This window comes from Salmo trutta, chromosome 28, assembly GCF_901001165.1.
Source record: "Salmo trutta chromosome 28, fSalTru1.1, whole genome shotgun sequence".
NCBI lineage: Eukaryota > Metazoa > Chordata > Actinopteri > Salmoniformes > Salmonidae > Salmo > Salmo trutta.
In genome coordinates, this window is record NC_042984.1 from 28,901,048 (window position 1) to 29,045,226 (window position 144,179).

At 43.3% G+C, this 144,179-nt stretch overlaps 3 protein-coding genes across 11 annotated transcripts in view; all 3 read right to left on the minus strand.

Moving 5' to 3' along the window:
- Positions 1-1,793: 1,793 nt before the first annotated feature.
- On the minus strand, positions 1,794-66,588 carry ndrg3b (ndrg family member 3b). Of its 6 annotated transcripts, XM_029719494.1 has the most exons (18): positions 66,475-66,588; positions 38,725-38,813; positions 31,960-31,992; positions 13,596-13,701; positions 12,283-12,403; positions 12,104-12,166; positions 11,925-11,985; positions 10,679-10,765; positions 10,515-10,571; positions 10,301-10,404; positions 10,150-10,215; positions 8,553-8,604; positions 8,311-8,358; positions 8,084-8,119; positions 7,740-7,791; positions 7,230-7,247; positions 4,181-4,219; positions 1,794-3,318 (listed from the first exon to the last, which is right to left on the minus strand). In XM_029719494.1, exons 2-18 carry the CDS (start codon positions 38,779-38,781, stop codon positions 3,149-3,151), a joined length of 1,170 nt encoding a protein of 389 aa, XP_029575354.1. In that variant the 5' UTR covers positions 38,782-38,813; positions 66,475-66,588; the 3' UTR covers positions 1,794-3,148. The 6 variants fall into 6 exon arrangements, with proteins under 6 accessions (XP_029575354.1, XP_029575355.1, XP_029575357.1 ...); XM_029719495.1 differs by lacking the exon at positions 7,230-7,247; XM_029719497.1 differs by lacking the exon at positions 4,181-4,219.
- Positions 66,589-68,174: 1,586 nt separating this feature from the next.
- phf20b (PHD finger protein 20, b) lies at positions 68,175-88,180 on the minus strand. 2 transcript variants are annotated; one of them, XM_029719501.1, is made up of 19 exons: positions 88,053-88,180; positions 80,401-80,505; positions 80,123-80,294; positions 76,704-76,788; positions 76,522-76,598; positions 76,012-76,435; positions 75,631-75,708; positions 75,403-75,525; positions 75,022-75,081; positions 74,675-74,923; positions 72,833-72,970; positions 72,633-72,716; positions 72,240-72,392; positions 71,783-71,952; positions 71,548-71,647; positions 71,254-71,449; positions 70,654-71,116; positions 70,314-70,518; positions 68,175-70,140 (listed from the first exon to the last, which is right to left on the minus strand). In XM_029719501.1, the coding sequence occupies exons 2-19, from the start codon at positions 80,481-80,483 to the stop codon at positions 69,995-69,997; spliced, it is 3,006 nt and encodes a 1,001-aa protein (XP_029575361.1). In that variant the 5' UTR covers positions 80,484-80,505; positions 88,053-88,180; the 3' UTR covers positions 68,175-69,994. The 2 variants fall into 2 exon arrangements, with proteins under 2 accessions (XP_029575361.1, XP_029575360.1); XM_029719500.1 differs by having other exon boundaries at positions 75,625-75,708.
- Positions 88,181-120,158: 31,978 nt separating this feature from the next.
- LOC115165958 (rho GTPase-activating protein 39-like) overlaps positions 120,159-144,179 on the minus strand; it is an 83,430-nt gene continuing 59,409 nt past the window's right edge. For 2 of the 3 annotated variants that reach the window (XM_029719502.1, XM_029719503.1), the window contains exons 4-11: positions 134,038-134,674; positions 133,488-133,586; positions 128,818-129,042; positions 125,451-125,524; positions 124,334-124,533; positions 121,905-121,996; positions 121,553-121,722; positions 120,159-121,353 (exon numbers count right to left, since the gene is read on the minus strand). In XM_029719502.1, coding sequence (XP_029575362.1) covers positions 121,159-121,353; positions 121,553-121,722; positions 121,905-121,996; positions 124,334-124,533; positions 125,451-125,524; positions 128,818-129,042; positions 133,488-133,586; positions 134,038-134,674 — 1,692 coding nt within the window. In that variant the 3' untranslated portion in view covers positions 120,159-121,158. The remainder of the gene's footprint in view (positions 121,354-121,552; positions 121,723-121,904; positions 121,997-124,333; positions 124,534-125,450; positions 125,525-128,817; positions 129,043-133,487; positions 133,587-134,037; positions 134,675-144,179) is intronic. The other variant, XM_029719504.1, reaches the window with a different exon arrangement.

Here is a 144,179-nt window from a genome sequence, read left to right on the forward strand (position 1 = left end):
AGTTTTGGCAAGTCGGTCAGGTCATCTACTTTGTGCATGACGCAAGTCATTTTTCCAACAAAAATTTTACAGACAGATTATTTCACTTATAATTCACTGTATCACAATTCCAGTGGGCCTGAAGTTTACATACACTAAATTGACTGTGCCTTTAAACAGCTTGGAAAATTCCAGAAAATGATGTCATGGCTTTAGAAGCTTCTGATTGGCTAATTGACATCATTTGAGTCAATTGGAGGTGTACCTGTGGATGGATTTCAAAGAATACCTTCAAACTCACTGCCTCTTTGCTTGACATCATGGGAAAATCAAAAGAAATCAGCCAAGAACTCAGGAAAAAAAATTGTAGACCTCCACAAGTCTGGTTCATCCTTGGGAGCAATTTCCAAACGCCTGAAGGTATCACGTTCATCTGTACAAACCATAGTACGCAAGTATAAACACCATGGGACCATGCAGCCGTCATACCGCTCAGGAAGGAGACGCATTCTGTCTCCTAGAGATGAACGTACTTCGGTGCGAAAAGTGCTAATCAATCCCAGAACAACAGCAAAGGACCTTGTGAAGATGCTGGAGAAAACAGGTACAAAAGTATCAATATCCACAGTAAAACGAGTCCTATATCGACATCACCTGAAAGGCCGCTCAGCAAGGAAGAAGCCACTGCTCCAAAACTGCCATGGGGACAACTGCACATGGAGACAAAAATCATACCTTTTGGAGAAATGTCCTCTGGTCTGATGAAACAAAAATAGAACTGTTTGGCCATAATGACCATCGTTATGTTTGGAGGAAAAAGGATGCTTGCAAGCCGAAGAACACCATCCCAACCGTGAAGCACGGGGCTGGCAGCATCATGTTGTGGGGGTGCTTTGCTGCAGGAGGGACTGGTGCACTTCACAAAATAGATGGCATCATGAGGCAGGAAAATTATGTGGATATATTGAAGCAACATCTCAAGAGTCAGGAAGTTAAAAGTTGGTCGCAAATGGGTCTTCCAAATGGACAATAACCCCAAGCGTACTTCCAAAGTTGTGGCAAAATGGCTTAAGGACAACAAAATCAAGATATTGGAGTGGCCATCACAAAGCCCTGACCTCAATCCCATAGAAAATGTGTGGGCAGAACTGAAAAAGCGTGTGCGAGCAAGGAGGCCTACAAACCTGACTCAGTTACACCAGCTCTGTCAGGAGGAATGGGCCAAAATTCACCCAACTTATTGTGGGAAGCTTGGGGATGGCTACCTGAAACGTTTGACCCAAGTTAAACAATTTAAAGGCAATGCTACCAAATACTAATTGAGTGTATGTAAACTTCTGACCCACTGGGAATGTGATGAAAGAAATAAAAGCTGAAATAAAATCAATCATTTCTCAACTATTATTCTGACATTTCACATTCTTAAAATAAAGTGGTGATCCTAACTGACCTAAGACAGGGAATTTCTACTAGCATTAAATGTCAGGAATTGTGAAAAACTGAGTTTGAATGCATTTGGCTAAGGTGTATGTAAATTTCCAACTTCAACTGTATTTTGGGTTCTGATGGGGTTCGACAGTTGAACTAAGCTCACGAGGCTCATAAGTTATATTCTTCAAGAAACAATGGGTATATCTATCATACATTTTTGTATCAACTAAGGATTCTAGCTTTAAGCAATGGTCTGATCAGTGCGACAACTACTTCTAGCACAATAAGGCTAGCTAGATTAGGTTTCAAATCGCATGCTATTAGGTAGGTTTACCAAGTGAGAAAATACACAGGCCAGTGACGGAAGGAAGTCCAGTCAAATGTAATGTACAACTTCTAGCTTTATTTTATTATCAGTACAAATGTATATAGTCAGCAGGCAGTATGACTTACAGCACACACCCATACTATGGGGACAGAGCACAATGTATTATCACCACAAGCTCACCCAAGCTGTAGTACAATCAGAGAGAAATGCAGAAAAACCACAGAGAAAATTACCAATAATATTAATAATAACAGTTTTTTACATTATCCACAGTCCCTCAGGAATCTGACCAGTTTCTGTTATCACCCCGTAATTATTTAATTAGAATGGAAAACATGACTTGCTTCCAGTTAGAAAGTTCTATACAAGGGAGGAGGCAGTCATGTTATCTGTACCTCAACTGGCACGCAGTTATACGCCTAACTCACTGAGCTGTGGGCTAGTTTAGGTACTCTGACTTAGAACATTATCAAGTGATTGCTCTGAACTTTAAATAGACTACAGGAAATGGTGGTTCTTCTCTCTGCCTGTCAGTAACAAATGGGGGGTATCAAAAACCTAGGGCCTGCCATTTCATATAAATTGCTCGAAAGAGAAAAATTAACAATAACACCACAAGGTAACTATTTCTAGATACATCTAGACAAAAGCAATTTTACAGACACCTTCATTACGTTTCATCTACAAGAGGGTCATGCTGTCAGATATTCTTGGTATAAAGGTACAGAACAAGAGTGGGTTTATCACATCATTTTGCAATACAGGAAAGCAAAGGTATTTCACAAATCACAACATAATAACAATTACAAAAAACACTGAAATAAAGAGATTTTGTGTGTAGTTGGAAAGGTGTGCAAGTGAGTCTGCATGAGACTGATTTAGGAATGGACCATTAAGGAGGTGTTAGAGAGGGATGTTGTGATTTGGTCTGATCTGTACACAACAAGGTGAGGAAGAAAGAGAAAAACGGGTAACCTAACTCCTTAAAGAGTACTTTGCAAGAGAAAACGCCTGATGCTTTTCCAATGCCCTTCTTTAAACTGACACACTGACCCAAACAGTAGTTATAAATACAAATATAGCTCATATATATCTTAAGGATTAAAAAAAAAAAAAAAAAAACGGGGAGAGGCGGTAGACAGCAAAACGTAAAATAGGTAACCAGAAAAGCAGCATCGGCTGGCTGCTTACTGACTTCCAGGTTGCCGTGCCACCGCAGTCATGCACAGAAAGGCATGGTAGATAGACAACAGGAAACGGTGAGAGTGAACACAGCAGAGGACCGGACTGCTTAATAAATTATCTTTCCGAACAGGTTTCAGACGCCCCCTCTGGATTCCAATCCTCTCTGACTGAGCATGGGAAAGGGAGAGGGAGGTAGGGAGGAGGATGTTTTCTGGGCAGGGTGCTTTAGCAGGACACCTCCATGGTCTGTGGCCTGGCCTGTTCAACAGCCGGGCTGGCGGCAGTGGCACCCTCTAGCTGTGTGTGGGTGCGGCTGCGTGTGCCCTCCACAGAGCCCATGCTGGAGGCAGAGTGGGTGCGAGAACGCACCAGCCGGGTCATACTGGCCGTGGGCACTACAGACAAGAGAGAAAGAGGAGAGCAATTACAGTAAGAAGTCAGGTATGAGGATATTTGCTGTTTATATGCGTAGGAATGTTTTGGGGGAGGGGTAGCTTGCGTTAGGGAATGTGGCTAGGTGTAGGATGCTGGTGATCATACCACAATCATAAATGTGTCAACATTCCCAATTCAAGATGGGGTGGTCTGCAGCCCAGGGAGAATAATGAAGTCTAATAACCTAAAGGCTCAATAACTTGATCACAATATACTGTTTACCTCATGCTAGCGATGCTGCCATTTAGTTAGGATCAAGTGGAATGATATCGGCTAAGCAGGAATACTGGATTTCACACCATATTTCAGAAAGTACTGTATGAATATATGCATCTCATTCAAAGGGTTGGGGCCTGAAATGTCTGAGCTGAATCCCTACCCGGTGTTCATTATTCTCCCACAAAGAAAATAGATTGCCTGATCAGGTCGAGTTCCAATTCATTTTTACTGTCGGAGAAAAAATGAATAAATAGGAAAGGCCAACATGACAATGCAGCATGCACAAGAGATTTGAGGGCCATCTGTGCAGAAGAGAAAAAGAACAAAGCAACAAACAGACAGATGACAACCATTTTACCTGATCAACAGACACGCACACTCACACTCTCTCAAACCACACATTTAGAGAGACAAAAGGAATCTTAAAAATAATGACCACCTGTCATGCTTCAAATCTTATGGCGCCAAATCAGAAAGACTTGACAGGATGGCTAAAATGTGAGCTGGCAACCAGCGATGGGCAAACAAGGTGGGGAGGGCAGAGCACTGTAGGTGTAGATGGCAGGCCGGCGCAGCCAAGGCTGCTACCTATGGTCCTGGTACCTGATTCGCTGCCCAGGTGGCTGAGCAGTACATGAGGGACTGTTCGCATTGACGGAGGGGCAAGAGGAAAGGAGGGAAGAAATGAAAGCGAGACTGTCAGATTAATGCTCAGTCTTCACAAATGAAGATCAGAAAATAAACAAATTGTGTCCTCCAGCTTCACCTAGGAGAGATTTGAAGCAGCACCAGATCATTCTATCACTGTATCTAATTTTACATTCAGCTAATACCTAACAGTTGTCAAAATAGCTAGGATGTGACTCTTCCAAGGCCTTCTCGCTGTTCTCTTAAACTAAAGAGAATGCCACCTGTGGCCCTGAGATTCCTGGAAGAGGACTTTGTACCAAGGTATGCTCCATGACAACTAGTCAACATTGTCTGGTCCAGTTCAGTTAGTAGAATGTGCCGCCACTGCAATAATTCCCTCATGGAACTACAGTGTACAGAGCTAAAGTGACCTTTCAAACAGGGGCTCCATCTATTCACATTCCAACCACTCTCCTGGTAGCCTACTGCGCTTCTTTCAACACAACACTGACCTTCTGAGACGAGCCAACTGACACAAGATATAGTAGTCTGAATGCTACAGAGTAACAAACCAACAGTATGCTAAAATGTGTTTGGGAAGGCTCGTAATGTACTCATTGCTTTGTCCTCTACTGTTTCAAAGTTTAGGCATTATCAGAAATGGGGAGGTACTTTCTGGAACTTGCCATTGTTTTTATGGTGTGGGTGAAAAGCTGTGTGTGAGGGGAAAGTTAAGACAGGGAGGAAACCAACCTATTTAAACCTCAGAGAGAGGGTTCACAAGAAAGACAAGAGAAGGGAGAGCCATCAGGCATTGAGAAAAAATCGTTTTCCAAGCCTATACTGTAACCCATTTCATTTTAATTACTAGGATTTGGTATCCAGACTAAGTGAGTTGATCTAGTAAGGACCCAGTCTCTTCAAGCAGGAAAGCAAACAGGCAAACATTTCCAAGAGGTGGAGGAGTGAGGGAACGTGTAATAAAGCATAGTCCCGGGCCAGCCTGGGGAGCTGGGGCCGCTTGGATCGCCTCTCTGTAGTCACGTTGCAGACAAAACATCAAGGGTAACTTTCAGAGGGGAGGATTTGGAAGAGGGGAGCAACAAATGTTCCTTCTCAGTGCTGTGCAGTATCAGCATGGTTCCCTGAGTAGAGGCCCTGCTGTCCTAACATTGCTCTCCAGCAGCCCCCGTGAGTGTCCCTGTGGCAGCAGCACATTTCAGCAGAGTGGAGGACAACAGGCGAGCCAGGCGGCTCTGGGCTCATGGGAGTCCAGGTCCCCAGGGCAGGGGGCCAGGCCCTGCTGTGTGGCTTAGAGCAGCCTTTAATGAATACACTAATCTGCCACTGAGATTAACATACCTGGAGAAGCAGCCCTCACTGGAAGTGTGAGGACCAGGGGAGAGTGGGTGATGGCAACGAGGAGAGGGGAGTGAGGGCCAGGCGAGGAGTGGTAGGTTATGCAAGTGAGCTTTTTTCTCTCCTCAGAAACTAATAACGTCAAAGGTTTACAAGGGTACAGAGAGGGCTTTCTGATGAAAAGATTCCAGAGAGAACAATAATAACTCACACTATTGTAAGACTCTAATCAAGCAGCTTTCATTATGTAACACCTTCCATTTTCCACTCTGTGAGCTAGCAACTCAAACCTTACTGTGCAATGTTTATATGAACAAAATATAAACATTTTGAAATGCTAAAAAAACGATTCAATCATCTCAGTGATCAAAGAAAGCCAATGGAATTTGGCAAAGTTATAAGATACAGTGCCCAATATGTCAATACAATTCACTCTATGAAAGTGGTCTATACAATATGGTTATCATTCAATAAGCCAGATCTTCTCCCAGTAGGCCGAAATCAGAGGTGTCAAACTCAAATCAGCACACGGGCCATATTGAAAAAGCACAACGAATTGATATTGAAAAAGCACAACGAATTCAAGGGCCAGACATAGCCTGTTATGTTTGTTTTTACCCCAAAAATGTGCATTGGCCTACAACTACGACCCAAAATGGCCATTGTTTTACTAGGAAAAAAATATGGCCCTTTATAATGTCGGCTTATAAAAAGGGCCATACGCCGTATATACCATTTTAACATGTTGAAACAAAAAGAGATTATATTTGTCCAGCCTTTCCTGCTATGCTTGCAGATGTGCATAATATGTTGTGACCCTATTCAAAAAGTATTTAATAACTCCAAATAAAAACTTGGCTACATGTTTGTCCTCTGCATGGTGTTTTGTTGCAGGTTTAGTTTTTGGGTTATTCATTGTCAAGCTTTAAAAACAGTCAGACTGCAACATTTTAGTAGCCTAGCTAGGACAAGTGTCTGTACACTTTCCCTCCGCTGTGCGCTGTAAACGGGACACACGAAAGCAGCATAATTGACATTGAATTCACCGACGTGGGTGCATCAGGTTGTAATTTCATAAAGTACTCAACTGTTTTATACTCATTTATACTAGCTTGTGTGTCCTATTGTCCTTTGGTAGTCATTTATACCCGCGTGTAAATCCTTTAACTTACTTTTTGACAATCAAGATGACCTTTTCTGTAGGCTACAGCAATGATCCATTAAACGTTCAGTCTGGTAGAAGATTAGGTTAGTGCCATTAGTGATAATATGGTACAGTGCACTGGCTGGCTCTGCCGGTGCTGTGACTTGTAGTGCAGCGCATCGCGGGAGGTAAGGAAGCGGGCCAAAACTAATTAACAACCCAAATCATTGTGCGGGCCGGATAGAAATGTGTGGCCGGCTGGATTCGGCCCGTAGGCCTTGTGTTTGACACGTGGCCTAAATGAACCACGGCCTTAAATGTGGGCCTGTAAACACCCTCCCTGTCCAGGGCACTGTATCTTAAGACCTGGGGAAACCATTCTCAGGTGTGTCCACAGATCATCCCACACACCAAGTGTGTTCAGAGATCCAGCACACCGAGGAGTGTTGAGAGGAGACCATGCAGACCATCATGCTTACTACATGTCATTTATTTACTCGGCATCAAACAACTACTTACACCCGTTGTTAAAAGTCACTGCAAACAGACAGGAAACAAGGTTAGCTTGAGGTTAGTTCCCTGGTCAGTTACCAATAACGGTTTGCATAATTATACAACAACTGGCTCTCAGTAACCTCAGCCTTGGACATCCACTAAATGTTATTATCATTAGCTACGGTGGTTACTCTTTATTCTTGAAGTGCTACAGGAATTCTACATTAGGCGTGAGTCTTAGTTTTGGTCAGAACTGTGTGTGTGTGTGTGTGTGTGTGTGTGTGTGTGTGTGTGTGTGAGATGTCCGTGTGGGGAGGGCTGCTGCCTGAAAGAGTAGTGTTCAATGGACTATCGTTCAGTTGGACTGATGACTCATTCTGAGACAGAGGGACTTCAGTAAACAGGCCATACAACAGATGACATACAACATGTCAACAGATGGACACAACCAGACCATGAAGATACACAAATCCAACGTGACGTCTGACACAGAAGTACTGTGAGAAGGAGACATGATAGAGGAGCAGTACTCACTGTAGCCCATTCCCTGGACAAAATATTTGAAGGCCTCTGCGAGTTTACCCGGCTGTAAGACACAAACAGAAAACTGAATTAAATAAGAGTTCAAATCAGATTTTATTGGTCACATACATATATTTATCAGATGTTATTACGGGTGTACCGAAATGCTTGTGTTCCTAGCTCCAACAGTGCAGTAATTTCTAACAATACATACAAATCTAAAGTAAAATAATGGAATTAAGAAATACATAAATATTAGGACGAGTAATGTTGGAGTGGCATTGACTAAAATACAGTTGTCTTGGCCATCGAGATTTAGAAGTTTAAGCTAAACACAAAACTTGTTCATGACTCACCTGGATGACCTGAGGAAGCCCGCCACAGTCTTGCATCTATAGGGAAGTAAAGAGAATCAGGAACACGCCCAGAGTGAACAATCTCACAGACAGGACCGTGCCGTTAGCCAGAACACACTCACTGGCCTACAAACACTTCCAAGAATGCTGAAACTCATCTACGAACAGCAGGGACCACATAGCATTACCACTCCTAGTGCTACAGAGAAACGAGTAACTGGACACACCTTAAGAAGGGTTGTTTTGGTTGGATTTAACCTGGAGTTGCATTCGACCTGTATACAAGGGAGAGATGAGACAGAAGTTCAGACAAAGTTTAGAGTCTAGCCCCTCATCTTCAGAAAGGCTAGTATCCTCTCTAAATACAGAATACTCTGTCCCGGTGGTGGGGGGGTTTGATACTTTGTATTAGAATTAGATCCCCTGACTCATTCGTTACTGTGTTGCCATGGAGATAGTGGACACCCACCACTGCATCAACAGCCGGGGACGTGTCACCAACCACCAGCAGAGAAGTGCATCTGGATGGAGAGACAGGAGGGACAAACAGAGTCAACACTCAGAGTGAAAGCAGAGGGGTTTAATACAGGATCAATGAGTTAGCCAGCTAACTTTAATAAGCAACCAGAAATAACTATAGATTTTCTGGTTCATTAATTGTTTAATCAATTAGACCATGCCTATTTCAAGCTTATAAAAATAAATAAAAGCTATGTCAGAATATTAAGGCAAGTTAGCTGGTAATTGCCAGCATTTGGCCAATAAAAAAATGAAAAGCCAATAAATATAATTTTTGCTGGCCAAATTGACCGGGAGATAATGATTAATTAATTAATAATGATTTTTATTAATTGATGAAATACCAGTCGATGTGAAAACATTTGACAGTCATGCTTATCGGTCCATAGGTTAATTTGCATAATTGAGTGGCACTAAATTGGCGGGTGTGTAGTGTCGTTAGTCGTCATGCATCTTATTTATGACAGAGCCTATTGTGAGCGGAATATCCCTCAATGTCACCTCCTTAGATCGCTGCTGCTGGAGTGAAACCTGCTTTAATATAAGTCCCGTCATTACGCAACAATTCTAAATGCAATGGCGTGTTAAAAACATGGCCACGATTTAAAAGAGCTAGGCTACTATTTTTATTTCTCAACTGGTAATTGAATCTCCCATTCAAGTGCAGCGAGTCACTTAAACACTTTGCAATGTGAGCTGGGGTCAGTATACATTGTGAAAACGGATACTTAATTGTTTGAAACCTGACGGTTTTCCTAATTATTATGAGACATGTCTTACCTTGCTTCAAAGTAGCCTAGGCAAAATCCCACCATTGAAACATAGAGGCAATTATTTTATAAAGACTTCCTCAAGACTACACATATCTACTACCTCTATCACTCCAGTACCCCTGCACATTGTAAATATGGTATTCAAACTGAAGCTGTATATAGCTTCTTACTTCTCGTGTTCTTATTTCTTGTGTGTTTTTGTTCTACTTTATGTTATTGTTAGTACTACATTGATATTGGATTACTGCATTGTTGGGTTTGGAGCTTGCCAGAAAGGAAATTCACTGTACTTGTGCACGTGACATTTGAACTTGGAACTGAACTTCATATTCCATTGAAACAAGCATTTCTCTCCTGTTCTGTTGGTTTTAATATTTCACATTTTTTCGTTGACACAATCCTAGTCATATTAACAACCCATCCTAGTTGCTGCATCTCTAGATTCCCCCTTATTTCTAATTTTCATCTCAGTCACATATGGAACTGCTGTTTACAATGGTGTTTTCCCACGAATTGCATTTTGGAAAATGAAAAATATGTTTTATTGGCTGCCTCATTACAGGAGTTGCATGTTCTGTTAAGATGAATGACCACCATTTCTATTTGATTTCTGTCATTCTGAGTACTATAGGTAGACGCCCTCCCTAATGGGTTACGCACCCAATGCATACGGGGCCGGTAAATTAACATCTTCCTGGTCACGTTGTCCGGCGCCACATTTTCCTAAAGGAAACTCTGATACAGAGATACAGTTATACACAGTTCTAAACCTACTTGAGTGTGTTCACTGTGTCCTCAGTCAGACCAGTGATGGGCCTCTCGATCTCCAAGTCCCGACGGCTGTCAAACAAACACATCAATCAATCAATCAATGAATTCAACTCAACTACACGGGCAGTTCATCTTGGGGTTATATGTACAGTACCTGTTGTAGGAGTTGCAGAAGAGGGCCAGGTTGTCCTGGTTAATATCCTGGGCAATGTGCAGACGATATGTCTGGGTGATCTCCTGGTTGTCAGACAGCTCATCCTGAGGAGATAGCACAGATAGTTACACCACTGTCAACCACCCACAGTATTCCCCCAGTAGGCTCTGCCCTGGTCCTAGTCTCCCACCATTCCAACCTGCCCCAGACTCACGTCACTGAAGTGGTGGGCCATCACTATGTCAACCAGGTTACTGGTCCAGCCGGACATCTGAAACAACAACAAATAACACGTTCCGAGGTGCCAATCTATTCTGGCTCTACGATGACAAAAACAATGCACAGAGTTAGCATTGAAGTGTGTGAGCACGTTCTCACCTTGGAGGCGGCCCAGTCCATCCAGCCCTTTGCACAGGGGTCCACATTGATGAGAACCAGACCTTCCACCAGGGCAGGCTCATTAAGCTGGGGGGAGAGAGAGAGAAGAGGGGGTTACTTTGACAGTACACTGTCTGCACTGTGTTGGGCTGGACAGGAACCCAGGCCCTCCTACTTTATAGCCAGGGCAAGCAGCAAAGGCAACACACATACCTAAATATTCATGTTATAGCCCAGCACTTGACATCTTTCACAGCTCTTAGCAACAACTTAGAGCCACATCATCCCCCACCCAATTACCAAGCCTCCAATTCACACTTCCACAGATAGTGAGGAAGATGGATAAAACAAACTAGGTGTTAACCCACTTGAGAGTATGTATGAACACATAAATGAAGTGTTATCTTTTCTCCAACTCCTGTTTCTTTCCTTCGCTCCTCCACAATGAGCCGATGTTGGCAGGGCTTAAATTGACTATAATTAACACCCCTCTTCAAGTAATCTCTGCTCTTAATGTATTCCTCTCACTAACACCTACCTTCAGAATGCATTATCTCCGCCAAGGCACACTGTGGTGTGGAGTGCATGGTGGGAAATAGGGTCGATATTAAGCATCAAACTAACATTTGCACAGTAATATACAGTGCCTTCAGAAAGTATTCAGACCCCTTGACTTGTTGCACACTTTGTTGTGTTACAGCCGGCATTTAAAATGTATTACATTCAGATTTTGTGTCACTGGCCTACACACAATACCCCATAACGTCAAAGTGGAATTATGTTTTTAGAATTTTTACTACAAATGAATAAAAAATGAAAAGCTGAAATGTAGATTGTCAAGTAAAATATACATATCATCCATTTTGAATTCAGGCTGTAACAAAAACATGTGGATTATGTCAAGGGGTATGAATACTTTCTGAAGGCGCTGTATATCCATCCGGTCAATGCCACACGAGACTCGCATGCTGACTCCATCAGTCCAGTCATGCCCTCGCAAGAAACGGATTCATTCAAATCTTCTATCTTTTTAGAGAGATATTAAATGAAGCTGGTAATAAGAGCAGGGAGTGTGATGACTCTGCTGGTCAACATGTTCTGAGATTAGCTGGTGGAGATGGAGGAAGATGGGGAATGAGGTTTAATGGTGTGGATTTATGGGATAGGGGTTTAAAAACCACCATCTACTGTGGGGTGAGCAGGAGTTCATGTGGTATGTGGGGGACTAAGACAAATGGTGACTTACAGCCAGTCTGGACAGGATGTAGGCTCCAGCTCCAACTCCAATCCCAATCACACTGTTCACACTGGGGAAAGGGAAGAGAACAATAAAGGCCTAGAAGAAGACTAAATAATAAAGTCATTTTGAAGCTTTCCAAAAGACAGTGCAAGAGGTAGTTATGGAAACACTGCAGGAGAACTTACTTCAGTTGAGTCATGACAGAGGGCAGCATCTCAGAGAGCTCATCCATGGTAGGGTACTGGTAGCTGGGACGGACATAAAATACCAATAATAATAACATACGAGTCATGATTGTGGTGATACTTTGTCATATTTGAGATGATGTTGAGGACGACGACTGAGGAGTGAACTGGTCTCTCACCTCGTGGGGAATGGGGGTGCACCCTCCTGCTGTCCTGGGGCATCCACATGGACCACAGCAAAGTGGGATGTGATCTCCTGCATGTCCTCAAAATTGAACAGGGTGTTGAAACAGGACTTATCTGCAGGGAGGAAGAGACACGGCACTGTTTAAAAAGACACCTCATTGAGGCACATACTACTTAATATCTAACAGAAACTGCAACACTGAACGTAATCAACAACAAAAATCCACTGACGCTAAAACACTTTTAGTGTTGTTTTCCATTGAGGCATTCAAGTGTTGGTGCGATCCTGTCTGATCTAGTGGCTCATATCCCCACAGCCAAAGGTCTACATTCAACCCTCCAGCTTCTTACATAATCTCCTACTGTTCTAATGAGAACATGATACTATATACTGAACAAGAATATAAAACGCAACATGCAAAATGTCCTTGATTTTACTAAGTTACAGTTCATATGAGGAAATCAGTCAAATTGAAATAAACTCATTCGGACCCAATCTATGGATTTTACATGACTAGGAATACAGATATGCATTTGTGGTTTAGATACCTTAAAAAATAAAACGATAATATAATTGGGCCTCACAACGGACCTCAGGATCTCGTCACTGTATTTTTGTGCATTCAAATCGCCTTCGATAAAATGCAATTGTGTTTGTTGTCCATAGTTTATGCTTGTCCATACCATAACCCTATCGCCATCATGGGGCACTCTGTTCACAACGTTGACATCAGCAAACCGCTCACCCACACAACGCCATACACGTAGCCTGCGGTTGTGAGGCCGGGTGGACGAACTGCCAAATTCTCTAAAACGATGTTGGAGGCGGCTTATGGTAGAGAAATTAACACAGCTCTGGTGGACATTCCTGCAGTAGCATGCCAATTACACACTCCCTCAAAACATCTGTGGCATTGTGTTGTGTGACAAAACTGCACATTTTAGAGTGGCCTTTTATTGTCCTCACCACAAGACGTACCTGTGTAATGATCATGCTGTTTAATCATCTTCTTAATATGCTAAACCTGTCAGGTGGATGGATTATCTTGGCAAAAGAGAAATGCTCACCAACAGGGATGTAAACAAATGTGTACAAAATTAAAGAAATAAGCTTTTGTGCATTTGAACATTTTTCTGGAATCTTTTATTTCAGCTCATGAAACATGGGACCAACACTTTACATGTTGCTTTTTATATTTTTGTTTAGTGTATTTAGGTGTGTTTGGAGAGATTTCAAAGCTTAGCTAGGTTAATAAGAGCCTGTGTGTGTCTGTCTGTCTGTCTGTGTGTGTGATGCTGTACTCACGGTTGAGTCCAATGTCATGGTAGGTGAGGATGACCGGTCTGTTGCCCTTGGGGGTGCCCCTCATCGTCACATGCAGGACACCATGGGGGGTCTCAATGTCATGCTCCTGGAACACACAAGACAGCATGGTCTGGGGTGTCTGTGGAGCTTAGAGCAGCCAGCCTTTTAGTGACAGTCATAGCACTAGAGGAAGTGCAGATTACAGGAAAAACACATTCATTCTTAATTCATACACTGAGTAGGACACTTCCTCAGTGAGGCTAAGTGCCAGTAGTAGACAGAAAATCAATCATTCTCTCAAAGGATGTGTGTTTCATACAGTAGAACTCATTAAAACAGGGTCCTCTTCAGTGGAACAGTCAGCCTACAGAGCTTTCATACCCCTTGACATTTTCAACATTTTGTTGTGTTACAGCCTGAATGTAAAATTGATTAAATTGAGATTGTGTCACTTGCCTACAAACAATACAATCATCTGTAAGGTCCCTCAGTCGAGCAGTGAATTTCAAACAAAGATTCAACCACAAAGACCAGCGATGTTTTCCAAAGCCTCGCAAAAAAAACCCCCAAAAACATGAATTATTCCTTTGAGCATGGTGATATTAATTACACTTTGGATGATGTATCAATAAAGGCGTCCTTCCTAACTCAGTTGCTGGAGAGGAAGGAAACCACCCAGGGGATTGCACCATGAGGCCACTGCTTACTTTAAAACAGTTAGAGTTTAATGGCTGTGACAGGAGAAAACTGATGATGGATCAACAACATTGTAGTTACTCCACAATACTTGTCATCGACAAGGACTAGTGAGTTTATTTAGGATAAAAAGAAGCAGAAGAGAGCTTAGCACAGGCAAAATCCTAGAGGAAAACCTGGTTCAGTCTGATTTCCACCAGACACTTGGAGACAAATTTACCTTTCAGCAGGACAATGGCCTAAAACACAAGGCCAAATATACACTGGAGTTGTTTACCAAGATGACATTGAATGTTCCTGGGTGATCTAGTTACAGTTTTGACTTAAAATCGGCTTGAAAATCTATGGGAAGGCTTGAAAATGGCTATCTATCAATGATTAACAACCAACTCTACAGAGCTTGAAGAATTTTTTAAGGAATATGCAAATACTGTACAATCCATGTGTGCAAAGCTCTTAGAGACTTACCCAGAAAGACTCACAGCTGTAATCACTACCAAAGGTGCTTCTACAAAGTATTGACTCAGGGGTGTGAATACTTATGTAAATGAGATATTTCTGTATTTCATTCTTCATAAATTTGCAAACATTTGTAAAAACATGTATTCACTTTGGCATTATGGGGTATTGTGTGTAGATGGGTGAGACTATGTCATCGATTTTGAATTCAGGCTGTAACAACAAAATGTGGAATAAGTCGAAGGGTATGAATACTTTCTGAAGGCGCTGTACACGATGATCCAGACTGATAATGGAGGCTGGATCATGACCCATATAGCTGTGGTGACAATGACAGCGTGTAAATGGCTCTGCACCACGCTGCATGCATGTCCACGTTGTTCAGTCTCACACCACTGCCAAACACACACACGCAGATGTTGTGTGGATAAGGAAGCAGGGCCCACTCCATGTCCTGTCTCACAGACGCACTGCCTGCCACAAGGTAGCGTCTGCTGATGTCTGGTTAATCTAATTATCTAAGGATGGAAATAGCAGTCCGTCCACAGCCCTTAGGCCTGCCTCTAATTCCACATGAATGTCATTTAACGGGTCACAACTTCCTCCAGACACACACACACACACACACACACACACACACACACACCCCATCAGCATAACACGATAAATGAAGGCAATGCTTCTAGAGAAACAAGCACATTCTAGTAGTAGCCAGGACAAACATATTTTCACTATTTCACTAATATCATCGAAATCAATAAATCATAGCACATTTTTGGGCTCCTTCAGTAGTTTTTACTGATAAAGTAGAATCGTGTAGATTTGTTTATTTTTATATACCATTTATATTCCTAAAAACATACATTGAAAATTATACTGTTGCTGCTTCCGAGTGTCAAAACACCAGTTTAAGATTAATAATTAATTATCCGAAATAAGTTGTGATATTTTGAAGACCAATACATAAAAGTTACTCCCCACACACATTCCCCAATATCTACCAAGCGATCGTCAAGACTGGAATTGATTAGCTTGTTCTACTGTAATCAATAGCGCCTGCAAATGAATCACTCACATCGATATTGTATTGAAATCAATAGAACTGGGACAATAACTGTGGCGACATGTACCGTTTGCGCTCTTCTAACATACAAACCTCAATGAAATTGGGTTTACTGCATGCGTCTGTCGAGTAAATCAATATGATAGTAAATGTAGCACATTCACATTTTCACAACAATTACATCTATTTCTTCCTACTTTAACCACGGAAAGACTTAACAATGGTCCTAATCTCAATTTAACCAGGCGCTCTAGACATAAGCTCATGCAGCAGGCTGAACGTTTGACATCCTTACTAGTAGGCCTACTGTTAAGTCAAACTGGTGTTGTGCTTTCAATAACTTTGTGTGTGATGCATGTTTTTGTCTGGTAGCAATAATGGTGTGATGTCTATTTCATAATCGAATACTGTAATACAAAAGCAGAGACCCAAATATAGGACTGCTAAATATGTGTGCCTGCTTCAGTGTTCAGTTTCCGTCCATTGGTGCAGTTGAAAACCACAGAGAGGGTGGTTTTTGAAGGCCATACTGCGTCAGATCTCACTGGATGACTGCCACACTGAGACGTAGGGGAGATTAGGCTAAACCAGGCTGTTCAGCAGCCTGCTGGCTGCATACACATCCCATGTCTAAAAAAAGCATCAACATACACACACCCTATGATAACCAGTACATTGGAGAAGGAAGACACACAGATGAGGACAATAACGTCACTCAAATCATAATTCATGGTGTGTGGTTGTTCTCCTCCAGCTGACACCTGGAAGACTGACACTACAGTATCTAGGTGCGGAGGAGTAAAAATAGAAGAGACGGTTGAAAGGCCAGGCTGTGTGAAAGGTTGTTTGTGTGCGAGATGGAGGCTTCATGCGGGGTGCCTTCAGAACACACAGCCTAGTCACTGACCAAAGAGGCTCCAGTCGAGGTTGCCACTTCTGTAGTCTAACCCACAAACACACGTGTTGTGTAGCCTAGGGCTTTTACCTACCAGATGAAATGGAAGCATGACAGAAAAAAAACAAGACAAAAAACAAAGCACTCAATGCATTGAAACCAGCAGCAGTCCCCAAAATTCTGAAAACAGACATAGCCCTATCTGCCTCATGGTTTGTTTTTGTGTGTTCCTGGCACAAGGTCAAGGGTGCTGTGCACTGCTGACATTTGGCTCGTTGTGACTAAAGAAGAGGGAGGCACTGCAGTGGTTTTCAACAGTGGATGGGTCAGTGAATGGGTCAGGTGATGGGGAGAGGGGCTCAGCTGCTGCAATTTACCCCCTCTAAATGACAACAGGAGTAACTTCCTAGTTAAAGTGGAACTGACAGCGTTTTAGCAACATGAAATCTTATTTTAATCTGTTCATATACACCCCCAGGAAGAATATGACATGTACATTTTTTTTGACTTGGTCATTTTCAAGTTTTCATAAATTCTTAGAATGTTTAGGAATTACGTATATTAAGGCCTATGTGAAAATTCTATAGCAATATATAGTGGGAAAGCGGCTGTGTGTTTGGACAATTAATAGACACTGCAGGAAATAAAACATCCGTCTAGTCCAGGTCCGGAGTCCACGCAGACAGGTGCACCATCATTCACTTTGAACTGGACTGTGTGTTTACAGGATGTTGGTCCTACCATCATTCACTTTGAACTGGACTGTGTGTTTACAGGCTGTTGGTTCTACCATCATTCACTTTGAACTGGACTGTGTGTTTACAGGCTGTTGGTTCTACCATCATTCACTTTGAACTGGACTGTGTGTTTACAGGCTGTTGGTCCTACCATCATTCACTTTGAACTGGACTGTGTGTTTACAGGCTGTTGCAACAGCGCACCTTTAGATCATTAGAACGCATTCGCCAAAAATCTAACTTTATTTGTCAGATGCTCCGAATACAACCGGTGTAGACCTTACTGTAAAATGCTTACTTACAAGCCCTTAACCAACAATTCAGTTAAGAAAATATTTCCAAAATAAACTAAAGTATCACTATAAAATAACAATAACAAGGGTCAATGTGCAGGGGTACAGGTTAGTTGAGGTCATGTGTACATGTAGGTAAAGTCATTATACATAGATAATAAACTGCGAGTAGCAGCAGTGTAAAAACAAGGGGGGGGGGGGGCAGTTGCCATACCAGGCGGTGATGCAACCAATCAGGATGCTCTCGATGGTCACAAAATACACCTGAATGGATTTCTGCAAATACCACAGGAGTCCTCTTACATTTGGGAACTTTACAGTCCTATTGAAACAACCATGAAAAGGTAGGCACTCTCTCTCCCTCAGTTATGCACATCAACAACTAATGCTAGCGAGAGCAAGATGAGCTAAAATCTAATGAAGGAACATTAGATAAACCTTCTCAAACTTTTTCAGGTAGTTGGCTGTCAAAATTGCACTGATAAACAACGGGGAATTGTAGCCTACTCGTCCTTCTACAGCTTGCTTGCCAAAGCCTACTTGTCCCAACCAAGCTAACTGGCTAAAGTTGTCTAGCTTGCTAGCTACTTCTGTTGATGAACAGTTACTTGAGAAGGAGACCAAGTCAAGACGCTGGACCGGGTGGATTCAATTATCGTAAGGCAGCTTTATTAAGAGACAAAGATATTTGGCAAAACGTGCACGGGCTCGTTCTTTCAGTTCTTAGGGAACTAGCGGAAGCAAGCCCCGTAAACATATTGTGCATCTGTTTTATACAACATGATTGTAATGTAATGACGTATGTTGAGTCTTGTAGATTCGTCCTCCTGACTGGTCGATGAGTGGAGTGACGATCTGGTCTCGGGTCGGGATCGACTCCCCATTGGTCCATGAGTGTGTTCTTTGTTCCGCTGACCCAGCCCTCTGGGATGGGTTTGTGTGTGTGTGTGTACTTTGTGCTGAGTCCTTGTCTGTGTATCTCTGTAGTCACAAGATATTATTGCGAGACTGGACGTTGACCCCTGTGATCAGGTCATTTCCTATTTTATCAGTGCTGTGTAAGGTCTAATTCGGCCAATCTGTTTCTAGGTGTGCGTGTATAGCTAGTATCAGTACAACACAGAATGTGTCTTTTGTATCAGCAGATAAGTGTTGCGCAATAGACCAGCTTATCAAATATATTTATAACACTTCCAGACACAAATGAGGGAACACCTCACTCTGACCATTGTACTCACCCTAGCAGAGCTGGTTAGGCTTTTTACATGTTATCTAGAGCATTCGTGACTAACTATTACTTTTTTGCCTATGTTTACTGACACTGTCATATTCAGAGGGTGTTGCTTGTTTGTAAATTCATCAGTTATTCTGCGCTCCGGCACACTCAGATGAGAGTATTCCGAAATCGGAGTAGATAGCCAGAGTGAATTTGCGAACACAAGAGATATGCTAACTGGATAAGTCGTTCTAAGTTCTTGCTAGCAAACCAAATGATGCCTGCATCTCTAGCTGTGTATAGCCACCGAAAGACGATATGAGAAGAAAAATTCAGTCACCCCCTCCTCCATTGACATGTCATCCTCCTAGCAGCCAGCTAGCTAGCTAACGTTACGCTCCGTGTTTTTGGCCTTCTATATAGACTCGCTAGCCTATTAGCCACGTTATGACAGACTTGTGATCATTGCCCTTGCTAGCTTGATCATATTGACATTCCCAGCCTTAGTTACATTCGTACGTTTTTGTCCAAACTATTGAGTCATTGAAACAGTGCATCCCGAATGGAGGCAACAAACAATGTACCAGACCAGCTGTGATTTACCAAGACATGTATTGGTGAATTACATTAATCATGCATTAAACTGCATCCATCTATTCTGCCAACAATGCCTTAGTGTTCACTATGGAATGTTGAGTCAAATAGAAGCTATTTTTAAAAGCTCTTATAAAAAAGTTGGTTTTGTAGCATAAACTGGGAATTTGTTATGTTTAACTGATATGATTGTCTGTTTGATATCTGGAGAGTAGTTAAAACGCTATCAGTTCCACTTTAAAGAAAACACACAAGCTGAACACTATTGGTTACCACGACAACACAGAGCCCACAGCCACAATTATGACTAAACGCCACCCATTTCTACAATTTCTTCTTAAAATGTGATTTTAAACCTAACCCCACTGCTAACCCTATGCCTAACCTTAAATTAAGACAAAAAAAGCAAATTTTTGAAGCCAATTCTGACTTTGTAGCTGTGTTAACTAGTTGAAACTAGTTCCATATTACAAAATAACACTGTTCCATAATACAGAAAGAAAAGCAACATTGTCATCATATCAGTGGTATTGTTTTGCAGAGCCACTTTGAGCTAAATGAGGAAGAAAGGTTCAAGGATGTCTCAGCAGGAGGCGAGGCAGGGTTCTGATAAACATTCAACAGTCTGCTCTGTGCCAACATTTGGCTACATCCCCCTGTAAACCTGTGGCGAAAGAGAGAGACAGGGAGGAGGAGAGATGAATAACCTGAAAATTATATGGTAGGAGTATGTTTCTCTCTTAGACTAGAGCTCAAGCCTCCCAGTCTGGCCTGGCCACAGACAGGAGCAGACACTGATCCCAGAAGAGGAAGGAACCAGTCTGGTCCAGTCCACACAGTGGCACCAGGCCGTGACTCAAGCAAGAAGAGCAGCCATTTCAAAAATAAACCTTGTCTCAGCTGGTGGTTAATTTCTCCTTTCTAAGAGAAATGCTTCACAAAAACAAACCGTGCCATATTTGATTCCTGTAATTGCAAGGAATGCAGAGAAGAGGGCCTTCATCTCAAAGGAGAGACCTTTCTCCTGTCCTCTAAACCGCACCCCTCCCAGTGCTGAACCCCCACCCTCACCACCGTTCATCCACTCCACCTGCTGGGGTAAACAACGCTTGCAGTGGAACTGGCCCCAAATTTGCGAAGCAGGTTGTTCGTTCCCTCAGTCATACGCTCGTCCACATCGCCACAGTACCTAACACACCTTCACATGCCAGAGCAGAGAAAAATCACACACACACCCGACAGCTTGCTTTTAGCTTTGTTAGCGCACAATCAACAGGCAGGCCACAGGGTGACTGGCATATCAGAAATAAACACAACCCCACACACACAAACCGACAAAGTCCCACTCACCACCACACCAATGGTCGAACAGGCAATGGCAATCTGGTTGAGGTCCAGAACGGCTGTCATTTTGTCAGTAGAAGAGACGAGTGCTGTCGGTCTGTCCCTGTGTTGTCTGAAAAGGGGCGGTGGTGGTGACGCTGGCAGCAGAGCGGAGAGGTGGCTGCAGGAGGGGGGCAGCAACAGAATGGAGCACGGAGCCCACAAGGAACGACTGAAATGTTTGGTAACAGCAGCTGGTCCCACCAAATGAGGGGAGGATCATGCGTGAGAGAGGGAAACTAAAGGAGCGAGCGAGGGAGAGGCACGTGTTAATGGGAGCTAGAGAGAGAGAGAGAGAGATGTGGAGGAGGTATAGAGAAAGAAGGAGGGGGGGTGCGTTCCTCGCTGGGTAAGCGCAAAGCTCTCAGGGACGTCTGGACGCTCAGCAACCCTCTAATTGGACTTAGAAGGTCAGATAGGAGGCGGGAGAGGGGTAAGGAAGGGTTGAGGAGGGCTGAACGAGTGTCAGGGAAAGGGCGGAGCTCACCAACCCAGACATACATCACCACAGCGTGTCAGAGGAAGAACAGAGAAGAGGATAAAAAAAAATACCTGTGGATTGGCTGACATGAATATCTGTCTAAACGATCAGTTGAAATGTCTGTCTAAACGATCACTCACATGCAGTTGAAGTTTACATACACCTTAGCCAAATACATTTAAACTCGGTTTTCGACATTTAATCCTAGTAAAAATGTCCTGTCTTAAGTCAGTTAGGATCACCACTTTATTTTAAGAATGTGAAATGTCAGAATAATAGTTGAGAGGATGATTTATTTCATCTTTTATTTCTTTCATCACATTCCCAGTGGGCCAGAAGTTTACATACACTCAATTAGTATTTGGTAGCATTGCATTTAAAATGCTTAACTTGGGTCAAATGTTTTGGGTAGCCTTCCACAAGCTTCCCACAATAAAATGGGTGAATTTGGCCCATTCCTCCTGACAGAGCTGGTGTAACTGAGTTAGGTTTCTAGGCCTCCTTGCTCACACACACACACACACACACACACACTTTCAGTTCTGCCCACACATTTTCAATAAGATTGAGGTCAGGGCATTGTGACGGCCACTCCCATACCTTGACATTGTTGTCCTTAAGCCATTTTGCCACAACTTTGGAAATATGCTTGGGGTCATTGTCCATTTGGAAGACTCATTTGCGACCAAGCTTTTACTTCCTGACTGATGTCTTGAGATGTTGCTTCAATATATCCAGATAAATTTCTTCCTTCATGATGCCATCTATTTTGTGAAGTGCACCAGTCCCTCCTGCAGCAAAGCACCCCCACAACATGATGCTGCCACCCCCATGCTTCACGGTTGGGATGGTGTTCTTCAGCTTGCAAGCATCCCTCTTTTTCCTCCAAACATAACGATGGTCATTATGGCCAAACAGTTCTATTTTTCTTTCATCAGACCAGTGGACATTTCTCCAAAAAGTATGATCTTTGTCTCCATGTGCAGTTGCAAACCGTAGTCTGGCTTTTTTAATGGCGGTTTTGGAGCAGTGGCTTCTTCCTTGCTGAGCGGCCTTTCAGGTTATGTCGATATTCGACTCGTTTTACTGTGGATATAGATACTTTTGTACCTGGTTTCCTCCAGCATCTTCACAGGGTCCTTTGCTGTTGTTCTGGGATTGATTTGCACTTTTCGCACCAAAGTACGTTCATCTCCAGGAGACAGAACGCGTCTCCTTCCTGAGCAGTATGACGGCTGCGTGGTCCCATGGTGTGTATACGATTGTTTGTACAGATGAACGTGGTACCTTCAGGCGTTTGGAAATTGCTCCCAAGGATGAACCAGACTTGTGGAGGTCTACAATTTTTTTTGAGGTCTTGGCTGATTTCTTTTGATTTTCCCATGATGTCAAGCAAAGAGGCACTGAGTTTGAAGATAGGCTTTGAAATCCATCCACAGGTACACCTCCAATTGACTCAAATTATGTCAATTAGCCTATCAGAAGCTTCTAAAGCCATGACATTTTCTGGAATGTTCCAAGCTGTTTAATTAAAGGCACAGTCAATTTAGTGTATGTACATTTCTGACCCACTGGAATTGTGATAGTGAATTATAAGTGAAATAATCTGTCTGTAAACAATTGTTGGAAAAATTACTTGTGCCATGCACAAAGTAGATGTCCTAGCCGACTTGCCAAAACTATAGTTTCTTAACAATACATTTGTGGAGTCGTTGAAAAATGAGTTTTAATGACTCCAACCTAAGTTTATGTAAACTTCCCACTTCAACTGTAGATGTCTAATCCACAGATAAACCCCAAATAAGAGCAGGTTCCTGGAGTTGGAACGATCTTAACTCATTGAAGTAAAGTGGCAGTCCTGGAATCACACAACAAATGTTAGATAACATTCCAATTGGACAAAGTGTTAATGAACCATGCCAAGCTAACTTTGTCTTAAAAGACAGCTGTACGTACTACCTATTTGACCTGGAAGTTTTTAAGACAGCGGAAATGACCCTGAACAGTCTACAACTGTGTAGATCACTAGGCCAGGCTCTGAGCAGACTTGCACCATTGACATTTGATAGCTTCTAAAGCGGAGATCTAAAAAGGTGGAGTTCTTTGAGATGTCTGTCTGTGAGTGTACTTCAAGCTTCTTGACAGGAAACACCTGCCTTACAGTGACATTACTGTGAGGGGGAGAGGGTATCCCTGCAAATGAGGGTTCCCTGAGCCACATACAGCCCCCTCTCTGCAGGGTACATGCTTTGTGCACATCGAGGTTGTGGGAGAGACTAAAACCAGGTGTTTTGTGCAATGCGAGCAGGTTGGCTTCTAGTTTACAATAACTGCTAACTGTTATGATCAGCCAACAAACTGTCAACTTGTTGTGTACAGTACTGAACTATCAGCTGAAAAAGAGTCACAAGAAAGAGTAACTTCATGCCTGCATAGCAAAATGTCTCTTCAGAAAATTGCAGTTCAGGGCATCAGCCTAAGAGGGCGCTACATACTTACTTATTACCATAAGATTGTGAATTGTACATTTTCCATATCGACCAATGTGTTTACACATCGACCAATGTGTTTACACTAACCTGTGCATTCATCTACCCCTCCTCTCCATTACCACACTCTCCTCCCCACCACCCCTGATGGCCGTGTTGGGATATAAATACCCTGACCCTCCAAAAATGAATCCTTCACATTAAATCTGTCTCTCGGTGGGCGGGCGCCCAACATCTGTCGTAAGGAGTCAGGACCCTGCCCTTACGCTGGTCATCTAGGTCACAGAACACCAGGGGAGACCGCATGACCGACCAATAGGAAAAACACTGAGAGGACATAAGGTTGGTTGTCGTCAGCACTGTAAACTTTATTTCCAGGCTTTGTGCCAGTCAAAGTGCCCATTGTAATGCCCTATGCTGAAAACAGACAGACCACATGACATGCCAGGGTGGAGGACAGGATGTTGTCAAGCAGTCACATCAATAACATCAACGAGTAGACTAACCCCGAATAAAAACAAACCAAGCCCAAAATATTGCTTACACATGGCCAGTCAAGGACACCATCATCAAACTAAAGAACACTTGTCATGGTTAAAGCAAAGAAATGTTGAATTCAGCTCTGTCAGCAATACTTAATTATATCAACTGATGGTTTTGCAATTCTATACCCTTGCTCCCTGGGGTTTAGTCAGACTCATACGTGTGCTAATGATGCCATCTTCTGGAGGCCAATCACTGGTGCTTTGAGGTACACTAATATTACACAATTTCCACTCAATCACTGGAATCACTGGAAAAATAACTCTTGACACAGTAGAGATGTTAAGGGGATTGCCATGACAACCATGCCTTTTTATGTTTTGTGACAGACAAAATGGTGAATGGTGATGCACTGCCTGTTTCCATTATCAGAACCACACCTCAGTCCCACCTAATGACAGCCCAGTTGAACCGAATGCTCTCCTCTGTACCTTGAAATAGCAAACAGGGAGTTGCAGCGATGAGACAAGACTGGAACTACCAATTGGATACCACAAAAATTGGGGAGAAAAAGAGGTGAGAGGTTTTTTTTAAAAGGCAAACAGAACACACGCAGAGAACACTGTTCTTCATTCCATCCTAAACCAATATTCAGAATTTCCATTTCTCCCTCCTAACCATGACGGATAGGAGACCAAATTAAGTGACCGAGTACAGCAACCTATTTCCAACCCCTCTGTACGGTTATAAAAATAGGGAAATATTCTTAGGTGTAATGAGCGAAAATGAGAAGAGGGACCTTTGGATCGGAAAGTTTCCGGTAAATTTTTCCGGAAATTAAGCCCTGGAATTTGGGGAATTTTGCTTAAATTCTTAAAAAAAAGTTAGCTTATAACAGTGAACCTTCTTTGTGGGATACACAAGGCAATTTTAGGTCTTGTGGCATATTTTGGTTAAACTATCCCCAATTCAATGGAATCGCAACCCTCTGCATGTACAGTGCATTCTTACATCACATGTACAGCTGATTCTCAAGATCTTGCACACAAATGAGATGCTATTGAGCCCACACTACGACACTGTCTGAGCCAAGGACTACAAGCTTTCTGGTAAGTTTTGATTACCATACTGGGTGGGGTGAATATATTTTATAAACTCAGCAAAAAAAGAAACATCCCTTTTTCAGGACCCTGTCTTTCAAAGATGACTCGAAAATCCAAATAACTTCCCAGATCATCATTGTAAAGGTTTTAAACACCGTTTCCCATGCTTGTTCAATGAACCATAAACAATTAATGAACATGCACCTGTGGAACGGTCTTTAAGACACTAACAGCTTACAGATGGTAGGCAATTAAGGTCACAGTTATGAAAACTTAGGACACTAAAGAGGCCTTTCTACTGACTCTGAAAAACACCAACAGAAAGATGCCTAGGGTCCCTGTTCATCTGCGTGAACGTGCCTTAGGCATGCTGCAAGGAGGCGTGAGGACTACAGATGTGGCCAGGGCAATAAATTGCAATGTCCGTACAGTGAGACGCCTAAGACAGCGCTACAGGGAGACAGGACGGACAGCTGATCATCCTCGCAGTGGCAGATCACGTGTAACAACACCTGCACAGGATCGGTACATCCAAACATCACACCAGGAACACACAATCCCTCCATCAGTGCTCAGACTGTCCGCAATAGGCTGAGAGAGGCTGGACTGAGGGGCTTGTAGGCCTGTTGTAAGGCAGGTCCTCACCAGACATCACCGGCAACAACGTCACCTATGGGCACAAACCCACCGTCGCTGGGCCAGACAAGACTGGCAAAAAGTGTTCCTCACTGACGAGTCGCGGTTTTGTCTCACCAGGGGTGATGGTCGGATTCACGTTTATCGTCGAAGGAATGCGCGTTTCACCGAGGCCTGTAGTCTGGAGCGGGATCGATTTGGAGGTGGAGAGTCCGTCATGGTCTGGGGCGGTGTGTCACGGCATCATCGGACTGAGCTTGTTGTCATTGCAGGCAATCTCAATGCTGTGCATTACAGGGAAGACATCCTCCTCCCTCATGTGGTACCCTTCCTGCAGCTCATCCTGACATGACAATGGCACCAGCCATACTGCTTGTTCAGTGCGTGATTTCCTGCAAGACAGGAATGTCAGTGTTCTGCCATGGCCAGCGAAGAGCCTGGATCTCAATCCCATTGAGCACGTCTGGGACCTGTTGGATCGGAGGGTGACATGGAATTGTATTGTTTTTTTATTAGTTTTTTTTCTCTAATCTTTACAGTGCACATGGCATTTTCCTATCTGATGTGTGGAGACATTTCACTGCAGCTAATGTAGAAGGAAAAGCTGTGTACCTTTGCAAATACTGTGCCAAAACATTTGTTGAAGAACGCATCAAAGATGCAGAATCATCTGGCCAAGTGCATAAAGTTCCCCTCAGCGCTCACAACAAGCAACCTCTGACAAAAGTTCCTCTACTCCTATTCGAGGTGAAAATGATAAATCAGACACCTTATCGGTAGCAACAGCTCATAGTCCTCCTGGAATCAGAAGTTTTTTTGACTCAATGGAGGAACGTAGTTAGAGAAATGCTGATGAATGTCTTGCTTGAGCTTTGTATGCAACTGGTTCACCTCTGATGTTCACGGGCAATGTGAATTGGAAAAGATTACTGAATGTTCTTCACCCAGCATACACCCCTCCAACTAGACATGCTTTATCTACTAATTTGCTGGATGCAGAGTTCAACAGAGTTCAAGTGAAGGTTAAGCAAGTCATAGAGAAAGCTGACTGTATTGCAATCATCTCTGATGGGTGGTCGAATGTTTGTGGGCAAGGAATAATTAACTAGATCTCCACTCCTCAACCAGTATTTCTACAAAGGGCACAGACACAAGGGACAACAGACATACTGGTCTCTACATTGCAGATGAGCTGAAGGCAGTCATCAATGTCTTTGGACCATAGAAAGTATTTGCACTGGTGACAGACAATGCTGCAAACATGAAGGCTGCTTGATCTAAAGTGGAGAACTCCTACCCTCACATCATGCATTGAATCTGTTCCTCAAGGACATCATGGCACTGAAAACAATACACTCTACAAGAGAGCCAAGGAAATAGTTAGGTGTGTGAAGGGTCATCAAGTTGCAGCAGCAATCTATCTCACCAAGCAAAATGAGAAGAATAAGAGCACCACATTGAAGCTGCCCAGCAACACCCGTTGAGGTGGTGATGTCATCATGCTTGACAGTCTCCTGGAGGGGAAGGAGTCTCTCCAAGAAATGGCCATATCACAGTCTGCCGATATGGACAGCCCCATCAAGAGGATCCTCCTGGATGATGTATTTTGGGAGAGAGTGGTAAGCAGCCTGAAACTCCTGAAACCTATAGCAGTAGCCATTGCACAGATTGAGGGAGACAATGCCATCCTGTCTGATGTTCAGACTTCTTGCAGATCTAAGAGAAGAAATCCATACTGCCATGCCCACTTCACTGTTGCTCCAAGCAGAGGAAACTGCAGTTCTGAAATACATCAAAAAGCATGAAGACTTCTGCCTGAAGCCCGTACATGTTGGACCCTAAGTATGCTGGCAAGAGCATCCTGTCTGGTGCAGAGATCAACAAGGCCTAAGGTGACATCACTACCGTGTCTGGCCACCTTGGCCTGGATGAGGGCAAGGTTCTTGAGACTGGCGAAGTACACTTCCAAGCAAGGGCTTTGGGATGGAGATGCAATATGGCAGTCGTGCCAACATATCTCGTCAGCCACCTGGTGGAAGGGACTTTGTGGCCCTTTCCCCTGTTGCCTCCATCATCCTCCGAATCCCACCAACATCAGCCACCTCAGAGTGTAACTAGTCCTTGTTTGGGAACACACACACACACACACACACACACACACACACACACACACACACACACACACCCCAATACAAGGGTTGAAAAATTGGTGGCCATCCGGGCAAATGTGAGGCTTTTTGAGCCTGACAACAAGCCATCCTCAACGAGGTTGGAAAGTGACAGTGAAGATGAGGCCTCAGTCTGATGTTTAAGAGGTGGACATTGAAGAGGTCCAGGGAGAGAGGAAGACAACCAAAGCTTTAGTTTCTAGATCATTTTACAGATCTATGTTGAAAACATTTTTGGGAGATGGAACATTGGGGATCATTCAATATTCCCTTTTGTTGTTCAGTGAAATCATCCCATGTGGAGAGTCAACTCATTTAATTTAAGTTGAATTCGTAACTAAATTGTTTCATTTATTTCTATTGGAAGGATCAAATCATTTGCAATTATGTCTACTTATAAGGTTTATGTTTCTGTCTCCATATTACATGGTAAATATATCCAATGCAAAAAACATTTAAATGGTATCAATATTAATTTGCATATATTCCTATTAATTCCCATATTCCCCAAAATGTGCAACCGTAGATATCACCCCTAGGGCTGTGGCGGTGACCAAATTTTGTCAGACGGTGATTGTCAAGCAAATAACTGTAGGTAATTGACCGTTAATTACCAAACACATTTAGCATCTCCTGACTTCCACACATAGCCTACATGTCATTTTTAAAACTCTAATAAATATGTAATATAGCTTAAACTTTCACTATAAATCCATGATTTATTTTAGACAGATCTAAAGAAGCATGATATGAAGAAAATGTGGTCTATTTCAAAAGAAAAAAATAGCATACTCTTGAGTTGTCCTTATGTTAGGTCCTGATGTGGCTATGCCAAATGGCTGTGGGCTACACTAGTTCATTTAGCAGACAAGATTTGCTTATAATACCGTGGAATTGTTTATATTTTATAGTATGAAGAATACAATTGAACAAACCTGAATAAAATATAAATATTTTCCCCTTCTTGTGTGCTGCACAATCCGAACCGCCTCTCACTCACATGGGTCTCTGTCACGTGATCGGGTCTTTCTCACAGGCTACAAGTGAAGGCAGACACATTGGGGATGCAAACGCGAGTGTCTTTATCAAATTTTTCGGTGCATATTTAAGATATTGGAAGAACTGTCCACATTTACTTTTCGTCAGCCAACAAGATGAGTAGGCCTAACGAACAGCAAAAGCCTATGTCAATCTACTATCCCCCATTGTACATAAGTTGGCTATGCTATTCTGTGTGAGAAATAAATATTCCAAAACAGTCTGAGACAGTTGTGGGATGCGATAGATCCCAGATTAATACAACCACTAGCATAAAAAAAACAACAGTTTTAAGCAATGTGGCTAATGCAACAGTTCAGAACGTTTAGCTTAAAATGTTGATAAACGATTAGGCTATTTCTTCACATTATAAGCGCAGCAATGCGCACATGGTAGTAGGCTATAAGTGCAAATGATCCATTAGCAGGAAAACACAATCAAAAGTGACCACAAATGCAATCATGCATGTAATGCTTTTCTTATAAAAGGTACATTTTTAATGGTGAAAATGTATCTTCCCCAAACTCGAAACTCACACACTGCTTATATATCCCAGTTAGCCTCTACACCCCTTGTAAAGCAAATGAATGTGCTAAATTTTAAGAAGTTATTTGGCCACTTTAGTTACAAACCTTGATACAAACCGTATTAAAACATATCGCCAAAAAAAAAAGGCGTTGTTTCTTATACTGGTCATCATTCACAAGTGGTAGGCTAATATTGTCACCCATCAGACTATTCTTGATTTAATGTTGTCTTTACCTACAGTACCAGTCAAAAGTTGACACACCTAGTCATTGCAGGGTTTCTTTATTTTTACTATTTTCTACATTGTAGAATAATAGTGAAGACAACAAAACTATGAAATAACACATGGAATCATGTAGTAACCAACAACAAAAAAAGTGTACAAAATATATTTTATATTTGAGATTCTTCAAAGTAGCCACCCCTTTGCCTTGATGACAGCTTTGCACATGCTTGGCTATCTAATAAAGGAACGGGATGAGAATATATAAGTATAAAATATATGGACGAGCAGTGACAGAGCGGCTAAGATGCAATAGATAGTGAAGGATACAGTATATACATATGAGATGAGTAATGCAAGATATGTAAACATTCTTATAGTGGCATTATTAAAGTGACTAGTGTTTCATTTATTTAAGTGGCCAATGATTTCAAGTCTGTAGGTAGGCAGCCGCCTCTGTGCAGGTGGTGGCTTTTTATCAGTCTGATGGCCTTGAGCTGTTTTTCAATTTCTCTGTCCCACCTGTACTGGCCTCGCCTTCTGGATGGAAGCGGGGTGAACAGGTAGTGGCTCGGCTGGTTATTGTCCTTGATGAACTTTTTTGCCTTCCTGTGACATCGGGTGTTGTAGGTGTCCTGGAGGGCAGGTAGCTTGCCCCCGGTGATGCGTTGTGCAGACCGCACCACCCTCTGGAGAGCCCTGCGGTGCAGTTGCCGTATTGTGACTAAACGGTCATGTGGAATTTGACTGCCTTCATGACTCGTGACCTCTGGTGTGGCGGTAATACGGTCACCGCAACAGCCCTAGTCACCCTCATCCATAGGGCATGCGTTGCCATGACGTCATTGCTCTCTGCTGGCGAGACGAGGAGTAGACAACAGAGAATGCTCTATTGAGCACACTCAAGATTCAACGTAGCTCCCTACCTGCTGCTATATTTAGCTCCAGCCCTTGATGGGATTGGCAACTTGCAAGGCTGTTTATTTTCTGTTCCATTAATGCCTGGGTCTGTCTGTCTCGGAAAGCGTGACGACGAGGTAGACCTTGAAGTAAATGGTGCTTCAGAAGCCTGCTGAGGCGCAGGATGTTAAATTAGGAAGCCGAATAGCACTGAAGGACTGGGAGAGGAGTCATTAACGGAATGAGATCCAGCAAGGCTTCTCTCAAGGCTCCTGCAGGCGGCTGGGTTAGCTGTATTACACTGCAAAGCCTCAGGGTTGTTAGGATTCAGTGAATACATCCACTGTCTAATAACAGCAATCTACTGCACACCAACCCAGCGGACACAAGTGGCTGAGCTAACAACATACAGCGCCCCCCGTCAAATCTGCCAAAAGTATTGCTTGGCCAATCAATCACCAATCAGAGAAGTGTCTTACAAGGTCGCATGAGAGGTGAGAGTGTGTGCGTGGAAATAAGTCAACCATGTATCATAGGGAGAAGGAAACAAAGCTAACTATCAGCTAGATGCACATTACAATAGCTGTGTTTACACAAGCAGCCCAATTCTGATATTTTCCCCAATTATTGGCAAAAGAGCTGATCTGACTGGGCAAAACACCAATTAGTGAAAAAAGATCAGAATTGGGCTGCCTTTGTAAACACAGTCATTATCACTTACCATGATGGTGTTGGTCAGATTGCCACCCAGAAACCACAAAACAACATCTTTGCTTTCCCCAAAGACTCAAGAGTAATTAGCACAGCATCAAAGCTGCAACAATCTCACAGACTGACCAGCCTAATGTAGACAACACACTCCTGGCCAATAGGCCCTAGATCCACAGAGAGCAGTCTGATTTGGGCTGGATCCAAATGTGCCCAGCCATTCCATGATATGTTAGGCACATTTCATACATCTAAGAGATGTTTGACTTACCTGACAGTCAAAGTCCTGGAAGTTCCGCCCATTCTGCAGAGAGAAGAACATTTTTGGATGAGTTTAAGTCATAAACAAGTGCCAGATTTCTTAACCTTCTAATCTAGAGTGAGCAAAAGAGAGCTGAGTAAGCACATGAAGGTAAAAAGCTCCTCTTCTCTCCTCATTCATTATCCCTCAGTACTCCATTCTGCTCCAAGGCCTTCTGAAGAGCCTGTAGAGCCACAGCCATTACTAGGAGGCAGAGGGCAACACGAGCCATCTCAGATCACTGTGTGGAGTAGATTACCTCTAGTGGCTGATGCCAGGCCCTGCCTCGCTCTCCCTCTCTGTGTGTGTGTGTGTGTTTCACCCTGTGTTGTTTGTGTCATTACTGTCCTCATACTGAGTCCTCTACCCACCCTCATCATTAGCAGTGATGTACTGCTGGAGAGGAGAGTGGAGACACTGAGCAGATGTGGCAGGGCTAATACAGGATCATTACTGCAGATAGGACCCTTACACAGTCAGAACAAACACGCTCTCACTCACGGGCACATTCCCCACTACAGTCAGTCAGGCCAGATCTAACAAGGCAGGGTCAAGGGGTTTAAGCTTGCAGAGTGGTTTAAGTGCCTCAGCCACCCACCATCGTGTAGTGAGCAAAGTGAGATGCTGTTTTAAAACTTCAAATATTGCCCACTATGCAAGCCCTCTTCCTGACAATGTAAATCTTTTATCAGCTCCAAGTACCTGCTAACTACCAATACAGTCTCATCTAATCTACCATTACTTTTAGTGCAGCAGGTATCCTAGCGGTTAAGAGCGTTGGGCCAGTAACCAAAAAGGTTGCTGGTTTGAATCCCCGAGCCGACTCGATGAAAACTCTGGTCGATGTGCCCTTGAGCAAATGTAAATCTAATATCATCACACTTTGGCTCAGCCTCTCATATCTCCTCCAGCCTGGTTTCCAAGGGTTACCACCGCAGCAGCAGCAGCAGGCTGGGCTATGTCAGCAGACTGATAACATGTAGATGTGGAGATTGACAGAGCTGTGCATGGACCCTCTGTTTAGATGTAGTTCTTGCAATTGGCTAAATGATCAGGCGAGGCTAGTGAAAGGTGAACCTATGTGGGAGTAAAGGAGTGTGAAAGTGGAAGTTAACACTAGAACCACCAAAGGCCACTGATGATCTGCTCCTTGCCTGACTTCACTTAAATATTTGTATTTTACATTTCTTAAGTTGTCAGAATTGTTTCAAATCACAAGCAGAAAAGTATTGAGGTTATTTATCAGTTTCCCCCCCCCACACCTCTTACTACCTTAAGGGGCCAAGACAAATGCGCAGTACGGTGTTGGTACCCAGGCGTTAATGTGTCCTTCTCCTTTGTCCTGACTGTCCTGTGAGGAACCAATGGGTCAGATCAGCTTGGCAATGGTTGACCGTAACCAGACCTCTCTCACCCACAGAAGCTGGGAGCTGGTGGGCGTTGACAGCTCACAGCCTGTCGTAAATTTTCCACTCCAGTATTAATCAAAGGAATGTCTTTGTTAACACAGTCGAATACTGGAACAACAAGCGAATACTGGAACAATATTTCTAACATAAGAATGTGGGGAATTGTCAGAGATGATCTTCAGAAAACAAAATGTCATATTGGTTTTTATTTTGTGATGTCATTAAAAAGGTTATAAAGGAAATACTGTACCTTGGAAAGTATGTCCCCTTAATCTGTCAAGTTTACATCCTTAACGTTGTATATGACATATGAAATATTCTGAAATTATTTTTGAGGAATGTGATTTTAGGAGCCATAAGAGAATTTGTCTTCAATAAACTGGGCACAGTAAGTAGCCACACCCCGAGTGAGGTCAACGAGCATGTCAGACTGACGGAACCGTCCCCTTCAGCCAGAGTGCATAAAAGGATTGGAACAGAAATTAACATTAGGCCAGAAAAATGTGAGGCGGTAGCCTACATGTTTGAAATGGTTGGAACTTTGATCCTCAACACAAGGTGAAGAATATCAACTCACCTCCCAGACTAGACCAGAACATCGCCAGGCTGTAGCTCCGAGTGTAAAGTGGTTCAAAATCTGACTAATCAACACAAGGTGGAGAGAGGAGAAAACTCCTCTCGGACAATCACTGGTACGGCTGATTAGCTGTCTTAAGTCAAATATCTAGAAAAGCGACTAAGTGGGATCATCCTACTACTCTTCAAATCATCCTACTGTACTACTCTTCTCAAATCACCTTATTATGCTACTCATCACCCAGTGGGAACCATAGCTTGGCTAGCCAGCCGTGTCAATCTTGCCAGGAGCATCTTCCAGAGTGAACAACAGTAGAAGAGACGGGTCCCGGACCCTTTCGGACAATCAGAGCCTTACAAGCATGCCGCTGAAAGGCCAACAACCTTCCTAAGGAGGGCTGGTTCCGACAGAGATAATGGCCAAAAGGCATTCACACATAAATACATTCATGATTTCTTACTCCAAACGGGTGGCGATTCATGTGCAAAGTATATGATTACTGTGAGAATAGTTCTAAAATGTATCAATGATAAGTGTCCCTTTTTCTCTCTCTCTATCCCTCTTCATTTGTAAAAAGCCACCATATTGTGTCAGTCCGCTAAAGACCTTGTTCTCATGTATTAAGTGTGTATGTTATCCTGTGTAATTATTTAGTTAGCTAGTAAATAAACAATTAAACCAACGTGTTGTACTGAATCATGAGTAAGGCTGGGGTTTTTGCAAATACAAGAAGGTTACAACTGTTCAGAATGATGATATGAGGTTATCATTAATACATTGACTGTTTTATGGATGTGATAGGTAGACTTTTAGGGTTTAATTTGGGAGATGGTAACTCCTTAACCTGTTGGGGATAGGGGGCAGTATTTACACTGCCGGATAAAAAACACGTACCCGATTTAATCTGGTTACTACTCCTGCCCAGTAACTAGAATATGCATATAATTATTGGCTTTGGATAGAAAACACCCTAAAGTTTCCAAAACTGTTTGAATAGTGTCTGAGTATAACAGAACTCATATGGCAGGCAAAAACCTGAGAAGATTCTAACCAGGAAGTGGCCTGTCTGACAAGTGGTTGTTCTTCTTGCCTCTGTTTATTGAAGACTGAGGATCTTTGCTGTAACGTGACACTTCCTACGGCTCCCAGAACCCGGGAAAAAGCTGAATGACGTAATTCAATGCCCAGGCTGAAACACACTAGCTCGTTTGGCAAGTGCTCTATCAGACGGCCATTAGACGAGGCTCGTGCATGAGGGGATAGCATGCTTTTACTTTTTCTCTCGTTGAATGTAAACAGGCTTTGCCAGTCGGAATATTATTGCTTTTTTATGAGAAAAGTGGCATAAAAATTGATTTTAAACAGAGGTTGACATGCTTCGAAGTACGGTAATGGAATATTTAGAAATCTTTTGTCACGAAATGCGCAATGCTCGTAACCCTTATTTACCCTTCGGATAGTGTCTTGAACGCACGAACAAAACGCCGCTGTTGGAACATAACTATGGATTATTTGGGACCAAACCAACATTTGTTATTGAAGTAGAAGTCCTGGGAGTGCATTCTGACGAAGACAGCAAAGGTAATAACATTTTTCTTATAGTAAATCTGACTTTGGTGAATGCTAAACTTGCTGGGTGTCTAAATAGCTAGCCCTGTGATGCCGGGCTATCTACTTAGAATATTGCAAAATGTGCTTTCACCGAAAAGCTATTTTAAAATCGGACATAGAGTGCATAGAGGAGTTCTGTATATATAATTCTTAAAATAATTATGTTTTTTGTGAACGTTTATCGTGAGTAATTTAGTAAATTCACCGGAAGTGTTCGGTGGGAATGCTAGTCACATGCTAGTCACCTGCCAAAGGTAAAAAGCTGGTTTTTGATATAAATTTGAACTTGATTGAACAGACATGCATGCATTGTATAACATGTCCTAAGATTGTCATCTGATGAAGATCATCAAAGGTTAGTGCTGCATTTAGCTGTGGTTTGGGGTTATGTGACATTATATGCTAGCTTGAAAAATGGGTGTCTGATTATTTCTGGCTGGGTACTCTGCTGACATAATCTAATGTTTTGCTTTCGTTGTAAAGCCTTTTTGAAATCGGACAGTGTGGTTAGATTAACGAGAGTCTTGTCTTTAAAATGCTGTAAAATAGTCATTTTCCTCTAAGAAAAATGGTCTTACCTTTCCTGTTCTTCGTCAGAATGCACTCCCAGGACTTCTACTTCAATAACAAATGTAGGTTTGGTCCCAAATAATCCATCGTTATGTTCCATCAACGACGTTTTGTTCGTGCGTTCTAGACACTATCCCAATGGTAAAATCACGGTCACGAGCATGGCGCAGAACGTGACAAAAAATTTCTAAATATTCCATTACCGTACTTCGAAGCATGTCAACCGCTGTTTAAAACCAATTTTTATGCAATTTATCTCGTAGAAAAGCGATAATATTCCGACCGGGAATCTGCATGTCTGTAAACTGAGGGAAAAACCGAAAGACGGGGGCGGGGCATGTCGCGAGCGTAAGCATTTCTCCACTGAGAGACCACTTAGCTTTTGCTCTCTATTGTTTCAGTGTCACGTAACAGCAGAGATCCTTAGTTTTTGGAAGAGATGTCAAAGAAAGCAAATAAATGGTCAGACAGGGTACTTCCTGAACAGAACCTTCTCAGATTTTTGCCTGCCATAGGAGTTCTGTTATACTCACAGACACCATTCAAACAGTTTTAGAAACTTTGGAGCGTTTTCTCTCCAAAGCTAATAATTATATGCATATTCTAGTTTCTGGGCAGGACTAATAATCAGATTAAAATCGGGTACGTTTTTTATCCAGCCGTGAAAATACTGCCCCCTAGCCATAAGAGGTTAAACAACCGCTCGTGGTGCCCCAAATCCCTAATGAGTTAATTGTTCCGATTCATTTAAAAAAAAAAATTAAAAAAAAAAAAAAATCGGGTAACAGTTAGTTGATTAGATAAATAGCAGTCATCAGATTAAATGAAAGTGAAGTCACGACACCTGAATGAATGACGTCAATGGGTGACAGAAAACAGATAGAAAATAATAATTGTGCACGACTTCACGATTAAATTTGAATTAACTGAACGATGCGGATGAAGAGGGTGATTGAATTTAGAATAATAGTGTAATAATTGTGGCAGCAGTGCGAACTGCTCTTCCTTTTCCCTGCGCGCACAACAGCTCACACCTGGGAAAAACACTGTTTCTACTTCGTCAGAAGAAGCTGTAACTGGACTATTATTTGCTCTAGTACTAATCGAATCTACAAATAAAATGTATCAAATGTATTACATTGTATGCATTAATAAATCAATTATATAAATCACAATCAAACTGACTTCTTACCAATCTAACTACATAATGGTCGTCATTTATCTGAATGGTAAATCTCTACTGATTCAGTTTCACATCCATTTGGACTTATGATTGTACTGATCAACAACATCTGCATAGAAGTAGCTTATTTGTGAGTGCTCTCTTTTTAACCAGTAATGGCGTCACGAGACCAAAGGGGGGCGGGCCCGTGGGAGCCCTATTCCCACACAGTCAGTTCGCTGAGGCAATAGATAATATTTGGGAGAGACGTGAGGCAGAGACCAATTAAGTGAATTAATAACGTTTTGGTGGCACATCAGCTTTGAAATGAGCAAATTTTGCATTATGGTTTGCCTATTATCACAAACAAGGTACTAGGGGTAGTGAATTGATGTTAGCTTCAGCTGTAAGTTGGCAAGGAACGTTAACCTACAAAGCTAGAAGCTACCGGTATCTTCTAGCTTTGTAAAGTGTTCTAGCCTGTAAGGACATTGTTTTGTGAACAGTAATTAACAGTTTCAACAGTTCTACATTAAGTGTCGCATTATTCAAGTGTGTCAACTTCTGTGCAGCATGAGTGATGCAGCCCACGCAGCCCTGAGTGCTCACGCTATAAGGGGGAAATCGGCTGCACAGATGTACCGAAAGTAACAAAAATTCTAGTACCAAACCGTTCAAAAGTTTCAGAATACCATGCAACACTATTGTTTATGCATACAATTGTTTATGCACTAGGCTATTTATCAAATGTTGGTGTTTAGGCCTACCTCTACCCTAAATAATTTGACCTGCGCCACTTGCTGGTTGATAATCTCTTTCCTTTCTACTTCATTTCGCTGTAACAAGACTATTACTTACTATAACTCAAGTATTAATCGAATCTACAAATTAAATTAAATGTATTACACTAATGTTTTTAATGTAAGAGAAACGAAAATAGGCGAGGCCTACATGTTGCAGTAGTCTATTTCTTTGTGGAATAAAACATATACTTACATGCATTTTATGTCCTTCAAAAAATGTCATATATCATTATTCAATATAAACAAAATATTATTAAGACGTGACTACATTCAATCAATGATTTTTTTCCAATGGTATTCATTTAGGTTGATCACAGTAGATGAATCTGATGCGTATGCTAATGAAGACAGCTGACAACTTTCTCCAGCGGGTACTTACATACTGAAAGGGGTATAGGGTTTTAGTGTTAAGGAAAGTGTGTGTGCACGCGTGTCTCTCTCACTTGGTAGAGCATGGCACTTGCCATGCCAGGGTTATGGGTTCGATTCCCATGGGGGACTGGTATGAAAATGTATGCATTCACTACTTTAAGTCGCTCTGGATAAGAGCATCTGCTACATGACTAAAATTTACATTTTTGTGTGATCTTTCTGTCCACTCACCTTATTCGTGAGCAGGGGCTTGATCTCAGTCAGCTGCACATCCTGGAGCTCATCCATCGTAACTTAGGTCTGACAGCTGTCAATCACACCTGGGGGAGACAGAGAGGAGTGTCAGTCTTCTTCACAGGAAGCAGTTCTAAGCTACTACTACCAACTTATTTCCCTGACTTCAATTCGATGACCGATATCCACTATCCTTCCATCATCAAAAGAAGTCTGAGGAGGAGGACAGCAAACTCCAAAAAAGGAGAAACCTGCGGCTCTGTTGCTATGGACACAGTGAGGCACACAGCCAACATTTGATAACGGAGCCCTTTAAAAACATTGTTCACTGACAATGTAGGAAAAGGGATGACATATGGAACGACTCCAGTGATGTAATTTCAGCAAGCCAAGACTCCCATAATCTCAGATTGAAATAGTTGATGTAGTTAGAAACAGGTAAGATTGGCATTGCTGAAACATTTTGTTCAAATTACATTTTATAAACTGAATTGCATTCATGGAGGACTGGCATGAATTGTTTTTTAAAATAATAATTACCCAAATCTATTGGTTTCTACCCAAAGTGAAAGGAAATGTTGTGATCTATTTAATAAACACCAGAGACCAGCAAAATGGATAAAAGAGTGTGGCGGTATAGCAGGAACAGCAGCATTTAGTGGTCAAACCATGGTACTTTCACACTACTTTAAGGTAAATAATGCAAGCGACTTCAATTACTAATTTCTCAGAACGGGGGGGGAACAGTCACCAGATTCACAGGGAATACATTACATAGTATGGAGAAGCAAAACTCCAAGTCACAGCTTTATACTACTTGTTAAACAGAGAACTCATACTGTATACCTGTTGGGCTGGGATAGGCATGGGGTGTCCGCGGGTGGCTTTTTACCCGTTTTGGATGGATTTCTCATGTCTTACTCATTTGTGGCAAAAAGTTTTGTCCAAATCAGATGTTGGGTACAGTATTTATTGAATATGATCTGAATCCTATGAATTAAAATGGCCAATTTGGGTGCAATCAATTAGCTTAATTTCTCAGAGATAAAATGTTATTTAAACAAAACATGCGTCAGGAATGCCAATCTACCAGTTTCTAACTACAGAAACAATTTGATATAGTGGGTGTCAAAATACACTGTCTTGTGCTTTTTGATGGTGGAACGACCCAGTGGTGTTGACTGAAGCTTTCTGCAGTTCTAGTACCCACAGAGTGAGAGGAAAACTGAAAACATAGGAATTAGTGAATGAGAGAGCAGGAAGAATCCTGTTAAAAAGAGTGATGGAGAGCACTAGGTAGAACATAAATGAAGTAATAACATGGAAAGGGAGTGTTGATGGGAGCATAAGTGTTAAAGGAGACCCATCAAACTCCCCACTGTATATTGTCAGTATAACTCCTACATTTCTATTTAATGACATTCATTTCCAATGTGAATGAGATTCAATTGCCGTAGTACAGCCTACTTATGTAAAACCCTTAATGGAACACTAGGGCAGTGTTCAGCAATTCACTGGCAGACATTTGAACACACACAGTGCACCAGAATCTCTAATATTATTTCACACTGAGGGTGCACTAAGAAAGGGAAAATAAATGGCTCGGAGATGACGTTGGCTGTCTCTATGTCCTTGTCCTGTCGCAGTAGGGGAGTTTATGACAGCGTGTCATCACTGTGTGACCAATGTCTGAATGCTAGAGAAGTGGTGAAATGAGCCAGAAGAGAAATGGGACAACAATCTGGTGAAACAGGATCACAAGCAGTGGATGTCCTCCTTACTGTGATGAATGTCCAGTGGTTTTGTGAACCCGCCTCTCTCTCTCTCTGTGCTGCTCTGTCTTTTTAGTGAACATTGCCAAGTCTGTTCCAGTTCCAAATATAACAAGGCAACAGTGAACATGTTGTCTCCCATGAATGATGCAGCATGCGATTAACTGGTCCTTTGTAACTCAGTTGGTAGAGCATGGTGCTTGTAATGCCAGGGCAGTGGGTTCCATTCCCAGGACCACCCATATGTAAGATGTATGCACGCATGACTAAGTCACATTGGATAAAAGCATCTATTATATATTACTAACAAATTTCAGTTAATTACTTTAGCTCCCGCCTTGGGCCAATCAGTGTAATTTTGTATATGCCAGATCTCTATGGCAAGACGCATCAGTCAAAATCGTCCCAGTGCTGTCGTAGATATCGTGTGACTAACATACGAACGGAGACAGATCCACAGTCCCCTCCCCGATTTCATTGTGGGGAACAATTATGTGGGGTAGATGAGCGCTCATTGTGTAGAGCCAGAGCAAGATGAACACTTGCCCTGATGATAACTGCCAAGCATGCTTCTGTCACCCAGTCCCTCACAAGCTCTCTCACACATAATCTAGAATGCATTTTTCCAGACAGAAAACCAACTGATTTGAAAGTGTAGGCTAAAAATAGAATGCAGCTTAGATGGGAGCTTTGATGAGCTCTTCAGCTTTGCTGCTCTTACCAGAGGGCAGAGAAGTCAGAGCCTACCACTCAAATCTCTTTCCAGAGTACCGAGTCAACAGCAAGCTATAAGTGGACGGAGAGCAAAGCAAAATATAACAAATCTCAACTAAAACCAGATCAGCCAAGTATACTGGATATTGGAGGAGATGAGGCAATATTCCACATGCTTTCAAGGATTTCAGGTGGGATCCCACATTTCCTTCAATGGTGGCAAAGCTAAAGTTGGACGCAGCCAGGAGGAAATCTGTAGTGGGGCTGAGGATGGATGCCCTGACCCAGAAGATTAAGGTTACTATAGACTCCACCAGGCTTTCACCTCACATTTGGTATGAAAGCCTGTAGAAGTTCTTGTCAGAAAGAGGCGGTGGAGTATCCAAGTCTTTTGGCCCTCCCAACAATTGAAATAGGCACGTTCAACCAGAAGCTGAGATACGAAACCGAACGCCCATTATTTTCCACGGGTGCCCACATGGGGTAGTGCCATTTCAACCAAAACTACATACAAAATATATTTCTGAAATATAAATTTTCTAAAATATAGTATGCTAGCACCGTAAATTAGCTTACTCTGTATAATTTGTGCTACTGAAGAGGGATGGGAGGGGTGGTTGATAAAAAATAAATCATAACGGTCTACTCACAGCCAATCAGCCTGCCTACACTACTGACAGATCAATGGAGATGCTCTGAAGAATCCATTAGTTCTCCCACCATGTTAAAATCAGCTCAATGGCTCTGTCAGACTATGCTAAGTGGTTCGCTTTTCAGAAAGAGAGCAGTTAGGTTCTGAATGGATGGCAGCCAAGGACAAAGAAATTAGTGTAAAACAACACAGGACGAGAGAGTAAACGCGACAAGCCACAGCGGCTTGTGGAGAGAGAAAAAGACGAGTAGAAAAATAAAAGAATAAGAGTGAAGTTGATGGATCATGCTGGAATATGACGAGTCACATGGGTGGAGAATCTCCATCGACAGAGCAGACGATCATCCACCTTACATCCGACTGCACTTAACCTCTAAAAGTCTAAGCCGTTGGGGGTGGGTACTAAGCTAACATATGGAATTGTTTTAGGATGGTCACATCATGGATCATTTAGCTATTCGATTTAGAATTTTAGGACCCCTTTGGGCAAGCGGTTTGCCGATGTCAACGTTGTGAACAGAGTGCCCAATGGTGGGGGTGGGGTTATGGTATGAGCAGGCATAAGTTACGGACAACCAACACGATTGCATTTTATTGATGGCAATTTGAATGCACAGAGACACCATGAAGATGGCCAGTTCTTCCATGGCCTGCATACTAAGACAGTTCCCTAATTGAGCACGTTTGGGATGCTCTGGATCGACGCGTACAACAGCGTGTTCCAGTTCTCTCCAACATCCAGCAACTTCGCACAGCCATTGAAGAGGAGTGGGACAACATTCCACAGGCCACAATCAACAGCCTGATCAACTCCACGTGAAGGAGATGTCACGCTGCATGAGGCAAATGGTGGTCACACCAGATACTGACTGGTTTTGTAATCCACACCCCTACCTTTTTTGTAAGGTATGTGTCCAACAGATGCATATCTGTATCCCCAGGCATATGAAATCCATAGATAACGGCCTAATTCAATTGACTGATTTCCTTATATGAACTGTAACTCAGTAAAATCTTTGAAATTGTTGCATGTTGCGTTTATATTTTTGTTCTGTATATTTATCGTTATCGCATCAATTCAGGCAACTTATCGCAATATGGATTCTTGTCCATATCGCCCAGCTCTCTCACACACACACACACACACACACACACACACACACACACACACACACACGAGCTGCGTGAGTGATGGCATACACATTTCATTGCTCTGGAGTCACAGCAACAGAGACACTTTGTCTGAAGCTGTGAGCCCTGGATGAGTCAGTTAGTGATGGTGGAATAGCACAGACCTCTCACACAGCACTTCCTCTAATCAGGGCACACGCACACGACTGAGATTACCTTTCTCATGGAAAGATCACATTTCCCAACATGTCAATCACAAACCATGAGTCCTATACACTAATGTCCTGTCCATGCTGTCTTTCAACACAGGTTATGCAGCTCACATGTCATCAATTGTAATCTAATATAGCCTCATCTAATATAGCCTCATTTTCATAAAGGAAGAATAAGAACAGATGAAAACAGTCTGTCAGCTGAGTTGATAATGAGAGTTTGAGAGAAGCAGACAGTAGAGGGTCAGTGCCAGGACTGTGGGGGACACAGAGTTGAGACTCCAGCGCAGACAATCAGTGCCGCTGTAATAGGCCTTTCCCGGACAGTCGCCAATCTATGCCCCAGCCAGTCTTCTGCCTACTGCATATGTCTCTCCTTGACCCTCCCGTTCAGCCCAGCACAATTCATAAGACTAAAGACATTAGCTAAGGATCACCAAATCAAATCACTTTCTGTAATGACCGACATACAGAGATAGAGAAATCTGGTTATTCCTACTGGGGGATAGATCATGGTGACTGATAACCCAATTTCTCAGACAGATTTCAACATCTACCCGAACGAAACCTTGTGGGCAGTTGCCATGGTGACCAATCATCAGGCACGAAAAGAGACATCGTTGGTTATCTCCATTCCCCAACCACACAATTTAGATTCTAAAGGACCTCTATTAATGGAAAAGGGAAATTAAGAAGAGGAACCAAAATGTTAAAAGACGGGACGGGGAAAAACTAGAGGAGAGAGAAGCAAAGACAATATATAGACAGAGGGCAATTAAAGTGCAGCAGGTGGATGTGGCTCGGGGAACTGGACAGCCAGGCACTGCTGGAGTAATCTGCCAACATTATTATTTTCGATCCAAAGCCCAAATGTAGAAGTTGGTTGAATTGAGCTGATAGGTTACTAAACTGTGACTTTGTCCTAGTGTTTCTTGGCTAGTCACACACACTAGGTTGTTTTTCAATATTAGTTTGAGTTTGCTGCAAAAGTCTGCTAGTAGAACAGACACCACTGATAGACACAGTGCAGTTACCACGATAATGGCCCGCCACTTAAAAAGGGACAGCTAAACATTTGTCTCACCCAATGACTCAAATATTTGGGGGTAAATTGTGCTTAACGGAGCATGGAACAGTCCAAAAACCTTTTATTGATTAAACTTTGTCATTTATTATAATTTTAACACTGAAATAATTGTAATCATCAACTTACGTACTCCTTGAAAAAAATGTCAGCGTTAGAGCCCTGAACTAATAATAATAATAAATAAGCCGGATCACTGAGCATTTTGTTGTTCAGATGTTCAGTTGTAAAACTGTTTAACTTTTTACTAGTGACTGGTATATTTTTCCCCATCTACCTCCCACAGGGGCTGGTGGACCAAAACGTTTAATTTCCCCACTCAGCACACTGCCCTGCAGGCCTGGGTGGGAGACAGCCCAAAGGGAGGGACATGGGTGGAGGGGCAGGACCACTGGCCCTGCTAGTGGTCAATTACCTCCCTTCACTGGACCCAGTGTGCAGTCAGAGCCCATTTCAACTTCTCCTGGCTCACTGTCAGTCTGCATCGGTGCTTAACATTAGAAACTGTGCCGAACGGGTCCAGGGGACAGTATAGGTTTAAGTCTGAGCTCTGTCGGTCACTGAACCGGGTCCCCTAACCCTCACTGAGCTTGCCACCATGCAAGGAAAATCCTGGCTAATGACACAGTGCAAAATAAACAACAAAAACAACTCCATCACAGCAGGCTTTACTGGTTGATAATCTGTCTTGAGTTCTAATCTGGTCTGAAATGGCAGCAATATTTCCTCTCAATAAACTTTACATTATATTAGGATCCCCATTAGCGACAGTTAAAAAGTTATTTTTGTGTTGCAAATAGAAACACAATGAGGCTATATACAAGGATTACCGGTACCAAGTCCATGTGCAGGGGTACCAGGTAGTTGAGGTTATACGTGACTAGACAATGAGGATAAATAAAAAGTAGAAGCAGCGTATGTGAAGAGTTTGAAAGTGCGACTATGTGTGGCTTCAATATGCATGCGTGTGTGTGTGTGTGTTGGAGTGTCAGTGTGTGTGCATAGAGCCAATGCAAGCATGTCAGAGCAAAAAGGGGGTCAATGCAAATAGCCCAGGTAGCCATTTGATTAACTGTTCCGCAGTCTTATGGTGTGGGGGTAGAAGCTGTTCATGAGCCTTTTGGTCCCAGACTAGGCGCTCCGGTACCACTTGCCATGCAGTAGCAGAGGGACCCGTCTATGACTTGGGTGGCTGGAGTCTGACAATTTATAGAGCTTTCCTCTGACACCACCTGGTATGGAAGTCCTGGATGGCAGGGAGCTTGGCCTCAGTGATGTGCTCGGCCATACGCACTACCCTATGTAGCGACTTGCGGTCAGATGCCAAGCAGTTGCCATACCAAGTGGTGATGGAGCCAGCCAAGACGCTCTCAATGGTGCAACTGTATAACTTTGAGGATGTGAGGGCAAAATCCTTTCAGCCTCCTGAGGGGGAAAAGGAGTTGTCGTGCCCTCTTCACGACTGTTGATGTGTTTGGACCATGATAGGTCCTTAGTGACGTGGACCGAGGAACTTGAAGCTCGGCCCTCAGTTTCCTAAGGTCCTCGATCAGCTCCTTTGGCTTGCTGACGTTGAGTGAGAGTTTGTTGTCCCGTCACCACACTGCCATTGATCAGGCCTACCACTGCTGTATCGTCGGCAAACTTAATGATGGTGTTGGAGTTGTGCACAGCCACGCAGTCATGGGTGAACAGGAGGGGACTGACCACGCACCCCTGAGGGGCCTCCATGTTGAGGGTCAGTGTGGAGGATGTGGTGTTGCCTACCCTCACCATCTGGGGGCAGCCCATCAGGAAGTCCAGCATCCAGTCGCAGAGGTTTAATCCTAGGGTCCTTAGCTTAGTGATGAGCTTGGCAGGCACTGTGGTGTTGAACACTGAGCTGTAGTTAGTTTACAGCATTCTCACTTAAGTGGTACTTTTGTCCAAGTGTGACAGGACAGTGTTGAGTGCAATAGAGATGGCGTCATTTGTGGCTTTGTTGGGGCGGTATGCAAATTGGAGTGGGTCCAGGGTGTCTGGGATGGTGGTGTTGATGTGAGCCATGACCTGCCTTTTAAAACATTTTATGGCTACAGATGTGAGTACTACGGGTTGATAGTCATTTAGACAGGTTACCTTGTTGTTCTTGGGCACAGGGACTATGGTGGTCTGCTTGAAACATTTAGGTATTATAGACTGGGTCAGGGAGAGGTTGAAAATGTCAGTGAAAACACTTGCCAGCACATGCTCCGTGTTTTGGGCCTTACTCACATCGGCTACAGAGAGCATGATCACACAGTCGAACTGCTGGTACTCTCATGCATGGTTCAGTGTTGCTTGCCTCAAAGCGAGCATAGAAGGTATTTAGCTTGTCGGGTAGGCTCGCGTCACTGTTCAACTCACGGCAGGGTTTCCCTTTGTAATCCGTGATAGTTTTCAAGCCCTGCCACATCCGGTGAGCATCAAAGCCTGTGTAGTTTTGATCCATGTTGACGCTTTGCTTGTTTGATGGTTCGTTGGATGGGCGTACCCGGATTTTTATCAGCACCCGAATAAGTGTTCCGCTCCTTGAAAGCGGCAGTTCTAGCCTTTAGCTCTGTGCACATGTTGCCTGTAATCCATGGCTTCTGGCTGGGATATGCATGTACGGTCACAGTGGGGACGACGTCGTCGATGCACTCACTTATTAATGAAGCCGGTGACTGATGTGGTAAACTCCTCAATGCCATTGGATGAATCCCGAGAACATATTCCAGTTTGTGCTAGTGAAACAATCCTGTAGATTAGCATCCACTTAATCATACCACTTTCGTAGTGAGCGCGTCACTGATAGTTCCTTTTCGTTTTAAAAATTCTTCAGATCACATTGATAGGATAGTCCCGAACGGAACTCATCCAGTTTAGCCACTCTCCGAAGTAGTCTCGTCAGGTATCCCACATGCCTATAGCGCCGCCTCCTGTCGGGGATTTGGGCCTGGTCCGGGATAATCATCATGTCCTTTGGCTCCGACTCATTGAAGTAGAAGTCCTCATGCAAATCGAGAATAGTGATGGATGTTCTGATGGGCAGAAGCTTTTTTTGGTCATACAAAACAAACGGCTGAAACATAAATGTACAAAATAAGTTGAGATCAGCGAAAAACATTGTACACAAAATAGCACAATTGGCAGCTATTCCATCCAGCGCCATTATACACATAGGTTCTGGACCTGCAACAATGAAAATACCTGGGGACTGTGAAGACGATTGATGTTGACCCTCAGACGTAAGGAGGTACTAAGGTTGTTGGCAAGGAAGGACGAGTTCTCATTTCCCCCTGACCCATTGAACAAGATAAATAAAAGGGAAACCCACTTCTCTTTTTCTATGGATCTTTAAAATCAATCCATCAGAAGAGGAAGATTCCAGCAACCTGTGTGATTGGACAAGCTTGGTAACACCTCTCTTCACTACTAAACGAAGAGGCAGTGCCAGATAGCTTTCTCTCTGGGGTGTACAGTATCACACACACACACACACACATCTCCATAGGCAGCGCCACAGTATGATGACACCAACTGGCAAATCAAAGCCATTATGGTGTTATTAATAATCAGTCTGACAGATCATTTTCAGGTAATTTCAGCCAATTAAACTCCTGGGGCTGGTTGCACCAGATGGTTCTACCAGATGGTTGTAGGTGAGTCGTAACTCTACTTCAGACCTGTTGCACCACATTGGCATAAGCCCTACAATGAGCTACACCTGGCCGTAGATTCTATGCCTAGTAGGGAGCAGGCATAGGTTGTTAAATTGTGACCATCTTTATCATGATATGCACAGAAAATTATCTATATTTTCAAAAGGATATGAGTCTCGTGTTCATATTCCACAACATCTGGGGCTTTTTGAGTTGCCTATGTATGGCACTTGATTTAGATTACATTATAACATGCTAAATGTGTCTGATCAGTGAAAGATTAGCAAACTAATAGATGAGCTACCACCTCCACTTGTTTGCCCAGACAGGAGAACAAATAACCAAATATAGCCTGCAGACGGCGATTCAGCAAAACAAAAATCGCATCGATTATCAGTCGAGGGCTTTTGGTCAGGATTTGGCTTTATGCGAGTGAACAGCAAAATAATACTAAGCTACATCCTAACACGCTAGCAAAATGTTTTGAACAGTGCTAATGACAAACTAGACTAATCATGAGCACTCACCTTTATTTAGCTAACATTTCCCAGCCTAATTGTAACCAAATACCCAAAACATATTCAGCGAAAACAAAAAAAATCTGCAATTGATTGATTTAATAAGACGAGTTGCCACACTTGTCTCGAAGCAGCGCGATGGCGCCGTCCCAATCAAAACGGTGCTGAAATTAAAAAAAGTTTACCACACGAGGCTTTTGCTTTAAATTAATATATCACGAACAGTCACCGATTCCCATGTAAAATAGTGACTAAAATATCAACAATAATATAATTTGGGGGTTAGAAAACTCAGCAAAAAAAGAAACGTCCCCTTTTCAGGACCCTGTCTTTCAAAAATAATTCATAAAAATCTAAATAATTACACAGACCTTCATTGTAAAGGGTTTAAACACTGTTTCCCATGCTTGTTCAATGAACCAGAAACAATTAATGAACATGTATCTGTGGAACAGTCGTTAAGACACTAACAGCTTACAGACGGTAGGCAATTAAGGTCACAGTTATGAAAACTTAGGACACTAAAAAGAGGCCTTTCTACTGACTCTGAAAAACACCAAAAGAAAGATGCCCAGGGCCCCTGCTCATCTGCGTGAATGCGCCTTAGGCATGCTGCAAGGAGACATGAGGACTGCAAATGTGGCCAGGGAAATAAATTGCAATGTCCGTACTGTGAGACGCCTAAGACAGCGCTACAGGACGGACAGCTGACCGTCCTCGCAGTGGCAGACCACGTGTAACAACACCTGCACAGGATCAGTACATCACACCGGCGGGACAGGTACAGGATGGCAACAACAACTGCCCGAGTTACACCAGGAACGCACAATCCCTCCATCAGTGCACAGACTGTCCGCAATAGGCTGAGAGAGGCTGGACTGAGGGGCTTGTAGGCCTGTTGTAAGGCAGGTCCTCAACAGACGTCACTGGCAACAATGTCGCCTATGGGCACAAACCCACCGTCGCTGGACCAGACAACACTGGCAAAAAGTGCTCTTCACTGACGAGTCGTGGTTTTGTCTCACCAGGGGTGATGTTCAGATTCGTGTTTATCATCGACGGAATGAGCGTTACACCGAGGCCTGTACTCTGGAGTGGGATTGATTTGGAGGTGGAGGGTCCGTCATGGTCTGGGGCGGTGTGTCACAGCCTCATCGGACTGAGCTTGTTGTCATTGCAGGTAATCTCAACGCTGTACGTTACAGGGAAGACATCTTCCTGCAGGCTCATCCTGACCTGACCCTCCAGCATGACAATGCCACCAGCCATACTGCTCGTTTTGTGCGTGATTTCCTGCAAGACAGGAATGTCAGTGTTCTGCCATGGCCAGCGAAGAGCCCGGATCTCAATCCCATTGAACCCAGAAATGTCCGGGAACTTGCAGGTGCCTTGGTGGAAGAGTGGGGTAACATCTTACTGCAAGAACTGGCAAATCTGGTGCAGTCCATGAGGAGATGCACTGCCGTACTTAATGCAGCTGGTGGCCACACCAAATACTGACTGTTACTTTTGACCCTCCCCCCTCTTTGTTCAGGGACACATTATTCAATTTCTGTTAGTCACATGTCTGTGGAACTTGTTCAGTTTATGTCTCAGTTGTTGAATCTTATGTTCATACAAATATTTACACATCTTACGTTTACTGAAAATAAACGCAATTGACAGTGAGAGGACGTTTATTTTTTTGCTGAGTTTAGATAACCCCAGACACCGATCAAAAGGGAAACATAAGTATCTTTGCCATAGATGAAGTATAAACTTTTAATTATACTTGCTGACACCCTACAGCCAAATGTTGGCACCAGTAGAGTAGCTAACTAGCTATGTAAACCACGCCCCTCTGCAAACACACCTCCGATGTTGGTTACACGGCGTTACTTATTTAAATTAGGTAACATGGTATTCTCTTATCATTGGTGTATTAAAATTAGTAAGGGTGATGTCACCCTATCCCCTTAATAACGAGTGTTTTACATGGGGACGGGACATGCAACTTTATGATCAAACTTTATCAAAATGTAGAAGCAAGTCATTTTTCATATACTGCTCAAAAAATAAAGTGAACACTTAAACAACACATCCTAGATCTGAATGAAAGAAATAATCTTATTAAATACTTTTTTCTTTACATAGTTGAATGTGCTGACAACAAAATCACACAAAAATAAAATCAATGGAAATCCAATTTATCAACCCATGGAGGTCTGGATTTGGAGTCACACTCAAAATTAAAGTGGAAAACCACACAACAGGCTGATCCAACTTTGATGTAATGTCCTTAAAACAAGTCAAAATGAGGCTCAGTAGTGTGTGTGTGGCCTCCACGTGCCTGTATGACCTCCCTACAACGCCTGGGCATGCTCCTGATGAGGTGGCGGATGGTCTCCTGAGGGATCTCCTCCCAGACCTGGACTAAAGCATCCGCCAACTCCTGGACAGTCTGTGGTGCAACGTGGCGTTGGTGGATGGAGCGAGACATGATGTCCCAGATGTGCTCAATTAGATTCAGGTCTGGGGAACGGGTGGGCCAGTCCATAGCATCAATGTCTTCCTCTTGCAGGAACTGCTGACACACTCCAGCCACATGAGGTCTAGCATTGTCTTGCATTAGGAGAAACCCAGGGCCAACCGCACCAGCATATGGTCCCACAAGGGGTCTGAGGATCTCATCTCGGTACCTAATGGCAGTCAGGCTACCTCTGGCGAGCACATGGAGGGCTGTGCGGCCCCCCAAAGAAATGCCACCCCACACCATGACTGACCCGCCGCCAAACCGGTCATGCTGGAGGATGTTGCAGGCAGCAGAACGTTCTCCACGGTGTCTCCAGACTCTGTCACGTCTGTCACATGTGCTCAGTGTGAACCTGCTTTCATCTGTGAAGAGCACGGGGTGCCAGTGGCTAATTTGCCAATCTTGGTGTTCTCTGGCAAATGCCAAACGTCCTGCACGGTGTTGGGCTGTAAGCACAACCCCCACCTGTGGACGTCGGGCCCTCATACCACCCTCATGGAGTCTGTTTCTGACCGTTTGAGCAGACACATGCACATTTGTGGCCTGCTTGAGGTCATTTTGCAGGGCTCTGGCAGCGCTTCTCCTGCTCCTCCTTGCACAAAGGCGGAGGTAGCGGTCCTGCTGCTGGGTTGTTGCCCTGCTACGGCCTCCTCCACGTCTCCTGATGTACTGGCCTGTCTCCTGGTAGCGCCTCCATGCTCTGGACACTACGCTGACAGACACAGCAAACCTTCTTGCCAAAGCTCGCATTGATGTGCCATCCTGGATGAGCTGCACTACCTGAGCCACTTGTGTGGGTTGTAGACTCCGTCTCATGCTACCACTAGAGTGAAAGCACCGCCAGCATTCAAAAGTGACCAAAACATCAGCCAGGAAGCATAGGAACTGAGAAGTGGTCTGTGGTCCCCACCTGCAGAACCACTCCTTTATTGGGGGTGTCTTGCTAATTGCCTATAATTTCCACCTGTTGTCTATTCCATTTGCACAACAGCATGTGAAATTTATTGTCAATCAGTGTTGCTTCCTAAGTGGACAGTTTGATTTCACAGAAGTGTGATTGACTTGGAGTTACATTGTGTTGTTTAAGTGTTCCCTTTATTTTTTTGAGCAGTGTACTTTCGTCATCATACATTGATCTGGTTTCATCCAAATAATCAACCAATTTCACCAAAAACATGATTTTGACTATTCATGACTTAATAAAAAGTTGGATGACTAACTGGTGCAACCAGCCCCTGCTGCCCACACACACACAGTCCTGAACATTGTATAGCCTATCAATTAAATAGGACGTGTTCATTAAAATAAAGAGAGTCACTAATCCACGACAATGGCAGTGTAGGGTGGCACAGTCTGACAGCTCAGAACACATTTCCAGCAGTCTGGGCATTTGTCAGACCAGGCACATTTTGCCAACAGAACGGAATAAAGACGTGCTGCCTATAGCTAGTCTAGCTGGCAGTCCAGTTAGCCTTCACTGTGTGACTGGAGACATATGAAAGCACCACCACACAAATCTTGCACTGCCTCTTCTCCAAATCCTTACCTCCCATTGGAGATATATGTACATATTCCCTGTCCTAAGCTTGGGCACCTCCTGAGTTAATTGAATTGCTTCAATTCAAACCAACTGGAATTCACTCTCATTCAACAGCTGAAGAGGGAAATGGCATTGCCTTATGTCAGGTGGTGGAAACGTTGTACTGTCTGGCATAAGACAATGGGGAAAAGGGGCATCACTGCTGGCAGTTTGCTAAGAAATTACAAATGCATAGGGAATCTTTCACATAATGTCACCTCAAAATGTATGATGCCCCTGCTGCTGATTGTATAGGTCAGATAACACTACTAAACCATGTGTTACTAGCATCATGCAGAGGAAATCTTGTCAGTGATTGATGGGGCTGCTGGCTGGCACCAGTGTGGAGACTTAGCTGTGCTCTCGTGTCTGGTTCGGGTCAAGCAATCATTAGAGAGTTCAGAAAGACTAAGGGCAAGAGACTCCCTCAACTTGTCTATTAAGAGAACAAAACAGACAGGCCAAAATCAACAACTAATAAATACAAAATGTTGTGCCACTACCCTTTCTCTTTTGAGTCCTAAAAATGTTAATGGTGAAATGTGAAAAAAAACCTGTCACTTTGGTGCTCTAAAGTTTGAGAAAGTCATTAGAAGTGAGTCGTTTGAGAGGCAGCCTGACCGCTGCTCCCTCCCTCATACTGACCAGTCAGTCAGTATGACTGACAAATTATTATGCTCACTCAGCTGCACCTCACAAGTAATACAACAAATGATCTATTACCAGTGTGATCATATACCTACAATTATTTCAAAATGCTCTGAGAAGAACAACATTTGCAGGGCAATTCAAGCATAGCCAATATGCAGTGATGACGTATTGGGCCTATAGCTTACTGCACAAACCTCATTGCTACAGAACTGTTTTTAATTGGTTAATGTTGCATAGGCTTACGTTTAAGTCATGTTTAAAAAAGAAAAATCGGAGTGGTAGATCTCAGCTTGCATTTTGACTCAGTGATCTTGATTCAGAAAAGTTGTGACCACCGGTCTAAATGTTAATAAAACATCTGAAATAATAAAACTGTCAAACATTCTGGCATGATATTGTCAGGGTCTATTCCACTATACTGTTATACGGGTAAGACATTTTATGCAGAAAGGTTTTAAATACTTTAACTACTTTTGTCCGGAAAAAAATGACTCCTTGATTATCATCTGGTGCAACAGGCATCACATCACCAGAGGGAAATCAGTCCTCCTACGCCACGATGTCGGACTCCCTGAAACACTTTCAAATGTATGCCAAACAAACAGCATTGATTGCAAAGTTAAAGCCATACAACTATATGCACAAGGACTCATTTAAAACATGTACACTGAAAATGAGACAAAACACATTTCCTCAAAGAACAGTGCAGATGCAAAGGTTGGTAAAAGAATGATGGTAAATTCTCCATCAGCTTATGTGATCAAGTTTTCCGAAAACTCGTAAATATTTACTCCGAATCAAAATTCAAAAGATGTCTGCAGAAAGAATGAGGTGTCAGCTATGATACCTTGAGTTTGAAGACATCCATTTTGAAAATTGAACTACAGTATTTTATTTAACCTTTAACAGACCTACAGTAAATTAAGTGGATTAACACCAGGTAACAGAATTATGGTAACGAGATGATGGCATGGGTCCCTAATCTGTAATACACAGAAATGCATAATTATGAATGTCATCCTCTTCATGCTGAATAGGCACACAAAGGTAGAAAAATGCAGCATCTTTCTTTAAATTTTGGGGTATTTTTCTACCCACTGGCAATTATTGTAATTTGCCCCGCCCCCCAAACAAGACCAAAATTGTTGATCCGGACTAAATCTGAACCAATCATAGACGTCTATGTTTGTTTCACAAGTTTGGACAGCACAGTACAGAAAAGTAGAAAATAGTGCAGTACAATACAGCAGAGTACTCTACTATAGTGTACTTTTCCTTATTTTATTAGGTATTAAAAAGAGATCATTGTTAAACGTCGCCATACTACCCCTCTATACAGTGTGTGTTTGAGTATGAAAGAAGAGTGAGGGGGTGTCCCTAAAGAAATTACGCCATCTTACCCATGTAACAGAATAGGCATTAGTCGCAACCAGCCATGATCATTCAGTACAACCAGTGTTTTTAAAAATGTAATTATATTGCCTCAAATGCAGAGAGAAACTCAGACGAAGAGAAATGCAATTTAACAAAATTAATTGAATGATTTTTATTTCCCTAACAGAGGTTTTAGTTGACAAGGTGTCGTCCAGTGAAAAATTATATATTAATTATACTGGAACTTTGAGACCATGTACACAGTGTACAAAACATTATGAACACCTGCTCTTTCCATGACAGACTGACCAGGTGAAAGCTATGATCCCTTGTCACTTGCTAAAACCACTTCAAAAATCAGTGTAGATGAAGGGGAGGAGACAGGTTAAATAAGGATTTTTAAGCCTTGAGACATGGATTGTGTGTGCGCACCATTCAGAGGGTGAATGCACAAGACAAAAGATTTAACTGCCTTTGAAAGGGCTATGGTAGTAGGTGGCAGGCGCACCGGTTTGTGTCAAGAACTGCAACGCTACTGGGTTTTTTCACACAACAGTTTCCTGTGTGCATCAATAAATGGTCCACCACCTAAAAAAGACATCCAACCAACTTGGCAAGTGTGGGAATCATTGGCGTCAACATGGGCCAGCATCTCTGTGGAACACTTGACACCTTATAGAGTCCATGCCCTGACGAATTGAGTCTGTTCTGAGGGCAAAGGGGGGGGGGGTGCAACTCAATATTAGGAAGATGTTCTTAATGTTTTGTACACACACACACACACTACTAAAAGTATGTGGACACCTGCTTGAACATCTCATCCAAAATCACAGGCATTAATATGGAGTTGGTCCCACCTTTGCTTAACAGCCTCCACTATTCTGGGAAGGCTTTCCACTAGATGTTGGACAATTCCTGTGGGGACTTGCTTTCATTCAGGCACAAGATCATTGGTGAGGTCAGGTACCTCACCTGGCTCGCAGTCAGTGTTCCAATTCATCCCAAAGGCCAGTCAAGTTCTTCCACACGGATCTCGATAAACCATTTCTGTATGGACCTCACTTTGTGCACAGGGGCATTGTCATGCTGAAACAGGAAAAGGCCTTCCGCAAACTGTTGCCACAAAGTTGGAAGCACAGAATTGTATAGAATGTCAACGTATCCTGTAGCAAACCTGTTGGGGCTAGGGGGCAGTATTTGCACGGCCGGATAAAAAAACGTACCCGATTTAATCTGGTTACTACTCCTGCCCAGTAACCAGAATATGCATATAATTGTTTGATTTGGATATAAAACACCCTAAAGTTTCTAAAACTGTTTGAATGGTGTCTGTGAGTTTAACAGAACTCATTTGGCAGGCCAAAACCTGAGAAGATTCCAAACAGGAAGCGCTCTCTCTGACCATTTCATGGCCTTATTGATCATCTCTAACAAAAACAGGGGATCTCTGGCATTACGTGACATATTCTAACGCTCCCATAGGCTCTCAGAAGGCGCCAGAAAGCTGAATCGTAGCGCATTTTGATAGTGGCCGATCTGAGGACAATGGGACGGGGCGCGAGTGCCCGAGTCGACTCCATGTTTACTTTCTCTCTCTTTGAACGAAAACCACCACTCCCGGTCGGAATATTATCGCTTTTTTTTTAACGAGAAAAATGGCATAAAAATTTATTTTAAACAGCGGTTGACATGCTTCAAAGTACGGTAATGGAATATTTAGACATTTTTTGTCACGAAACGCATCGGGCGCATGACCCTTATTTACCCTTCGGATAGTGTCTTGAACGCACGAACAAAACGGCGCTATTTGGATATAACTATGGATTATTTGGGACCAAACCAACATTTGTTATTGAAGTAGAAGTCCTGGGAGTGCATTCTGACGAAGAACACCAAAGGTAATCAAACTTTTCTAATAGTAAATCGGAGTTTGGTGAGTACCACACTTGGTTGGTGTCAAAATAGCAAGCCTGTGATGGCTGGGCTATCTACTTAGAATATTGCAAAATGTGCTTTCACCGAAAAGCTATTTTAAAATCGGACATAGCGAGTGCATAAAGGAGTTCTGTATCTATGATTCTTAAAATAATTATGTTTTTTTGTGAACGTTTATCGTGAGTAATTTAGTAAATTCACCGGAAGTGTTCGGTGGGAATGCTAGTCACATGCTAATGTAAAAAGCTGGTTTTTGATATAAATATGAACTTGATTGAACAAAACATGCATGTATTGTATAACATAATGTCCTAAGATTGTTGTCTGATGAAGATCATCAAAGGTTAGTGCTGCATTTAGCTGTGGTTTGTGTTTATGTGACATTATATGCTAGCTTGAAAAATGGGTGTCTGATTATTTCTGGCTGGGTACTCTGCTGACATAATCTAATGTTTTGCTTTCGTTGTAAAGCCTTTTTGAAATCGGACAGTGTGGTTAGATTAACGAGAGTCTTGTCTTTAAAATGGTGTAAAAATAGTAATATGTTTGAGAAATTGAAGTAATAGCATTTCTAAGGTATTTGAATAACGCGCCACGGGATTCCACTGGCTGTTGAGTAGGTGGGATGCAAGCGTCCCACCTAGCCCATAGAGGTTAAGATTTCCCTTCACTGGAACTAAGGGGCCTAGCCCGAACCATGAAAAACATCCCCAGACCATTATTCCTCCTCCACCAAACTTTGCAGTTGACATTCTGCATTGGGGCAGTTAAACCCAGATTTGTTCGTTGGACTGCCAGATGGTGAAGTGTGATTCATCACTCAACAGAAAGCATTTCCACTGCTCCAGAGTCCACTTAGCATTGCGAATGGTGATCTTAGGCTTGTGCGGCTGCTCGGCCACGGAACTCCCGACAAACAGTTCTTGTGCCGACGTTGCTTCCAGAGGCAGTTTGGAACTCGGTAGCGAGTGTTGCAGCCGAGGACAGACAACTTTTACGCGCTTCAGCACTCACGTTCTGTGAGCTTGTGTGGCCTACCACTTCATGGGTGAGCCATGAAATGCACCTTGACGTTTCCACTTCACAATACCAGCACTTAGTTGACCCAGGCAGCTCTAGGAGGGCAGAAATTTGATGAACTGACTTGTTGGAAAGGTGGCATCCTACGACGGTGCTACATTGAAAGTCACTGAGCTCTTCAGTACGGCCATTCTACTGTCATACTGATGTTTGTCTATGGAGACTACATGGCTGTGTGCTCGATTTAATACACCTGAAGGGGTCCACATACTCGTGTGTGTGTTTTCATAACTTTTTTTTTTACTATTATTTTCTTTAATTAATGCTCAGAAAACAAAATTATTTCCAAAACATTCATGGTTGCGCCTAATGACTTTATTTTAGGAGGTAAATAAATAAATAAATATGTATATATATATACACATATATATATGACACTTTGTTTTACAAAAATGTATTGCAGCAAACCCCGAAAGTGCATAGCTAACACTCAAGGGAACATAAGTGTTTCGAAATTAATATATTTTTTTCAAATTCTGTCACTTTTGAAAAGCTTATTAGTCTGACCCGTCTACCCTTTTAACCGTGCCCTGTATTTCACTGACTAAAGTGACTATATACCTCCATGAGAATTATGACACCACTGAGTCACCCTGGTTAGCAGTCTAATGCTTCTCACTTCATGTCAAAACCTGCTTTGGCCACATTTTAGCCTAGATAATAATGAGACCTTACAGACTGTCAAAACTGATTTCACAGACATCAGACTTTGTCCTAAAATACATGTGACAGGTCCTTCTTGGCTTGAAGAGAAACATTGGGCATATACACAGACTATAAACAAACCAGTGTGTGAAATAGCTCGGCGACTGCCGTTAGTGTTGAGGTGTTCCGTCTGTCAACCAGGGCTGCTTAAGTAAATGGACCCAGTGTATGGGCTGATGGCCACTGCCATGTTACTTTATTAAAGATGTATGGAGGCCAGGGGGGAGATGACGAAGACAGAGGCTCTCCAGGCTAACTTACACAAGTCTCAGCTGTGTGTGTGGGTGGTTACCATTAGCGTCGCACGAGGGGAAGAGACTAACATTCAACCACTTTGTCATGGAGTTCATTTCAAAAGAAGGGTTGAACTGTCATTCCACAGATACAGCAAGATCAAAATAAAATTCAGTAGAAGGGCTGGATGAGGACAGAGATTTTTTTTTTTAAATAACTTCAAGCCAGACTATCAGTATTCCATACAATATTTAACAGCCCCTCTGCAGAAGTGCAGGCCAGAGTATCGCTTCACTCCAGCAAGCTCACCAGCTCCATCCCTTTAACACACAAGTCCCACAACAGCAGGGCTTCTTTATTCCAGCGCAGCCCCTTCAAAATGGTGCCCCTCTCCCCTTGACCTGGGTCAGATGTGCTGGCCAAGCAGCAGCCACCAGAGTTAAGCTCAGGTTTCACTTTGCCTCCGGCTCCCTGGTGACAGCCTGGGTCATGTTCTCAGAGCAGGGCACAGGAGAGGATCCACCTGTGGAGAGCTGCCAGGCACCTGCGTATGCTACTGCCACCGGGGAAAATAACAGTCAGCTCCCGAGTGGCGCAGCGGTCTAAGGCAATGCATCTCGGTGCTAGAGGCGTCACTACAGACACCCTGGTTCGAATCCAGGCTGTATCTCAACAGGACGTGATTGAGAGTCCCATAGGGCGGCGCACAATTGGCCCAGCATCGTCCAGGTTTGGCCATCATTGTAAATAAGAATTTGTTCTTAACTGACTTGCTTAGTTAAATAAAATATTCATAAAAATGATGAGGGGCATCTCTACAAGTAGTGTCTGTATGAGTGCCAGGCCAGCCAGGATGCAAGTACCATACAGGTGGCAGGCTGAGCACTGCAAAGCGACTCATCTCCACTAATATCTAAGGTTGGTATTCAAGACACAATGGTGCGGATCAGGGTTCCAGTTATGTCTGTTCAATCAAACCCTCCACACTTTGAGCTGTGGAAAGTGTCAGTGGATTTTGAAGAAACTTGGATATCTACTTCAAAAGAGTGGAAAGGTTGGCAAAATAGAGACAGTGGATTTGTTAGGATAATAGTTCATTCCTGGCATTAAGGTAAGGAGAGGTAGACTAGCCTAGCTAGGGCACTGACACCAAGTAGCCAGGACAGGCCACAGGGGAGGTACAAGGCGATGTAAAATGCCAAGCAAAACAGAATATTCATTATGAGCCGCTGGGTAATGTGTAAATGTTAGCTCCTTCCTTTGCGTTGCTTTGTATTCCCCACCCCCTCTCCCTGATTAACTGGGCTTACTGATACACAGCCCAGGGACCTTTTTCTCCAGTGCAAAACTGACAAGTTTGCCATTTGGTGAGGGAAAAAAAATCTAACTATGGAAATCAAATTACTGTGCTCAGTGTAGATTACATGTGGATTTATTTTGAGCTTTTCAGCTACTGTCAGGAAGCAGCCAGTGTTTCCTTTATTCTGTAAGACAAACACTGCGCAAAACAGTCTTGTTTGGGTAGCCTAATTGGTAAGTGCCACAGCACAGCTCCATACCTGGCACCTGTCTGCAGTGCCATTACTGGTAGATCCGCTTCCTGTGGCTTTAGATCCTTAGCAGGCTGCTGGGGGGCAATTTAATACGTCTGATTGTATGACAGGGGAAGAGGAGATTCTCAGTTGGCCCAATAGAGCAGGAATATCAGGCTACTGATGTGACAGGCTGGGCTACCTCCCCACAAGCAGCGTCCTTTCCCAAGGCCCAACAGCTGGAGCTCAGGACAACACATGACTCCTGGGGAGATGACACACCGATTGTCAACCTCCATTGTGTATCAAACAATTCCACAAGGTCAAAGTGTAATATTGAGGTTGATGCTGCCATTACTGTAGGCTTAAGGTTGCTACAAGCTTTCCTCAGTCAAACGACTCGCATGGGCAGTTTTGTCCACATCGTCGTTGCGTTCCACACAGAGGAAGTCCGCCTTGTGTAGTGTATATCCATTAGGGGGCTTGGGGAACCAGACTAGCTTACCAAGCAAGAAGGCACTCTGCAGCTAGTGACGACATTCAAACTTCCGGATCCGGTGGTTATGCCTTTGTTTACAAATGCTAGCTAGCTACCTACATGTTTGTCTAGTCTGGTGTTCTATGCTTCAACACTACTTTTTAGCCTAGGAAACATGTCTCTATGAATTGCAACAGCAAGAGCTTGAACTGTTCTTACTACTCGACAGAGAAAATGGAAGGTTCGTCCACTGAACACTTCAAGAGGAGATGAAGAAAACATATCTCCGTTAAAAAACACTGGCTTGATTTTACTGTGTGTGAGGGGCAAGGTTTTCATATAGTTTGCAGGCCAATAGCACATTAACAGTCCTCAATACATTTTCTGACTTCCATCTTGTGTCAACAGCTTTATAATTTATGACATATACAGTGTCTTCGGAAAGTATTCAGACGCCTTGACTTTTTCCACTTTTTTAGGTTACAGCCTTATTCTAAAATGGATTAAAAAGTCCCCCCCCCCCCCTCAATCTACACACAATACCCTAAAATGACAAAACAAAAACAGGCTTAGAAATGTTTACAAATAAACTGAAAAATTACATTTACATAAGTATTCAGACCTTTGACTCAGTACTTTGTTAAAGCACCTTTGGCAGCAATTACAGCAGAATCTTCTTCTGTATGACACTACAAGTTTGGCACACCTGTATTTGGGGATTTTCTCCCATTCTTCTCTGCAGATCCTCTCAAGCTCTGTCAGGTTGGATGGGGAGCGTTGCTGCACAGCCATTTTCAGGTCTCTCCAGAGATGTTCGATCTGGTTTAAGTCCGGGCTATGGCTGGGCCACTCAATGACATTCAGAGACTTGTCCCGAAGCCACTAGTGTGTTATCTTGGCTGTGTTCTTTAGGGTCGTTGTCCTGTTGGAAGGTGAACCTTCGCTCCAGTCCCTGCCACTGAAAAACATCCCCACAGCATGATGCCGCCACCACCACCACACTTCACCGTAGGGATGGTTCCAGGTTTCCTCCAGACGTGAGCCGTGGCATTTAGGCCAAAGAGTTAAATCTTGGTTTAATCAGACCAGAGAATCTTGTTTCTCATGGTCTGAGAGTCCTTTAGGTGCTATTTGGCAAACTCCAAGTGGACTGTCATGTGCATTTTACTAAGGAGTAGCTTCTGTCTGGCCACTCTACCATCAAGGCCTGATTGGTGGAGTGCTGCAGAGATGGTTATCCTTCTGCAAGGTTCTCCCATCTCCAGAGGAACTCGAGCTCTGTCAGTGACCATTGGGGTCTTGGTCACCTCCCTAACCAAGGCCCTTCTCCCCCTGATTGCTCAGTTGGGCCGGATGGCCAGCTCTAGGAAGAGTCTTGGTGGTTCCAAATGTCTTCCATTAAAGAAAGATGGAGGCCACTGTGTTCTTGGGGACCTCCAATGCTGCAGACTTTTTTTGGTACCCTACCCCAGATCTGTGCTGACACAATCCTGTCTCGGAGCTCATTGGACAATTCCTTCGACCTCATGGCTTTGTTTTTGCTTGGGATAGGTGTGCGCCTTTCCAAATCATGTCCATTCAATTTACCACAGGTGGACTCCAATCAAGTTGTAGAAACATCAAGGATGATCAACAGAAACAGGATGCACCTGAGCTCAATTTCAAAACTCATAGCAAAGGGTCTGAATACTAAAATAAAAAACATACCTTATTTACATAACAAATTTGCAGAAATGTATAAAAACCTGTTTTCGTTTTGTCATTAGATTGCTGAGGATTTGTACATTTTTTAAATCCATTTTAGAATAAGGCTGTAACGTAACAAAATGTGGAAAAAGTCAAGGGGTCTGAATACTTTCCAAAGGCACTGTACATCTTCATATATAACCCAACGGTTACCATGAATATTATCAAATGAACATCTCTGTTGGGGGATAAGACGGTCACACATGAATGGCTGATACACTGTATACCAACAGACATAATTAATAATTATATGCATCCTGCTATGGTACATGGGTGAAAATGGTTGTCCAGCTGTAGACAATAAGGCTAGACCCTAAAGACATTCACCAATCAACATAACACAAGGTTGTACATTTTCATGTGTAGTGGCCTTTCAATGGAGACCTTCCTGTGGGTGAGAATGAGTGTCCAGCTTCAGACAATAAGGACAGAACCCCAAGACATTAGCCTCATCTAGCTCATGTACAAAGCAGTACACATTTACACAGTGACTGATTCAGAACAGTAGTAGTCTGTAAATAACTATTTGGTTATTTGTACTTAATCTAAAAGGTCTGCAAATGTCTATCACAAGAAGAAATCACAAAAAAGGAAAACACAATGTCCCTGACAAATGGGAGACATTGATCAGGAGGAATAGACACCAGCCATGGTACCATGACATCATAGACTGCCTTTTCTGTAACTCCTGCTGCTGTTTCTGTAACTCCTGCTGCTGTTTCTGTAACTCTTTCAACCGCTGCATAACGTCAGTGTCCAAAGGATCCTCAGCTGTCTTCCTCTTCCGGCCACTGGATCTGGGTCAGAGGTTGATTGAGATGAACCTGGCCGGGGAGATGAACCTGGCCGGGGAGATGAACCAGGCCGGGGAGATGAACCACCTTTAGATAAGCTGCAAAAAGCACCACCCACCTCAAAGCAGATGGTGAATATATTAGAATACGTCGCAATAACTTTTAAAACATCTCCATGGGTTCCTTATAGTTAAAATGATTAAAAGGAACGGAGTCCATAAACATCTCAAACTAATTAGCACATGCACACACCCCATTGTTTGTTTTCAGATGTTTGAACTAGCCCTGCTAATCATGTTGATAACACAGGTACTAAATATTTCCCACTCACAATTTCTCCCAGCCAGAAGAGCACCAACATGTTCTAACTAGGTCTTCTAAACTTAAGATCACAAACACAGTACAAAAGTACTCAGCTGCATGACAAGAGTACATACGTATCTGGCATATGGGGGTCTGACGAGGTTTCAAAGAAACACGAAGCCAATCCAGTTGTCGGACAATCGGCAGGACTCACACCGGCGGCAGCCCTACTCCACGTCTCTTTCACCCTTTTCAGATTGCCAACAGACTGGTCCCAAATCTTTCTCCATGTTTCTTTGATATCAGTGTTCAAATTGTGATATCTCCATCCAGCGGTTGACTTTTGCGCGCTTGTCTGAATACAACCGCATCAAAGGGTGGTATTGGAGCTCATATTGTCTCATCAGCTTGCACAGACACTCCTTGAAACTGGACAGATATAATTGTGCGTAGCAAATCTCAAACTAAAATCACCAAAAAAGAAGGAAGCTTGCAAGTAGAATGATAAGTAGTAGCACGACCTACATTGATTGCGTGTTTATATCAGAATGGATATTGAAAAAGATGTGATGTAGACACAGGGGAGGGACTTTGTTGCAAAACTCACTCAATACTGCCCCGGAAGGATCGAATCCCCGAGCTGACAAGGTAAAAATCTGTAGTTCTGCCCCTGAGCAAGGCACTGTTCCCCGGGGGCCGAAGACGTGGATGTCGATTAAGGCAGCCACCTGCACCTCTCTGATCCAGGTTAAAATGTGGAAGAGACATTTCAGTTGAAGGCATTCAGTTGTACAACTGACTAGGTCTTTCCCTTGACCAGTCTTCTCAAGGAATAATAAGTCTGCTCTCATTTTCCAGGTAAAAAAAGAGAAAGTTGAATGCCGGCCCTTTTGTGAGGAAAAGCGACATTGCAACACTGTGCTGCGCTCTGTAGGGTCCATTTCTGAAGGGTACAAGATCAGCCTTTAATCACAATTCTCAAAATTACAGCTATCAACCAGCCCCAGCAGTTAACAGAAAAAAATGTAAAGGAATAAACCACATGAACAACATTATGTAATCTGGACCAGAGGATAACATTTTCCCTATTGTTTACATACAGTAGTCCTGCCTTCTTCCCCCACCCCACCAGCTCAGAGCAGAGCTTGGCAAAGACCTCCCCAAGGACAGCAACAGAAATATGGAGGTGGTATGAAGGGCAGCCAATGGAATGGAAAGAGACCATGCAACACCTGCTGCATGGCCAGGGTGCAGGTGAAAGGATGGGCAGAGTAAAGAGAGGCCAGGTTTATAAAATAAACAAACAGTACACATACTGAAGGATTAGTGGACATATGTGGTAGCAGCAGATGATATTTGGTCTGGGATTTGGACCCAGTCCAAATCCCCACTCAGATTTCCTACACCAGTGAACCTCAACGACTTACACACAAAATCAGAAACCTGGAAAATTCAGAGCAAGTACAGTAGAAGGTTTTGCTCGTTTCTGTAGCACTGAGGAGGCATCATCGCTTGCCATTGCCAACATAACTCCCACCTGTTTGGGGTAGAGCGTAAGTAAGGGCCCAGACACACCAATAGCGTTTGCTGGCAGAGAGCACTTAGCACCTCTGAACGTAATTTGCGAACCGAGTGCCGATTGTACATGTAGAATCACAAAACAATGTGTCAGTCAGACGTCTCCAGCGGGTGGTCCCTAAAACAGTGCGCTGAGCGATTGGCAGATGAACGCTCTAACCACATTCAGTGCGACATGCGCGAGCATTAACACTTCCAAAGACTATAGCATTACCCAAACAAACAAGGGTATATTTTAAAAGTACAGAAAAAAAACAGTCCTAGTACACCTCATCAAGGGCAATTGTTTGTTGAGTTACTGTAGGGTAAGTAGCAGAGGCCATCTGTACTTCAAAACAGCTGTCACTAATCGCATTGACTTTGCTGGCATTCATTTGTGTTTTTTGATCTCCATCTCTCTTGGTTAGCAGCACGAATACACAATCCAAGGGACACATTACTGGGGGATCAAATGCCATAGCTACATGTAAATGCCAAAATAAAGGAAACACAAACATAGTGTCTTAATAGGGCATTGGGCCACCAGAACAGCTTCAATACACCTTACAAGTGTCTGGAACTCTATTGGAGAGATGCGACAACATTCTTCCACCATTTTTGTTGATGGTGGCACACTATAAACCCACTATGGTCATTTGAGACCCATCTTTCAAAGTCACTAAGATCTCTTCTAGCCATAGTAGCCCAGAAAACTGGCAGCTGGGCATATTTATACATTTAAATAATTTAGCAGACACGTATCCAGAGCGCATACATTTTAATAAAATGTTATGTACATGACCATAAGCATGATGGGATCTTAATTGCTTAATTAACTCAGGAACCACACCTGTGTGAAAGCATCTGCTTTCAATATACTTTGTATCCCTCATTTACTCAAGCATTTCCTTTATTTTGGCAGTTACTTATTAAAGGACATTATTCTTCTGCAAAGGGCTTGTTCTAACTAACCAGACAGTCCACCTCCCCATGTGACTTGCTCGGTGTTCTGAATGTCATGAGTAAAGTGATACCCTATAGATAAATACACAACCAAGATAGGCCTAGTTATGGGGAAAAGGCTGTCAGGGGTGTACTGTCGCCTAGCTAGCATCTCAAGTCCAATAGATAGCTAGAAAAGCTCCAAAAACCATGCTCTTCCAACCAACCTCTGCTGGTCTACCGTTAGCTAGCTATTTATAGTCCGTTAGGTAACGACTGAACGTTAGTAGCAAGGCAACTAAAACACCATGTGTGAAAATAACAGAAAATTAATGATATCGACAAAAACGTTAGGTTTCATAGCTAGATAGTTAACCAGCCACCAACAACCAGCTAGCTAACACATACTGTAGCTGCTAGCTAGCTGGCTTGAGAACGCACTTCACCAAACCTTTGGCTAACAAAATCAGCTAGCTAACGTTATAGCTACTGCCACACAAATGTAACATTAGGAAGCACTTTTTAGGGGGCTACACGCTCTTTATATCCAATAATTGACCTTTTGCGCCATGTTACTCACCCGTTGACTTTTGATAAAACCGTGGAAATAGCAGGGTCTGCCTGGCTGTCTCGTAGTGCTCTGAATCACTCGATTCCAATGTGCCAACTGAAAACACTACTCTGAACTGACATACATTCAAGGCGGACCTTTTCAATGCGGAAAGGGGGGCAGCTCCCATGATTTTCCATTCACCCCCCCTGCAGCATGACCAGAACGAGTGTGGTAGGAGCTATATTATGACTTCTCAGCAGTTTAAATCTGTCCTGTACAATAAAATGTTTTTAAATTGAATACATGTATTATGACTTAGTTCATTTCCCTAGTCTGATTCTGGGCATTGTAAGATCATTTGCATGATATACATGACCAAAAGTATGTGGACACCTGCTCGTCAAACAGCTTATTCCAAAATCATGGGCATTAATATGGAGTTGATGCCCCTTTGCTGCTATAACAGCCTCCACTATTCTGGGAAGGCGTTCCACTACATGTTGGAACTTTGCTGCGGGGACTTGCTTCCATTCAGCCACAAGAGCATTAGTGAGGTCGGCACTGGCTCGCAGTCGGTGTTCCAATCAGTGGAGGCTGGCTCATAATGGCTGGAATCTTTTTTTACCTTTATTTAACTAGGCAAGTCAGTTTAGAACAATTTTTATTTTTTATTTTCAATGATTGCCTAGGAACAGTGAGTTAACTGCCTTGTTCAGGGGCAGAATGACAGATTTTTACCTTGTCAGCTCGGGGATTCCATCTTGCAACCTTTCGGTTACTAGTCCAATGCTCTAACCACTAGGCTACCTGCCACCCATTGAATGAAGTCAATGGAATGGCATCAAACACGTCAAAGACATGGTTTCCATGCGTTTGATACCATTCCATTGACTCCATTCCACCCATTATTATGAGCCGTCCTCCCCTTAGCAGCCTCCACTGGTTCCAATTCATCCCGAAGGTGTTAGATGGGGTTGAGGTCAGGGCTCTGTGCAGGCCAGTCAAGTTGTTCCACTCGACAAACCATATGTATAAACCTCGCTTCGTACACAGTGGCATTGTCATGCTGAAACAGGAAAAAGCCTTAGCTAAACTGTTGCCAAAGTCAGAAGCACAGAATCATCTAGAATGTCATAGTATGCTGTAGTGTTAAGATTTCCCTTCACTGAAACTAAGGGGCCTAGCCCAAACCATGAAAAACAGCCCCAGACTATTATTCATCCTCCACCAAACTTTACAGTTGGCACTATGCATTGGGGCAGGTAGCGTTCTCCCGGCATCCGCCAAAGCCAGATTAGTCCGTCGGTCTGCCAGATGGTGAAGCGTGATTCATCATTACAGAGAACACCATTTTCACTGGTCCAGAGTCCAATGGCGGTGAGCTTTACACCACTTCAGCTGATGCTTGGCATTGCACATGGTGATCTTAGGCTTGTGTGCGGCTACAATTGAACCAGAGAGCTCTAGTAGGGCAGAAATTTGACGAACTCACTTGTTGGAAAGGTGGCATCCTATGACGGTGTCACGTTGAAAGTCACTGAGCTCTTCAGCAAGGCCATTCTACTGCCAATGTTTGTCTACGGAGATTGCATGGCTGTGTGCTCAATTTAATACACCAACGGGTGTGGCTGAAATGGCCAAATCCACTAATTTACTTTGTATATAGTGTATTAGTCTGATTCATTCACCACCATATCTCAAGAGTAACAACATACAGATAACAGGTAATTTAGATAAAGCTGGTTTATTTTCTTGCATGGAAATCTGAAATAATTATTTCTTAAACAAACCCTTATGAAAAAAAGATTGCAGTTCCAGTGCAGTATGCTGCATCCAAAATACCACAGTTGACTGTAGTTACTGCACTTTTACTAGTTTAAAAACTGCAATCTTTTTTTGCAAGGGAAAATAGCACAATTCTAGTGTTGGCCTCTGGGTAAAGCTAAATCTCAGAACTCTTGAAAAACAATCTAAGTAATAAAAAAAACAAAACACATACATTGATAAGTCTGACACTGTATGCCAACGTACAGCTGAAATAAAATATTAACCATTGAAACAGTAAGGGACAACAAAGAATTCGGAAATGGGTCAAAATAAAGTCAGATGTCCAATACCCATTTCACATGCAAAGAAATAATTCATAAATGTATAATTCATATCTATAGGCTACGTTGAAGTTATTTTAAATCGAGCAATAGTGCATAAGTTTGCGCAAGGTGCCAATTTAGGCTACTGTTTGGGGGAGAAAAAAAAAAAATCTACAAAACATTAGGCTACTATTCAATAGGCCTAAATGTTCAATAAATAAATCAAGAAATGTTTAAGAAAAATGTAATTGTTCAAGAGAAAAAGGGACCTACACATTTTTCTATAGTTACAGGTTAGGGTCAGGTGCGGGTCTCAGATTTACTCATTACCACAGTCGGGTGGTTATAGATGGGTTATTAGCAATAGCGGATGAGTCCTTAGAAATTGCGGGTGAACAAAAACCTGACCCATCCTTCACTAGCGTACAGGCCACGTACTGCGTATTGCAGTACTAAATATACTGTGACAGTCCTATACTCTATGCACCATACACATTACTTACTGTGTGACAAAGAATAAAAAATGCAAAATCATGAATTAAATTCTGAATCACAATAAATATAAAGACAAGAGCACAGCGCCCACATGGAAAAACATGAAATATGGATACTTAACCAGTAAGATTGACTTCTCTAACATACAAAAAAGCAAACATCACAACTAAATATCTGAGAAATATTACAATTTACAAAATCTAGTTTGCCAATATTGAGGCTTTTGCAAACAATGTACTCTAAAGAATAACTCGTACTATATTACATCAATTTTATGAGGAAGGGAACATTTATTAACTTCCAGAACATTCTGGACTAGTTCAAAAGACAGGACAATATTTATTTGCAAATATGAAAATAGTTTCCCTCCCTTTAAAAAGGATCTTTCGCTCTTTTTCAATACTTATTTTTTTATGATCTTAAAACACATCATTATTAAGCCATTTAAAAATATGCATTTAACTGCAACCCTGATCCAAAATATGCATTTGAAACTTGAACATATCTACATCAAATCCTATTTGCTTACATTGAACAAACATTGGTACGGTTATACAAATCTTAATAGAATTACAGTAGAATGAAGCCTTTGGTGGCCTACATTTCAACCTCATTTGAACCTTTTAGCAAATCCATTCATTGACTTTAATCAAAAAGCAGAGATTATTTTAGCAAAAAAAAAGCAAGTATTAATAATTTTTACAAGAACTACATTAGGAGGGGTTAACTTACAATCAAAGCGCTGAACATCGTTATGTTCATATTTTTCTTTCATTTCAGAAAAGTAGTCCAATCTATCCTGTATCACTGTTGCAAGATGCCATACATTTTAGATTGTTGATTCTAGAATGATCAGTAGTAGCCGGTTCTGTCCCTGTAACCTACTAAACAACCGTTTGTACTGTAGCATTGCTTGCTTACGCCCTGCTGTCTGTGGTGAAGTGCTGAGCTCAGTGGCGCCCTCATGTTTTGGAGGAGCAGAGGGAGATCTGCTGCACCGTGCCCAGGTCTGTGAGCATCTGTCTGATACGGTGTTTGAGCTGAGGCAGCCGGGTCAACGGGTCAGGAGGCTCCAGTTCCCCTGTGTAGTCAAGCCAACTCTCCAACACTGCAGATAAATCGTCAGAAGGAGCAGGAGGTAGAAGAAAAGAAAAAGGGGAGACCGAAAGAGCAAGAAATAAGAGTTCTATAAACCTTACATCCATGAGAAATGTATCTTTCTTCGACAGGATTTTTTTTTTGTATCTTTATAAAGAAGAATCTGTGTGGCGTAAGTCTCACCATCCAGCTCTTTCTCAATGAGGTCCATCCTGTGTGTGACTTGGTTCTGCATGGCCTCTATGTGATCCAAAAGGTTGATCTGCCACTGATGATGCAGCACATTGTCTTTTTCTGGGTCTGGCTTTATGTCTGGGCTGGGCTCAGCCTCTTCAGTCTTCACTTCACTCTCCCAACCCACATACAGCTTCTTATACAGATCCAGACCCTGGAAAAAGAACAAAACATGCCATCACATGGAAACTGGTTTGTCATAAATCCAGCTACTTTAGCTTGCATCTCTTCACCACTTGTTTCTCACTACTTTCTCACTATACAATCATTTTAGAGAAAGAGTACAAACCTTGTCTGGTTGTAGGGTAACGGGGTGAATCTTGGCCCGGTCCTGCAGCAGGGAGCTGGGGTACAGTTTGGCTCTGTCTGGGTCCAGTGGGCCACCATAGCGTTGCTCCAGCTCAAGCAGGTTCTCTGTGCTCCTCAGGCTGTCCTCCAGCTCAGAGCCTCCCCGTGTCTCCACCACCAGCCTCTGTTCCACTGCTGGGTAGTACGCTCGCGGTTTCTGGTAGCAGTGCTCACTGCTGATGTAGGAAGCGTTTGAGTCCTGGAAGGATGTTGGGCTCATCTGAACCCTTTTGGCCTTCCCAGAGGGGGCGGAGACTGACATTGCCTTCAGTGCGTCGCCCACCTCTCTGTCGTTGGCTGCAGGTGAAGGGGCCCTGCTGGTCGCCATACTGCGGCTCATACCAAGCTCCTCCTCCTGCTTCCAGGGCTGGCGCCACAGCTTCAGGTCAGAGTGTGTCTGAGTCCTGTAGAGGACGATAGAGAGAGGTGAGGGCTAATTCACAGCCACTGAAGATGGATCATTCAAGAACCAAAATCACACCCAAAATGGTGAAACATTACTTATTTGGGAAGTATTTGCAGTAACTTCCATAGCACTCACTGGAGGATGCTCATCTTAAGCTGCAGGCCGTTGAGCACCTCATAGACATGGTGAACGTCACCCAGGAGCTGGTGAGTGGCTGTTAACTTCTTCCTGTTCTGGTGGGAGTAGTTCTCATCCAGGAAAGACAGGCCATACATGTGACCACTGCTCAGCCAATCCCTGTCGTACCAGTAACGCTGGCTCGGTCTCTGGGCTGAGAGAACAGGCAAGATACACGTTCGTGTACACTGTCAAAGAACGGAAACCCATTGGAGATCTAATACTACATTGAGGTGTTTACAGTGTGATTACCTGGTGGGTCTCTGCAAATGTAGCAGTTATAAGTGTCAGGCACATTGTGCTCAAAGAGGCCCATGCAGGTGCCATGCTGCCAGCACAGACATTCATCACACTAGGAGAGGGACAGGACATTGTCACTGCATAATCATATGTGAAATGGCAAAAACACGTGAAAAACAAAAAGCAACAAAACAGTGTTGTGTTAAAGGTTCTTCTGTGACTAAAAGTGAGTCTCGGTGAGCCTCACCTGAATCATGAAATCATTCTCCTCCTCCACCTCACAGACACAGCGCACCATGTCAGAGCCCTTGGTCACCATGGATACATTCTGTTCTGACATGGGAGTGGTCACATCCAGCTCCGCCTCCATGTACCCATCACTCCACTCAGCGCTGACTGTGGACCAATCACTTTCATCTATTCAGAGGGTCGAAAGCAAAACCATGTTTAGTTGACAAAATTGTCTGATTTTGAGTGGACCCAAAACAAATATGCCAAGCATTTGAAGTTTGACACTCAGGCTAACATTTTAAAAGATTTTAAATTAGCTGATTATTATAGGAGAACACCAGTGCCCTAAAACATGATGATACCACTTCAAGCCTGAGTGGAGAGGAAGGAGGATAGTGAATAATAGCTAGCCTGAATAAAGCAAAAAGGACAGAGTGAGGAGTATAAAGAAGATGTAAGGTCTTGGTACCCACCGTCCTCTTGCACCTGATCTGTGATGTGTTCTGGGCTTGAGTCGTAAGATAACTTGTGTTTGTGCAAGAGGGAGAATTTGGATACCAGATTCGGATTGGACTGAGTAGAGTTAAGTAAGGAGATGCCTATGTTCTCCTCACCATTCGTATTCTCTGTCAGGGGGAAAGCATATGCAGGTTTGAGACTGGGTCAGTACATTCAAAGCTCATGTGGAATACTGAATCATCTGGAACATTAACTGAGCATTACATAGCAAATATATTTTTTGTTAGAATGTGGCCAGCTTTCTAAAGGCAGACAGATTTAGGCAAATCAGATTCCACTAAAGAAGTACTGTCAACTGATAAAGGCAGACTCCAGACACACTCATTCTGTCAACAACAACATTTTACCTGACTTGGACCTCCCGGTCTTCTTCATTTTCTTCTGTTTATTGAGGATGAAGTCTCTTTCCGTCTTCTCTCTAATCTTTTCCCCTGAAGTAAACAAAAGAACTGAGTAAGCAAAGCAGGGATATAAAAAGTAGTTCAACACCCAAGTTGATATTCTCAGTCAAGAGCGATGGTAAAATTGGAGATAAAATGTCCCTCACCTGTTTCACTGGCACTCCATTCTCTTTCTTCATGGGGTCTGCTGTTGATTTGCTGGTTCTCCTTCCTTTTCTCACTCAGTGATCTCCGACGATGACGGTTCATCCCATTAGCAGCCTGTCTGTCACCCAGGGGAGAGTCTGTGGTACAGTGGAGCAATGCACAGAAGAGGAGATAAAATGTGATGCATCTGGTGTTCATGCATGGATATACAGCACACAAGCAACTGGGTCAGTTAATAATGTACAGTTGAAGTTGGAAGTTTACATACACCTTAGACAAATACATTTCAACTCAGGATTAAATGTCAGGAATTGTGAAAAACTAGTAAAAATTCCCTGCCTGTCAGAATAATAGCAGAGAGAATGCTTTATTTCAGCTTTTATTTCTTTCATCACATTCCCAGTGGGCAGAAGTTTCCATACACACAATTAGTATTTGGTAGCATTGCCTTTAAATTGTTTAACTTGGGTCAAATATTTCAGGTAGCCTTCCACAAGCTTCCCACCATAAATTGGGTGAATTTTGGCCCATTCCTCCTCACAGAGCTGGTGTTACGGAGTCAGGTTTGTAGGCCTCCTTGCTCACACACGCTTTTTCAGTTCTGCCCACAGATTTTCTAGGATTGGGGTCAGGGCTTTGCGATTGTTGTCCTTAAGCCATTTTGACAACTTTGGAAGTATGCTTGGGGTCATTATCCATTTGGAAGACCCATTTGCGACCAAGCTTCAACTTCCTGACTGATGTCTTGAGATGTTGCTTCAATATATCCATATAATTGTCCTTCCTCATGATGCCATCTATTTTGTGAAGTGCACCAGTCCCTCCTGCAGCAAACATGATGCTGCCACCCCCGTGCTTCACGGTTGGGATGGTGTTGTTCGCTTGCAAGCCTCCCCCTTTTTCCTCCAAACATAACAATGGCCATTATGGCCAAACAGTTCTATTTCATCAGACCAGTTTCTCCAAAAAAGTACAATCTTTGTCCTTATGTGCAGTTGCCAACTGTAGTCTGGCTTTTTTATGGCGGTTTTGGAGCAGTAGCTTCTTCCTTGCTGAGCGGCCTTTCAGGTTATGTCGATATAGGACTCGCTTTACTGTGGATATAGATACTTTTGTACCGGTTTCCTCCAGCATCTTTACAAGGTCCTTTGCTGTTGTTCTGGGATTGATTTGCATTTTTCGCACCAAAGTACGTTCATCTCTAGGAGACAGAACGCATCTCCTTCCTGAGCGGTATGACGGCTGCGTGGTCCCATGGTGTTTATACTTGCGTACTATTGTTTGTACAGAAGAACATGGTACCCTCAGGCGCTTGGAAATTGCTCCCAAGGATGAACCAGACTTGTGGAGGTCTACAATTATTTTTCTGAGGTATTGGCTGATTTCTTTAGATTTTTCATGATGTCAAGCAAAGAGGCACTGAGTTTGAAGGTAGGCCTTGAAATACATCCACAGGTACACCTCCAATTGACTCAAATGATTCAATAAGCCTATCAGAAGGTTCTAAAGCCATGACATCCTTTTCTGGAATTTTCTAAGCTCTTTAAAAAGGCACAGTCAACTTAGTGTATGTAAACTTCAGGCCCACTGGCATTGTGATACAGCGAATTATAAGTGAAATAATCTGTCTGTAAACAATTGTTGGAAAAGTTACTTGTGTCATGCACAAAGTAGATGTCCTAACCGACTTGCCAAAACTATAGTTTGTTAACAAGAAATTTGTGGAGTGGTTGAAAAACGAGTTTTAAGGACCCCAACCTAAGTGTATGTAAACTTCCCGACTTCAACAGTAACTGTGGTATGAGGTTTGTTGATCCCTGGGGCGGAGTGCTACTACTCACGTATAGAACCTGACATGGTGCGTCTCCTCCTGGGTGTCTCCTGAGAGCCAACCTGCTTCTCTGAGGCTCGGGTTTGCATGCTGCACTCAGAGGCGTGCTCGCTGTCTGCATGGTAGTACTTGACGTGGTAGTGCAGGAGAGAGGCCTTCCGGAAGGACTTCAGGCAGCCAGGGGCCTTGCACTTGAAGGGGTTGTGGTCCAGTTCAATGGAGAGGATTGGGGGCGGCTGGTTTTTGATGACTCGATACACTAAGGTAGAGATACAAGGAACAACATGTCATTTAATGGAAGTTGTGTGTGTGTGTGTGTGTGTGTGTGTGTGTGTGTGATAATGAGGCTGTACTCACATGGCTCTCTGCTGTACTTGTGGGTGGTAGGCAGATGGACTTGGCGTTTCAATATTGATTCTGTAAAGAGACATACAATATATCAACTGTAGCTTTTTTGGCAGAGTTGACAGATATAAAAATAAGTTTCATCTCACATCTCAATGTAAGAGCTGGGCCTGTATTCATAAAGCGCCTCGGTCTGAGTGCTGATCTAGGATCAGGTCCCCCCTGTTCATGTTATGGTACTCATTATTATCTAAAAAGCTAAATGTATGCTAGATCAGCACTCTGACCCGTATTCAAATAGTCAGAAGTTGTTAGGACAGCTCAAGAAGTCTCCTAAATACCCACCTTTTGTCTTGTCTTATTTATGAGCATATTCATCTCCATCTTATTTACCTATATCTGATGGGGCTTCGATACCAGCGTCTGTGGGTGTCTGGGTGTTCGTCTGGTCTGGAGTTAATGCTGGGGACGCTGGGACGGAATCTGATCCTGCTTGCTGAGACTGGCTGTTTCTGTCTGGAGAGGGAAGGGCAGAGAGGACAGGAGTTATAAACGAAGGACACACAGGGCTTTGAATGTCAGTAACAAGCAACAAGTCATAGATTAGATGCAGACCCTTACTTGTGTCTGGCCGTCTCCTCTTTGGTGGTGGCATTTGTACAAGAGACACCCTCCTCTTCCTCAGTTCACGTTGACTTTCTGTATACAACAAGAACCGAAAGGTCAGTGAGACAGACATTATTCTCCCCTCATTGTTGACTTCATCCACTTAACCATCAAGCAACAAGATACTGAACCTGTCCTAATACGCTCTAAGCAACGATTCAATTTAACTTTCTGGTTCTTCACAAAAGCGAAGCCATAAGCCAAGCTATCATCTTTCCTTTCCCATTAAGACTTAAGCACAACCATGGGACACTTTCAATTTCAATCTAATGATTCTGAAATGTTTAAGGAGTTTTCCATTGTTTCACTGTCAAAGCCTTACAGTAACTTCCATACCTTCAGAGGGTCGGTACCGGTTTCCCCTGGGCTGCTGGGGACTCTGTCCCGATGCACACTCTTCTTTCGTCTTCCCCTGCTGTTTGGTACTGCGCATCACTCGCTCCCCTTCTACATTCACATCTTCCTTTTTAGTTTGGACAACCTGCCCATTTTCTTTGGCTTGTGGCCCTTCCCTCTTCCCTCCTCCTGCCCCCTTTTCCCCCTCTTCGCCGTTTAGGTTCCCTTTCTGTCCACAGGTCTCAAAGTTGCCATTCAGCGTTTTTTCCTCTCCGTCTTCTCTTCTCTCCTTTTCCTCTCCGTTGCTCTCTCCATCCAGGTCTGAAGAGCCGCTTTTGGATTCGTCGCTCAGGACTTTCCCGTTCTCCTCTTTTCCACTGCTCTGCTCACTTTGAGTTCGGTCCCTCTCCCTGGCCTTCCCATTCTATTCACATTGAGACATAAAACTGTAAGGTAACCCCGTCAACCATCCTCTTACACCATGAACTAACAATCACATGGAGCTCTCACCTCTTTCTTATATGGCTTTACTTTAGTTGCCTTAAGAGTCTTGACTACTCCATCGAAAAACTTCACAGTGTAGGAAGCTGAAGAGAGAACAAACGTGGTCAGAATGTTTACCCAATGTAACTAGAATGTAATGCATTTCTGATTGAACAATTGATTCTGTCCAGTGGAAGTGTAGGACCGACCATCTCTTTTGACTTCCAGAACCTTAGCAGGATAGTAGCGGCAGTCTACCCAACAGGCCAAGACTTTCTCATTCACCCGAAACACCTGGAAGGGAAAGAAAAGTTAAACACTCATCTGATATTCAAAGTCATGAAGTTCAACCAGACTGTATGTGGTCGTTGTCTAATCATAGGCTTTCTGCGTTAACGTCTGGATATCGTCTAAGGCAGGTATTCCCAAACTGGGGTACGCACAATGCCGTCGGGGGTACGCAAAAAAATAAAAAATATCCAATTTTCAAACAGTACATTTATATTTTCCAATGGGGCTATACATTTGGGTGAGGTCCCCCCCCTCGCCTGAATAGCCTCGTTTCACTGCCCAAAATAAAATTAAGCCATCTAGTGTTCAGCAAAATAACAATGTCAAATACAGGTAGCCTAGTCAAATAATTAACATCCAATCACATTAACCGTTACACCCTCGCGGGAAACCTTCACTCTTGCGCAGACATTTAGAAACAAAACATGACAATTAGAAAATTAAGCCACGGAAGTTTGAGCAAGATTTTAAGACGACTTTCGAGTAGTAAGACTTACATAAAAGCAACATATACCATTAATAAGAAGGGGCTAGAAGCGTCTTATATTGTGAGCTACCGAGTGGCTAAGACAGGCAAGCCCCATACTATTGTGGAGGATTTAATTCTTCCTGCTACCAGGAAGAGGCCCAAAAAACTATACAGACTATGCCTTCATCAAACAACACTGTTTCACAACGCATCAGTAACATGGCAGGAGATGTTTTGAAATAATTACTGCTTCGCATACAAGGCAGTAAATGATATGCGTTACAGCTGGATTAGTCAGACGTGGCGGGCCTGACAGCTCCTGGTATATGTCCGTTACATTTATGGGGGGGGGGGGGTCAATTAAGGACGATATCCCCTTCTGCAAACCACCAGAAACCAGGACAACATGAATGGGTATTTTTAAAGTAATGGACAGCTTTGTGACATCAAATGGACTTGTGGTCAAGATGTGTTGGTATTTGTACTGATTGCTCAAAAGCCATGACAGGGAGAGATAGTGGAGCTGTAATGCACGTGCAAGCAGTTGCTCCCGACACCACTTGGGTACAATGCAGCATCTACCGAGAGGCTCTTGCTGTCAAGGGAATGCCTGACTGCTTGAAAGACGTTTTGGACACTACAGTGAAAATGGTTACATTTTTTTAAAGCAAGGCTCCTGAACTCTCGTGTATTTTCTGCATTATTCAATGACATGGGCAGCGACCACGTAACACTTTCACAACATACGCTGGTTATCAAGGGGCAAAGTATTTTGAATTGAGAAACGAGCTGAACCTCTCTAGGGGGTGTGGGACGCTACTGTCCCACCTGGCCAACATCCAGTGAAATTGCAGAGCGCCAAATTCAAAAACAGAAATACTCATTATAAAAATTCATAACAACATACAAGTGTTATACATCAGTTTAAAGATTAACTTCTTGTTAATCCAACCACGGTGTCAAAAAGGCTTTACGGCGTAACCATACCATGCGATTATCTGAGAACAACGCCCAGCAGACAAAGCATTACAAACAGTTACCAGCCAAGTAAAGGAGTTAGTCAGAAATAGTGATAAAATTAATCACTTACCTTTGATGATCTTTGTATGGTTGCACTCACAAGACTCCCATTTACTCAATAAATGTTTGTTTTGTTCGATAAAGTCCCTCTTTATATCCAAAAACCTCCGTTTTGTTCACGCGTTTTGTTCAGTAATCCACAGGCTCAAAGGCAGTCACAACAGACAGACGAAAAATCCGAAAGTATCAGTAAAGTTCGTAGAAACATGTCAAACGATGTTTATAATCAATCTCAGGTTGTTTTTAGTCATAATCAATAACATTTCAACCGGACAAAAGCTTCGTCAATATAAAAGGAAAACAAGAAAGGTGTGCTCTCGGTTGCGTGCATGAAAAACCTCTGGGACACTGAATGGTCCACTCATTCAAAGTGGTCTTACTCCCTCATTTTTCAGAATACAAGCCTGCAACAATTTCTAAAGACTGTTGACGTCTAGTGGAAGCCATAGAAAGTTCAATTTGAGTCCTAAGTCAATGGATAGTGTAATGGCATTCAATAGAATGCTACAAAAATAAAAAAAATCCTTCCTGGATGGATTTTTATCAGGTTTTCACCTGCCATATCTGTTTTGCTATACTCAGACATTATTTTAACAGTTTTGGAAACTTTAGAGTGTTTTCTATCCAAATCTACCAATTATAGCAGGCAGTTTACTTTGGGCACGCTTTTCATCCAGAGGTGAAAATAGTGCCCCCTACCCTAATGAAGTTAAAGTTCTCTTTACTAAGCATCATTTTCACTTGTCTGACAGCTTGCGTGATGATGAGTTTCTCACAAGACTGGCTTATCTGGGTGATTTTTTTCCTCACCTGAATGATCTGAATCTAGGATTACAGGGACTCTCCGCAACTATATTCAATGTACAAAATTGAGGCTATGATTAAGTTGGAGCGGTTTTCTGTCTGCATTAACAAGGACAACAGACAGGTCTTTCCATCATTGTATGATTTGTGTGCAAATTAACAAGCTTACGGACAATGTCAAATGTGATATAGCGAAGCACCTAAGTGAGCTGGGTGCGCAATTACGCAGGACCTTCCCCGAAACGGACGACACAATCAACTGGATTTGTTAACCCTTTCATGCCCTGCCTCCAGTCCACTTACCAATATCTGATCAAGAGAGCCTCATCGAAATTGCAACAAGTGATTCTGTGAATTTGATTTTAAATCTGAAGCCACTGCCAGATTTCTGGATAGGGCTGCGCTCAGAGTTTATTGCCTTGGCAAATCGCGCTGTTAAGACACTGATGCCCTTTGCAACCCCATACCTATGTGAGAGTGGATTCTCGGCCCTCACGAGCATGAAAAGTACAGGCAGACTATGTGTGGAAAAATTTAAGACGGAGACTCTCTCCAATACAACCCAACATTGCAGAGTTATGTGCATCCTTTGAAGCACACCCTTCTCATTAACCTGTGGTGAGTTATTCACAATTTTTGATGAACAACTAAGGTTTTATATGTAAGATGGCTAAATAAAAGAGCAAAATTATTGATTACTATTATATTATCATTTGTGTCCTGGTCCTATAAGAGCTCTTTGTCACTTCCCACGAGCCGGGTTGTGACAAACTCACTCATTCTTATGTTTAATAAATGTATTGTATAGTGTGTGTGGCAGGCTTACAATGATGGCAAAAAACAACATTTGAGAGTGCGCTGTCCCCGGTGCTAGAAGGGGTACGCAGCTGGAGGTTGAATGTTTGAAGGGGTACGGGACTATAAAAAAGATTTGGGAACAACTGGTCTAGGGTAACAACATATGTCAGAGTACTAGTCCCTCACCGGGCTGGGCCGTTTGTCCTGCAGACCCGCTCTCCTCAACTGGATCCTGTCCAGGGGCCTCAGGTAGGGGCTGGTCCAGTCAAACCACTCGTCATAGCGGTGGCTCCACTGACGGTAGTGGATCAGAACCTTCTCGTCCTCATAGTCTATCTTCTCTATGCTGGCCTGGTACCTGAGCAGTAGAGAGTTAGGATGTTCAATAAGACCGATCATGGTTTACAAGAACAATAGGACATGAACATTAGAAACCTGGCCAGACAGTTGGAAATGACACTGACCAGTTCTTCAGGTTGTCACGAGCCTCCAGTTGTGCTCCCACCTCAAAGGTGATCCCTCTTCTGTCGGGAGGAGTCTTGGTCATTATGGACACATTCAAGGCCTACCTGTAGAACAGCAGAAGAACATCAAAACAAGAGACTAGCATTATGTCAAATCTCCACATGAACTGGCCATGACAACTGCAGGAAGCTCATTGCCACACCAGCACATTGTATAATTTCAACAGGAAAACAAAAACAGTCTGGAGTTATGAAGACACCCCATCTTTGAAGCACCATTTGCTGACATCACTCAACTGAAAACGTACTATACGTCTGTTGATCATCCAAGTCACTAGGGCCAATTCAGAAATCAACAGGTGTCTGACTAATGGTTGAAATCAGTTCTGCATGTACTGCCATCCAGCACCCCAATCTAGCAGAGCATCCATCTCCCTGGTCCTTCAGTCTCAGTAAACCTGCTGACTGGTGTCTCGTAATTACATAGAACTACTAATAGTGATGGAACAGTTCACCAATACGCATCGGTCCCTGATTCAAATGTTTAAGATGGGAGTGCATCAATTAATCCTTAGCTCCAGGATTAACATCCGCTGGCTAGCGGAGCTGGAGGCTGGTTCAACATGTTGACTTTATTTTGGACGCATTATTTGATGTAATTTATTATTATCGTATTATAATAAAATATGGTAATGTTTTCACTGTTTGAACTCATGGATTTGCAATCTTCGGACTACCTAACGTTTCAAAGATATTTAAATGGAGGTATGTTGAAGTTAACGTGATTAGTAGAGATTGATGTTGCTAGCTTTTGGGGTGATTAACGTTAAATCACTTAACGTGTCCCTATTTCCCTAAACCACTGTTCTGTTTTCCAGTTTGGCTTCACAGCTTCAAGTGTAATTTCTCTTGACTATATCGCCTTTCATTTTTCTACTTTTTAGTTGTTTTGTTTGGATAACCTGATTGGAATAGATTTTATTCAGTCCCGGTACTCAGAAGTTCCTGTCCAAAACAAAGATGGATAAAAGTTGAGTAGTCAACTAAACGTTAGCTAGCCGGTTAGCTGCATCTTTAGTGCCCAGTTGCATACTGCTGTCCAGGCCCTTCCTGGACTTCCGTAACGGAAAGCACTCTTTGTGGGGGAGCCTGTAGACCTGTCGCCGGGAAGACATTTCTGAAACTCCACTGCCTCTTTTGCCGAGGTGAAGGAGAGCTGCTCACCATTGAAAGTAAGTTGCAGGGTGGCAGAAAAGAGGGTATGCCCTACGAGTACAATTCCCTCTGGACATCTGCAAATGCTTTTCTTCGCTGATTTGTGAAGGTACTGTAGTCCGCATAACAAGGTATGGTTCTCCAGGCATCTTGGATGGTCGCATTCTTTCTTGCTTTACAGGCTCCTTGTAGAATGTTGTCTTGGTATCTGAAAACATTGAAGACCATGGTCTGGGGGTTGTCCTTTGCATTTTGGTTGTAGACCCTGTGGACCCGTTCCATTTGAATCGTAGTACCACCAAGTGACGGAATCCATTTGGGAAGGATTTCTTGCAGGAAAGCAATTGCATCACCTCCCTCCCGTTTTGTAGCAATCCCAGAGACCCTCACGTTGTGTCTGTGTTGATCCTCAAACGACGCCATTTTGAACCGCATCTTCTCAAGTTCCAAAGTCCAGAGGTTCACATCCCTTTTTAGACCCCTTGCCTCAGTCTGAATGCGATCCACCTTTTCTATTAGCGCTCGAACTGATCCTATGTGGGTGTCCAACTTATCTTGCAAGGTAGCAACTTGTTCCCTTACTCCTTGAATTGCTGCACCAACAGCACGTTGAACCACCGCCTCCATCCGGTCTTGTTGTTCAGCTAAAGCTAGCGAAATGGCATTGCTAAAGCTAGCATCAGTAGTAACTTGTAGCGTTGAGGTTGCCATTTTGGTAGGCGAACCCATTTGTTCTTGACCCCAGACATTTCCACCGACTTTTAAACTAGAAAGTATAAATAGTTGAAGTAGATAACCTGAATACAATATAGAATGAGGAATTGTCAGCAGGAGCTTCAGAGTCTTCTGACCATTGCGCTTGTAGGTCATGTGACCTTCCTATCATGTGCTTTCGTGTGCAAAATGACAGTTGTGTACAGTGCATTCAGAAAGTATTCAGACACCTTCACTTTTTCACATTACAGCCTTATTCTGAAATTGATGTTTTTTTCCCCCACTCATTAATCTACACACAATAACAATGTAAAAACTGGTTTAGAACGTTTTGCAGATTAATTAAAAAAAAAAAACTGAAATATTACATTTACATAAGTATGCAGACCCTTTACTCAGTACTTTGTTGAAGCACCTTTGGCAGCGATTACAGCCTGTCTTCTTGGGTATGACACCAAGCTTGGCACACCTGTATTTGGGGAGTTTCTCCCATTCTTCTCCACAGATCCTCTCAAGCTCTGTTAGGTTGGATGGGAAGCGTTGCTGCAGAGCTATTTCAGGTCCATCTAGAGATGTTTGATCGGGTTCAAGTCTGGGCTCTGGCTGGGCCACTCAAGGACATTCAAAGACTTGCGTTATCTTGGTTGTGTGCTTAGAGTCGTTGTCCTGCTGTAAGGTGAACCTTCGCTCTAGTCTCAAGTCCTGAGCGCTCTGGATAAGGTTTTCATCAAGGATCTCTCTGTACTTTGCGCCGTTCATCTTTCCACTCGATCCTGAAGTCCCTGCCTCTGAAAAACATCCCCACAGCATGATGCTGCCAACACCATGCTTCACCGTAGGATGGTGCCAGGTTTCCTCCAGACATGATGCTTGGCATTCAGGCCAAAGAGTTCAATCTTAGCATCATCAAATCAGAGAATCTTGTTTCTCATGGTCAGAGTCCTTCAGGTGCCTTTTGGCAAACTCCAAGCGGGCTGTCATGTGCCTTTTAATGAGGAGTATCTTCTGTCTGGCCACTCTATGATAAAGGCCTGATTGGTAGAGTGCTGCAGAGACGGTTGTCCTTCTGGAAGGTTCTCCCATCTCCACAGAAGAACTCTGGAGCTCTGTCAGAGCGGCCACCGGGTTCTTGGTCACCTCCCTGACCAAGGCCCTTCTCCCCCAATTGCTCAGTTTGGCCGGGCGGCCAGCTCTAGGAAAAGTCTAGGTGGTTCCAAACTTCTTCCAGATGGAGGCCACTGTGATCTTTGGGACCTTTAATGCTGCAGAAATGTTTTGGATGACACAATCCTGTCTTGGAGCTCTATGGACAATTCCTTCGACCTCATGGCTTGGTTTTTGCTCTGACACGCACTGTCAACTGTGGGACCTTATATAGACAGGTGTGTGCTTTTCCAAATCATTTCCAATCAATTGAATTTACCACAGGTGGACACCAATCAAGTTGTAGAAACATCAAGGATAATCAATGGAAACAGGATGCACTGGAGCTCAAATTTTGAGTCTCATAGCAAATGGTCTGAATACTTATGTAAATAAGGTATTTGCTATTTTTTATACATTTGCTAAAATGTATAAAACCTGTTTTCGCTTTGTCATTATGGGGTTCTGTGTGTAGATTGATGAGAAAAACATTAATTTAATCAATTTTAGAATAAGGCCATAACATAAAATGTGGAAAAAGTGAAGGGGTCCGAATACTTTCCGAATGCACTGTACATTCTTGTACATTTGAACAGCAGTAGGACAATATACCTTATGTTGTTAAGGCTCTAAAGCAATACTAGTTGCATGTCATCCTGGAGCATGGCCTGATGTAACTGCATTGACAGTCATTGATCTACAAGCGATGTTGCATGCTTGCCAAACAACCACAGGCAATATCAGTAGCCTAGTCAAACAGTGCCCAGTTTTCACATGCTGACCAAAGCAAGGTAGGCGGCCTGTTCCTGATCTTGCACATCTCAAATGCTAAAATGGCTTGGGTGGCTTTAGGTTGCGACTCTAATAAAGCCTATGTAATTCGCTAGGTTGTTATCTATGCGCTGTTGAAAATGGTGTTTTACTGGAATAAAAATGTGCTACTGGATACAATTCTGATTTGGATGTAGGCCATCTGCTGAACAGGGATTAAAATAGATGTTATTTTGATTGTTCAGGTTCACCAACAGCAATAGTTTCTTTAAAGTTAAATAAAGTCGTTTTTTATACATAGTGTAAAGTTGATAATTCCATAAAGAACAATCACTTTTGCGAAGCGCACTTCATGGCCGCAGTGAGAGGAGAAGAGAAGCTCTCCGTAAAAACTTTCAACCGGTCACAAACATTCGATTTTGAGATGGGGATGAAATCCAAAATTGTGCTATCTATATTCACTGCCCATGTCATAACTAATTTGTAAACAATAAATATTGATACATTACTAGCTCAAACACTTAATCTGACAAAATGACCAGTTCATTAGTGGGTGATGGTGATTTCAGAACCAAAGTGGGGAGACAAAACAACAAAAAATAATTCAGTATTTTCAATTTCTCCATTTCCTGCACTCATTTGAGATCGTTTCCTCACTGCCACGTATGGCTGCACGATATGGGCAAACAATCTAGGCCTTGTTTTTTACCAAATGTTGCCATTTTGATTTGACTTGAGATTTAGAGCAAAACACCTTGGTGAACTGTTGGAATCATGGAAATAGAATGATTATTCTAATTCTATAGTTAGAATATGTGGGCACAGTGTATAATAATGGGCACTGTGTTTGACATGACAACAAATTAAAATGCCAGGGAGGAGTTATTGTGGCAGGGTAGGAACCAAAGTGTTGATAAGTGTTTCCTATAATCTTTGGCTACATTGAATGTTCCCTTAGCTACTTCATGACGCTAACATACTTATGCTTTGCATATTCCTCTTTGATTTAGAAGATACGGTTGCACAAACATGCTGATTTAGGTTTACACCATCACTGGTATTATCCGGTTGTTTAGCTAGTTACCTTTGCTCTGACTCAGTACATTTATTAGCTAGCTAGCCAGCCAGCTAACTAACTAGCGATTAGCAGCGAACACGATTTAAGAATAACTTGGCAAGAAAATACCAACTATTTTTTGCAGATGTAACAAATAGTGTAATTATAAAACACTAGTGGATGTATATTAAAAAGCTAAGGGAAAAGAGCATTGTTTTCAACATTGTTGCATGTACAGCATTGACCATACAGACTGAGCGCAAGTGTTGTGGTCGAGGAACAAATGCACTCCTTGAGTGACAGGGGGCGGGGCTAGGTCTGTGTGGAAAGCGAGCAGAGAGAAATGACTCAAAGTAGCAAAGTAAACTATAAAAATGGACGTTACACATGCCGTTTCACATTTAACAAACCAAACACTCAAATACTGTTATAGAAGGTGAAGTAAAAACCCAAACCGGTCCGTGCATCAATACCGGTAGATACAGTATACTGCCCAGCCCTAGTGCATCGAATCGTACTGAATCATTTCAAACTAAAACGTATCGTTATTGTATGGTATCGGAGCCCATGTTTCTAGATAAGCATCTTGAAAGGGAAAGATGCACATTCCTAACTACTACCCCAATAGCAACTTTCTTCTCCAATTTTTAACAGCACAACACATAGGAATAGCTGTGATCAGCACTTTTACCCTCCAAAATAACACAGTACTCCCATGCTATTAGCTAAAGTGTAATTTGACACTGCTTACGCCTTGATCACACCTACAGAGTCATTGGGCAAAATGGTACACAGCATCATCTGGATGTGTGTGCAACAAAAGTTCAACAATCACCTCTTACTACCATTTCTGTCAAGCCGTCTACGCATAGGTTCGATAAATCCAACGTATGCACCACACAGAATGCACTGCAACCTCTGCAATGCAATGTTGCAAGGCAAACGCAGCATTCCATTGGAAATGAATGTACTTCTGGTGTATCAAAACACAATGACGCTGTCAGTGTGATCGAGGTGTTACTGGGGTTATAAGCAGAACTAAAGCATGCATTTGGCTGCGCTTGTCAGGTAGCCCAATTCTGATCTTTTTTCACTAATTGGTCTTTGGACCAATCAGATTAGCTCTGAAAACGATCGGATGTGAAAAGATCTGATGTGATTGGTCAAAAGTCAAATTATTGGAGGTCAACATTGGGCTGCCTGTATAAATGCAGCCTTATTGACTCATTTGAGTCTGGGAATGTCTGTCTGGGCTCAGATGATACTGTCAGCAGAGAACTAAAACAGCACTTATCGTTACTCTTCATTTCAGACTGAATACCCCATTCAACTGCTGCACCAAATCAAAATCATTTTCATTTCAAAGTCATCAAATCAAATATATTTTCCCAAAGATGCCGACTAGACCTTATTTCAGCAAGAGGAAGATGGTTGTGCAATCAGGCCATAAATAGTGGAGAATGCCAGCTGATAGGCTTCAACATCAACAACAAAAAAGAAAATCCTCCTCTCTCATGTCAGCAGGGAAATAGTTTAAACAATCCAATATAACATCTATAATGAAAAGCTACTTGGTTTAATTTTAGCATAAACAATACTTTCATAACACCCACAGTGGGTCTACTGACTGTTGGATTTCCTTTTTTCGGTACAACTGACACCTTCAGTTGGAGACCAATACTGTATAGCTAATTCTGACACTGATTTGAATGTGTGCATGAATGATGCTTAGCCATTTTAAGCATTGACATGACCGGAATAAAATTAATTTTGAGGAATAGAAAGTAACAACATTCTGCTAGTATTTATAAAGCAGCAAATCACTCAAACTGGCCATGATAGGCCTCTGTAGATTTTTATGACATGCGCAGCATTGAGTGATAGACAGAACATGCCTGACAAAAGTAACGCAAATGGCGCACAATGAGTTCCAATGTTGTTTACATTCTCAGAAACTCTAACAAAATTCATTTGGTGAGAAAAAAAAATTAAAAATGAAATTATACAGCGCATTTAAGATGACGTTAAATAGCGTGTTTTAATAAATCTGAGTTATCAAAAACAGCGACAGATCAGATTATATAATTATCTGACTCAACAAGCTCGCGGATGAAACGTGCGTGCAACGTCGACAGAACGGCCGCACTATTTTTTTTTTTCCTTTACAAATAACGCTTTCTTCACTAACGTTAAACTCATCACGTAATTATGTGAAACAGTGAAAACCATAATTATGTAAAAACAAAAAGCTAGTCTCAGCGTTTTGCTAATGCAGCTGCCCCCAATGTCGAATAAGCTCATTGGGTAGAAGCTGATGACAGATACGAAGATAGACATTTCATAGGACGCAGCCGCTGTCAATTAGCTATTTACTTTGCCCGGGCCTTGTAGACCTGCTTCTGCTGTACTGTCTAGTTGCGGAGTAAGCAATTAACCACGGCTCGGGAACACACAGAAAACTCTCCATATCTGAAGAAGAGTTGCAACATGCCGCAAACAAAAATCAATGCAATTCGATGCTTCACTTGAGTTGAGCAACTTTAACCTAAACAAATTATTTTGCTGTAACTAGCAAACGTTAGATTAGCTAACAATACTCCATCATGAAACAGGACATTCCGCACGCGTGCGGACAAGTTTAATATCCACAGAAGAATCATGTCTGCCACCAAAACACATGTCATTGTAGTTTAACATTTATATTATACATTGTGTAATACATATTTACATTACAAAGAAACTAGACGCTTACCTCGAGCTCCTTGTTGTTTCTTCTCGTGGATGAAGCCTACTTCACTTGCAAGTCCTTCCTTGGAGCAACGTGCTTCTCAGCCAACGCAGTTTGTTTCTCGTCCACACTCGGAGAGCTCGGCCTCCGTTACTAAGTAGCGAACCTCTGCGCGTGCGCAACTGCTATTCCCCCCTGTCTGCCTCCTAGCTCAAGAACAAGAAGTGGATCTAGAATGTTCGATTTCTTTCTATTATGAAATGTATCTTTTTGTAGAGAATTAAGATTTTTTCTAGGGAGGTTCACATTGCTTGCTCTAATTATTTTTGTCTCAGAGAAGAGAGAGATAGAAAATATAGGTTACACAGTAATGATGATCCATACATTTGTTTAGTTTACTTTTCTATTCCATTTTAATTCCCCTTTGTGCTAAAATATTCCACTGTACTACTGTACAGGCTTTGGTAGATGGCATGATGAACCTATCAAGACCTTAAGAAAAAGTATGTTTACCTTAGTCCTACACTTGAACTATAATGTTTTTTATGTCCTCTTTAATTGAAATTCAGTAGTCATAATTTGAGTAAGTTGTGTTTTACATTGTGCATGTACAGGTAACTGCCAAAATAAAGGAAATACTTGACTAAGTGAGGGATCTGGCGGCTCTGGTCATCAACCGAGTCAAGATCACTTTGAGTCAAAATGCAAACCGAGCTCTACAGCTAAAACATGACTTAAATAACGTAAGCCTATGCAACATGAACAATGAAATACAGTTCCCTAGCAATGAGGTTTGTGCAGTAGGCTATAGGTCCAATACGTCATCACTGCATATTGGCTATGCTTGAATTGCCCTGCCAATGTTGTTCTTCTCAGAACATTTTGACATTATATGTTAAAACATTTGGTAAATGATCACACTGGTAATAGATCATTTGTATATTACTTTTTACTGGACTGATGGCCTGCATCTCATGGTCAGTCTGAGGGGAAGGAGGGAGCAGCGGTGAGGCTGCCTCCACTCTCTCTGCCTCCACTGAGGAAAGGGGACAGTCTTCCAGCTATTGGTGAATTTCAAGTCGCACTGCATTATTTCTGCCTCACGCACCAATTCATGTTACTCCTATGACCAGAGAAAGTTAAAAAAGACACACACCACTAATAATAACAACGCAAGCTTATCGTAAAACTTTGCTATACTCATTCATTGCAGCTGCAGTGCTGGTTATGGAATAATAAATAAATAAATGTGTTGACAGTACTGAATAACAACTTAAACTTACTCATAAAAACAGCAGCTCTTTACTGTATTTGTTGAGTCTCTCTCTCCTCATGGTTTTAAAAGTTTTGAAATCTCACAGTATTAACTTTGCTATGCTCTCGAAACTTATTTTTACAGTGTATGGCTCAAGGAAACTACGGACAACAGTGATCTGAGCTATCGGATTGGCCAGCGGTAGGCCTTTAGGTGCACTTGATTTGCTCACTGGGCCTGCTGGGTAGGCAGAGTTCTACCTTCAGACACATGAAATGGTTAAATATGGGAACACTTTGCCTTCCCAACGCTCGGGCCGCTGAATCAAGTGCACCTACCACCAACAGTGTGAAGCTACACTGAACAAAAATATAAAGGCAACATGTAAAGTGTTGGTCCCATGTTTCCTGAGCTGAAATAAAAGATCACAGAAATGTTCCATTGGCACAAAGCTAATTTCTCTCAAATCTCTGTTAGTGAGCATTTCTCCTTTGCCAAAATAATCCATCCACCTGACAGGTGTGGCAAATCAAGAAGCTGATTAAACAGCATGATCATTACACAGTTGCACCTTGTGCTGGGGACAATAAAAGGCCACTAAAATGTGCAGTTTTGTCACACAACAATGCCACAGATGTCTCAAGTTGAGGGAGCTTGCAATTGGCATGCTTTCTGCAGTAATGTCCATCAGTGCTCTTGCCAGAAAATGTTAATGTTTAATTCTCTACCATAAGCCACCTTCAACGTAGTTTTAGAGAATTTGGCAGTACGTCCAACCATCACGACCAAAGACCATGTGTATGGCGCCGTGTGGGCGAGCAGTTTGCGTATGTCAACGTTGTGAGCAGAGTGCCCCGTGGTGGTGGGGTTATGGTATGGGCAGGCAGGCAGGCATAAGCTACAGACAACAAACACAATAGCCTTTTATTGATGGAATTTTGAATGCACAGAGATTTTGTGATGAGATTCTGAGGCCCATTGCCGTGCCATTCATCCGCCGCCATTGTCTCATGTTTCAGCATGATAATGCACAGCTCCATGTCGCAAGGATCTGTGTCCAATTCCTGGAAGCTGAAAATGTCCCAGTTCTTCCATGGCCTTCATATTCACCAGATATGTCACCCATTGAGCATGTTTGGGATGCTCTGGATTGACATGTACAACAAAGTGTTCCAGTTCCTGCCGATATCCAGCAACTTTGCACAGCCATTGAAGAGGAGTGGGACAACATTCCACAGACCACAATCAACAGCCTGATCAACTCTATGCGAAGTAGACGTGTCATGCTGAATGAGGCAAATGGTGGTCACACCAGATACTGACTGGTTTTCTGATCCACGCGCTACCTTTTTTTTTAAAGGTATCGTAAAATCTATAGATTAGGGCCTAATGAATTTATTTAAAATTGACTGATTTACTTATATGAACTGTAACTCAGCAACATCTTTGACATTTTTGCATATTGTGTTTATATTTTTCTTGAGTATAATAAAACATATTTTAAACACAAGGCTTTATCGTTGGGTTTTTTACAGAAATATTTGTTGATCGACCAGTCGGTGACCACTGCATTACCCATAAGAGTCACTGGTTGAAGGGGTCTTCTATACTGGGTAGTTTTGTTAAGAGCCCCAACGCTCAATCTGAACATTGACAAGTGTCTCTTGCGGTACGTTTCTTAACAGGGGGAATCCATATTTATGAACAGAACAACTATTTCTCTAAGGTTTTTCCACAATAAATGATATGAAAAATGTGTTTTAATAACTATGTTACTAATCTACTCCCGTCCCTCAAAATCGCACCCCCAATAATAAGAAACAGAATAACAATGAAAACATTAGGAATAACCCAAGTGTATTCTCAGCAATGCAAAGCACATGAATTGACCTTTCAGTTTTTGCTTCGAAGTGGACTTGTTTTGGGGCGCTGTTGTTTGAATCGCTGTCACCATGAACATTTTTTAAACGAACTTGTCTCAGCAGCGTACATAGGCCCTATTTGATGCAGACATGGTTGAAATGGCTTATTTTACCGGTATTACTTACAAAGCCAATCAGAGCGTTTTTTTTACCACGATAAATGATCGTCTGCTTTTTCAGTAGGCGCATACAGACATATTAGCACATTGTAACCCAAAGCCACCATGGTGCGCTCACATATGGAGCTCACCCAGTACTGATACTTTTGTAACCACCCCTATAATATATGCCAAGGTGCATTGAAGCAGTACTGGCGGCTCGAGGTGGCCCAACGCCCTATTCAGACACCTAGGTCTACATGTAAACAAATGATCTAACACTTCTGTCCACCAGAGAGCAGTATAGCTTTCATTTAATTAGAACAGATTTCCTTGCTAACACTACCAACTTTGCGATCATAAACCCCGGTTAAATCGTGCCAGGTCTTGTGGTGATGCTGATGGTTTATCGGCACTGGTGGTTTGTTTAGATAGCAGGTTAGGAGAATTAACGTTGTAGGTTAGGAGACTGAGTTTAAGGTTAGGAAAATTGTTAGGTTTAGCTAAAATGCTAAAGTTGTCAACAACTGTTATCCCTAACGCGACAACTAGATGGAGATGTAATCAGAGCTGCCAACTCTCACGCATTTGTCCCTCTTCTCACGATCACACCTCTTATATCTCTATATGGTACGTTAACGTTTCAACTGTGAAACACAACGTTTCGAAATCGGAACATCTGCGACTGCAATGTAACATCACGAGTGGAACCTCCATTGTCCTGTCATGCCACAGCACTGGGAACCACCGCACATTCAAGCAAATGATTGGTCTATACATTCTTCGTCTTCTTCTTCTTCTTCTGTGGGTTTTATGGCAGACTACAACCCCAAAAGGTGTATTGCCGCCACCAACTGGAAGGGTTGAAACCAAAACAAGATACAAATAAAATCCATACGTGATAGGGAAACTAACTTAATCCACCCAAATAAAAATGGTACATTGACAAAACAAAAGTCCCACTTTTTCCTTCTTTCCTCCATATCTCCCTTCTCAGGCTCTAGGGCTTGTGACTATATTCCATGTAACTCCTTCGCCAATAAATCTTTCAGCCCCAGGAACCGTTCCACCACTTCCACAATGATTTCTATATTCCTGGACCTTCTCTCCACCTTGGCAGTGCCATCTATCACCATAGCTATTATGTACACCTTCTTAACCTTTAAAATGTCAGGATGCTGCTGGTGAAAGGCAACCCCTGCAGCCTGCAGTGAAGGCCTATCCACCACCATGGACTCTTCAAGTGCAGCATTCAAACCCTCAACCCTTTTAACAGCTACTGCATATGATATGCTTTGGATAGCCCTGACTTCGGACGCCTCATTCTCTTTCACCCTTGTGGGGTATTCGAAAGACGTGTCTTCATGGTTCCCACCACAATTACAACATGTCACATTTTCATCACTTCTATAACACTTAATATTATCTTTTTCACAACTTGGACATCTCGGGCTTCTCCCTTCTGCAAACACTTGAAACATGACCAAAAGCTTTACAATGATCACACTGCGTTGGTCTTGGGATAAATACTCTGACTCTGTAGTTTATATATCCTAACTGCACTTGAGTTCAGCCGACGTGCATCAATCACTCCAGGAATATTTTTCATCTCTTCAACATGACTAGAAACGATATGTGGTTAAGGTGTAGGGGCAGATTTGTCAACATGTCTTCAGGAGATTTTATTATTAATTTAATACATTTAGTCTGATCAGTAGAACAATTCTCATTCGTAACAATGGGCTAAAATAAAGGGTAATTAGTATGATTGTCTGCAAAAACACTACTGTTATTCCCCACATTTACAGTATTTTATTATTCCACGTCTTCCCAATTTTGCCAGTGAAATCACATATTTCAAATCTGATATGCCTACTTGTGTCTTTGAAAATTAATTATATGAGGCTATGTATTTTTGCAGCCTTTCATGGACAGTTTTTAATAAGTCCTACAAATAAGCATTGGATATTAAATGCTCCAGGCCTCAAATATACTGTTGGACATTTTAGCATTGTGCACATGCTAGGTAGAGATTGTAACGTTAGGGGGACTCATAACTCATAAACACATAGCATTTTGTCTATGAAGAGTAAGATGATGGCAAGGATTTTCAACTAGTAGGCATAAACCACCTGAATATTGATAATCATGCCATTTTTCTTCAAGGTTGGGTGATTTTGACAAATAAATTGTTATAACAAGAACATTTTCAAACACCCAGCACTTGGAAAACGTAGATCAGGGGTGGCCAACCCTCCTGGAGGGGAAGCAGGATTTTCTTCCAGCCCTATTTTAAAGAGATACAGTAGTTCACCAAAATTACAAAATACAAAATGTTTGTATCCTTACATTGAAAGCAGTCTATGGACAAGGAGACTACAATCTATTATTTGGTTAACCACTGTCATAAACCATTAAGATTACGATTTCCTGTGCAGAGCATTGGTGTAGTGCAGGGGTGTCAACATCATTCCATGCAGGGCCTAGAGTCTGCAGATTTTTGTTTTTTTCCTTTCAATTAAGACCCAGACAAGAGTTCTTTACTAATTAGTGACCTTAACTCATCAATCAAGTACATGCGAAAATAAGTTTGACACGTGGTATAGTGGTAACATTGCCAGCACGTGTCACATACAGCTTTACACATACACATCAATCCCTGCTTCACACCTTCCCACTGTTACTCCCATTTCCCTGTCTCCCCATCTAAGTTCATTACTGTCTGAATAAAGTGTCAAACCACCTAAAACTTCAAATTTCATCCCCCAAAAATTGCAAAGTAACAAAGTCGGCGAATTTTGAGTGTTCCTTTAATGTTCAAAGCATTCGGAATACACCTGACCTGTGTTTCTTTTTTACCCTAAGCCATGTCAAAATACGTAAAATTGATGGAAATTAGCTTTAAAACAGCAACATTTTCCTGGAGGAGGACACCTCGACCTCACTCTAGGCATGGCTGTGTTCGAATACCCATACTAACATACTGTATACTACATACTTAATGAGTATATACTACATACTATTAGTTCATTTTAGTATACTGTAAATTAACAATATTGTTTCAGTTGAGAGTTCTAGAGCTTCGCCTGTCTACTGGAAGTTGCTGCTTGCTTGTTAGCATAACAAATTACTAGCTAAACATTTTATGATTTCGGGTGTGTTCGTAAATTCAATCTGGAGTGCCTGAGTGCGCTCTGTGTGTTCATAAATCCAGAACATTGTCTGATTGTCAGTTCGTAAATTCAGAGCATCGTTCAAAGCACACAATGGACTCTCTGGCCTAGGAGTAGGGTTGATCCAAGCATTCAACGGCAGTCAAACACCCAAGCTAACTGGCTAACGTTGGCTAGCTACTTCCAGACACAAATGAGGGAACACCTCACTCTGACCATTTTTCACGCCCTAGCAGAGCTGGTTAGGCTGTTTTCATGTTATCCAGAGCGTTAAATAAACTTTCCCTTGGTGCCCCAGATTACTACTTAATTAATTGTTATATGATTCATTTAATTGCGTAATAATTGAACATGGTACGTAATTATTCAATGAATAGCCATCATCACATTAATGATAGTCATGACACGACAATAGTATCAAAAATCTTTTGACTATCAATCTAAGTCTAAACATCTCAGCGTTGGTTTGGAGTTAATAGCATAAGCGGTGAAAGAGGAGATAGGTCTAGAATTATAGATTATTTTACCATTTAGTCTATGGCCCTTTTTTGCCATTAAAATGCATTGGTATCCATAGCAACGGTCCGTTTGGCCTACTTAATGACGCGACGTGAGAGAGCTGTTAGCTGATGTTAGCTAGCTATTTTTCGCCACTGTAAACTCTGACAAACAGCAACAACTTTTTATTGGTAGAAGATTCCAGATTTGAATAGCAGAGAAGTAGAGGTACATTTCTTATGCTATAAGTTTTGTTCTGACTTGTTGGGGGAGTGGTCAAAAAGGCAGTTGTTAGGAAAAAGTTGGAAAAAATGTGTTAATGCAGTTACTAAAACATCTGTATCGTTAGCTCCATAGCGGATCTTTTTGTTCCGCAAACAGATTTGAATAGCAGAGAAGTTGACGAAGATGTCATAGCTTCTAACTTTTGGTCAAATCTTTTGGGAAAGTGGTCAAAAGTTCAGCTGTTTACAAAAAGTTTGAGAAAATGTTGTTGATGCGATTACTAAAACAGCTGTAACTTTTTTTTATCTGTAACTTTTTTATATAAGTATAAGATATTTTTGTTCCTGGTTCAGATTTTAAAAGCAGAGAAGATTTCATACACATTGTTGGACAAGTGCTCAAAGTAGCTGATTTGTGTTAAAAGTTGCATTGTGGCATTTACAGTGAATGGAATGTTAGAAGGGATGATGTCACAATGGGGTCTTTAGAATGTAGAAATGCCATGAAAGTGGATGAAGGACAAAAAGGACAAACATTTTTAGAACTTAAAGTATAAAATATATAAAAAGTTATATGTACAGTAAGCAACCTGGTCCTGACCAGTCTACACGTTTTAAAGTTTGAATGCTGTTTCTATCTTAAACGGTGTAAGAGGAGTAGCGTGCTTAATAATAATATTAATAATAATGATCAGGGATGCAAACTAGGTGATTTGTGTAGATCATATGAGAAAGGTTTGGGCGAAGGGGGGGGACTTTGAATGACAACAAGCTGTATGCGAACGAGTGATGCACGTTTGGAGCAATTCTGGCTGTATCTAAGGCTCAGCAAATCATTCACATAACAACAGAATGTGGCACGCGACAGAAGAGAGAAAAGAACCAATTTGTAAGTTACAGCATCAGCACGCGCTCTGGAAAGAGGTGAGGAAAGACAGTTTGCCACTTCATTTACAGCAGCGTGTCCCCTGAACGATAACAAAGAGGTTGGTGAGAAGCCTGACCACGGACAAGGAGGTGAATTGTTAAGTACCTTGCTAGCTGGATCTAATTATCCGTTATAGCTTGCCAGAGAAATGTTTATGGTGTGAAAATTAGCTGGCTAATAAAGTCAGAGAGCTAAAGTTGCATACTGTCAGAAACCTTCAAGCTGCATACTGGACCCTATTCTAACTAAACTACTGAAAGAGCTGCTTCCTGTGCTTGGCCCTCCTATGTTCAATATAATAAATGGCTTCCTATCCACCAGATGTGCACCAAACTCACTAAAAGTGGCAGTAATAAAGACTCTCTTGAAAAAGCCAAACCTTGACCCAGAAAATATAAAAAATTATCGGCCTGTATCGAATCTTCCATTCCTCTCAATTAAAAAAAAAAAGCTCTTGTGCAGCAACTCACTGCCTTCCTGAAGACAAACAATGTATATCGATACGCTTCAGTCTGGTTTTAGACCCCATCATAGCATTGAGACTGCACTCGTGAAGGTGGTAAATTACCTTTTAATGGCATCAGACCAAGGTTCTGCATCTGTCCTCGTGCTCCTAGACCTTAGTGCTGTTTTTGATACCATCGATCACCACATTCTGGCCTGGTTTAGATCTTATCTGTCGGATAAGATATCAGTTTGTCTCTGTGGATGGTTTGTCTTCTGACAAATCAACTGTAAATTCGGTGTTCCTCAAGGTTCCGTTTTAGGACCACTATTGTTTTCACTATATATTTTACCTCTTGGTGATGTCATTCGGGAAACATAATTTTAACTTTCACTGCTATGCAGACGATACACAGCTGAACATTTCAATTAAACATAGTGAAGCCCCAAAATTGCCCTCCCTGGAAGCCTGTGTTTCAGACATAAGGAAGTGGATGGTGGCAAATGTTTTACTTTTAAACTCGAACAAAACAGAGATGCTAGTTTTAGGTCCCAAGAAACAGAGATCTTTTGTTAGATCTGACAATTAATCTTGATGGTTGTACAGTCATCTCAAATAAAACTGTGAAGGATCTCGGCATTACTCTGGACCCTGATCTCTCTTTTGACCAATGTATCAAGAATATTTCAAGGACAGCTTTTTTCCATCTTCGTAACATTGCAAAAATCTGAAACTTTCTGTCCAAAAATTATGAAGAAATATTTCTCCATGCTTTTGTCCTTCTAGATTAGACTACTGCAATGCTCTACTTTCCGGCTACCCGGATAAAGCACTAAATAAACTTCAGTTAGTGCTAAACACAGTTGCTAGAATCTTGACTAGAACCAAAAAATGTGATCATATTACTCTAGTGCTAGCTTCCTGTTAAGGCTAGGGCTGATTTCAAGGCCCCACCCACATTCCAGCGACTGATGAACAAAGTACTTTGACCACACCAGCAGTACGCAGCGGCATACTTGGATGATATCATCATCCACAGCCAAGGTTGGGAAGAGCACCTGATGCGCCTCCAGTCAGTGCTGGACGCGCTCAGACTAGCCGAGTTGACCGCGAACCCTAAGAAATGCAAACTAGTGTTCGAGGAGGTGGAGTACCTGGGGTAGGTTCACGCGGTACGTGACTGGCCCGTTCCAAGACACAGGTCAAGTCCGGGACTGGCAGGATACTATAGCCGGTTTATCCCCAACTTTGTGGCTATAGCTTCCCCCCTCACCGATCTAACCAGGGCCCGCCTCCCAAAAACAGTGAAATGGATGGACGAGACAGAAGAGGCGTTCAGCCACCTGAAGGCAGCGTTGTGCTCCCATCTGATTCTCGTAATGCCCGAACTCCAGGTGCCAATGTTGGTTCATACGGATGCCTGTGACACAGGACTAGGGGCCGTTCTGTCCCAGATACACGATGGGTTGTAGCACCCCATCATGTACATCAGCCGAAAGCTGATACCCAGAGAGAAAAAAATACTCTATTGTTGAGAAAGAGTGTCTAGTGGTGAAGTGGGCGCTAAACACTCTCAAGTATTACCTGTTAGGTACCCACTTCATCCTAGTCAAGGACCATGCTCCCCTGGTCTGGATGGCCAGGGGAAGGGACACAAACGATTGGGTCACCAGGTGGTTCTTGTCCCTTCAATGCTTCTCTTTTTCTCTTGTTCACAGGTCAGGGGCGAAGCATGGAAACACGTATGTCCTATCGAGAAGGGAGACATACGTCGCACTGATGACAGTCCCCTCCCCGCCAGAGCTGGGGGGGGGGGGGGGGGTGGCGTACAGCAGGTCAGCCACCAGGGGGCGACTCGTCGAGGCCTGGTGACAGACGAGTATACATCACGAGGCGATGGCTCCATCTGCTGGACGTGCCAGGTCTCGACGGGCTCTCTGGCCAGGACTAATTGGGGCTGATCAAGGGCTGATTGCTCACCAGCTATACAAGTCCCATAAAGCTGCCAGAAGGGTAGCACACAGGGGAGAGACTGGGGGAGGAAAAGACTCCTGTATAGTTGGGGACGGCACCAGACGTAACAGGAGGGAGTTCAGTTTTTGATCCCCACAGGATACAGCAAGACCCGGAGCCCAGAAGACGATATCCCGGAGAGGGTCTCTTGGGGAGACCTATTCTTTTCTTTTGGACTATTATTTTAATAAACACCTTTGAAACTGAATTAATCCTACTCTGTCTGTGTCTGATCTGTGTAAACATTTTGACCCAACCCCCTGGTCTGCCACATAACCTACAAAGCATTGCATGGGCTTGCTCCTACCTATCTTTCTGATTTGTTCCTGCCGTACATACCTACACGTACGCTACGGTCACAAGACGCAAGCCCTCTTACTGTCCCTAGAATTGGTCATGCTGGTCATGCTGCTGCTCCAGTTTCAACTGTTCTTCCTGCGGCTATGGAACCCTGACCTCTTCACTGGACGTGCTACCTTGTCCCGGACCTGCTGTTTGGACTCTCTCTCTACCGCACCTGCTGTCTCTAACTCTGAATGATCGGCTATGAATAGCCAACTGACATTTACTCCTGAGGTGCTGACCTGTTGCACCCACTACAGCCATTGTGATTATTATTATCTGACCCTGCTGGATATCTATGAATGTTTGAACATCTTGGCCATGTTCTGTTATAATCTCCACCCGGCACAGCCAGAAGAGGACTGGCCACCCCTCAGAGCCTGGTTCAAATCAAATCTAATTTATTTATATAGCCCTTCTTACATCAGCTGATATATCAAAGTGCTGTACAGAAACCCAGCCTAAAACCCCAAGAAGCACGGTGGCTAAGAAAAACTCCCATGAAAGGCCAAAACCTAGGAAGAAACCAAGAGAGGAACCAGGCTATGAGGGGTGGCCAGTCCTCTTCTGGCTGTGCCGGGTGGAGATTATAACAAAACATGGCCAAGATGTTCAAATGTTCATAAATGACCAGCATGGTCAAATAATAATAATCATAGTAGTTGTCGAGGGTGCAGTGAACAGGTCAGGGTTCCATAGCCACAGGCAGAACAGTTGAAACTGGAGCAGCAGCACGGCCAGGTGGACTGGGGACAACAAGGACTCATCATGCCAGGTAGTCCTGAGGCATGGTCCTAGGGCTCAGGTCCTCCGAGAGAGAGAAAGAAAGAATAAGAGAGAGAGAATTAGAGAGAGCATACTTAAATTCACACAGGACACCGGATAAGACAGGAGAAATACTCCAGATATAACAGACTGATCCCAGCCCCCCGACACATAAACTACTGCAGCATAAATACTGGAGGCTGAGACAGGAGGGGTCAGGAGACACTGTGGCCCCATCCGATGATACCCCCAGACAGGGCTAAACTGGCAGGATATAACCCCCCCCCCATTTTGCCAAAGCACAGCCCCCACATCACTAGAGGGATATCTTCAACCACCAACTTACCATCCTGAGACAAGGCCGAGTATGGACCACAAAGATCTCCGCCACGGGACAACCCAAGGGCGGGCGCCAACCCAGACAGGAAGACCATGTCAGTGACTCAACCCACTCAACTGACGCACCCCTCCTAGGGACGGCATGGAAGAGCACCAGTAAGCCAGTGACTCAGCCCCTGTAATAGGGTTAGAGGCAGAGAATCCCAGTGGAGAGAGGGGAACCGGCCAGGCAGAGACAGCAAGGGCAGTTCGTTGCTCCAGTGCCTTTCCGTTCACCTTCACACTCCTGGGCCAGACTACACTCAATCAAAGGACCTACTGAAGAGATGAGTCTTCAATAAAGACTTATTGCAACAAATAATCTGCTCAGACCCCAACCAAGGAGCATTAAAAGTCGTGCTATAAATTCTCAGACAACCCAAAGATTCCTTGATGCCCTTCCAGACTCCCTCTGCCTACCCAAGGACGTCAGAGGACAAAAATCAGTTAACCACCTAACCGAGGAACTCAATTTAACCTTGCGCAATACCCTAGATGCAGTTGCACCCCTAAAAATTAAAAACATGTGTCATAAGAAACTAGCTCCCTGGTATACAGAAAATACACGAGCTCTGAAGCAAGCTTCCAGAAAATTGGAACGGAAATGGAGCCACACCAAACTGGAAGTCTTCTGACTAGCTTGGAAAGACAGTACCGTGCAGTATCGAAGAGCCCTCACTGCTGCTCGATCATCCTATTTTTCCAACTTAATTGAGGAAAATAAGAACAATCCGAAATTTATTTTTGATACTGTCGCAAAGCTAACTAAAAAGCAGCATTCGCAAATGGAGGATGGCTTTCACTTCAGCAGTAATACATTTATGAACTTCTTTGAGGAAAAGATCATGATCATTAGAAAGCAAATTACGGACTCCTCTTTAAATCTGGGTATTCCTCCAAAGCTCCATTGTCCTGAGTCTGCACAACTCTGCCAGGACCTAGGATCAAGGGAGATGCTAAAGTGTTTTAGTACTATATCTCTTGACACAATCTCATGGCCTCCAAACCCTCAAGCTGCATACTGGACCCTATTCCAACTAAACTACTGAAAGAGCTGCATCCTGTGCTTGGCCCTCCTATGTTGAACATAATAAACGGCTCTCTATCCACCGGATGTGTACCAAGCTCACTAAAAGTGGCAGTAATAAAGCCTCTCTTGAAAAAGCCGAATCTTGACCCAGAAATTATAAAAAACTATCGGCCTATATCGAATCTTCCATTCCTCTCAAAAATGTTAGAAAAAGCTGTTGCACAGCAACTCACTGCCTTCCTGAAGACAAACAATGTATACGAAACGCTTCAGTCTGGTTTTAGACCCCATCATAGCACTGAGACTGCACTTGTGAAGGTGGTAAATGACCTTTTAATGACGTCAGACCGAGGTTCTGCATCTGTCCTCGTGCTCCTAGATCTTAGTGCCGCTTTTGATACCATTGATCACCACATTCTTTTGGAGAGATTGGAAACCCAAGTTGGTCTACATGGACAAGTTCTGGCCTGGTTTAGATCTTATCTGTCGGAAAGATATCAGTTTGTCTCTGTGAATGGTTTGTCCTCTGACAAAGCAATTGTAAATTTTGGTGTTCCTCAAGGTTCCGTTTTAGGACCACTATTGTTTTCACTATATATTTTACCTCTTGGGGATGTCATTCGAAAACATAATGTTAAATTTCACTGCTATGCGGACGACACACAGCTGTACATTTCAATGAAACATGGTGAAGCCCCAAAATTGCCCTCGCTAGAAGCCTGTGTTTCAGACATAAGGAAGTGGATGTCTGCAAACTTTCTACTTTTAAACTAGGACAAAACAGAGATGCTTGTTCTAGGTCCCAAGAAACAAAGAGATCTTCTGTTCAATCTGACAATTAATCTGGATGGTTGTACAGTCGTCTCAAATAAAACTGTGAAGGACCTCGGCGTTACTCTGGACCCTGATCTCTCTTTTGAAGAACATATCAAGACTGTTTCAAGGACAGCTTTTTTCCATCTACGTAACATTGCAAAAATCAGAAACTTTCTGTCCAAAAATGACGCAGAAAAATTAATCCATGCTTTTGTTACTTCTAGGCTGGACTACTGCAATGCTCTACTTTCTGGCTACCCGGATAAAGCACTAAACAAACTTCAGTTAGTGCTAAATACGGCTGCTAGAATCCTGACTAGAACCAAAAAATGTGATCATATTACTCCAGTGCTAGCCTCCCTACACTGGCTTCCTGTTAAGGCAAGGGCTGATTTCAAGGTTTTACTGCTAACCTACAAAGCATTACATGGGCTTGCTCCTACCAATCTTTCCGATTTGGTCCTGCCGTACATACCTACACGTACGCTACGGTCACAAGACGCAGGCCTCCTAATTGTCCCTAGAATTTCTAAGCAAACGGCTGGAGGTAGGGCTTTCTCCTGTAGAGCTCCATTTTTATGGAATGGTCTGCCTACCCACGTGAGAGACGCAGACTCAGTCTCAACCTTTAAGTCTTTACTGAAGACTTATCTCTTCAGTAGGTCCTATGATTAAGTATAGTCTGGCCCAGGAGTGTGAAGGTGAACGGAAAGGCTGGAGCAACGAACCGCCCTTGCTGTCTCTGCCTTGCCGGTTCCCCTCTTTCCACTGAGATTCTCTGCCTCTAACCCTATTACAGGGGCTGAGTCACTGACTTACTGGTGTTCTTCCATGCCGTCCATGGGAGGGGTGCGTCACTTGAGTGGGTTGAGTCACTGACGTGGTCTTCCTGTCTGGGTTGGCGCCCCCCCCTTGGGTTGTGCCATGGCGGAGATTTTTGTGGGCTATACTCGGCCTTGTCTTCGGACGGTACGTTGGTGGTTGTAGACATCCCTCTAGTCGTGTGGGGGCTGTGCTTTGGCAAAGTGGGTGGGGTTATATCCTGCCTGTTTGGCCCTGTCCGGGGGTATCATCGGATGGGGCCACAGTGTCTTCTGATCCCTCCTGTCTCAGCCTCCAGTATTTATGCTGCAGTAGTTTATGTGTCGGGGGGCTAGGGTCAGTCTGTTATATCTGGAGTATTCTCTTGTCTTATCCGGTGTCCTGTGTGAATTTAAATATGCTCTCTCTAATTCTCTCTTTCTCTCTTTCTTTCTTTCTCTCGGAGGACATGAGCCCTAGGACCATGCCTCGGCACTACCTGGCATGATGACTCCTTGCTGTCCCCAGTCCACCTGGCCATGCTGCTGCTCCAGTTTCAACTGTTCTGCCTGCGGCTACGGAACCCTGACCTGTTCACCGGACGTGCTTGTTGCACCCTCGACAACTACTATGATTATTATTATTTGACCATGCTGGTCATTTATGAACATTTTAACATCTTGACCATGTTCTGTTATAATATCCACCCGGCACAGCCAGAAGAGGACTGGCCACCCCTCATAGCCTGGTTCCTCTCTAGGTTTCTTCCTAGGTTTTTGGCCTTTCTAGGGAGTTTTTCCTAGGGAGTTTTTCCTAGCCACCGTGCTTCTTTCACATGCATTGCTTGCTGTTTGGGGTTTTAGGCTGAGTTTCTGTACAGCACTTTGAGATTTCAGCTGATATACGAAGGGCTATATAAATTAATTTGAGTTGATTTTGATTTGATTTGATTTAAAGGTTGAGACCGAGTCTGCGTCTCTCACATGGGTAGGCAGACCATTCCATAAAAATGGAGCTCTAGAGGAGAAAGCCCTGCCTCCAGCTGTTTGCTTAGAAATTCTAGGGACAATTAGGAGGCCTGTGACCATAGCGTACGTGTAGGCATGTATGGCAGGACCAAATCTGAAAGATAGGGAGGAGCAAGCCCATGTAATGCTCTCTCAAATGTCAATATGCCTTGTATACTGTTGTTTAGGTTAGTTATCATTGTTTTAGTTTACAATGGAGCCCCTAGTTCCACTCATCATACTTCTGATACATCCTTTGTCCCACCTCCCACACATGCGGTGACCTCACCCATTATAACCAGCATGTCCAGAGATACAACCTCTCTTATCATCACTCAGTGCCTGGGCTTACCTCCGCTGTACCAGCACCCCACCATACCCCTGTCTGCACATTATGCCCTGAATCTATTCTACCACGCCCAGGAATCTGCTCCTTTTATTCTTTGTCCCCAACGCTTTAGGCGACCAGTTTTGATAGCCTTTAGCCGTACCCTCATCCTACTCCTCCTCTGTTCCTTGGGTGATGTGGAGGTAAACCCAGGCCCTGCGTATCCCCAGGCACCCTCATTTGTTGACTTCTGTGATCGAAAAAGCCTTGGTTTTATGCATGTCAACATCAGAAGCCTCCTCCCTAAGTTTGTTTTACTCACTGCTTTAGCACACTCCGCCAACCCTGATGTCCTTGCCGTGTCTGAATCCTGGCTTAGGAAGGCCACCAAAATTTCTGAGATTTCCATACCCAACTACAACTTTTTACGTCAAGATAGAACTGCCAAAGGGGGAGGAGTTGCAATCTACTGCAGAGTTAGCCTGCAAAGTTCTTTCATACTTTCCAGGTCTATACCCAAACAGTTCGAACTTCTCATTTAAAAAATTAATCTCTCCAGAAATAAGTCTCTCACTGTTGCCGCCTGCTATCGACCCCCCTCTGCTCCCAGCTGTGCCCTGGACACCATTTGTGAATTGATCGCCCCCCATCTAGCCTCAGAGTTCATTCTGTTAGGTGACCTAAACTGGGATATGCTTAAAACCCTGGCAGTCCTACAATCTAAGCTAGATGCCCTCAATCTCACACAAATCATCAAGGAACCCACCAGGTACAACCCTAAATCCGTAAACATGGGCACCCTCATAGACATTATCCTGACCAACTTGCCCTCCAAATATACCTCCACTGTTTTCAATCAGGATCTCAGCGATCACTGCCTCATTGCCTGTATCCGCTATGGGTCTGCGGTCAAACGACCACCCCTCATCACTGTCAAACACTTCTGCGAGCAGGCCTTTCTAATAGACCTGGCCCGGGTATCCTGGAAGGATATTGACCTCATCCCGTCAGTCGAGGATGCCTGGTCATTCTTTAAAAGTAATTTCCTCACCATCTTAGATAAGCATGCCCCGTTCAAAAAATGCAGAACTAAGAACAGATATAGCCCTTGGTTCACTCCAGACCTGACTGCCTTTGACCAGCACAAAAACATCCTGTGGCGGACTGCAATAGCATCAAAAAGTCCCCGCGATATGCAACTGTTCAGGGAAGTCAGGAACCAATACACGCAGTCAGTCAGGAAAGCAAAGGCTAGCTTTTTCAAGCAGAAATTTGCATCCTGGGACACTGTAAAGTCCATGGAGAACAAGAGCACCTTCTCCCAGCTGCCCACTGCACTGAGGCTAGGGAACACGGTCACCACTGATAAATCCATGATAATCGAAAATTTCAATAAGCATTTCTCAACGGCTGGCCATGCCTTCCTCCTGGTTAAGCCTTCCTCCTGGCTATTCCAACCCCGGCCAACAGCTCCGCCGCCCCGGCAGCTACTTGCCCAAACTTCCCCAGCTCCTTCACCCAAATCCAGATAGCAGATGTTCTGAAAGAGCTGCAAAACCTGGACCTGTACAAATCAGCTGGGCTAGACAATCTGGACCCTCTCTTTCTAAAACTATCCTCCGCCATTGTTGCAACCCCTATTACCAGCCTGTTCAACCTCTCTTTCGTATCGTCCGAGATCCCTAAAGATTGGAAAGCTGCCGCGGTCATCGCCCTCTTCAAAGGGGGTGACACCCTAGACCCAAACTGTTACAGACCTATTTACATCCTGCCCTGCCTATCTAAAGTCTTCGAAAGCCAAGTTAATAAACAGATCACTGACCATTTCGAATCCCACCGTACCTTCTCCGCTGTGCAATCAGGTTTCCGAGCCGGTCACGGGTGCACCTCAGCCACGCTCAAGGTACTAAATGATATCATAACCGCCATCGATAAAAGACAGAGTCATGTGCAGCTGTCTTCATCGACCTGGCCAAGGCTTTCGACTCTGTCAATCACCGTATTCTTATCGGCAGACTCAATAGCCTTGGTTTTTCTAATGACTGCCTCGCCTGGTTCACCAACTACTTTGCAGACAGAGTTCAGTGTGTCAAATCAGAGGGCATGTTGTCCGGACCTCTGGCAGTCTCTATGGGGGTACCACAGGGTTCAATTCTCGGGCCGACTATTTTCTCTGTATATATCAATGGTGTCGCTCTTGCTGCGGGCGATTCCCTGATCCACCTCTACGCAGACGACACCATTCTGTATACTTCTGGCCCTTCCTTGGACACTGTGCTAACAAACCTCCAAGCGAGCTTCAATGCCATACAACACTCCTTTCGTGGCCTCCAACTGCTCTTAAACGCTAGTAAAACCAAATGCATGCTTTTCAACCGTTCACTGCCGGCACCTGCCCGCCCGACTAGCATCACCACCCTGGATGGTTCCGACCTAGAATATGTGGACAACTATAAATACCTAGGTGTCTGGTTAGACTATAAACTCTCCTTCCAGACTCATATTAAACATCTCCAATCCAAAATCAAATCTAGAATCGGCTTTCTATTTGGCAACAAAGCCTCCTTCACTCACGCCGCCAAACTTACCCTAGTAAAACTGACTATCCTACCGATCCTCGACTTCGGCGATGTCATCTAAAAAATAGCTTCCATTACTCTACTCAGCAAACCGGATGCCGTCTATCACAGTGCCATCCGTTTTGTTACCAAATCACCTTATACCACCCACCACTGTGACCTGTATGCTCTAGTTGGCTGGCCTTCGCTACATATTCGTCACCAGACCCACTGGCTCCAGGTCATCTATAAGTCTATGCTAGGTAAAGCTCCGCCTTATCTCAGTTCACTGGTCACAATAACAACACCCACCCATAGCACACGTTCCAGCAGGTATATCTCACTGATCATCCCCAAAGCCAACACCTCATTTAGCCGCCTTTCCTTCCAGGTCTCTGCTGCCAGTGACTGGAACGAATTGCAAAAATCGCTGAAGGAGACTTTTATTTCCCTCACCAACTTTAAACATCAGCTACCTGAGCTGCTAACCGATCGCTGCAGCTGTACATAGTCCATCTGTAAATTGCCCACCCAATCTACCTACCTCATCCCCATACTGTTTTAATTTCATTTACTTTTCTGCTATTTTGCACACCAGTATTTCTACTTGCACATCATCATATGCTCATTAATCACTCCAGTGTTAATCTGATAAATTGTAATTATTCGCTCCTATGGCCTATTTATTGCCTACCTCCTCATGCCTTTTGCACACACTGTATATAGACTTTCTTTTTTTCTGCTGTGTCATTGACTTGTTTATTGTGTTATTGGCTTGTTTATTGTTTACGCCATGTGTAACTCTGTGTTGTTGTCTGTGTCACACTGCTTTGCTTTATCTTGGCCAGGTCGCAGTTGTAAATGAGAACTTGTTCTCAACTAGCACTGGAGTAATATGATCAATTTTTTTGGTTCTAGTCAGGATTCTAGCAGCCGTATATAGCACTAACTGAAGTTTATTTAGTGCTTTATCCAGGTTGCCGGAAAGTAGAGCATTGCAGTAGTCCAACCTAGAAGTAACAAAAGCATGGATTAACGTTTCTGCATCATTTTTGGACAGAAAGTCAGATTTTTGTAATGTTACGTAAATGGAAAAAAGCTTGATATGTTCGTCAAAAGAGAGATCAGGGTCCAGAGTAACGCCGAGGTCTTTCACAGTTTTATTTGAGATGACTGTACAACCATCAAGATTAATTGTCAGATTCAAAGGAAGATCTCTTTGTTTCTTGGGACCTAGAGCAAGCATCTCTCTTTTGTCGGAGTTTAAAAGTATAAAGTTTGCAGCCATACACTTCCTTATGTCTGAAACACAGGCTTTCAGGGAGGGCAATTTTGGGTCTTCACCATGTTTCATTGAAATGTACAACTGTGTGTCATCCGCATAGCAGTGAAAGTTAACATTATGTTTTCGAATGACATCCCCAAGAGGTAAAATATATAGTGAAAACAATAGTGGTCCTAAAACGGAACCTTGAGGAACACCGAAATTTACAGTTGATTTATCAGAGGACAAACCATTCACAGAGACAAACTGATATCTTTCCGACCGATAAGATCTAAACCAGGCCAGAACTTGTCCGTGTAGACCAACTTGGGTTTCCAATCTCTCCAAAAGAATGTGGTGATCGATGGTATCAAAAGCAGCACTAAGGTCTAGGAGCATGAGGACAGATGAAGAGCCTCGGTCTGACGCCATTAATAGGTCATTTACCACCTTCACAAGTGCAGTCTCAGTGCTATGATGGGGTCTAAAACCAGACTGAAGCATTTCGTATACATTGTTTGTCTTCAGGAAGGCAGTGAGTTGCTGCGCAACAGCTTTTTCCATTTTTTTTGAGAGGAATGGGAGATTCGATATAGGCCGATAGTTTTTTATATTTTCTGGGTCATGGTTTGGCTTTTTTACTGCCACTTTTAGTGAGTTTGGTCCCTCTCTAGGTTTCTTCCTAGGTTCTGGCCTTTCTAGGGAGTTTTTCATAGCCACCGTGCTTCTACATCCGCATTGCTTGCTGTTTGGGGTTTTAGGCTGGGTTTCTGTACAGCACTTTGTGACATCGGCTGATGTAAAAAGGGCTTTATAAATACATTTAATTGATTGAATTTGAGCTAACGTTACATCATCAGATGAGCTAATAGCATAACCAATTCGCTATAGTATTAACTGGTAACGTTATACGACTCCTTGCCATTCCTCAAGTTAAAATGGGTTAATTGCTTACTGGACTCTGGCAATCTGTGAGAAATGTTAACTAGTTAACTTGCTAACGAACGAACTACTATCTGTGAACTAATGTTTTCCCTCTACAGTACAGTAAGTTACGTGGTTCATTTTCAGAATGAGAGAATTAAGTGAAAATGAGGCGTTGCTTGTTAAATAGTTAAGTGTAGCTGGAGCTGGCCCTGACTTAAGCTGGATGCCACTATAGAGGTGAAAGGAACACCACACACTTTCCCTCTTTCTCAATACAGTGGATAAAAAGGGGTATGGCAGGTGTACTCTCTGCCTGAAGGCGATCAATTATGCCAACAAAGGATATCATGCTCTGCTGGCACATTGTAGAACAGATGTCCACTTGCAGAAAGTGTACAATGTAATAACGTGCAGTGTAGCACAAAGATATTGTTTTGTTGTGTTGAACTTGACAGTAACACTTGCATGTGAGTGAGGGGGATTATTACATTTTTTACTCAGTGAACTTTATCTTTGCACACATGTAGCCTTGTGCACTTGATCGATGTCTACTATAGTGGCCACTATAATAGAGCAAAAATAGAATGCCTGTTTGTTTCATTCTATTTCTACTTAAGATGTTTTCCCCCCCAAGTGCAATATTAAATGTGTGTGGTCACAAGCGTTCTATTATAAAGGCTGTCATGGCTAACAGCAATATTAGTGTATTGTTTTTTCTCAAGACTTGAGTGTCATTTGCGGTAAAGTCTAGGCAACAAATAACATTGGAATGCTTTCCTTACATTATTTAGCTGTGAGTGTCACGACTTCCGCCGAAGTCGGCTCCCCTCCTTGCTCGGACGGCGTTCGGCGGTCAACCTCACCGGCCTTCTAGCCATCGCCGCTCCTTTTTTCATTGTTCCAATTGTTTTGTCTTGTTCCCCGCACACCTGGTTTACATTCCCTAATCACACTGCATATATATATATTCCTCTGTTCCCCCCATGTCTTTGTGTGGAATTGTTTTTGTTTTGTGTATTGCGGTAGTCTGGTTTTTCACCCTGGGCATTGCCTGTACCTTATTGTTCTATTATTGACGGTATTTTGTGCTTGTCACTTTTGCCGGTTGGCTTGAGTTGTAGCTGTTTGCGCCCGTCTGTTTGTTGCTTGGCTAATAATCAAATTTCAAATCAAATTTATTTATATAGCCCTTCTTACATCAGCTGATATCTCAAAGTGCTGTACAGAAACCCAGCCTAAAACCCCAAACAGCAAGCAATGCATGTGTAGAAGTCGCCTGATCACCTATTCACTGCTCTCCTGCACTTGACTCGAATGACCAGCAGCGAAAACCCTGACAGTGAGTTAGGTTCACATTAACCACTTTATTTTACAGAGACTGAATTAATTGATGTTCAGTGCAACAACAAAAAAGTCACCTTTTTGGGCCCTCACCTGTTTGCATCCCTGAATAATAAGTCAGAAGTATGATGAAGATTTAAAGTAGGGACTTTTGCTTTGCAAGTCCCACCTTATTAGTTCATTACCTGAATGTAATCCTATAGGCTTTAAAATAACTGTAAACACATTCCACCTTGGAGTTGTCTGTCGGCCTTCTACAGGCAGTAGGCTACCAGTAAAATATAAGTTATTAATCGCAAATCACCGTACAGCTGACACACACAATTCGATGTCATCACTCATTTGGAAATCAATTTGTCCAAAATACTTTCAGCTTGTACTGGGTGATTTTTATTTTTTTTTGCTGAGTAATGCCCTGATCTGTGGCTAGTCATTTGGTTTGATGATGACATTGTTGTTTTGGATATTAATAGCTTCTAATAGTTCAGAAAGTGATTTAACCGAAGGTTTGTTTATAACGAGGGATGCCTCACCATGAAGTAGGCCATCCGTTAAGGCTAGGCACCACACCCTAATGGGGTAATTGTTTCCCCTTAATCATATCACAATCAACTTACCACTTGAATGTAGACAGAAATAGAAAACATTTATGTGTAACAGATGTATATCGTACTCTCCTTGCGTTGTGTTTTGTCCAAATAAATCACATCAGCCAGTGGTCCAAGTTGAGCATAATTTATTTCTGTTGTTAAATGGGAAACAGCACGTTAGTTGTGCAGGGCTTAACGATATTGATGGCTGTCGATGGCAAAATCCCTTGCATCACATTTTCAATACTGGGCGAACAAAATACAAAAATACAATACAAAATATAACATGTGTAAATACCTGTTAAATAGGAAACAGCACGTTAGTTGTGCAGGGCTTAACGATATTGATGGCTATCGATGGCAAAATCTGTAGCATGAAGACAACTGTGTTAGCAGTGGGCTTATGTGACCATTACATCGGTGTCTGCTAGCTAACACACTTATTTACAGCAATCATATGCCAAAGCACATCCCAGAAAGCCCCTCAATCCCTAATAGGTACCATATACCCACACATGTATAAATCAGTAATGTCCAGCAAACTTTTACACATTGTAAAATAGAAAACAGTATTCAGAACGTGACCAACCCCTTGCATCACATTTTCATACTGGGAAGACCTGACATTCACGATCTCCCCCTATCTGCAAGCGGGGCCAATCACAACACGCCTTATTGTCATCAGAGTTGAACCAATCAATATGAATGCTTGAACGTTAAATACACATTTCTTTAGAGGCAAGTGAAAACATAACCAACCCTGTTACATATGTATGAACATTTTCCTGAAATATGTTATTGAAATATGCAAATGAGGCAATATTTCATTAAATATGCACATATTTGCATATCGAGCATATCCATTTTTTGGGGTTTCATTTTGTGAAGACACTCCAGGACCGGACTTGTCCAGAGCAGATTGTGGATAAATACTTTTTTCATCTTGCTATCTGCCTGGAAAATATTTCTAAGAATAACCACACACAATTTGGTGAATGCAGATGCTTCAAAAGCTGAGAAAAATGGGTTGGTGTGTGAGACGAGTCTGACTTTCGGAAATAGCAGTTGACAAGTATATTGAATTTAGACTATCAAATGTCTATTAAGACCCAATCACCATCTCTTCAAAGTAAGTTACTAAACACAGTCCAAGTTGTAACACTCTCTATGAAATGGGCTTTAATGTAGAGAGCTTGCAATTATGGATGTACCAGGAATACGACTTTCCCGAATTCGATCTTTTGTTCGTCCCCCCAGGACAATTTAACTTATCCCAGAGGCTGCTCCAAGATGAGGTATTTGGAGTGGACTTCTATTACTCGCTAATGTTCAGTCTCTGGACAATAAAGGAGACGAGCTCATGGCAAGGATCTCCTTCCAGAGAGACATCAGGGACTGTAACATACTCTGTTTCATGGAATCATGGCGCTCTCTGGATATACTGTCCCTGTCCATACAGCCAGCTGGGTTCTCAGTACATTGCACAGACACTAATAAAGAACTCTCTGGGAAGAAGAAAGGCGGTGGTGTATGTTTCATGATTAACTACTCATGGTGTGATTGTGATAACGTACAGAAACTCAAGTCCTTTTGTTCACCCAACCTAGAATGCCTCACAATCAAATGCCGACCGTATTAACTTCCAGGAGAATTCTCTTCGGTTATAGTCACAGCAATGTATGTTGCCCTCACAGCTGATACCACGACAGCCCTCCAAACTCATCATCAAGCTTAGGGCCCTGGGTCAGAACCCCACCCTGTGCAACTGGGTCCTGGACTTCCTAACGGGCCACCCCCAAGTGGTGAATGTAGGAAACAACACCTCCACTTCACTGATCCTCAACACAGGGGCTCCACAAGGGTGCATGCTCAGCCCCCTCCTGTACTCCCGGTTCACCCATGACTGTGTGGCCAAGCACGCCTCCAACTCAAACATTAAGTTTGCAGATGACACAACCATAGTAGGCCTGAGTACCAACAATGACGAGACAGCCTACAGGGAGGAGGTGATGGCCCTGGCGGAGGGGTGGCAGGAAAATAACCTCTCCCTCAACGTCAACAAAATTAAGGAGCTGATCGTGGACTTCAGGAAAAAGCAGAGGGAGCACCCCCCCTATCCACATCAACGGGACCGCAATGGAGAAGGTGAAAAGCTTCAAGTTCCTCTTTGTACACATCACGGACAGGTCCACCCACGCAGACAGTGTGGTGAAGAAGGCACAACAGCGCCTCTTCAACCTCAGGAGGCTGAAGAAATTTGGCTTGGCTCCTAAGACCCTCACAAACTTTTACAGATGCACAATTGAGAGCATCCTGTCAGGCTGTATCCCCGCCTGGTACGGCAACTGCACAGTCCGCAACCAAAGGGTTCTCCAGGGGGTGGTGCGGTCTGCCCAATGCATCACCAGGGGCAAACTGCCTGCCCTCCAGGACACCTACAGCACCCGATGTCACAGAAAGGTAAAACATATCATCAAGGACAACAACCACCCGAGCCAAGGTCTGTTCACCCTGCTATCATCCAGAAGGCGAGGTCAGTACAGGTGCATCAAAGCTGGGACCGAGACACTAAATAACAGCTTTTATCCCAAGGCCATCAGACTGTTAAATAGCCATCACTAGCCGGCTACCACCCGGTTAGTCAACCCTGCACCTTAGAGGCTGCTGCCTATATACGTAGACAGGAAATCACTGGTCACTTTAATAATGGAACACTAGTCACTTTAATAATGTTTACATACTGCTTTATACTGTAGTCGATTCTACTGTATTTTAGTCAATGCCACTCCGATATTGCTCATCCTAATATTTATTTATTTCTTAATTCCATTATTTTACTTTTAGATTTGTGTATATTGTTGTGAATTGTTAGATACAACTGCACTGTTGGTGCTAGGAACACAAGCATTTCACTACACCCACAATAACATCTGCTAAATATCTGTATGTGAGCAATGAAATTTGAAAATACTAATATTAATGGCCCAAAATACAAACAAATCTCAAAATTAATAAGTAAATACAGAAGTTTTATTTCAGCCTGTGGTTCTTTGCCGTAAACAGTAAATCAAGTTGTCTGGCCTAATCTTAAATAACGCCATTTTTACGATATAGCCAATTTTGACTTTGTGTCTGTTGCGAGAGCCGCACAGGGAGAGAAATATGAATGCCCAGTCATTGAACAACTACAGAATTTCTAAACCTCATTCTTAATGCAGTCTGAAAACACACCTTTGAAAGCAGTTCTGATGGCCACTGTTAACTGAGGATCACAGAGACGTCTAGTGTTACTAGGCTACACATATTTCTCAAATCCAATTAATGAGTAGGCCTAAAATGGAACAGACACATTATTTACAGTGCCTTCAGAAAGTTTCCAGACCACTTGACCTTTTCCACATTTTGCTACATTACAGCCTTATTCTATTCGATCCAGACTAGTCTTATTGAAAGATTAGTGGAATCTGTGTGGGTAGCTGGACAGGTAGGATGACTGACAGTGAGGGTGAACAGGTGGTCACGGGTCAGGTGACAGAGGAATGGATGAGACTGAGGCAGGAATTCCTTTAACCATAAAGTGGTATATTTACTGAGTAGTCTGTGGTGGATTCATGGACGCACAGAACTTCTGGATTTGACAGAGTGAAGGAAGAGAAAGCAGCGCGATCAGACGATGGTGATTTCCTCCTTTTATGGAGTGGAGATCTGTCAGCTATTTTCAGGTCTCTCCAGAGATGTTTGATCGGGTTAAAGTCCGGGCTCTAGCTGGGCCACTCAAGGACATTCAATGACTTGTCCCAAAGCCACTCCTGCGTTGTCTTGGCTGTGTGCTTAGGGGCATTGTCCTGTTGGAAGGTGAACCTTCACCCCAGTCTGAGGTCCTTGACGCTCTGAAGCAGGCATCAAGGATCTCTCTGTATTTTGCTCCATTCATCTTTTCCTCCATCCTGACTAGTCTCCCAGTCCCTGCTGCTGAAAAACAACCCCACAGCATGATGCTTCCACCACCATGCTTCACCGTAGGGATGGTGCCAGGTTTCCTCCAGGCATGATTGCTTGGCATTCAGGCCAAAGAGTTCAGTCTTGTTTTCAACAGACCAGAGAATCTTGTTTCTCATGGTCTGAGAGTCTTTAGATGCCTTTTGGCAAACTCCGGGCGGGCTGTCATGTGCCTTTTACTGAGGAGAGGCTTCCGTCTGGCCACTCTACCATAAAGACCTGATTGGTAGAGTGCTGCAGAGATGGTTGTCCTTCTGCAAGGTTCTTCCATCTCCACAGAGGAACTCGAGAGCTCTGTCAGAGTGACCATCAGGTTCTTGGTCACCTCCCTGACCAAGGCCCTTCTCCCCCGATTGCTCAGTTTGTCTGGGCGGCCAGCTCTAAGAAGAGTCTTGGTGGTTCCAAACTTCTTCCATTTAAGAATGATGGAGGTCACTGTGTTCTTGGGGACCTCCAATGCTGCAGATTTTTTGGCACCCTTCCCCAGATCTATGCCTCGACACAATCCTGTCTCGGAGCTCTACGGACAATTCCTTCAACCTCATGGCTTGGTTTTTGCTCTGACATGCACTGTCAACTGTGGGACCTTATATAGACAGGTGTGCCTTTCCAAATCATGTCCATTCAATTTAATTTACCACAGGTGGACTCCAATCAAGTTGTAAAAACATCTCAAGGATGATCAATGGAAACAGGATGCACCTGAGCTCAATTTTGAGTCTCATAGGAAAGGGTCTGAATACTTAGATAAGGTATTTCTGTTTTGTATTTTTAATATGTGCAAAAATGTCTAAAAACCTGTTTTCGCTTTGTAATTATTAAGTCGATTGCTCCAGATTTTTTTTATTTAATCCATTTTAGAATAAGGCTGTAACATAACAAAATGTGGAAAAAGTCAAGGGGTCTGAATATTTTCCGAAGGCACTGTATGTGCTTTAGCGGTCACCAGTGGCATGAATGCATAGGGAAGACCGCAGATAAATGTAGCAAGGGTCAGGTGTAACTGGTAGGCCTACATTATATTCACAGTACATGATCCTTGGTTGGCTGAGTGCCAGTGGAATGTTTTTTTTGTTGGGACATTCAAGTCATCAATATGTTTCTAACTAGCAACAAGAGAGCCTACTGTTTAGAGTTTGGGATAGACGCAGATGGAAAACCCCTATTTATTTCTAGCCACTATGCTGCATTAGCTGGCTACATCAGGTGATAATGATTATTTCTAAATAGGACACCTTCCTGACAATATGGACCAATATGTATTAGGCTCATTTCTGGAGGGGGAAATTACATTTTAGATGTCAGCATCATTTTATTTTCATTCACTTCCGTGACTTGTAGTATGCTGTAATATGTGCTTTTGTCAGTGTCATATTACTTAGGCTAGTAAATTATATCACCCTCCACCTCCCAAATCCAAATTTAACCAAATCCAAATTTAACCACATTTTAGATGTTATTTCCAGCCACTTCTCAATATAGTGTATTAAAAGCACCTTCAAATATGTGCTTTTGTATTTTCCTTTGATAGTGTTTGGTCACTGTGCTAGCTAACAAATGAAATGGGCATTATGTAGAATTCTTTAATGTTTTCAAATACTTTACAGAAAACCTCCTGTAGATAATTTGAGCTGTATCCTTGTGGAGCTGTGCGTGCTTATGCCGTGCTTGCAGGTTGCAACAAACAAGGGACAGGAACAGCTGATGTGACAGAGACACCAACAGACAAAGTTGCTCCTGTTTCACACACCAACATCCAAGGCCCTCCACATTATCTGGAATGTGACGGGGCCACACTGGCTCACCTCACAGAGAACCTACAGGAGAAAAGGTAAAGAAATCCCATCCACTTTCTCTCCCTTTTTTGAGGGTGATTTGGCCCTGCAACAATTGTGTCCTATACATAAACACCTACACTTAGAAAATACAGCTGAGCCCAAATTGCAGGTCTGCTTATCATACTCTACTTGGCCTCCTGCTTACAACTGTCCAGAGGTTTGTATGTGTGCTTTAACACGGAGTTACCATGGCTCTGTTGGGGTTGTGTTGACGTTTATTGCTTATGGGCCATATACGTTCAGATGTGGCAGTGTCCGGGTGTGTTGGATGCAGTGAAAGACATAATTCTACCATAACACATGGATTTAATTGTGCCCAGAACCAAATCCTGCGTAAGCGCTGGCCTCTAGCCAATGTTTCTGTTGGTCACAAAAAACTTAAAACTGTGAAATGCATATTGATGTCAATGGGAGACAAAAGTTAGAGTTAAATACTCATATCCATGCAAAATGAATCCGAAAAAAGCAACAACACATTTTTTTACGGTCCATTTTATTTTTTCATTTTATGAAATAAACGCATCTGCAAAATCACAATCACCATTGCTGTTTTTATTGTTTTTCAAACAGCATACCCCAAAGACCTGCAAGCATATTTACAACAATAGTCAATAGCATCCATCATGTGAGGACAGGGGATTAGAGATAGAAGTGCAATGGATGAGGTGCACACGTGTTGTAGCTGTAACCATACACAGTGTAAACATCACACACCTAAGTTATTCTATCATCTCAACAACCACTATCAACACTCATTCCAAGGACGAAAAAAGATTGAGTCAAAGATTAGGCTATTTATCAAAGTAAGAAATTACACTGATGAGTTGCACCACGAGCGTTTAAGTCAAATGAAGAGAATAATGACATTACTGTAGAATGGAACAGTAGTTGATCTTTTTTAACAATATGGTTGAATCATGTTATAACTAATTGGTTTGAACATTCAGTGACCAAAGACCATACTGCTATTCACATACCAAACTGAATATGTACAGCCGTCATCCACAGAAGAGAATAGGATGGAAACGAGTTAAACCAGAGCTTTGGGAGTTCAGTGTGTAAGAGTATGGGCTCAGGTCATGACATCTTCCTCCTTGTTCTGCATGCAAGTCGGAAGTTTACATACACCTCAGCCAAATACATTTAAACTCAGTTTTTCACAATTCCTGACATTTAATCCTAGGAAAAATTCCCTGTCTTAGGTCAGTTAGGATCACCACTTTATTTTAAGAATGTTAAATGTCAGAATAATAGTAGAGAGAATTATTTATTTCAGCTTTTATTTCTTTCATCACATTCCCACTGGGTCAGAAGTTTACATACACTCAATTAGTATTTGGTAGCATTGCCTTTAAATTGTTTAACATGGGTCAAACGTTTCGGGTAGCCTTCTACAAGCTTCCCACAATAAGTTGGATGAATTTTGGCCCATTCCTCCTGACAGAGCTGGTGTAACTGAGTCAGGTTTGTAGGCCTCCTTGCTCGCACTTTTTCAGTTCTGCCCACAAATTTTCTATAGGATTGAGGTCAGGGCTTTGTGATGGCCACTCCAATACCTTGACTTTGTTGTCCTTAAGCCATTTTGCCACAACTTTGGAAGTATGCTTGGGGTCAAATGGAAGACCCATTTGCGACCAAGCTTTAACTTCCTGATTGATGTCTTGAGATGTTGCTTCAAAATATCCACATAATTTTCCATTCCTCATATGATGCCATCTATTTTGTGAAGTGCACCAGTCCCTTCTGCAGCAAAGCACCCCCACAACATGATGCTGCCATCCCAGTGCTTCACAGTTTGGATGGTGTACGTCGGCTTGCAAGCATCTACCTTTTTCCACCAAACATAACGATAGTCATTATGGCCAAACAGTTCTATTTTTGTTTCATCAGACCAGAGGACATTTCTCCAAAAAGTACGATCTTTGTCCCCATGTGCAGTTGCAAACTGTAGTCTGGCTTTTTTATGGCGGTTTTGGAGCAGTGGCTTCTTCCTTGCTGAGCGGCCTTTCAGGTTATGTAGATATAGGACTCGTTTTACTGTGGATATAGATACTTTTGTACCTGTTTCCTCCAACATCTTCACAAGGTCCTTCGCTGTTGTTCTGGGATTTATTAGCACTTTTCACACCAAAGTGCGTTCACCTCTACACAGAACGTTTCTCCTTCCTGAGCGGTATGACGGCTGTGTAGTCCCATGGTGTTCATACTTGCGTACTATTGTTTGTACAGATGAACGTGGTACCTTCAGGTGTTTGAAAATTGCTCCCAAGGATGAACCAGACTTGTGGAGGTCTACAATTTTCTTTCTGAGGTCTTGGCTGATTTCTTTTTATTTTCCCATGATATCAAGCAAAGAGGCACTGAGTTTGAAGGTAGGCCTTGAAATACATCCACAGGTACACCTCCAATTGACTCAAGTTATGTCAATTAGCCTATCAGAAGCTTATAAAGCCATGACATAATTTTCTGTAATTTCCCAAGCTGTTAAAAGGCACAGTCAACTTAGTGTATGTAAACTTCTGACCCACTGGAATTGTGACACAGTAAATTATAAGTGAAAAAATCTGTCTGTAAACAATTGTTGAAAAAATTACTTGTGTCATGCACACAGTAGATGTCCTAACCGACTTGCCAAAACTATAGTTTGTTAACCAGAAATGTGAGGAGTGGTTGAAAAATGAGTTTTAATGACTCCAACCTAAGTGTATGTAAACTTCCCACTTCAACTGTATATCCCTGATGCACTCCCAGAACTACCGGCACTGTGCACCGCCATCCTCCACCCTGCCCACCTCAGCACTGCCCCTGCTGGCTGGAGGTGTGGGGAAAGCTGGGTATATCCTCCGATGTGGCTATGGAGTACTCCACCCTGGGGGTTTGGGTTTTCAAAAGATGAACAGTAAAGCAGAAATGGAGGCACAGAGTCACGGTAGCTGTAAAAGCTCTGACTGCAGAAAAGGGGTTAACAACCATCTAGCCTCCAGATACATTTTTCTAAACACACCCTCTAATTTAGCGGCTCCAGCTTCCAGGAATTAGGGAGAGTGTGCTGTATGAACACAAGCTTCTCTATCTCTCATACCACACGCACGCACGTACGCATGTACAGTCGATACACAAACACCCACACTGATGTGCAAAAACATACATACACGTGCACACAAATGCACGCACACACACGCACACACAGACAGCCTTGCAGCACAGACCCCATCACTAAGATGAGGTAGACACAGAGAAAACATGTGGGGCGCTAAAACCCAAACCCTGACCACACTGCTAAATATAACAGCGACAGCGTGGCCATTAAGACAGCTGAAATATGGATTTTAAACAATCTTTCCCTCATGAGGCACGAGATTTAGAGGAATAGGAAAGTCCTTGTTAGGCAATACTGTCTAAAAATAGTAAATCAGCTTGTGATTTGTCTTAATGGTTTTCCTCCCAGTCTATGGCACTAATGTACCTCAGACCCTCAAACCACTGCCAGATGGCCCCTCCCTATGGCTCGCACTGTAAATTCACAACTGTTGGCGTGGGTGAGGCTTGAGCTACAGGCAGCGACAGCGCTCTCATTTTCTCCTGCATTCTTTTCCCCTGACCTGCTAATAGCTCAAATTTGCTTTTTTACAAGCTCCATCAAAGGTATAATTGTGTTTCTCTGAACGGATGGGAAATAAGCCCACTGTAATTGTCTGGAGTAAAACAGCTGATAGTGCTACAAGAAATGCTCCTCATGATTTTAGTCACACGTACACACATATATGCCTTACTGATTGGGCATCATTTTTTTCCTGCTAGAGAAACTTTTATTCAGAAATAAATGTTGTTTTTTTTACCTAGAGAGTGAACCTGTCTCTGAGGCCAGTGGAGAGGTCAGGAGTACCTTAAACCTTTCTGTCAACTCATCCTGCAGCTCTGGCAACCCAGACAGAATTCATATTCAATTAGTCAAAAAAGCATTCCAAATGAACTTCGAATGAGAAGGAAGGCATTGCTTGTATACACTATTACAATAAAGGAAAGAGAAGGGTTATAATACAGAGTGGGTTTCCCCTCATTTTGTTATTTCAGAACACATGACGAGACATAATTCATGACCATGGCATCAGATATGTATGTGGCACTCAAAGCAGGAAGTAATCCTTTAAAAACCCATATTTACAAATGAGATTTGTCTTGATTTCTCCCTGCACTCTGGCTTAATGTGCATCACAGTCTCCTATTGTGATTGCTCTTCATATGCTGAATCTCACGCCAGCACGGTCCAGTGTTTGGAGCAGAAACGTGGGGAGATACATAGAGTATGTACAGTATGTCCTGCAGTGTGCTTTAAAACTGATGAACAGTCTCCTATTACCATCACATGTGAGCTTGTCCCAAAGTCCCAAACGAGATGATTCAGAGCAGGAAATCTGTCTTGATATCCAGTCACTTTTTGGGCAGTCCACTGTCTGTAGTCCTCAGAATGTGGTGTTAGTGAACCAGAGAGAATCTAAGGTTGAGATGTGACATGTGTGAAGGAACAGCGGGCTTGTTATGGGTGAGGTGGCAGTAGAGAGTGGTGTGAGCGGTCTAGAGGAGGCCTCCTCAGATGATGCCCTTGACAAAGCTGGTGTCCAGGTGAACAATGAGCATGCGTAAGAAGGACATCTCTTTCCGTGTGTTCTCAAAGATGATGCGCGGGTCATCCGACTGGCAGCGGAGACAGTTGGGAGCCATCACCATGGCCAGGTTGTTCACGTCCATCTTGGTCTTACTCACATTGACGGGCTGGGCAAACACCTGCAGGAGAGCGAGGGGGTGAGTTTAGGGCGAAGGTGAAGCTCAGAGACATTTATGTGGTATTTGTTAATTGTGCTTCTATTAAAACCTACAGTTATTATGTAGTTATAACTGCAAAGCATACAAAGTGACAGATAAACCTGTAAAGAGAGAGAGCGATAGCGAGGGGAGACGAGAGGCCTATATGTAGGAGGGTTACCTGTAAGAAGTGTATAAAGTAGCAGAGCACCAGTCTGCTTAGCTCAGGCAGAGACTGCACCACGCTGATCGCTGCCTCTGGATCCTCATAGTTACTGATGCACTGCTTATAGAAGCTCTGAGGGATGACTGGCTCCTCCAGCTCCCTGTACCACAGCTTCAGCAGAGACGCTAGAGGAGAGAGAGAGACACTCCCTTCAATACACAATGGTGTGCGGCCTGTACGATATACAGTAGTGTTTCCGGCCTTTACAACACATATTTGAAAAGAGGCAAGAGATAGTTGCTCAATTCAAGAAAGACATCAGCCAAGAGGAGAAATAGAGCTTGAATGACAGGGATTTTTTTCTTACCTGGGACGTTGGGGTCGCCAAGGTTTTCCGGAATATTCCACTGATCCACCTGCAGCTTCAGTGCATTCACCTCGTCAATATCTCCAGGCACCCTGAGGGAAGAGACACACAGCAGATAGAAGTATAACAGCCGCTAGAGAGGAAGTAATAGCTTTATCTCCTATTTCAATATGACTGAGTACTTGTATGAGATTTATTGTTCTTGGATTGTGACATAGCACCACTAGGTGGTGCAGCTACCCCGTTAAGCAGCCCAGGGACAACCACAGCATGACTTTAGCATGTTGCCAAGGTCTCGTCCACACATGGGGGATATGTGAACCCAGGTGGACATGGTTATGCAATACCACTTAGGTATAATTAGTATGAAAGTAATTTCATATCCGCAGACATGGACATAGCAGTGTTACACGTCCGGAGGTATCTATTACAAGGGAACTGATTGTGCCAAGAAGAAAAACCGAAGCAAAATCACAGAGCCACAAGGACAACATCAGTCATATCCCTGACACAGGGACCCATGTCTCGTAAAAATAAATAAACCATGAAGCTAAATAAGAAATAAAAAATAAAGACAATCCTCCCATAGCATGGTTTTTCAAATAAACTGCCAGGGTAGATTTCCTGTCAATTTTCAAATCACACACCCGACAAAAGGGAGATGTGACTCATAAAATGAGAACCGTTACAAAAAGGGAACTGGCTTAAAATAATCATGTGTACATTTGTTCATATCAATCTCCTGTTTGTTCTATATACAGTCCATGATCTGTCAGTCTGTGATGAGAACTTAGCCAAAGAGGAACTTATACAGAGATTGTATGCAGATTAAACACTTGCGTCTAAATGTACTCACAACAAACAGAATGGGAGAGAAAGGGGAAACTATACCCACTATTTACATTACACAGGCATAAAACAATGTCTTTAATTACTGGATGCTGTTATCTGAAGCATGACGGGGCAAAAGCTTTATTTGGTGGATTTTCATTCTTTGTTGTGTGAGAGGGATTTAGTCTGAGTATGTATCATTTGGTAATGTCAAACATATTAATGTTTGTTTGAACTACCATCTCTCTGGATGACCACCCAGTCTCAGTCTGAGCCAGGCCGGGGAGGGGGGTCGTCAGAGCTGCAGACGTCTATATGAATGCCCCAGGAGAGAGTCTGAATCAGAGAGAACGGGGTCCAGTCCTCTTCTCCACAGCCCAATCAGTGAATGATTAACCCCAGGTTAACCAGATGGCTTGTTTGTTTACCAAAGCCCATAGGTCCTGAAGGGTACACTACAAAGCAGGATCCATGAGTTAGCACTAACTGACCTAAGTGTTCTTACATTAGGAAGATGAGCTTGAAATGGGAATGGTCTCATTGACTCAACAACCAAAAACAAATATCTAAGTTTAGCTTTCTTAATGAACCAGAACGTCAATAGTTATTTCTGGTTGGTCATCAAAGTTAGCTGGCTAACTCATTGATCCTGCTTTGTAATGTACCCCTTCAAGAGATGCTGTGTTTGTTTAAGTGATTTAACATAGACTCTTTCTCTTCTGATCTCAGGCTAACTTCCTCCCCTCCCGGCCAATGGGAGTCTCACGCCTCGATCACATCAACAGTGTCATTGTGTTATGGTACAGAAGTACATTCATCTCCAATGGAACACTGTGTTTGCATTGCAGCATTGCGGTGCAGAGGCAGTTGCAGAGGCAGTTGCAGAGGCAGTTGCAGAGGCAGTTGCAGAGGCAGTTGCAGGCAGAGCGTTCTGTGTGGTGGATACGTTGGATTTATCCAACTGTATGTATAGACGGATTGACAGAAATAGTAGCAGAAGGTGAATGTTGAACTTTTGTTGCACACATATCAAATGATGCTGCCAACCATTTTGCGCAATGATGCTGTAGATGTGATAGAGGTTCGAGGCGGGTCCCGTAATGCTGCTGGCCTTGGGCTGGGACAGGAGTACGAGAACAGGAGCAGCCCTGGCTGTACTGCTTCTTACTGATGAAGGAAAGCCTCTGACCCAGTCTTACGCCTAGATTCAATCCGGACCATGGAAGATCCGCGATATACCTTGATTAACATTTAAAGGTAATTTCCGATTGAGCCGACATATTCAGCGTTTACCGTGAATGTGGTCTCCCCGAACGCGGGAACATTACCTTTAAAACGTGCATAGCAGACAAAACGAGATCGGATTGAATCTGGCCCTTATTCTGCATCCCATGTTTGCCACATAGGCTAAACTGTATTTACACCCCTGTCTTTCTTTACCTCCATAACATCACTTACCCCATACCTCAGAGTGATCCTCTTCTGTAGAGACTGTTTCTGGTACCCTATGTTTATCCATTGCCACCAACATTGCCCCCCTCCATCCTTCCACCTCTTCTGTCTGCAGCCCAGCCTGGTGTTCTGGTGTGACTACTCACCTGAAGATTCCCTCTGTCTGGGCCCCTCCCAGGGCCAGGACATACTGGGACAGCTGCACCTGCACCCAGGGGAGCCTGCGCTCTGGGAACCGCTCACTCTGACGCTCCATGATCTCCTCCAGGGCACTGCCGAACAGGGAGGGGGTCACAATGGCTTTCCTCCCCTGGTCTAACTCCTCCAGGGTGGGCTTCCTCAGACCCTGTGAAAAGGAAAAAAAAGACATTCGAGTTTTCTGTAGACAGGACCTGACCCTAAGCACAGCTCTAGAACCACAAGTCTATTGATTAAGTTTAGAACTTGGTTGAAAGCTGTCCCTTGCCCATTATCTAGGTAAGCTACTTGAGGCCCACTTGGAATCTCTCACACTACTTCCCTACAGTAATCACAGCTGAACTGTAGGTCAGGTCCCTTGTATACAGTAGAAGGAGACACCCAGCCATGTTTAAAGCACCAGATTCCATCTCAGCAGCTCAGAGGGTTAAATATAGCCCCCAGTAAAAGTGCCTGGCCTGGGGCTGCAGTAAGGCTGCAGTGTGCCGGCTGTGGGCAAGCTGATTACAGGGTGGGACACAGCAGAGGACAGGGTGGAGGTTGGGAGACTGTTGCTGCACTGATGGAGGGTTGGTTGGGGGGTGCGAGCTCAGACTTGAACCCCATCTTTAGCTCCACGTGTCCGGTGTGGATGGGGAGAGAGCGGATGACGGAAGGGGGGGGGGGTTAAAAGGTTGTCGTAACCCCCCCACCTCAATTTGGGTTTACAGATTAGTGCTTATTTTGCTGAGGACTCCTAAGGGCCCAGTGCGATGATTGGTAACATATGTGAGAGCTCCCAGAATGCTTCAGTCAGTGCCACGCTTCACGGCCGACACTAACCTCAGGGGCAACACTGACTCATTAAAACAATAGAAATGTTCCACTTCTCTTTGTCTGCTGGGAGAGTTGGAGTCCCTATATCCCTTCAGATCATTAGAGTATAAAACTGCAGCAGAAAGTCTGGAAATGAAACCTCAATCCAGACCAGCAGTGAGAGATGGAGCAACCCCCTCTGTCCTTGTCTGACATCCCCCCCCTCCCCTCCCTGGACCTTTTCATAGTGCTTTAGGATGACCTTCCTACCTTTTTGACCCCAGTGACAGCGACCTTCTGCAGCTTGCGGTAGCAGTACTTGGCATAAGTGCTGATTGGCAGGCCTGGAGAGAGGGGAGATGACAGACACCATTACTGACCAATCCTGAGGCGGTAATACAATCCGTTGCTGTTTTCTATCTGCCTGCATGTCAACATCCTCAGTGTTGAGGCTGTATTACTTCTATTCCACAGTGATAAAACTCCACCGACAGATCTTGTTACCAATGAATCATCAAAACCAAATCTGGCCACCGCAGGGCATTTTGGATATCAGCTCTGCATATTCCAAGAGAATCCTGCCCAGCCAGCATGGAGTAATATAACCCAGCATATAGAGCTGTAGGGAACAGCTGTGCTTCAAGGTTAAAGCCACCGAGACGTCAAACACTGACCTCTGAACTATTACTAGTGCTAAGTATTACTATCACAGTTATTACTACTACTGTTATTAATGCACTATTGCTACTATCATTACTGAGACTGCATTTTTACTTGTTCCTCAATTGCTTCTATTTTTTACTGTAAATACTACTATTGTATATCAGGCCCATATAACAATATTAAGGCTGCATAGAATGAGCGACTGAGGCATTGGCCTACACATTTTGTCCTAACTGTGAGAACCAAAATCCATCTTGGCTACAGACCCTGTTAGTGAAACATCCACATGACACAGATTTATGGCAAACAGGTGAAAGCATGTCCTCAGCAACAAAACGCCCGCAGCAGTTTTGGCCGAGGGTAGATGAGTTGCGTTTTGAGAGACTAGGAGATCTTGACGCTTTAAAAAGGTTTTGTGATTATTGCCTTCTGTCATAAATGGAATGAATCATACAGAACTGACATGGTGTTGATTTCAGGAGGGAGAGACGGAAATGAGATGGATTTCAATGCTGAGGAGAAAAGTCATTCAAATCACGACCCAACTTTACTGCTTCATGAAACAACAGAGAGAGAGGGGTGCAAAGATATATTTGACCAAAGATACTATGACCGATACTATGACCAAGGGGGAACCTTCATCAGCCCGACCAGGCCCTACTGTTAATATAGCACTGCATTGTTTTAGAAGAGTAGACACCAGAGTTCATACTACTGGGTCATTCACCTCAGAGCACAGCTGTGAGGCCACATGGCCAAGCAGGCCTCAACAGGGATAGAGTCAGAGAGGTGACGGGTCACACAGGACGAACCTGATGACCTCAGTCCAGAACAAACCCTTTGACTTCTCCTCTTCTAGCCGTGTTTACAGTGTCGTCAAGATGTTCAAACAAAGTGGAAGTAGTGCTTTGTAACAGAAAAGGAGAAGGGGAAAGTTGTATACGAGTTGTTTTAAGAGAAGTTCTCTTTTATCCGGCTGTAAAAACACGTTTAAGGGGCAGGGCAGTCATTTCACAAGGCCCCGTCTCTGATCTCTGACTCTGTGCTGCTGGACTGCAGGACACACACATCGCTCTAGCTCAGGACTGCTGCTGGGATTGCTGCTACAACCTTCTTTCTTCTCTACAGTATTCTCTTTAGATCCCTCGTCTTCTCTTCTCCTCTCATCCTCTTTTATTCACTTCCCACTGGGCACAGACGCCAGTTCAACGTCTAGTTTTGATTGACATTTGGTTGAGTTGTCAGCTAACGTGACTTCAGCGTGAAATCGACCAAAAAAATTACCCTCTCATTGGATTTAGGTAAAGTTGTGTGGAAAAAAAGAATTCCCTTACGTTGATGATGACTTTCAAGTCCAATCAATTTTCCACATTAATTCAACATCATCACACTGAATGTTTTTCTTGAAATGGTGTGGAAACAACATTGATTCAACCAGTTTTTGTCCTCTCCCAATCTTGAATGTATTTTCCTCTCCTCTGATTGTTGCTGTGGCATACTCCTCATCCTTTCTCCTTCTTCCTGATCATTCCGTCCTTCTCCTGTCTTGTGTTAGTGTTGGAATGACAAGCATGTGGGAGCGGTGGACTGATTTCCCCTCTGTGCCAGGTGGTATTACTGAGGCACGTAGCCCAGGCAGGCAGCGTAGAGGGCTAGCTGGTATGAACACCACTGTTAAGACCCATAGTTCTAAAAGAGAGTGTCCTGTGTTGATTTTAGAAGGGTTGCCGAGTGGCGCAGCGGTCTAAGGCACTGCATCTCAGTGCTAGAGGCGTCACGACAGACCCTGGTTTGATCCCGGGCTGTATCACAACCGGACGTGATCGGGAGTCCCATAGGGTGGTGCACAATTGGCCCAGCGTTGTCCGGGTTAAGGGAGGGTTTGGCCGGGGTAGGTTGTCATTGTAAAATAATAATTTGTTCTTAACTGACTTGCCTAGTTAAAACAATATTAAATAAAAAATAAACACTGCCTGAGGGGTGTAATTCCTGTATAATACCACAAGGAGAGAGAGAGAGAGAGAGAGAAAGAGAGAGAGAGAAAGAAAGAGAGAGAGAAAGAGAGAGCTAGATGGATGTGTATGTATGCCTGCATAAAAGACAAAGGGAGAAATAGACGTGGGGGATGGGGGGCATCTATAAAGCAGGTGACATAAAAGAGCAACGGTCTCTTCATTACTATCTACTAGCAGCCTGTTTGTGCCTGTGGCCTGAGCCTCAGCTTAGTGTCCAATGTGATCCAACGCTAAACAGGGACAGCCAGGGCCAAAGAAAAAAAGATAGAGAAAACGTAGAGAGTATTTGCATACAAATAAGTAGTGGTGCCAACCTTTAATCCTCCACAGAGAGTAGAAGAGGCCCCATCCACACCACTCCTATTGCCCACGCTCCCCCTTTACTGGGAGCTTCTTTCCCAGGACAGCCCACTGCTGCCACCACAATGCCTGGCTGCACAGGCCTCCCCAGCCATTGTCAGCCACACGCTCTTAAACGTGCCACAGAGAAGTCGGGCACTACCTAAACAAACCTTCTACGCCCTCTTTCTCTTCTTTTGATGAAGAGCTGGATCTGAGGCCCCAAACTGCTGCCCAGAACAATGCCCACTCAGCAGCCTGGGCCCGGAGAGGCAGCTGGTGAAGCCCATAAAGATGCCACCTCCCTCCCGTCGAGACATTCCTACGACAATCCCCATCAAACCCCTCCCCCCTTCATCTCTACCTGGACTCGAGCCCATATCATGGGGCCTCTGTCATAGACTGGGGTCTGGATCACAGGAAGCTGGATCATTTGTCCAGTGTCCCATATCTTTAAAAGAGTATGGATCACCCAACCCTCCAGTACAAACAAACAGTCTCCCACAGACAGTAGGTCCTCTGTCCTCGATGCCAACACTCCAGAGCGGATGTGGAGTGTGACTAACTGGTTTCTACTGCAGTGCGGGGAGTGAGTCAACAACCATCTCAATTCTCCTCACCTCTCCCATGCGCTATAGTCTCGTTGATGATGTAGCGCAGTGAGTCGACTCTCTCTGTCACAGTACTAGTACAGCTGGTAGCAGGGCTGGGGATAACTGTGTGATGTGGTCTGGTGTCTGAGACTGGGGGGTCCTGGTGTGGGAGACGCGGTGCGTTTGGCCTCGGGGCAGAACGCTGCATCATGAGAGGGGCCCGGATGCTGGGACACAGCTGTGAGGAGCCATCTGATTGGTCAAATGAATCCTCAGAATCAAACAACATCAACAGGAATGGTATGACACACAGAGAGCTGGAGTGAGTCAGAGTACGTCACTGACTGACCATGCTGAGAGTGCTGCTAGCTGTATAACAATTACACGGGCACAATGAAAGTAGCAGTGGTTTGTAGTAGGAAGCACACTCACCCAACAGCTTTATAACAAACAGCTACTGTTTACTTATACTTCTGCTACAGGAAGTTTACATACACCTTAGCCAAATACATTTTAACTCAGTTTTTCACAATTCCTGACATTTAATCCAAGTAAAAATTCCCTGTCTAGGTCAGTGAGGATCACCACTTTATTTTAAGAATGTGAAATGTCAGAATAATAGCAGAGAGAATTATTTATTTCAGCTTTTATTTCTTTCATCACATTCCTACTGGGTCAGACATTTACATACACTCAATTAGTATTTGGTAGCATTGCCTTTTGTCACGTCCTGACCCTTGTAAGATGTCATTTTCTATAGTAGAGTAGGTCAGGGCGTGATAGGGGTGTTTTTGGGTGGTTTTCTTGTTATCTGTTTCTATGTTGTTTTTCTAGGTTTCTATTTCTATGTTGGGGTTGTTGGGATGATCTTCAATTAGAGGCAGCTGGTTCTCGTTGTCTCTAATTGGAGATCATATTTATGTAGGGGGTTTTTCCATTTGTGTTTGTGGGTTGTTAATTTTTGCGTAGTGTTATTTTCTCTGCGTCACGGTTTGTGGTTTTGTTGTTACAAGTATTTTGGTGTATTGCAAACGTAGCACGGAATAAATAAATATGTGGAACAACAACCATGCTGCGCGTTGGTCCAATCCTTTGAACAGCCGTGACAGAACAACCCACCACAAAAGGACCAAGCACCGTGGTAGGGATCAGCTGGAGGAATGGACTTTGGAGGAGATTTTGGATGGGAAAGGACCCTGGAGGCAGGCTGGGGAGTATCGTCGCCCGAGGGAGAAAATTGAAGCAGCAAAAAGGGAGCGACGATACTACAAGGCGCTATATCCACCAAGAGGCAGCCCCAAAAAAATGTTGCACTCACAGCCCTGTGCGCTTGGTGCAAACTCCTCACCGGTGTCGGGCTAAGATGGGCATTATTCAGCCAGGAAGGAGTAGGCCTGCTCAGCATGCCTGGTCTCCAGTTCGCCTCCATAGCCCAGTACGTCCTGTGCCTCCTTCCCGCACTCGTCCGGAGGTGCGTGTTACCAGTCTGGTGCCACCTAGGCCAGTCCCACGCATCAGACCTCCAGTGCGCATGCCCAGTCCGGAGTGTCTTGTTCCTGCTCCCTGCACTCGTCCTGAGGTGTGTGTTACCAGTCTGGTGCCACCTAGGCCAGTCCCACGCATCAGACCTCCAGTGCGCATGCCCAGTCCGGAGTGTCTTGTTCCTGCTCCCTGCACTCGTCCTGAGGTGTGGGTTACCAGTCTGGCGCCACCCATGACAGTCCCACGCATCAGGATTCCAGTGCACATTCCCAGTCCAGAGCTTCCGGCGACAGTTCCCCATCCAGAGCTTCCGGCGACAGTTCCCCATCCAGAGCTTCCGGCGACAGTTCCCCGTCCAGAGCTTCCGGCGACAGTTCCCCGTCCAGAGCTTCCGGCGACGGCCTTCAGTCCGGAACCTACTGAGACGGCCTACAGTCCGGAACCTACTGAGACGGCCTACAGTCCGGAACCTACTGAGACGGCCTACAGTCCGGAACCTACTGAGACGGCCTACAGTCCGGAACCTACTGAGACGGCCCTCAGCCCTCAGCGGCGGTCCGCAGCCCGGAGCCCTCAGCGGCGGCCCGCAGCCACGGAGCCTTCAGCGGTGGCCCGCAGCCCGGAGTCTTCAGCGGTGGCCCGCAGCCCGGAGTCTTCAGCGGCGGCCCGCAGCCCGGAGTCTTCAGCGGCGGCCCGCAGCCCGGATCCTCCAGCGGCGGCCCGCAGCCCGGATCCTCCAGCGGCGGCCTGTAGCCCAGAACCTCCAGCGGCGGTCTGCAGCACAGAGCTTCCGGTAATGATCTACAGTCCGATTCCTCCGATAACGATCCACGGTCCGGTGTTACAGAAGCGGAGGGATCTGCGGGCGGAACGGGGGTTACGCCCTGAACCAGAGCCACCTCCGCTGCTGGAGGATCGGAGGGATAGTAAGGTTCTGGGTTTAGCACTAGAGCCGCCATAGACGTTTGTCACCCTCCCTACCCTCCCTTTGTGTTTTGTTGGGGGTTTTTTTTGCATTCGGAGTCTGCACCTTTGGGGGGGTACTGTCACGTCCTGACCCTTGTAAGGTGTCATTTTCTATAGTAGAGTAGGTCAGGGCGTGACGGGGTGTTTTTGGGAGGTTTTCTTGTTTTCTGTTTCTATGTTGTTTTTCTAGGTTTCTATTTCTATGTTGGGGTTGTTGGGATGATCTCCAATTAGAGGCAGCCGGTTCTCGTTGTCTCTAATTGGAGATCATATTTATGTAGGTGGTTTTTCCATTTGTGTTTGTGGGTTGTTCATTTTTGAGTAGTGTTATTTTCTCTGCGTCACGGTTTGTTGTTTTGTTGTTACAAGTATTTTGGTGTATTGCAAACGTTTCACGGAATAAATAAATATGTGGAACTACAACCATGCTGCGCGTTGGTCCGATCCTTTGAACAGCCGTGACACCTTTAAATTGTTTAACTTGGGTCAAACATTTCGGGTAGCCTTCCACAAGCTTCCCACAATAAGTGGGCTCCTGACAGAGCTGGTGGAATTGAGTCAGGTTTGTAGGCCTCCTTGCTCGCACACACTTTCAGTTCTGCCCACAAATTTTCTATAACATTTGAGGTCAGGGCTTTGTGATGGCCACTCCAATACCTTGACTTTGTTGTCCTTAAGCCATTTTGCCACAACTTTGGAAGTATGCTTGGCGTCATTGTCCATTTGGAAGACCCATTTGCGACCAAGCTTTAACTTTCTGACTGATGTCTTGAGATGTTACTTCAATATATCCACATTATTTTCCATTCCTCATAATGCCATCTATTTTGTGAAGTGCACCAGTCCCTCCTGCAGCAAAGCACTCCCGCAACATGATGCTGCCACCCCCGTGCTTCACGTTTGGGATGGTGTTCTTCGGCTTGCAAGGCTCTACCTTTTTCCTCCAAACATAACGATGGTCATTATGGCCAAACAGTTCTATTTTTCTTTCATCAGACCAGAGGACATTTCTCCAAAAAGTACGATCTTTGTCCCCATGTGCAGTTTTATGGCAGTTTTGGAGCAGTGGCTTCTTTCTTGCTGAGCGGCCTTTCAGGTTATGTCGATATAGGACTTGTTTTACTGTGGATATTGACACTTTTGTACCTGTTTCCTCCAGCATCTTCACAAGGTTATTTGCTGTTGTTCTGGGATTGATTTGCATTTTTCGCACCAAAGTACGTTCATCTCTAGAAGATAGAATGCGTCTCCTTCCTGAGCGGTATGACGGCTGCGTGGTCCCATGGTGTTTATACTTGCGTACTATTGTTTGTACAGATGAACGTGGTACCTTCAGGCATTTGGAAATTGCTCCCAAGGATGAACCAGACTTGTGGAGGTCTACAATTTTTTTGCTGAGGTCTTGGCTGATTTCTTTTGATTTGCCCATGATGTCAAGCAAAGAGGTACTGAGTTTGAAGATAGGCCTTGAAATGCATCCACAGGTACAACTCCAATTGACTCAAATTATGTCAATTAGCCTATCAGAAGCTTATAAAGCCATGACATCATTTTCTGGAATTTTCCAAGCTGTTTAAAGTCACAGTCAACTTGGTGAATGTAAACTTCTGACCCACTGGAATTGTGATACAGTTATAAGGGAAGAAATCTGTCTGTAAACAATTGTTGGAAAAATTACTTGTGTCATGCACAAAGTAGATGTCCTAACCGACTTGCCTAAACTATAATTTGTTAACAAGAAATTTGTGGAGTGGTTGAAAAACTAGTTTTAATGACTCTAACCTAAGTGTATGTAAACTTCCTACTTCAACTGTATATGTGAGGATATTTCCTATAGGTAGGTGGTGTCTCCTCTCGCTCTAAAAAGAGCTACCCTCAGCCATGGCCAAGACAGCGTCACTAATGTTCTTTAGGCCAGAGGGTTAGGAGGCGACAGGGCCAGGGAGGACGACTGGCAGCGTGTGCTAGCCAGCTCAGCTGGTCAACAGAGATACAGCACAGAGGGAAACAGGACACCCTGGCGCTTGGATCTCAAGGCTCCTTTGTGTGGTTCTGCTACTCTCATTTAAAAAGCGTTGTGCTAATGCAAATGTGTGCAATACCTTCAACGATCAGTCTCATATTGAAAAAGAGCTAGTTAATCTCTCCTGTGAGTGTGTCAGTTCTAAGAGGGTGACACTGTGGGGTTAATCCTCCCTCTCAATTCTTCTCCTGTATGAATGAACAAGTGTTGCCGTAGTGAAACTCACCCCCCTCTTCTTCCTCCTCATTGTTCTGCTTCCTCTTCTTCCGGGACTTTGAATTCTTCTTGTTCTTCATGTCCTGTTGTTCCATAATGTTCTGCATGACTGTAAGTGGCAAACACGACGGAAAGTGAAAACATTATTTGACTAAAGATTTATCGCAATAACTCTTCTTCGAGTGTCAATCTGAAAAACAGATGATGGTGTTTTGTGCTGGGCTCTCTCAACTTTGACCTTACTCCCCCTCCCTTTTCTCACTTTTCCAGTGCTGCATCCTGTTTGATCTGGCCTGAATCCCAGATAATAATAGCTGGAAAACCAATATCAACTGGCTGTTTTTGACCACACGGGAATACCGGAAACATAAACACACCTCTGGATGCACCCTAGTCTAATCAAACAAACCGTATTTACCCCCAAAACACCAAAAATCCGCAGCTACAGGAAACAACAACCTTCACCAACCCACAACCAATGGTAAACACAGAAAAACATTCATAGATTTATATAAACAGAAAAAAAACATTTGATCAATAGAAGAGGTGTTGCCACTCACTCTTCTTGTCGTTGGAGGGCTCCAGATGTCTCTGAATGTATCCCTCCAGGTAGCGTCTGAACTTGGGCGAGGGGGAGAAGAAGGCCAGGCTGATGGCCATGAGTTCCCAGCCAGCCTCCAGGCTTCTCAGGCTCAGGTTGTCAGTGGTCTGTCTGACCAGCTGGACGTACAACTCGTCCCTCAGGCCCTGCATGCCCCAGCACTTAGTGACCACCAGCAGGGCGGCGTGACGGCGCTCCAGCCGGGCCGGACGGTCCCCCATGTAGGCCTGGACCAGTTTGAACATCTCACAGGCCTCCTTCTTGATTGTGCGGTCGCTGGTGATCAGCATTGGCTTCTTAATGGAGCCCCTGTTCCAGGAGAGCATGTTGGAGATGGAGACGCGGCGCCGGAACAGGCCCTGGGTGTGCTGGTTCAGGTTCTTACTGGCCCAGTCCACCATGTTGGCATCTGGAGGAGGTTTGCAGAGGGTGGTGTAAGGGTACTGGTAACCCACACATCCTCTTCCACCTCCCCCACCTTCTCCTCTGTCTCCAGTCACGATAACTCTATGGGGGGAACCCCGGGTGCCCCCATGACCATTACCTCCCCCGTGTGATGAGGACTCCGACTGGGCCTTGGATTCCAGTGTTCCTGCCTGGAGAAGAAAACGGAGGGAGGGAGGGAGAGGAAGATTCAGCAAGGCATAGACAATCGCAACAGCTGGAATCCTATGTGAATTACTGTTTGTTGATGGTATGTGTCTGATGCTGCAAAGGTTTATAGAGCGTGTGTGTGTGTGTGTGTGTGTGTGTGTGTGTGTGCGCGCGCGCGCGTACTGTAGGATCAGTTTACTCATTTCCCCTCAGAGTAGAACCTGGAATCACTTACACAGATCCCACTCCAGAAATAGGTGACCCAATATTGAAATCGCATCAAAACACGTACAGTAACATAACATCCATCCCCCACTCTCTGTCTGCTTCCCTTCCCTCACGCCACAACCCTTCCACTGACACCGGGCCTTTACCAAATACAAATGAAACTACTTTCACTAATCTAATTATATGATATCAATTTCTCCACTTTATGCAATGAATCATATCAAATCCCCAATGGCTACCATGGTTCTCCCTCTCTGGAACATCCAGTTAATTCAAACCCAATCATAACAATAGTGAGTCTGCCTCTGAACCAACACTAATGTGTCACCAAAGTCTTCTTCAGACTCAATTACACGGCCTAAAGAAGAACAAACTGTAACAACCAACAATAACCTTGACATATGGGCTTTACATTCATATTCATCATATGATGTCATATTTACAATGTAATACCACACTATAGCAGAAATCAGACAGATCTGTTAAACAGATACCAGGGGTTTCATTACCATTCTGGCAGAGCTGTGTGGGTAGGGTCTAGGGATGGTACTCCCATTTTACAGCCCAGCCCTAACAGACATACGTCCCTATGTAGTACAGCCCTCATAATGTGGTCGTATTAAAAACAAAAGCGGCATGAGAATGTTTTCAGCGGTGCAGTAAACTATGCAGAATGGTGATATGAACCATATGGGCTGTCGGTCAGCAGTATAACTGGTGTATTTTTCCACAGCCCGGGTCCAAAGCTTTCCAACCCTAACCCCCTCAGCAGGCCTGGAGCTCCTCTACGACCCGCTAACGCCAACACAGCCTTTCTCCAAACCCACATCATTTGTATTAATCGCACAGTATAAAACACGGCCATGGAGGTACCAGTCACAAATAAGTCTAAGCTGAAAACAGAGATCTTAGTGGCCAATGCTGAATTTCCATGATGTAACCGTATCGAAGTGGCTGGTTAAACAGGCTCAGATGAAGATACAAAAGGGGTTGTGTAAGGCTTGTTAGCTGGGTAATTAAGCGCGAGGGAGGCCTGAGGGAATTACTGGGTGCCAAACCATCAGTCCTCGGTGGGGACACAAGATTAAGACTTTCTGGCTTTGGCCACGCAACATTGGCCTTAACCTTTCTCTCTCTCTCCTCCCTCTTTATTTCCCAACATTCCCTTCAACTCAAACAGCTGCATCTGCTGCCTGTCACAGGTATTCATAGTGCTTTGAGATCCATCAATCCCTTCTTCCTCTCTCTTTCCATCTCTCATGTAATTCCTCTTCCTCTCTCTCATTTAGTCCACTACCTCTCACTCCCATTTCCTCTGCCTCTGTTTGCTCCAGATGGCTCTCAGTGCCTAGTCTTCCCTGGTCAGTGTGTGTGTGTGGTGTGATAGTCTGTGATTGGGTTTAGCAGTGTCCTGTGTGGCGTGACGGGGCTCAGCAGTGTCCTGGCCATCACACTGTCCTCTCCCAGATCAGGTTGCAGATAACAGGGCAAGACACTGCTCTGCACATTTAGGGTCAGGGCAAGCAGGGGTACCTTCAAACCAGGCACAGCTAGCCAGGGACAGTGGCAACACTCACAAGTCACACAGACAAGAGAGAGTTTGGCCTAACTTGTTTGGACAGGTTCCCAAAGCTCCAGAAATTAGGACGCCCAGTCTTAACGCCACATTTCCCACAAATTGTGTTCAAATAAATCCTGGTTAATTGTGTTAGTTTTTACATTAGTGTTTGACAAAAGAACCACTATTACAGACCAATCCTGCTAATTACTGATGTTGGGTTATTTAGGACCCCGTTCATTTTTCCATTCCCGACCGGCATTCTTGCTGGAGGCCTTCGGGAGAGTAATTTCCATGGGGGTTAAGTCAGGCTCCGTATACTACAGTGAATGATATGGCTTCTGTGGGCTTGAACCACACTTCAGTAAGGCCAATGCAACCGACATGCATATAGCCTCAGCCCCAGTCTCCCTGTACAGCATAGGCTGCCTCTGCCAAGTTACTCTCCCACACACCTGACAATGAACAGTGAAACAAGCATACGTTATTTCTACATGAGTGTGTGTTCATCTGCATAACGTAGGAGTTTCATATAGGAGCCCATTGGAGCGCGTGGTACATGCACACATCCATAAGACCAACCTGCATTCAGATCGGAGGATCTGAGGCCATTCGAGATGGTCATCACTTTCAGTTTTGACAGTCAGTAACTTAACCTCTCACTGGAGACTTACTATACCAAGACATAAGTATACATACCCAGTAAAAGTGTACAAGACGAGTCTACAACTTAGAAGTGCCTACAGTATTGTAAATCATGAATGTAAGTGATCCCATTTCTAGGCATGATATTATCCCCAGTGAACCAGAGCAATGAGCCATAAATCTAGGACTCTGGTGCCTTTGTAGTGGTTGCTGGGCTGGGCTGTATCCACACTAACTACTCTGTTCCTCCCAGCCAGTAACCAGCCTGGTGGAGTGGGACTGCCTGGACCTTCTCCCCAATGCTTATTGTCTGAGGAAAAAAGAAACGCTTCCCCTCGAAAACCAGGGATTGGCTTCATTTCTGCTGCCAGAAACTTTTTTTCCCTTTATGCAATAAAAATAGTCTTGGAATGAAACCAACAATTCGAGTATAAAAAATGAAATGAAAAATTGATTAAGGGTGCATTTTATTGAACAGAGCAGAGTTTAGAGTATGCACCAGTTGTCCAGTGATGTGGCCCAGCTGGGATAACGGATGGATGAATGGGGTTGGAGCTAGCATGACCCCCGCTAAGCGCTAGTGTGGGAAAATAAGTCTCAAATACTCAGCTTGAATGAGTCACCAACAACACACTGCTGACAAACAGAGGCAGTTAACCTCCATCCCACCGCCTACAGTAACTGTACTGCTCTGATTAATGCTCTGAAGCAAAGATACACAGTCCCCAAGCCCAGCGCAACACAACACACACTGCAGCCAGGATAAGATCTGTTGAGACATGGAAGAACAGTGTTTTGTTTCCCCCTCTCTGTGTCATCTCCTCTATCTTACCGTATCTAGTATACAGACTCTTCCCATCTCTTCCCGGGTGGTTGGTGGCCATTCTTTCACCGAACTGCATGTACTGCATACACACACACATACACACACACACACACACACACACACACACACCAGTGATGGTACTGGTAGATGCAGGCAGGGTACATTGTTTGGTACTCACCACTTTCCACTCTGCAGGGTGACCTAGTTTCTGCCGTGTTCAGTAACGATCACGACCCCACTGTTCAGTGTTTCTGTCCCCGTACTGTTTCCCATCTCACTCGTCATCTCTCTGACTCACTGACCGAGCAAAACATGATCCTGCTCCTCTGAAGCACTTCACTGGCATGAGACCCTGCAAGTCTATCACTGACTCACCTGAGAGATGCTGAGAGCAGAAAATAATCTCTATCTCTGTATCTCTCTTTTCCTCTGCCTCTCCTTTCTCTCTGTTTTCTTCTCTCGTTCCCTCTTCAGGAGAGCTTCTCCAGGCATGCAGTGTTTCCTTGTTGGAGGTGACTAAAGCCACCTTATGGATGGCACTTTGCGTGGGGGAGCGGAGCGCTCAGCCACCCCCATCAAAGCTCCTTTATTTTTCCAGTCTACCGCAAATGTTTAATCAGCCTGGGTGAGTCCTTGCTCTCTCTTTTTAGTTTGTACGTACAGGCTGTGCTGTTCAGTCACTGCAGAAGAGCGGGCCTACAAGTTATGGGGGTGGATGTGGTTTGAGTTGATAAAGCCTTTGACAAAAACAACTCTCTGCCTATGTAACCAGGCACAGTGAGAAACTAGGCTAACCCAAATCAAAACACACACGCACACTGTGAAGCGTGGGTTGGCTCATAACCCACAGTCCCCTGCGGTCATATCCGCAGGGCGGGCAGGATTAGGGCCATTAAATATTGTGTGGATGAAGGGCGGGTAGGTGGCGGGCGGGTTGAATAAAGAGAAAACAATACCTTAAACAAAAATCCATAAATGTCTAAAAAATGATAAATGTATCATTCTTGTGCAATTTCTATCTATAGGCTACATTCAGGTTTTTGTAGGCTAACTGGCGTTAGTGAATAAGCCTACGCATTAAGGCCTAACTCTACGCAAGCCAAATAGCCTACACGCCAATCGCCAAACGCTTTTAGAAACGTACAGAAAAGGTAACATCCAACCACGGAGGCAAAAAGGACAACATCAGAGTTGAATTCAATAAGAGAAAAGCTGCGAAATGGAGAGTTGAAAATAAAGAGAAGGGAGGGCTAGAACTGTAATGTTTGGGTAAGATGTGAAGATGTGAAGTGGTAGAGGGCGATAGCAGTACCAGCTACAGTATGTTATGTGTGATGATTGTGAGGCGGTGGGGACTTCAAATAGGCCTATGGCACGTCAAGGGAACTGTAGGCTACTGTTCAGATGAGTTAAATAGAAACTGTAGGTCTGTAGCCGTCTTACGTAGCCTTCATATTACCTCCTGCTGAATCAAGCTGTTCTTGCTGTAAAATGATAAGTCTAATGTAGTCAACAGTTTTACTCTGGAACAGGAGTGGAGAAATAGGATTTCTTTCTTTCAGTATCTTGAGAGAATAGGAATGTGCAGTTGGATACCGTTTGTGCTGCTATCTTTATTAGCGTCATAAAAGCTGAAGCTGATAGTATTTCATCCACATGAAATATGCATCTAAGCCAAACTGAAATCTTATCAGAAACACGTTGGGTCATTTTCACATCTTTTTATTTCCTTACACCCATCAAACTGATGTCATTTGGACATTTTGCACAGAACATATATACCGTAAATTCCAGACTATAAGCCGCAACTTTTCCCAGGCTTTGAACCTCGCCGCTTAAACAATGACGCGGCTAATATATGGATTTTTCCCGCTTTCAATTTTATTTTCTCCAAAAAAACACATTCTGTGACGTGCTCAGTTTTTTAGCGGCATGAAGCTTTCATTAGACCAATGAAATTGCCGAACGGGTTAAGGTCAAACAACTTTTTTGTTTACTGTTTAGATTAAATCGAGCGCTCTCAAACTTCCCATCATTCTGATTACGGTAGTCATTTTGTCACCCTTATCATGGCAAAGACACGGAGAAATGCATATGATGCAGCTTTCAAGTTGAAGGCGATTGATCTGGCTGTTGGAAAAGGAAATAGAGCTGCTGCACGGGAGCTTGGTCTTAATGAGTCGATGATAAGACGTTGGAAACAGCAGCGTGAGGAATTGACTCAGTGCAAAAAGACAACTAAAGCTTACTGCTAATTTTTTATTTTTTGTTACAACTTGTGTTTTGTTAAAGCCTATTTATTTTTGTTACAAGCCGTGTTTCGTTAAAGCCTATTTATTTTTGTTACAAGCCGTGTTTCGTTAAAGCCTGTGTAAAGTTAATTTGTTTCAATGTACCGGTAGGCACCTGCGGCTTATAGACATGTGCGGCTTATTTATGTTCAAAATAATATATATTTTTAAATTCAGTGGGTGCGGCTTATATTCAGGTGCGCTTAATAGTCCGGAAATTACGGTACATATATATATTTTTTGGGCTGAGTTATTGCATTTTATTCCCACTCCCTAATCGTCTTTGCTCCGCGGAAAAAGCAGCGACGACAGAGAACTTCACCAATGTCATCATCATTCTATCGATCTATGACATTATTCTGTTGACCAGGGGTTTGTTCAGTTCTCTAGGGCATCATATAATGACAGAACAGAAGCTGCGTGTATCTAATTATAGACAAGTTGACTAACAAATAGCCTACCAAAATGTTGCGAATTATAAGCAGAAACGTATCTAAATCTGGCAGAAAAATCCTGCACCCCCGTCCAAGAAAACGTCAACTGTCTCCGACTGTAGCCTAAAACGCATTTTCTATATTAGAGTGTTATAGGGTCAGCTATGGGCCTCAGATGTTCACTTCATCACATATAGTCGTCGTTTGAGGAGGAGTTATTAGCAATTGCGGGCAATTGCGCACGCGCGCACACACACACACACACACACACACACACACACACACACACACACACACACACACACACACACACACACACACACACACACACACACACACACACACACACACACACACACACACAGCAGGGTATTACTGTACTTGTGAAAATCCTATTTTCCCTAACTCCTAAACCTAACCCAAATTCTAACCCTAAAGCTAACCCCAACCCGAATTCTAACCCTAAAGCTAACCCCTAACCCTAATTCTAACCCCTAAGCCTAAAATAAACTTTTTTGTTCTGAGGACTGGCTAAACGTCTTCACCTGTCAGAATTCTCTTTGATGTACTATCCCCCCCTCCCTACACACTCATGCACAATATTTCTAAAACACACTGCATCAATGTGAAGTCGATTTTTTCACAGGAAAAGACAGATAAAACGTGATTAAAAACAACCCCAATGTGAGTCGAGGAGCTCCGATGCAAAGCCCTTTTCCTGGAATGGAACACAGACTTTGGCAACAGGAAACTGAGAGCGAGCAGCTTTCATCTGCATTGTTCCTAGGGCGACAGGATGTCGACAGTGGCCATTATTTTCTCTTGAAGGTTGAGGCAAGAGGGAGGTGAATCCCAGAGAGAAGACGACAGGGAGACACAGAGATGACTGCTGCCTCACAACGCCTTCCCTCAGAATCGCCTACACACTGCCACATCTCCAACACAACATGGGAAGAAAATAGAACAAGTGATGTTCCATAGAACTGCCTATAACGCTAACAAGGACAAAGGAGAGAGCTTTATTTTGGTAGAGAGAGAGAGAGAGAGAGAGAGAGAGAGAGAGATGGGGAGGGAGAGAGAGAGAGATAGAGAGAGAGCAAGATAGATAGAGAGAGAGAGAGCGAGATAGAGAGAGATAGATGGAGCGAGATAGATAGAGAGAGATAGAGAACGAGATAGAGATGGAGAGAGAGAGAGCGTGAGATAGATAGATAGATAGATAAATAGATAGATAGATAGATTACCATATAGTTTACTAATAAAATGGTCTGACCATGAAGTGGACATATTCGGTATTCATATCCTGAACTAGATAAATTATCTCACTACAATACATTTTAATAGAAAGTTACAGAAAGAAAATAGCTTTCTATTTGTGGAAAAATCACCCTGATTAACTCTTTAGTCATGTCCCAGTTTACCCTGATTAACTCTTTAGTCATATCCCAGTTTACCTATTTTGTTATGGTCTCCCTACACCTAGTGACCTGTATTTTAAATGATATAAGCAAAAAATCATCCATTTTAATTGGAACTTCAAGCCAGAAAAAATTATAGGGGCCTATTTATATCATGAATATGAATTCAGAGGGCAGAAATGATTATATATTAAAGCATTAGACCTCCCACTAAAGGCGTCAGTCATACAAAAGTCATACTGAAATCCAAACTGGTTCTGTAGCAGATTAGTAAGAATGTCGCAAGAATGGGGTGAGAAAAATTGAAAAAGATATCAGTTTCATTTAAGGACAAAACAATTGACAGCTGTGCCTTATAGATTGCAAAATAGTTGGAAAGAGATTTTCGATGTAACAATTCCATGGCACATGGTTTATGAACTGATACATAAAACAACGCTGGATTTAAAACTCAACATTTTTCAATTAAGATTATTATACCACATTTTTGCCACCAATAGAATGTATAAATATGGGGGATACCACCATCCCAGCTCTGCAGATGTTGCTGTGAAGAGGCAGAATCATCAGTTAATTTGTTTGGTAGCTTGTTTTTGGTCACAAGTCCAGGAATTGGCTGAAGAAGTACAATATTTACCTGGAGCTAACTCTGCAGATAGCGCTGCTGGGTGATTTGAAAAGTCATAGTCAATCGATCAATAATATAATACTTTTAGCAAAAAATGTGTATGTTTAATGTACAATCTGTAGAAGCTATGAGAATAGAAAGGTTCAGAACTTTTGAGAAACATCACAGCACAGTTGAAAAATATATGTCAAATAGAAATCACAACTGGATGGTCTTCAGAGATAGATGGGAGGGGTCGAGGGTAGCTGAACGATGGGACTAAAAACAAACAAAAGATAACTATTGTAAAATACATTGTGTCCGTAAAATGTATATACAGTTGAAATCGTAAGTTTACATACACTTAGGTTGGAGTCATTAAAACTCGTTTTTCAACCACTCCACACATTTCTTGTTATCAAACTATAGTTTTTCCAAGTCGGTTAGGACATCTTGTGTATGACACAAGTAATTTTATGTAATGGCTTTAGAAGCTTCTGATAGGCTAATTGACATCATTTTAGTCAATTGGAGGTGTACCTGTGGATGTATTTCAAGGCTTACCTTCAAACTCAGTGCCTCTTTGCTTGACATCATGGGAAAATCAAAAGAAATCAGCCAAGACCTCAGAGACAAAAATTGGAAACATCCACAAGTCTGGTTGTTTCTTGGAAACAATTTCCAAACACCTGAAGTTACCACGTTCATCTGTACAAACAATAGTACGCAAGTATAAACACCATGGGACCACACAGCCGTCATACCGCTCAGAAAGAAGACTCATTCTGTCTCCTAGAGATGAACGTACTTTGGTGTGGAAAGTGCAAATCAATCCCAGAACAACAGCAAAGGACCTTGTGAAGATGCTGGAGGAAACAGGTACAAAAGTATCTATATCCACAGTAAAATGAGTCCTATATCGACAGAACCTGAAAGGCCGCTCAGCAAGGAAGATGCCACTGCTCCAAAACCAGCATAAAAATGACCAGACTAAGGTTTGCAACTGCACATGGGGACAAAGATCATACTTTGAATGTCCTCTGGTCTGATGAAACAAAAATAGAACTGTTTGGTCATAATGACCATCGTTATGTTTGGAGGAAAAAGGGGGAGGCTTGCAAGCCAAAGAACACCATCCCAACCGTGAAGCACGGGGGTGGCAGCATCATGTTGTGGGGGTGCTTTGCTGCAGGAGGGACTGGTGCACTTCACAAAGTAGATGGCATCATGAGGAATGGAAATTATGTGGATATATTGAAGCAACATCTCAAGACATCAGTCAGGAAGTTAAAACTTGGTTGCAAATGGGTCTTCCAAATGGACAATGACCCCAAGCATACTTCCAAAGTTGTGGCGAAATGGCTTAAGGACAACAAAGTCAAGGTATTGGAGTGGCCATCACAATGCCCTGACCCCAATCCTATAGAAAATTTGTGGGCAGAACTGAAAAAGTGTGTGCGAGCAAGGAGGCCTACAAACCTGACTCCGTTACACCAGCAC

Bases quoted from the DNA above. Each gene is read 5' to 3' on its own strand.
- phf20b (XM_029719500.1), bottom strand. From the start codon at position 80,483: ATGACCAAGACTCCTCCCGACAGAAGAGGGATCACCTTTGAGGTGGGA. The intron at 80,295-80,400 runs GTCAGTGTCATT...TCTACTGCTCAG, and splicing joins CGTGACAACCTGAAGAACTG to GTACCAGGCCAGCATAGAGA. The intron at 75,526-75,624 runs GTCTGCATCTAA...TTCCCTCTCCAG, and splicing joins ACGGCCAGACACAAGTAAGG to ACAGAAACAGCCAGTCTCAG.
- ndrg3b (XM_029719494.1), bottom strand. From the start codon at position 38,781: ATGGATGAGCTCCAGGATGTGCAGCTGACTGAGATCAAGCCCCTGCTC. The intron at 31,993-38,724 runs GTGAGTGGACAG...TTCTCTCTGCAG, and splicing joins AGCCCCTGCTCACGAATAAG to AATGGGCGGAACTTCCAGGA. The intron at 10,572-10,678 runs GTGAGAACGTGC...TTGTTGTTTCAG, and splicing joins TGGACTGGGCCGCCTCCAAG to ATGTCCGGCTGGACCAGTAA.